This window comes from Cantharellus anzutake (genome assembly GCF_015039405.1).
Source record: "Cantharellus anzutake strain C23 chromosome Unknown EI90scaffold_145, whole genome shotgun sequence".
Lineage (NCBI taxonomy): Eukaryota > Fungi > Basidiomycota > Agaricomycetes > Cantharellales > Hydnaceae > Cantharellus > Cantharellus anzutake.
In genome coordinates, this window is record NW_024067095.1 from 1 (window position 1) to 132096 (window position 132096).

General features: G+C 49.1%; 30 protein-coding genes and 2 non-coding genes across 32 annotated transcripts; 15 read left to right on the top strand and 17 right to left on the bottom strand.

Moving 5' to 3' along the window:
* Positions 1–1564: 1564 nt before the first annotated feature.
* EI90DRAFT_3177522 (mitochondrial FAD carrier protein) lies at positions 1565–2897 on the top strand (the record flags this gene model as incomplete). The annotated part of the gene is made up of 6 exons (XM_039066352.1): positions 1565–1603; positions 1667–1908; positions 1962–2047; positions 2104–2202; positions 2258–2436; positions 2526–2897. The coding sequence occupies 6 exons, from the start codon at positions 1565–1567 to the stop codon at positions 2820–2822; spliced, it is 942 nt and encodes a 313-aa protein (XP_038908646.1). The 3' UTR covers positions 2823–2897.
* A 2392-nt stretch (positions 2898–5289) lies between these two features.
* Positions 5290–6301, top strand: EI90DRAFT_3089567 (uncharacterized protein; the record flags this gene model as incomplete). Its single annotated transcript, XM_039062302.1, is given in 3 exon segments — positions 5290–5567; positions 5633–5863; positions 5869–6301. A coding segment is annotated over 1 exon segment (231 nt), but the record flags the coding sequence as incomplete, so codon positions are not given.
* A 669-nt stretch (positions 6302–6970) lies between these two features.
* EI90DRAFT_3135796 (uncharacterized protein) lies at positions 6971–8485 on the top strand (the record flags this gene model as incomplete). Its single annotated transcript, XM_039064747.1, has 10 exons — positions 6971–7054; positions 7121–7235; positions 7290–7344; positions 7411–7462; positions 7533–7571; positions 7639–7799; positions 7861–7984; positions 8052–8309; positions 8368–8406; positions 8465–8485. The coding sequence occupies 10 exons, from the start codon at positions 6971–6973 to the stop codon at positions 8483–8485; spliced, it is 948 nt and encodes a 315-aa protein (XP_038908648.1).
* A 107-nt stretch (positions 8486–8592) lies between these two features.
* Positions 8593–11052, bottom strand: EI90DRAFT_3089573 (major facilitator superfamily domain-containing protein). The gene is made up of 15 exons (XM_039062303.1): positions 11033–11052; positions 10938–10975; positions 10831–10873; positions 10643–10779; positions 10533–10586; positions 10425–10464; positions 10082–10370; positions 9941–10027; positions 9820–9887; positions 9541–9767; positions 9394–9486; positions 9259–9347; positions 9197–9205; positions 9058–9135; positions 8593–8980 (listed from the first exon to the last, which is right to left on the bottom strand). The coding sequence occupies exons 2-15, from the start codon at positions 10954–10956 to the stop codon at positions 8807–8809; spliced, it is 1407 nt and encodes a 468-aa protein (XP_038908649.1). The 5' UTR covers positions 10957–10975; positions 11033–11052; the 3' UTR covers positions 8593–8806.
* A 2706-nt stretch (positions 11053–13758) lies between these two features.
* On the top strand, positions 13759–14104 carry EI90DRAFT_3089578 (uncharacterized protein; the record flags this gene model as incomplete). Its single annotated transcript, XM_039062304.1, has 2 exons — positions 13759–13788; positions 13843–14104. Exons 1-2 carry the CDS (start codon positions 13774–13776, stop codon positions 14101–14103), a joined length of 276 nt encoding a protein of 91 aa, XP_038908650.1. The 5' UTR covers positions 13759–13773.
* Positions 14105–14749: 645 nt separating this feature from the next.
* Positions 14750–15576, top strand: EI90DRAFT_417779 (uncharacterized protein). The gene is made up of 3 exons (XM_039067590.1): positions 14750–15126; positions 15189–15385; positions 15505–15576. The coding sequence occupies exons 1-2, from the start codon at positions 14861–14863 to the stop codon at positions 15250–15252; spliced, it is 330 nt and encodes a 109-aa protein (XP_038908651.1). The 5' UTR covers positions 14750–14860; the 3' UTR covers positions 15253–15385; positions 15505–15576.
* On the top strand, positions 15065–17367 carry EI90DRAFT_417603 (uncharacterized protein). The gene is made up of 18 exons (XM_039067589.1): positions 15065–15076; positions 15132–15389; positions 15505–15597; positions 15667–15687; positions 15740–15799; positions 15858–15885; positions 15940–15991; positions 16058–16089; positions 16149–16173; positions 16229–16240; positions 16310–16325; positions 16377–16449; positions 16514–16584; positions 16644–16703; positions 16757–16784; positions 16842–16886; positions 16947–16984; positions 17063–17367. Exons 2-18 carry the CDS (start codon positions 15325–15327, stop codon positions 17172–17174), a joined length of 831 nt encoding a protein of 276 aa, XP_038908652.1. The 5' UTR covers positions 15065–15076; positions 15132–15324; the 3' UTR covers positions 17175–17367.
* A 2482-nt stretch (positions 17368–19849) lies between these two features.
* On the top strand, positions 19850–20447 carry EI90DRAFT_2947895 (uncharacterized protein; the record flags this gene model as incomplete). The annotated part of the gene is made up of 2 exons (XM_039055360.1): positions 19850–20168; positions 20227–20447. Coding segments are annotated over 2 exons (540 nt in total), but the record flags the coding sequence as incomplete, so codon positions are not given.
* Positions 20448–22491: 2044 nt separating this feature from the next.
* Positions 22492–25353, bottom strand: EI90DRAFT_3089590 (uncharacterized protein). The gene is made up of 9 exons (XM_039062305.1): positions 25108–25353; positions 24795–25056; positions 24692–24731; positions 24548–24629; positions 24434–24495; positions 24270–24378; positions 23027–24210; positions 22849–22947; positions 22492–22760 (listed from the first exon to the last, which is right to left on the bottom strand). The coding sequence occupies exons 1-9, from the start codon at positions 25169–25171 to the stop codon at positions 22542–22544; spliced, it is 2121 nt and encodes a 706-aa protein (XP_038908654.1). The 5' UTR covers positions 25172–25353; the 3' UTR covers positions 22492–22541.
* Positions 25354–31630: 6277 nt separating this feature from the next.
* On the bottom strand, positions 31631–34648 carry EI90DRAFT_3022213 (uncharacterized protein; the record flags this gene model as incomplete). Its single annotated transcript, XM_039057750.1, has 11 exons — positions 31631–32047; positions 32192–32397; positions 32424–32454; positions 32591–32611; positions 32651–32731; positions 32759–32835; positions 32878–33020; positions 33421–33561; positions 33619–34214; positions 34269–34464; positions 34602–34648. The coding sequence occupies 11 exons, from the start codon at positions 34646–34648 to the stop codon at positions 31631–31633; spliced, it is 1956 nt and encodes a 651-aa protein (XP_038908655.1).
* EI90DRAFT_t276 lies at positions 32549–32621 on the bottom strand. Its single transcript has one exon. It is a non-coding gene; the product is annotated as a tRNA-Tyr (tRNA).
* Positions 32991–33063, bottom strand: EI90DRAFT_t275. The gene has a single exon. It is a non-coding gene; the product is annotated as a tRNA-Tyr (tRNA).
* Positions 34649–43298: 8650 nt separating the features above from the next.
* EI90DRAFT_417949 (uncharacterized protein) lies at positions 43299–44197 on the bottom strand. Its single transcript, XM_039067591.1, has 2 exons — positions 44118–44197; positions 43299–44059 (listed from the first exon to the last, which is right to left on the bottom strand). Exon 2 carries the CDS (start codon positions 43843–43845, stop codon positions 43330–43332), a length of 516 nt encoding a protein of 171 aa, XP_038908656.1. The 5' UTR covers positions 43846–44059; positions 44118–44197; the 3' UTR covers positions 43299–43329.
* Positions 44198–45215: 1018 nt separating this feature from the next.
* EI90DRAFT_3089610 (GTP-binding protein) lies at positions 45216–46264 on the top strand. Its single transcript, XM_039062306.1, has 6 exons — positions 45216–45376; positions 45448–45558; positions 45629–45645; positions 45713–45858; positions 45912–45992; positions 46052–46264. Exons 1-6 carry the CDS (start codon positions 45312–45314, stop codon positions 46190–46192), a joined length of 561 nt encoding a protein of 186 aa, XP_038908657.1. The 5' UTR covers positions 45216–45311; the 3' UTR covers positions 46193–46264.
* On the bottom strand, positions 46129–47929 carry EI90DRAFT_3089614 (uncharacterized protein). The gene is made up of 2 exons (XM_039062307.1): positions 47523–47929; positions 46129–47467 (listed from the first exon to the last, which is right to left on the bottom strand). Exons 1-2 carry the CDS (start codon positions 47908–47910, stop codon positions 46332–46334), a joined length of 1524 nt encoding a protein of 507 aa, XP_038908658.1. The 5' UTR covers positions 47911–47929; the 3' UTR covers positions 46129–46331.
* Positions 47930–49450: 1521 nt separating this feature from the next.
* Positions 49451–49877, top strand: EI90DRAFT_3089619 (uncharacterized protein). Its single transcript, XM_039062308.1, has one exon. The coding sequence runs from the start codon at positions 49505–49507 to the stop codon at positions 49721–49723; it is 219 nt and encodes a 72-aa protein (XP_038908659.1). The 5' UTR covers positions 49451–49504; the 3' UTR covers positions 49724–49877.
* On the top strand, positions 49481–51247 carry EI90DRAFT_3089620 (uncharacterized protein). Its single transcript, XM_039062309.1, has 16 exons — positions 49481–49526; positions 49627–49719; positions 49793–49813; positions 49866–49937; positions 49993–50020; positions 50096–50147; positions 50211–50242; positions 50297–50321; positions 50376–50387; positions 50461–50476; positions 50530–50602; positions 50665–50735; positions 50794–50939; positions 50999–51043; positions 51105–51142; positions 51224–51247. Exons 3-15 carry the CDS (start codon positions 49803–49805, stop codon positions 51140–51142), a joined length of 621 nt encoding a protein of 206 aa, XP_038908660.1. The 5' UTR covers positions 49481–49526; positions 49627–49719; positions 49793–49802; the 3' UTR covers positions 51224–51247.
* Positions 51248–54601: 3354 nt separating this feature from the next.
* On the top strand, positions 54602–55351 carry EI90DRAFT_2947941 (dUTPase-like protein; the record flags this gene model as incomplete). Its single annotated transcript, XM_039055361.1, has 5 exons — positions 54602–54747; positions 54811–54920; positions 54981–55082; positions 55149–55219; positions 55286–55351. 5 exons carry the CDS (start codon positions 54602–54604, stop codon positions 55349–55351), a joined length of 495 nt encoding a protein of 164 aa, XP_038908661.1.
* Positions 55352–58669: 3318 nt separating this feature from the next.
* EI90DRAFT_418906 (uncharacterized protein) lies at positions 58670–61243 on the bottom strand. The gene is made up of 19 exons (XM_039067593.1): positions 60798–61243; positions 60596–60688; positions 60502–60522; positions 60370–60441; positions 60287–60314; positions 60165–60216; positions 60063–60097; positions 59981–60005; positions 59914–59925; positions 59832–59847; positions 59707–59779; positions 59569–59639; positions 59447–59506; positions 59352–59379; positions 59246–59290; positions 59148–59185; positions 58979–59063; positions 58785–58916; positions 58670–58717 (listed from the first exon to the last, which is right to left on the bottom strand). Exons 1-18 carry the CDS (start codon positions 60860–60862, stop codon positions 58887–58889), a joined length of 849 nt encoding a protein of 282 aa, XP_038908662.1. The 5' UTR covers positions 60863–61243; the 3' UTR covers positions 58670–58717; positions 58785–58886.
* A 583-nt stretch (positions 61244–61826) lies between these two features.
* Positions 61827–62455, bottom strand: EI90DRAFT_3089650 (uncharacterized protein). The gene is made up of 3 exons (XM_039062310.1): positions 62393–62455; positions 62175–62340; positions 61827–62124 (listed from the first exon to the last, which is right to left on the bottom strand). Exons 2-3 carry the CDS (start codon positions 62328–62330, stop codon positions 62065–62067), a joined length of 216 nt encoding a protein of 71 aa, XP_038908663.1. The 5' UTR covers positions 62331–62340; positions 62393–62455; the 3' UTR covers positions 61827–62064.
* Positions 62456–62829: 374 nt separating this feature from the next.
* On the bottom strand, positions 62830–65632 carry EI90DRAFT_3294168 (uncharacterized protein). Its single transcript, XM_039067419.1, has 17 exons — positions 65160–65632; positions 64971–65063; positions 64877–64897; positions 64750–64821; positions 64670–64697; positions 64543–64594; positions 64460–64491; positions 64375–64399; positions 64313–64324; positions 64119–64174; positions 63985–64055; positions 63864–63923; positions 63668–63801; positions 63564–63601; positions 63417–63501; positions 63113–63358; positions 62830–63036 (listed from the first exon to the last, which is right to left on the bottom strand). Exons 1-16 carry the CDS (start codon positions 65222–65224, stop codon positions 63321–63323), a joined length of 882 nt encoding a protein of 293 aa, XP_038908664.1. The 5' UTR covers positions 65225–65632; the 3' UTR covers positions 62830–63036; positions 63113–63320.
* Positions 65633–66570: 938 nt separating this feature from the next.
* On the bottom strand, positions 66571–67712 carry EI90DRAFT_420685 (uncharacterized protein). Its single transcript, XM_039067595.1, has 9 exons — positions 67673–67712; positions 67544–67620; positions 67425–67491; positions 67295–67354; positions 67210–67237; positions 67106–67150; positions 67011–67048; positions 66645–66933; positions 66571–66573 (listed from the first exon to the last, which is right to left on the bottom strand). The coding sequence occupies exons 2-8, from the start codon at positions 67569–67571 to the stop codon at positions 66837–66839; spliced, it is 363 nt and encodes a 120-aa protein (XP_038908665.1). The 5' UTR covers positions 67572–67620; positions 67673–67712; the 3' UTR covers positions 66571–66573; positions 66645–66836.
* Positions 67713–68013: 301 nt separating this feature from the next.
* Positions 68014–69034, bottom strand: EI90DRAFT_3089664 (uncharacterized protein). The gene is made up of 6 exons (XM_039062311.1): positions 68956–69034; positions 68635–68897; positions 68428–68520; positions 68209–68361; positions 68126–68153; positions 68014–68050 (listed from the first exon to the last, which is right to left on the bottom strand). Exons 2-4 carry the CDS (start codon positions 68697–68699, stop codon positions 68337–68339), a joined length of 183 nt encoding a protein of 60 aa, XP_038908666.1. The 5' UTR covers positions 68700–68897; positions 68956–69034; the 3' UTR covers positions 68014–68050; positions 68126–68153; positions 68209–68336.
* A 1096-nt stretch (positions 69035–70130) lies between these two features.
* EI90DRAFT_421247 (uncharacterized protein) lies at positions 70131–72134 on the bottom strand. The gene is made up of 17 exons (XM_039067596.1): positions 72116–72134; positions 71939–72031; positions 71859–71879; positions 71743–71805; positions 71662–71670; positions 71531–71582; positions 71439–71470; positions 71354–71378; positions 71289–71300; positions 71205–71220; positions 71066–71138; positions 70940–71010; positions 70822–70881; positions 70642–70672; positions 70550–70587; positions 70377–70464; positions 70131–70328 (listed from the first exon to the last, which is right to left on the bottom strand). Exons 2-17 carry the CDS (start codon positions 71939–71941, stop codon positions 70251–70253), a joined length of 672 nt encoding a protein of 223 aa, XP_038908667.1. The 5' UTR covers positions 71942–72031; positions 72116–72134; the 3' UTR covers positions 70131–70250.
* Positions 72135–81842: 9708 nt separating this feature from the next.
* EI90DRAFT_3135811 (uncharacterized protein) lies at positions 81843–85175 on the top strand (the record flags this gene model as incomplete). Its single annotated transcript, XM_039064748.1, has 4 exons — positions 81843–82071; positions 82126–82998; positions 83054–83823; positions 83886–85175. The coding sequence occupies 4 exons, from the start codon at positions 81843–81845 to the stop codon at positions 85173–85175; spliced, it is 3162 nt and encodes a 1053-aa protein (XP_038908668.1).
* Positions 85176–94780: 9605 nt separating this feature from the next.
* On the top strand, positions 94781–96606 carry EI90DRAFT_3135813 (uncharacterized protein; the record flags this gene model as incomplete). Its single annotated transcript, XM_039064749.1, has 3 exons — positions 94781–94918; positions 95977–96172; positions 96212–96606. 3 exons carry the CDS (start codon positions 94781–94783, stop codon positions 96604–96606), a joined length of 729 nt encoding a protein of 242 aa, XP_038908669.1.
* Positions 96607–118253: 21647 nt separating this feature from the next.
* On the bottom strand, positions 118254–120092 carry EI90DRAFT_421946 (uncharacterized protein). The gene is made up of 16 exons (XM_039067597.1): positions 119924–120092; positions 119808–119870; positions 119727–119754; positions 119594–119645; positions 119500–119531; positions 119417–119441; positions 119352–119363; positions 119268–119283; positions 119129–119201; positions 119001–119071; positions 118883–118942; positions 118796–118823; positions 118693–118737; positions 118601–118638; positions 118429–118516; positions 118254–118350 (listed from the first exon to the last, which is right to left on the bottom strand). Exons 1-16 carry the CDS (start codon positions 120004–120006, stop codon positions 118303–118305), a joined length of 762 nt encoding a protein of 253 aa, XP_038908670.1. The 5' UTR covers positions 120007–120092; the 3' UTR covers positions 118254–118302.
* A 1262-nt stretch (positions 120093–121354) lies between these two features.
* On the bottom strand, positions 121355–123098 carry EI90DRAFT_3089698 (uncharacterized protein). The gene is made up of 8 exons (XM_039062312.1): positions 122896–123098; positions 122784–122846; positions 122603–122718; positions 122434–122546; positions 122198–122375; positions 122101–122144; positions 121901–122047; positions 121355–121847 (listed from the first exon to the last, which is right to left on the bottom strand). The coding sequence occupies exons 1-8, from the start codon at positions 122980–122982 to the stop codon at positions 121621–121623; spliced, it is 975 nt and encodes a 324-aa protein (XP_038908671.1). The 5' UTR covers positions 122983–123098; the 3' UTR covers positions 121355–121620.
* Positions 123099–124218: 1120 nt separating this feature from the next.
* EI90DRAFT_3022227 (uncharacterized protein) lies at positions 124219–124752 on the bottom strand (the record flags this gene model as incomplete). Its single annotated transcript, XM_039057751.1, has 1 exon — positions 124219–124752. The coding sequence occupies one exon, from the start codon at positions 124750–124752 to the stop codon at positions 124219–124221; it is 534 nt and encodes a 177-aa protein (XP_038908672.1).
* An 847-nt stretch (positions 124753–125599) lies between these two features.
* Positions 125600–126756, top strand: EI90DRAFT_422600 (uncharacterized protein). Its single transcript, XM_039067598.1, has 3 exons — positions 125600–125697; positions 125761–126059; positions 126108–126756. The coding sequence occupies exons 2-3, from the start codon at positions 126047–126049 to the stop codon at positions 126722–126724; spliced, it is 630 nt and encodes a 209-aa protein (XP_038908673.1). The 5' UTR covers positions 125600–125697; positions 125761–126046; the 3' UTR covers positions 126725–126756.
* Positions 126757–127334: 578 nt separating this feature from the next.
* On the top strand, positions 127335–127745 carry EI90DRAFT_2947875 (uncharacterized protein; the record flags this gene model as incomplete). Its single annotated transcript, XM_039055359.1, has 1 exon — positions 127335–127745. A coding segment is annotated over one exon (411 nt), but the record flags the coding sequence as incomplete, so codon positions are not given.
* Positions 127746–130558: 2813 nt separating this feature from the next.
* Positions 130559–131682, bottom strand: EI90DRAFT_3089715 (uncharacterized protein). The gene is made up of 4 exons (XM_039062313.1): positions 131619–131682; positions 131281–131552; positions 130854–131224; positions 130559–130691 (listed from the first exon to the last, which is right to left on the bottom strand). The coding sequence occupies exons 2-3, from the start codon at positions 131447–131449 to the stop codon at positions 130947–130949; spliced, it is 447 nt and encodes a 148-aa protein (XP_038908675.1). The 5' UTR covers positions 131450–131552; positions 131619–131682; the 3' UTR covers positions 130559–130691; positions 130854–130946.
* Between the last annotated feature and the right edge of the window lie 414 nt (positions 131683–132096).

Sequence of the window (132096 nt, forward strand, 5' to 3'; positions counted from 1 at the left end):
TTCTTCTCCCGCTCTTTGCCCCGACGCCTGTAGCCCCGGTCTCCACATCTAGGTGACGCCGATCCACCTATTGTGGCTCAAGTTCTATCTGGAAAGTAGTGGACTACGTTCCGCAGCAAAACGTCCTCATTGTTAGGCCCAAGGTCTTTACAGAATTCGTGATGAAGAGCTCTATATTCAAAAGGCAGCCAGCGAAGGTCTCGCACAATTTTAGTGCGTGCTTACGTGCGTGATGGGATTCGGAACTTGTAACAGAATGTCGAGAACTTTCCTGGACTTCCTCCACCAGATTTCAGTATCAAGCTGGACAGATCCTATCGCTAGAGCACGGGAGGAGTTCGAGTGACAATCCTCCATTAAAAATATGGAAGTTGGACAAGATGTCGACGCCACTCCACCCTCGGTTCAAGGCCCACTGAAGTCCCTGCTTCTGGGTTCCGAGTGAGCTAAAGAACCAGGTGCGACAACGCTTTCACCCCCCCCCCCTCCCTACCAGCCGGAAACACCCAGTAGTGGACTCAGTTTTCCCAACGATCGGATGAGTTTTTCGCGAAGAGCATGCTGCGCTCGAGGCTCAAAACCAGAGGAATCTGGACGGTTGATCTCACTGATCCTAGGCACGAATCGAAGGGTGGTCGATCTTGTTGCCTTGAAGTCTATGGGACTAATCATACATTCGTAGGGTATGCGAGAATTCTCATGAATTCGGTCATAAGCAGAGCCGTTGGCTCAAATCCTCCCGCACCTGTCTACCTCCCAGCCACTGGGGATCGGGCTAAACCAATTTACTCCCGACTGGAGTTTGAGGTATGACGAATTGTCCTTCGTTGAGTAGTTGTTGGCCTGATGTCCGGACGTTACATGAATCAGACGATCGAGGAAACTGAGAAAGGTGAGGTGAATCGCGAGGGCGTTCGTGAGATGGGACTCGAGGCCCCTGGAATAACCCCAGTTATAAGTGCAAAGTCAACGGCGTCATTGACGTCGATGGAAATAAGCTATGGGTCCCGAGGAACACATGCTTTGATGTCGAGTCTAAGTGTTGTCCACTAGTAAACAACGGAATGAAAACTCAATACACATTCCTGAGCCGTTTGGGTTGCCCCATATGTAGCTCCCATAAAGTCACTGACATGCTATAATATTGAGAATACGAAACATCTACGTGTCAAGATGTATTGCAACCCCTAAGATAATATTGTGTGGACCCCATACGAAACCACGCCATCGAGGGATTCTTGATATATATTCACGCTTGACACCATTATGAAAGCCACAAGTGAGCGGTCCACCCAGCACCACATCGAACGTGGCCACCTTATATTTAATAGTCATGTATGCGCCATGTCCTTGCGCCGCTGGCCCATTGTCGCGGAAGGGCGCAATGCTTGGTGGGCGGTAAATTAGCCATGACAGTCGGAGCCGGCCGGCACGAGAAGTTACAGCACTGCCACCGAAAGGTTTGCTCAATCTTCCTACTCGATCCATACACCTTTGGTACGACCCCAGTACGACCCCAGTTAGGCACATTATCGCCCTTCATTGGGGTAGAGTGTCCAGTGGCATGTCGACGGGTCCTAGTTTTTTCCCAACACCAGCCCTCGTAGGTTAAAAATTTCCAATTTCTGGAGCCTGACTACCTGATGACCTCTGTGCACATCGGCAGGACCATTCGTTCGCCGGGATAACGGCTGGGACCGTCGCAGTTTGCTGCGTGCATCCGCTTGATCTCCTCAAGATCAAATTCCAGGTATCAACGTCGCCACCACCCGGGAATTCTAATCCTTTGAAACAAATATACAACTCCCTTACGGGCATCAAGCGCGACTCTGGGTGGAAGGGTTTATATCGAGGTATTGGTTCCAATGTCGCAGGGAATGCAGCAGGCTGGGGCTTGTATTTCTGGCTGTGAGCAATCGTCGGGTGTCGGTTCCGCGTTTAATTTTGACATTCGCTGTTAGCTACACTATAATAAAGGGTCGATTAGCAACGGACGGCTCAGAGAAGCTCACTTCGGGAGATTATTTGTTAGCATCTGCAGAAGCCAGTTCGCCTGCTCGATCCTTTGCATACTCGTCTCAAAATAATTTTCTTTGCCTCTAGGCGCCATAACAGCGGTGCTTACTAACCCTCTATGGGTGGTGAAAGTTCGAATGTTCACTACACGTGCTGATGCTCCAGATGCATATAGAAGCGTGGCACGTAAGGGCTTATTCAGCCACCAGACAACTCAAACTAATTCCCTTTAAATCTTCAGATGGCTTAACATCAATCGTTCGCACCGAAGGTGTGCGGGGTCTCTATAGAGGGACTTCCTTAGGGCTCTTCGGCGTCAGCTCGGGGGCTCTACAATTCATGGCGTACGAACAGATGAAGAATTTTGCTTTCTACAGAAAACGGCGGAGAATTGAAAGCAAGGCGGAATGTGGAGGGAAGGTGAAGAGAAGCTGGTACGTTTGTCCGAGTTTCACATCTATCAGCGCATCGATGCCGGTCATTTCTTCGACCCATTTACATTTGTACAGTCAAACGCCACATATACATTCGTGTCGGCTGCTGCTAAGCTCCTTGCGCTTGCTTCTACATACCCATACCAAGTCATCCGCTCTCGCTTGCAAAACAACGCTACAAACCACCTCTATCCAAATCTCCGTACCTGCACTCGTAAAACATGGCAGGACGAAGGCTATCGGGGATTTTATAGGGGACTAGGGACGAATCTTATTAGAGTGTTGCTGGAACGTGCGGTCACCTTTGTCGTGTACGAGAATGTCGCATGGTTACTGAGGACAACTGCCATTCGGAGACAACGGGAGAAGTGACATCAGACGAGTAGAATGTGTTCGGCGTGCGCTCCAGATGGTGTATATATACTCATTATGCGAGTACAGACGATGCAAACCGATACGTGCGCGCCCATCAGACGATCGCTGTGATGTCTGAGGATTATGAAGTCAACAATATTCCGCATTTCCAGACAACACTATCTGCGCCATTCATCGCCTGCATGTATTTGGCCTCCTCTTCCTTTCCAGGTCAGAAATTCACGATTGAAAGTGAGAACCTTAGAAATTTGTTCACGGTTCCATGACGTACATAGAATGTCACAAAGTGCATCAGCTGTGAAGTGCTTCCACTTCGCCTGTGTGATGTACTGCCAGAATTCGCAGCATCCGAGGAACCGGCAGTGGGGGGCATCTGGTAATACGATACTGAGCTCATCGATCCAATTATGAGCGGACGGGGACGCGATTTATGGAATTAATGGACAAGGAATAGCCAATGATCATGGACCGTGAACGAAGAAGCCCTCAATGACGATAGTTTTAGCACCTCAGAGGGCCGTGGAAACATAACCCACGCATCTGAAATTCAGCTGAACCGCGCTGAAGGTTGGGATAACAACAGGTGTGATATTGTTGCCCATGTTTGGATGGCAGTCAAAGTAACTCCGATCCTGAGGTACATGCCTGGCGGATTTGACGATTGTTGATGATGATTTCATTTCAAGTACGCCTATATCGGCGTAATATTTTAGTGAACTCGGGTGATAATAGCAACTGTTATAACCGCTACCTCCGGCGCGTGCGCAAGCGCAAACCCTTGCGACGTCGCATTCCACCTCGGATCGCCTCTACCAACCTGGTCCCGCTTCTTCCAGAAATCATCCCAATTGTGATGCATGACTTGGAGCTTGAGAAGAGCGGTCACTTTTTTCGATGGGAGTTTGATGCGGAGAGATTTATGACACATTTGGATGAGGCCGCACAGCAATTGGAACCCTCTCGTCCTTACCTCGTCAATTATGCCATTGGGCTTTGATCACACGACAGCCTGAGATTTATCAGCGTCTAACGGCGAAGCTGATTCATTTACATCGAAATCATTGGCCAACCTTGTGGACTTTCATGGCGATTAAGACCATCTTCGAAGATGGACGACAACAGAAGTGTGTTTCTTTTCTTTTATTTGGTATTATTTGATGTCATCCTCTAGGCAAATATTGGGAAGGTTCGGAATAAGCACACGTATGCTAATTGCTAGTTTGACATTCGTTTGCCGCTTTCCACAGTGTTGTCTCACGAAAGTGAGCCAGGTTCTTTGAGTTTTGTCACGTATCTTAGTTTTATGTAAACGATGCATCTCGTTTCGACTCATTGGATGGTCAAGGTCCCAATATTGAAAAGCTTTGCTCTATCCTTCGCTGGCGGGTATGTGAGTGTGGTCACCCATCAATCTAGTCCACCTATCTTTTGTGAGCAGTTTTCCGAGTGCCAGGTGTTTCACGAAAAGCCAGGGAACATCACAACAGCACAGGATGCGTCTCATGCCCTGTCCTGTTGATGTTCGTCAAAACATTCAACCGTGAGAGATGGCACGCATTATCGCTTCCGGATGCTGACCATCTGGCTCAGGGCAGCCCAAGGCGATCACTCCTTGTGCGTTCCGATAAAGCCCTGCGTCCGACCTTGAACGGGATTGGTTTTGAAGTGCACGGTATCCTGTTGCCAGGGGGATCAAACACCACTCGTCCGACTTGTAATATTTGAAAGAAATTTGCTTTCCTCGGCATCAACTCCATGTAACATTCCGTAGTGTTCTAATGCAGTCAACTTGATGGTGTTTCCCAAGTGAGATCACTAAGACTCCATTTGATGTGAAACTACAGACAGGCGCCTGTATCCCAGGCGTGGCCCAGGATTTCCTGGACCTGGTACTCCTGCTCGGAATCTTCGCCAGATTCGCGTAACTTTCAAATGTTCCAAAGGCGGTACACGCAGCCAATCCCCCGCCCAAACATGTCTAATGTTTCGCGAAAAACGCCCATTATCACAGAATGTCCTCCAAACTTCGGAGGTTAGGTACTCGGGAATTACAAGCCGTGACAAGCAATGCGAGAAGGTCAAAAGGATGTTCGAGGTAGGCGAGGATTTCAATTGGTGTTTCGGATAGTGAGGCCATGAAGTCAAAGGGGTCCTTGTAAAGAGAGGACAAAGTTCAGGCTTCAAGCGGCAACATATTGTATACATGTATTATGTAGCCACTGACAGCCATGTGCTCTAGAAAAGGTCACTGGCCTACTGGTCTGGCAGTTATCGTATACGTACATTTTATTTATGTGGTCTTCCTATCTGCTTCGCAGCTCAGCCCTTGGCAAAGATCTTGTCTGCGCTCACCCCTACAATATCCGCGGCGCAACCTTTATCTAGCACCTTAGCTGCGATCACAAGTCGTCGGCTGCTATTTTATTCGCTACCGATTTGACCCCCAACCGCGTTTGATAACTCGTACGACGTGTCTCTCACGAAATGCTGTTACTATAACGACCAGTTTGTCGCATGTCGCACGAAGATTTTGGATTGAATTGATTTGGTGCCTCCGGCAACTCCCGGAGGCCGTGGGAACAAACTAACGGTCGTTGGTGCCACGTACAGCAGCAGGGTTGACAAACCATCGTAGGTCCAAAATTGATCGCTTTCATGATTGGATCAATCACGGCTGTCGCGATGGCACTTACTAAACATCGTACTTTAAGCTAGGGTTCTCCGAAAACATACGGGATTATTCTAAGTGGACGAAATCTGAGCGGAAAGGCGGCGTCCATTGGCAATGATCGATCGACCCTTCCCAGGGTAACAGATCAAGAAGCAAAACCTGGCAACTCTTTGCGATATTGCAACTTGGCCATATCCAACTACAAATTCCGGCATTATCGCTGGCTCCAATCAATCCAGCCTTTGGAAACAAGCACTCACTCATAAATTGGAGGATGGGCGGTGCCGCTAGATTTGACTTATGCTGTATTAACCATCTGCACGATGACAGATGTCATCCGACAACACAATCTAAAAGATGGCCTTAAAGGGGCTCCAGCACTAAGTCGATACCATCAGGCAAACACCCAGATGGTGAGGACGAGAATGCGAGTAGTTCGGTCCAATCATCATGCGGCAAGAGTTCGAGTTCGAACAATGAAAATGATGAACTAACTTGCGCATGCCCTTCGCTGCACGCTTATAAAGATAATCACCTTGATCGTGATTTTGGTATATTCAGGCCCTCGTCAGGCAGGAGACCCGCAGCTTCGACACAAACTATAGAGTCATGATGAGCTATCGCGCTGGCACATCACGACTCTGTTCTGATAGAGACTGGTGTTACACCTAATCACTTTCCTGACCCAAGGGCAAAAATGGGGCTGCACGAAATCACATAGCCAACCATCAGAGAGTGCAGCCGTTTGGACTCGTCCTACACTCCTGGGTGTGAGTACTACAAAAAATCGCATCCCAGTATGCGTCAGTGTGACCCCTTTGGATTGCATAGAAACACGTCCAGTCCTAAAAGGCACAGCGAGCTAACCAAAAAAAGAGGACAAGTAAGGTAGCCCAGTGATGAAACAGGCATGCGCAACATCAAAGACTCCGCTACGCAGAATCAAGGGCAAACTCCGCAAATATCAGCTCGTGATCAGAACAGATGTTCTTTACTTTCGCATTTTTGATTCTTTGTATATTGAAGCGATGAGGAAGGTAGCCTTATGTAAGTAGCGACTGTTTGCGCTCGGTTCATGGCACTGCGCGCCGTCGAGGTTTATCATTCTGCCGTATTTGCTCGCCCCGATTGCGCCCTCTGCTTCTCTATCTGTTGTTTTTCATATCTGATCAATGACTTTGTGACTGTGGTCGCAGGGTGTACAATTGACCGGCCATATCCAATATATAGATACCGTCCGATTCAACCATTTAGTGATCGAGGCAGCACGTCTTTCCTTTTCGTGACTCCAACTTGTTTTCGTTGAAGGACGCGGCTACTTATAAACCATGGCAATCATCCCAGATGGAACGGCAAGTGCAACATCGTGGAGGGAACGCCTCTCTCATCGGATCTGCGCTGACATGTGCTACAATCCCGTTTCAAACTCCAGTATTACATCAAAAGCCTTTTACCACCAGGAGACGATGCCGTCATGAATTCTACAGGTCACGTAGCAAACGCAGGCTCCATCGGTGTTCATCGATCGTCATTACCCGCGGCGCTACCCTCATTCAAGGTATGTCTTCCCCTTCCGCCTTTGCGGTTCACCAATGTGTTTACAATTGGTTCGGGAATGTTCTAGCATACCATAAGGTTTAGTCAGGACACAGGAGCGTACGCCATTTCCGCACCTCATATATATGACGGTGCATTCGAGAGAACTAGACCGAGCCCTGATCATCCTGATTCCATTTTCTGTGCGTGGGTCCATCCATCACACAGTTCTTCCATTTTGACTTGTGATGATGTAGATGATCAACTGAGCAACTTCAGAGAATGGAAGATCACACATATCACGAACTCCATGTTTAGGTGCCTCCGTTTCCGTTATCAGGCATGCCTTGTACACTGACATATTCACTTCGTAAAAAGCATCTCATTACCGGATGGCAGATTGTGGGAACGGAGACCGTCCGATCGTTTGGTAAGCGCATTGAGATTGGATCAGACATCAAAGCTAATGTGAATGTCCACAATTCGGGGCGTGCTAATAGGTAAATCTTATCAAGACTCCAGTTTCCCAAGCTACAGCAGTATGTGTACGGAAACTGTGGTCTGCAGTGGCGGAAGCTGAGTGGGTTACGTCGACTCCCCTGGTAGTGGACTTTTGAAGATCCGGAAAGGCCGGGTCACCGCATTCCCCCACTTGATGAGCCCAAATATAGCAAGTCAAAGGCAGACATAAATGCAGATGCACAGCGGCGAGCTCAGGACTATCTCAGATCGGGCGGAATAGATCATAGTGCCGAACCTGTCGCTTCGTAAGGGGTTTTTGACTTGTGACCTCAATCAAGGATACGATGAACTCATTAACGGGTTTAGTATGAGACGGATGTTCTTCAAGAACAGGGGGACAGGGGATAGGATCACGTTCGAGAAAGGAGAGCATAATGGAATAGCCGTCTCGAGTTCCGAACCAACTGCAGCGGACTACGATACCCAGGAGGTGCGGTCTCATTATTGTTATTAATGATCCACTCGCTTTCAGTATGCTGAATTTGACTTCGACAAAGTGGGAAGTTGAGCTCGTGGGTGATAATTATCGAATTCGGAATCCTAAGTCAGAGAGATATATCCTGTCCTGGATTTCACCTCCTACAACCGATCTGCCCGTCCAAGCCCTTAGATCATTCCACGGAGACGAAGCGCTTGGAAATGAACTACCAGATAGTCTTTGGGCAATTCGAAAGATTGCCGGAGAGGAATCATACGTACTTCTGGTACCCGATACTACTTTAGCCATTTCTCAGACGGACGACCCTGAGGCTAATGTGAGCCCTGCGTATCGAGATATAGCCCTGACCAGCCCTTAGATAAAACCTTGCGTAGGTTCGCCTCAAATACATAGACGGCGATACATCACAGAAAGTACGTACATCTCCAACAAGTGCTCCCACATGTATACCCATTTTTGTTGACTCGGCAGTGGGAGCTGGTTGATGTGTGATGGAGTTTGGGAGGTTTTCTGTTGCTGCAGGTCACCGGGCAGGTCGATATTGGCGCAGCCCTCGCCTCGGCTCACTTTTCATTTCCTTTCAAGATGGTGATCCTGTACAACATTTTGTTTTCTGCTTCACAATTCATAAATACGAACACAAGGGGCAGTCTGTTGGTTGTTGTCCTGCACGAGGACGGCCATAGAACGCGGTTTTTGTAAACCCGCTGCAGACGAAGAGTTATAGACAATGACGGTGAGATGATTACGAAGAAGTTTGCAAGTAATCCCAACTAGGAGTTCTAGGAAGAGATGAAAGCTGTATAGGGCCATCTACCCCTGTATCGGGGTAGTCCGGCCACTGATATCAGGGATATTATTCTGAGCCGGGTCGGAGCAGTTGGCAGTTGCACCTCTTGCCGCGCGTTTTTGACGCCATCTCATTCCACGCCTCCGTTCAAGAAACATGAGAGGAAGGAGGCACAAGGGAACGCTAACAATGACCATCTAGACCAATTCCCAGGATCAGACGAGACACAGTTCACGACAAGTTCACGAGAAGGGCTTAATATCAGATCACGCACCATCGCTGGGCCCATTCCCACGGCGCGGCGAAGCGGATCGATGATCGCGATAGCAATAGCCCCGATCAGGGAGCGAGTCTGTAATCACCCATCCGGTAAAGTCGGAGTAATCTGCGGCCGTGGTGAATTCCCCACTTACCAGGTAGATCTGTAAGGATGTTCACAAATCACTGGGCTAGAACACAGACATGAGATGCTTACATTGGCGGCAATGGATGCTCCCTCTCCAGGATAGAGATCCATTAACAGCACAGTAATAGACTGGCTCGATGCGACCTGACCAAGGCCCTCTAGAAAATCATCAGAAGCTGCACCTAACAGAGCGGTATGACGTACGGAAGAACTGAAAGATGAGAGGGACAGCAAGATGGACTTTAAAATGTACAGACCATCCATAGGCTACGATGCAGGACCAAAGAACAAGGTCGTCTAGGATGGAAGGGTAAGTGGTTGGCTCGACGATGGCAAAAGCGAGAATATTACAAATCGGAGACGACTTGAGCCTTGCATGTTCAAGAGGGAACCGGAGCATCTCTTCTTCTGACAACGATTTCTTACCATTCTTTATATCTCTCAGTGAATTTGGAAGATGCTCTTCGCGATCGTAACGACGATCCCGCATGTAGCTTGCGAGAGTAGAGTGGAAATCGCGATCGATCAGTCTTCCAGCTATGACACTGCCCACAGCCATTCCAGTACCAAAGGGAAGACTGTTGGAATGTCATGGGTCCTTGGAGTGTAGCCATGGCCATGGTTGCTTACTAGCAAAGACCTGCATCACTCGGACCCAGCCCATATGTATCCTGCATTATGGTCGCGGTGGTGGCCGTCTATAAGAACGATTGTCAATGGGGACGTGACGAAGTCGAAATGGGTTACATACGACTATGTACATATTCATGAAGTTCACTCCATTGAAAAAGAGAAGGATTGATACGTCTTTCTCGAAAAAATAGTGAAGCGTGCGCAGCTATGGGAGGAAGTAAGTACTGAATCCCATGTTGTGAGAGACCTTAAAAGGCACCAGATGAACGGTTTTCTTCTGCTCGACGAACATCTTCCGTTCATGTTCGGCAGCTAACATCAACTCAGTCCATGGTTCCTCCTTGCCACCCCGACAAATCTTCCTGCACATATCCAACAGTGTCATGCTGATCCCGCTTGAAGGAATGCTCCCATTTCCTCGAATGGTTCGCAATGTCTCCGGGAGAAACCAGAAGTGAAGCACAAGACAGCATGCAGTGAAAATTGACAAGAACCAAAAGACTGCTCGCCAGCCAAGGTAACGGTCGATAAACCCTCCTATTACTGGCCTGTTGGAGGTTTTGAGGGAAAAAAATGCATCAGATCGCGAGCTCGCTGCGTACCCCAGGCAAGGCCCTAGCATCGGACCCAAATTCACCATTCCTGAACCGCGCGGCCGAAAACTCTTAATGACCTCGACTTTCAGCCCTATCACTAAATAAATTGCTCACCCATAAACATTCCACGTTCCGAAGTGGCAGCAATGTCACTCACGATCCCGCTCCCTGAAGAGCACAGATGGTGAATATTTTTTGGTGTACTGAGTAGCAGAATGACACACCAAGGGGGATGACAACGGCACCGCCTGATGAGGAAATACACCGCAGTAGCACAAGAAGCCAGTATTTGGGCGTTGGAACTAACGCAAGGCCGACAGATGTAGACACAACGAATGCGAGAGAAGTGAGATAGACAGGCCTGAAGGATGGGTTGATTGTAGAGTTAGAGGGAAAGGGCAGTAATTGATACCTCCTCCCATACACCTCTGCCAACGTTCCCCACAGGATAGGAGCTGTGATCATGAGAAAGTGTCCAGAAATATGCCAGCCGAGAAGTATGGGAAGAAAATGACGCACTTATTCCCTGGAAAATCATATATGCCGTCACAATCAGGCTACACGGAAGCAGTGATAAATAAGATTGACAATAAAGTGAAGAAGAAGAAGCAGACTTTATCTGCTGGGTTGTCTTGTGGAAGGCTCTGACTAATTGAGGGATGGCGATGTAAAAGATATTTCCAGCGAGAGGCGAAATGAGACCAGCATAAGCGGCAAGGAAAACAATAAGCCACTTGTGGTGGCGGGAGAATACCGAGTAAGGTAGGCTTGTGGGGTCGTTGAGCTTGGCAGCTTCAGCACGCCGGATGCTACTCGAACGAGGACATAGATCCACCTGGGAGGCTTCTGTTCCAGGTGTTGAAAGTGACGAATGCAGCAGACGCGCCTCCTTGCCACACATGCTCAAAACAAAGACCAGAGGCAGCTGAGGAGATTAGATGACCAGGCAACGCATGGGTCGACTTTATAACCCTCGCAGCGGGCTTCAGCTTCATGCGCGGGGATAAACTATCAGGGAATGATTTTGAGGGACTTTCTTGGGGAAAGAAAGCAGACGACTGGATAATCCCATCATTATGATACCTTGCATAACCAGGTTATTCAATCCCACTCCACTAAATCAGAATCAATAACGATATTCCAAAAGACCAGGTTCAGTCCTCTCCGAATGTCTTCCACAACCTGCAATAGATCCTTAATGGATCCTGCGGCTTACGATTTTGAACAAGAAAGACCACCTCCAGTTCCCTGAGTGTTCTTAAATGCTTTCAAGTCCAGGAACACCCAAGAGTGCTCCAGGGCTGGGTGACTTTCTGCCAGGTCCGCGGATCCGTCGGATTTAATTGGTGACCGTGATACATGACCGAATTGATCACGTACTCGCGCCACATAAGCATAAGCTTAAGAGTAACTCATTACGCGCATTTCGGGGTTCGGGGGTACAGAACCCTTGAGGGTGGCATGAGCCCTCGGGAGATTGGTCAGGTGCGGAACTCTTCCCACGCCTGACCAGTCTTGTTTCGGTCGACTTCCAATGCACAGTTGTCCCCCAGATTGTCTGAACGCAACCTCCCACCACCGTTGCATCCCATCTCAACCCGGGCCGTTCCCCACTCACCACGGAAATTGTTGTGCAAACGTGTCTATATATAGTGGCGATCCGCTTCCCCGCTGGGACGTTTGCACGCATGTACATGGTCTTTCGCTGAGGCATACCAGGACGAGCACTTTTGCGTGACGTCCACTGTGCATGTTGTGCTGGATGATCGGAAGATAATGGCACAACATAATGAGGCGCAAATTGGCAAGAGCAAGGGATATATATCCGCCTTGATGTCGAAGGAGTTACATCTTCGTTCGGCTCCTAACTACTTGTTCTAGCTCTGCGATTATTATTCCTTCATCGATGTTATTTGGGTAGGTCTTCCCCTTTTTGATCTTGATCTGGGAGAACCCCAGCGATCTGGCCCGCCCATCATACGTTATCTCCGCAAGATATTTTGGACTCCTCCCCCCCCCCCCTTGTGCGGGAAATCCTCGTCCAATAGGCTATCTCACCAATTCGATCTGGTTGGTGTTCATTGGGACAAGGGCTCATAATTACTCGACCATGGCTTGGATAGTTTACTCTGCGCACATGCACTGATTTCGAAAATTAACTGCAAGGGGAAATATGTTACTGTGGAGGGCTCAGTGATAGACCCTCGATAAAGGGAAAGAATTGTGTTCAACAGAAAACTAGATAAGAACGTGTACCCAACTTGGGCGCCAACACACTGCCATGCAGCTGTGTCCGAAGTGGCAAGAATGTCCCTCCACTCGTGACGAACAGCTGAATTCTACCTTACCTTATGGAAATTTACCACTGAGAGGGAAGTAAGACATCCATTGTTGATGCCATAGTGATTTTTCTTCATTAGATGATACTTAGCGCTGCCTGTTGGGGGTCCCGGAGTAAAAGGCACGTCTTAACCTAGGAACTGATCAAACTCGGTAAGAGGTTTCAAAATTGTAGAATCAATCGACTTCTGAGATTCCCCTATTCTGTTAATTGGCATTATGCGAAGCCATTTGGGTCAAATTAAAGCATGAGTGGGGCTTTGTCAAACAGCGAGGCATTTTCATCATCCTCGTTAACAGAAATCTCATCCACGGGATTAAAAGGGTCCTCCGCCCTGCCACATGCCACATCGTGATACTGTGGCTAACACTGGAGGTATATCCATTCTATGCATCGACCCAAGAACTTTGGTCATGTACACACCCTACCACACCCGCAGGCGGTGGTAGACCTCTTAACCTGCCTTCTCTATGTCATACCTCCCCCAGAAGCGCCGCACAGGATTTCGATAGTTAACAGTGCATGCAAGTAATACTGGCTTGCTGACTAGGTACGATTTGCCAAACTTGTTGCAGTGGCAATAGCCAGTCTTTCTCTGTTTCAATACTCCAGTGTTCCAGCATTGTATTGGAATTCAGACTATGTCGCGTTAGACTGCGACAAGAATTACACATGAGTTATAAAGTAAAAGATAGAAATAGTTCTCACCTCAGACTCGAATAAGAGGTCTGAGGGAGAAAAGTCTAAGAATTTCTCTCTTATATACGCGACATTCCTGAGTGGCAACGTCGTCGTACAAAGGGAGTTTTAAGTTGAATAAGAAAGGGCAAAACGCCCCCAACGCCTCAAAGCGCCCCAGAATAACCGCTACGAATAACCGCCACACAACTTCCCGATGTAAACAAAGTTGGTATTCTAATACATTGATCCTCTTGTTTTTTGTAAGCTGTTTCCAACTCTTCTTGTGTACTGAGCCTAAGTATCTCTGTATTCTGCAGCTTCTACTTCGTCCATATGATGTTCATCCTGGTAAGTTACATCTTCAGTGCGGAAGCTTAACTTCGGAGCGTATTATGCTTCTAGCTTAGCCGCTACTTATTGACCGTAACGGGAAGAGCGCTCCCTCTTCCTTTCCATCTGCGAAATGATTTGCCCTTGTTTTACATAACATTCAAACTCAAGGAACGTGGGAGTAATTATATTAACGACAAATCCCACTTCGTTACGATGGCATCAAGAACAATATGGGATCACACTCGCTCAGGAGCACTGCAATATAACATAGGGGAACATAGCAGTTGCCGTTCAGAATGTAACGTGTTACATGTGATCGTGTATCGTTGATGGTCAAAGAATGAAGACATGCATTAATTCATACACGTGCATGGGTTATAGCACTGGTACCGAGCTACCAATGCAAAATGGTTGAAACACATTTACTGGCACTAGCTGTGCGGATTAGCAGTAAGGTACCACCGTGACCCCACATGGACCTTTCCCCCCTAATTTCCTTGGTTGGATTCATTGTTCATGAACGCAGACGTGAGGGCCTAAAAGCCACTTTTCACGACCTCTCTCTCTCTCCCGTAGCTCACTTATCTTGAACTGAGGCGAGATGACATCCTTTGACGCCGTCTTCTACACCGTCTGAATATCTCTCCTCGCGCTTACCCCACTACAATGAATCTAGTTCACTTATCTTGAACTGAGTGAGCGCTTACGTTATGCTAACGCGATTTGCAAGATGGGGTGTTATCGTTGTGGGAGCCGTTGCTGTGGTTGCTTTAGTAGTGGCTGGGATGCTGCCTACCATGTGCATGTGGTTGGGGAAGTCCGGAGCTCGGGATTGAATTGATGGTGGTTGGCGGATCTCAATCATTCATTGGTCTGGATTGAAAATTTCCGATTGAATGTCGCCAGTACCTCTGGTGCGCACATGTCATGCCCTTGGCGCTCGCCGAAGTCTGCGGGTAATAGAAAAAAAACCACCTCATTTCATCTCGTGTTTACTGGCTATTTTCTTGTAGCGACACTATGGACAAGGTACAGTAGTGTATCATGGATCAGAGTAAATGTGGCATGATGTTGTAGTTCCGTGACCATGCATATCTTGGCTATGCTCTTCTCCTACTTCTTCGCTCCCAAATCCTGGGCAGTGCCGGCTTACTGTGCCCGTCTCCAATGGTCCTATCAACATCGGGTGCCCCCGCTGTATAACGTTCACGCTTTCTCGGTTTACCGCGACCGGTCCAATCTCCAAAAAGTGCGACAAGTTCGCAGTCATTGGAAATCATGTTCTTATCATCAATGGGGAGCCGTAAGCCTCAAATATCGTTTCCTCTGCACCAGCCCCCCAATTGGTTCATTGTTAGCTATACTTTCCGAACAGCGCTGTGCGATCATAAGAAGCAACTTACAAAATTATTAAGGGCTACATTCAATCTCCCCAATTACTTATTTCAAAACCACAGAGATGTATATAACGCCATGTAACAAGTCCTCGCAGTTGGCGAGGCACCTCCTTTGCCCATTTCACAGATCGCCTCACCAATACCATCGCCAGAGATGGGTATGTCCCTTCGCGAAAACCTCGTCGGAGGTTTCATTTCTGGGCTTGTGTTCCAAGGCATGTGCGTTATATCGATGGGATTGGCATTCATATTCTCTGTGAATAATAAACATTTCCACCCTTCCACTGTGTTCATGCGCCCGTTCCGCCCACTCCACGTTCTTGCCCTGAAATAGGCTCCTCGGTTCAATTACCATTCAGGTCTTCCTCTATCACCGCAGGTTCCCTGAGGACCCTATCTTTTTGAAACTTGTGGTCGCGTTCTTATGGTGAGCGCTTGCTGATTTGATGACTTACTGTCTGGTGTATGGTCGGCTGACTTCACATTTCATTTGGAGGCTCGTTCTAATATTTCAAGTGTGAGTCAGAAGCTTCATCAGATATATGTTTTGAGGACTGTCCATTTTGCAGGATAGTTTCGATCTGGGCATTCATTTTCCGCTTCAGTCTTCTGGCGAAATCTACAGCATGGTATGCTCTCCCATAAGCTCATTACGGTACTGGTGTGACTTTGCTCCCCTCACAACAGGTATGATACTGTCTATCAGATTTCTGCGGTAAGACCACGATTAGCCCTGGAGTCGGACCGAGTCCACCATATTTTCCACTAGACTATTTGTTCCAGCGTCGTCCAACTTTATTTCGCCCTTCGCCTTTATCGATGTAAGTTGTCTCAATGGTCTCCCTTTCCATTTGTGAACTCCTAATGTTTTCTTGAATTTCGCTCAGTGAGTGAATCAACCTGGCTACCAATGCTGATCGTACGTAGTCACCCGTCCGCCTATTGAATATTTATCGATCTTGGGATCCTCCTCAACAGACCCTCTTGACCCTTGGGCAAGTTGGTGAGTGGACCTAAAAGTACATGTGTTGGAGAGTCTGATGCATATCTTAACCCAGGAACTGGACTTGGTAAGAGGCTGCACGAATTATAGAATCAAACGGCTTCTGAGATTCCCTGTACTCCGCACTTATACACAGCGGTCTGGGCCGAAGCGTAAGTGGAGCTTTTCAAACAGTGACGTATTCTCACCATTCTCATTGACAGAAATATCAATCGCGGTGTTGAGAGCTCGATTCTCCATGAACGCCACCTCGTGACAGTTTGGCTAACACTGGAGGTACGTCCACTCTATGCATGAGCGCAAGAACTTCGCTTATGTATATACCCTATCAAACCCGCAGGCAGCGGAAGACCTCTTGATCGCCTTCGCTATGACATACTTCCTCCAGAAGCGTCGCACAGGGTTTCGGCTGTAAGTGATTTGTCTATTTCGGGTCAAACGAAAAATTCCTGAATGTGCGCTTCCCTCAGGACGGATAGGGTGTTACGAAAATTAACAGTCTATGCCATCAATACTGGCCTGCTGACTAGGTACGATTTATCGAACTTATTGAGAACATCCTTCATCTGTTTCTATAATCCAGTGTTCTGGCGTTGGCCGTCATGTTTGCTGTATGACAATTTTCAGTTCTTCTGATGCACCAGGTAGCCCTGATGACTTTTGGGCAGTTTGTATTCTACGGCTTCCACTACATCCACATGATTTTCATCCTGGTAAGTTACATTTTCATTTCAGTACGGAATTCTAGCTTTACATTGTATTATACTTCTTAGCCGCTCGGAGGTGTCTACACAGCTACCCTTTTGGCAAAGTAGGTATTCCGCCGCGGAGCGATGTGCATTGCGTGTCAATGCGAGATTTCCCGCAAACTGATGACACTCCACATCAGTCTACATTCGCGCTCGAGACTTCGAGAAGAGCTTTCTTGCGGAGAAAACGGGATTTCAATACATATATCCCACCTTCCTTCAAAGGTCAGGCTCGGAGGAATACCTCCATGACCCACTCCGTCACAGCTGATCCAATGCTTTTCACCAGATAGACGACCAGATATGTGTTGCTTAGTGTGTGAATGGTATTATTCGGACGAATACAGGGAGCATCTCCGTCACCGGGCGCGGATTTCTTGCGTCTATCGTAGATGGGGATGGAGGCAGAGCAGTGGGTATATAACATGAATCCGAACCCTCTCTTTTGAGCATGTGTCAGTGAGTCTAGTGATTTGAGGGATGTGGGTTAGTATAATTAAATACAAGAAGAGTTTTCGTCATTGGAGGCCACAGGTGGTCTAGTGGATCAGTAATGTTCTCTCCTTGACGTCACGGTGAGCAGTGGAAGCTGAAGGTTGGTTTGAAAGCAATACATGGAGTTCGATTCAGAATCCAGATTAGTGGGTTTGGTCCATTCCTACATTCCAGTGCATAAGGAGTGGCGTAGTGGGATGCCATGTGGGTGCAGGAATACAGAAGCGTACGATGAAGAAATGTGGAGGCCTCAGAGCTGCGGGAGAAGAGGTCAGACGCAGGATAGAAGATGAAACAGTCACACACAAGCTAAACTGCATAGTATTTGACGTAGACAATAGTGTCTTCCAGGGAAAGCACAAGAGCATATGAGGGAGTTCAGAAAGGCCATAAGCAAGCTCATACATGAGAATGAGGACATCAGAATCGCGTTGAGCTGGTGCCCAGGACACTGCGGGATCGCAGGCAACGAAAGAGCGGACCTAAGTCAGGTCGTACAGGAGAAGTTGGACCGGAAATTGTTCAGCTGCACCATCCAGTTCCATATCAGAGTGCAAAGGGGATTAGAGGGAGCAGACGGCGGGGAAACCGTTCACGTGATATTCCACATTTGACCGGCAAATTCCGGGTTCGCAGTGCGTGCAGTAGCTCAACTGTCTCACTGGGTGTAGCCGGCGCTTATTCTGTCATGATCATGTTGGGCTCATCGTTAGCATCAATGCTCGACTTGAACGTTTTCCAGTTCATTCATAGGGTTGTGAGAGACAACAAGAGCAGTTGCGCGCTTTATCTGAAACCAACCGGTCCCACAACTGAGCGGTCGCTGGTCATACCTCAGTCTGTTTGGAGTTCTACCTGGCTAAAGTGCATTAAAAGGATGGTTTTTGGGGTGAAAGGGCCCCACCAGTATATCCCGCGCTGCACGTTGCATTGGGCGGGTCCGGGACAACGTGTTCTTTTAAACATCCTTGGTACCAACTCTGCTTTACCAACTCACTTCCAAAAGTCCATGTTGAATAGATCTCAGCATGGCCGCCTACCGAGCTGGTAAATTATCTACTGAAAGGTCACGAAATTCCGTGGTTCAACACCGTCCGACTGTTTGCAAAGGGGTTACGCATGTGCTGCGTGACTCCACCATATTCCGTCGCTTTTCTTGAAGCAGAGCCAAATTGGGGAATGTTGCAGATCGTTGGCTTCCTCCGAGCGTATCAACCGCAACAATGGCGCTCCTATTGCGGACGGGCCAGTTTGGTGCCCGAAACGCCCTTCAGAGCTTACATCGGTTGTCATAAATTCGGCACCAGTTCTCGCTGATGCTCCTACACAATCGGAGGTAACTGCTGAGAAGTAGCCGACTCGGCCTGTCATCTCTGGGCCAAAGGGAGCAATGCGTAACCCGCGTGTCCGAAGGGTACAAAGTTACACGTGGGAATGGACAGTAATCCAATTGAGGCAACTATGGTAGGAGAACGGAGTTGGGGCAGGAAGCTGAATGGGAAACTGATAAGAGCCTTGTGCAACTTGTACTGGAGTGACGGTGGAAAGGGCCGATGGCCTGCTTGCCTTCTGCGAAGCAGCAATTAAGGCAGCAGAACTGAGAGCCAAAGGGCTGACTTTTGCGAATGGAATAGCGGACGATGCAGGCAGGCAGTGGAAAACAGGGGATTCCGCTACCGACGGGGATCCCGAGTCTGCAGATCCACGGTGGGGATTCAAAGTCCTAAGTGGCTATCCACCGTGTCCGCTCCATTCCACGCGCCCATGTCAGAGGTTGATTCAAGACAAGCTTCACGATTAGTCTTCGAAATTGTATTGTCAAACACTGATTTCCTCGCTACATTGATAGCGTCCCACTCCAATTGAGTATGCCTCAGGTATCTGGGGGACACGCCGCCCACACCCATGGTTATGCGATTTGTTCGTAAGCTGGATCTGAACCACGGACCACCCACCTTGATTGAAGCGATGTATTCGTCGATTTCAATCGGCAGATAGAGAGCGAAAGAGTCTGATGACAACAGTCAGAGTCATGAGCCTGGAAGGTCTGCAACGTTGAAATAGGTGGGGTCCCAGCCTGTACTGAAGTGGAACGTTGAAACTGGTCCAGTCAGTGTCGTGTGAGAAACTAGCTCGGTTTGGTGCACATTAGGTACGGGAAATGCCGAAACCTCGATTTGGGTTGAGACATTTCAAAAGTCGCGGTAGGACTCAACACTTCACATCACTTATAAGTATTGCAGGTACGTGTTGTGGACATTATCCGAGTCCTCAATCTTTTCACTTCGTGTATTGACGTGGCTTCCACTTGTTCGCTTCGTTCTCGCTGCTTCACCCTTTAGGGTTTGGTCCCTCAAGCAACAACGAGTTTGGTCCCTCAAGGCCCACACCTCCTTCCACTACCCAACGTGACTCTCTTTACCTTAAACAAGATGCCCGCCAACTATCCCGTGCGTAACCTGCCTTCGTCTTTGATGCCTCAGGACTGCCACAACATCCGGCTCCTCCGATTGGTTTCTCTCCCTGTCACGTATGAGATGATCTCGTACATAGCCTGGATCTCCGAGTCAATCGTCTGTGACGGTGACTACTCCTTGCCGACTCCTGAGCCTCCTGGAAGCCCGGAGATCCCCGATTTGGAGGATTTTATAACGCACGTTTGCACTCGATCCAATGTTTACACGGCTACACTCCTTTGCGTTGTCATATATCTCAACAGACTTCGCGCCAGGATGCCCACATTGGCCTCTGGTACGTCATTTTTCTCTCAAGCTTGCACTCGTTTAAATGACTGAGAATATTATTTCAGCTGCTCCGGGAACTCCTCATCGTTTGTTCATAGCATCCCTTATTGTTGCCGCAAAGTATCTGAACGACTGTGCTCCGAAGAACATCCACTGGATGTTTTGCGCCAATAGCCTGTTCGATCTCCGCGAGATTAACTTGATGGAGAAGCAGATGCTTTTCCTCCTCGACTTCAAACTCAGCTTCACTGAAAGGGAGGCACTAATGGATTGGGCACCGCTCCTTGAAGTCCACCAGGACGCTGTGGAAAGTACTTCCGGGTTCCATCGCGCCCTTCAGGCTCGGAAAAAACTTTCCCCAGAGGATGTCGCGGCGGTCAATGCTCTTTCTGCTAAGCTTGCGGCTGAAGAAAAGGCACGAGATAGGGAGACCCGCGAGAAGGCAATGGAACGTGTCACAAGAGGTGTGCGTCAGCGAATGGAGAAGAATGGTTCCGACGTCAGCGTTGCGCTCCCCGAGCCAATCTCTACTGTGTCGAAAGCAAAGCCTCCTCGGTCCTATCAAGTACCGCTCGAGACTTCCATTTCAACTTCAATTTCCACATCCTCATCATCTTCTCGCGCTGGCTCTGGGTCCTCTGCCGCAAGGATCGTCGATGAACCTCCATCTTACACTAATGTGTATATGACTGCATCAGTGCTGGGCAATGTTCTTTCTCGTGGGCCGTCCACTGACTCTGTCTCGTCCTCCCTATCTTCATCGGCCAGTTCTCTAACTGAGGATGCTGGTACATCTTCGTCTTCAGCTGCTTCCTCTTCTGATGAGGAGGACGACTATCCTGATGTTGTTTTGGTGGAACCTTCGCTTCGCATTGAAGAACAGATAGCCTCTTTAGAGAAAACTATGGAGGAACTTTCTGATCAAATGGCTGGACTTGCTGGGATTGGCACGATCGTGGGTCAGAAAGAAAGGTACGGGGAACTAGGTATGCGACCCGTACCTCAGTTACAACCCGCTGCTCGGCCCACCGTCTCGAATCAAAAGAAGCTCCGCTTTGGCATGGGTCGTCGCCGCTCAGACACCGCGACCACTCTTGACCCCAAGGGCTCAAATAACAAGAATACGGATGGCTTCCTCTCTTCCGACTGTCCCCGCCCTAGTCAGCCCTCCTTCGCTTCATCTTCCAGCACCATTACAACCATTCCTTCTAATCGGCTGTCTGTATTTTCTCATCGAAATCATACTCCTTGCCCACCTGTTGTAACTCCCGTGGCAGGTTCCACACCCCAACTTCAACATCATCCCCGTCGCGTAAGTGGGAGGTTGTTCAGCCACAAATCCGCTTCGTCAAATGGGCTCGCGGCTCCTGCGAGTACATCAGCACTTCGCCAAAGTGTTCTTCATTCTCGCGCGGGGTGTGCCCACTCACCTTCTGGGTTTTCGAAGCAAGAGAAAAGTTCTGTTCGTAACCTTCCTGCTCCAAAGTCTCTCGGATTCTCTGCGTCGCTGAGGAACCTCTTGGTGGCCGTATCATCCGGTGCCTAGTATCACTATCAGATTGGCCAGTGATCCCACTGGAGCAGTCATATTAACGAAGCATGTTCATAGCACACGTCATTCCTTCAATTTCCTCATTCCCCATCCTTCGGACGAGTCCTGTCCTTCACGGGACTCTATAGCCTAGACAAACTAATTTCATTTTTTTCCCTGCCTCATTAGACTGTGACATTCGTAATTCGTTTTAGACCTGTCTCCCTAGACGTTCCATAGATTCTTGTTTTTTTTTTCTTCTTTCTTGGTTTCGCTTCCTCTTGCATGCCCCGCTTTCTTCATTTTTATTCCAATCGTGACTTACTCTGATCCCTCTTCCATAATTTCGCTTTACCATTGTCATATTCATCGCATCCCGGCCCAACACCTTAGAACAATGACACTGTACATCGTTTAGACACATCACCAGCTGCACATTTTCGTTTACATTCGTCCAGATCCCACCATTCTGTTCATCTGCCACTGTATCGTTTGTCGATTTGCATTATCTCTGCCACCCTTGACTGGATCAATATATAACACGACTGGTGATGGTTCTCACTCAAAGGTTCACAAGACGGTAGTTCATAATTACGTTTGACTCGGAAAGCCCTGGGTAATAGCTTAGCTGACATCAGAGTAACATCCGCTCCATGGCTCAAGATCGACGCTGTATATATAAAAACTGAGGGGGCAATCATTCCAGGCCCACGGGGAAAGGGATAATATCCCGGTTGGGGTTCCGTATTCGAGCGACTTCCAATCCAAATTCTAATTCAAGTATCGTCCCGTAAGGGATGCTCAGTTATTTATTTTTTGGAGGGATTCTGATACAACGAGCGAAATAGTCTAATCCTCCTGTTTCATGATGTAAACTTGGGCCAGTAGAACCGAACACCCAATAATCATGGCGCAAGCAACGATAGGAGCGTTTATCCTAGCGAAATCTTTCTGTTTGAGATGAATGTGTTTCTGAGCGAGGATCGAGCGCCAGAGAAGTCCTGCGAGCGAGGCGGAGAAGGATAGTGAGAACGCGCCGTAGTTGGAGGATAAAGCTAGGGCATATATCTGATAGGGGGGGTGGGGGGTGGGGAGTGATCATTAATTAGTGTATAATAAAATATGAGAATGGAGGGAAGAGTCTAGCCGAACGTACAGCTGCGTCACGGGTCCGGAGGGAGGGTGTGTAGGTCGAGTCCCATTGCTGAAGAACACGAGCAAGAAGTATAGTGGCACCAATGTTAGTTCCCGCAACCTGTATCCCAATTTTTTTGAAAAAGAGCGATGGACATCGTTTTCGTGATTTGATACACCTTGAGACAGAGCGGACGCACATTACAAGCGATGACTCCGATGAATCCCATACCACCTACAGCGCCCACGGTTCCAGTTTTACGTACCCATGTTTCCCACCATTTAACGAGAACTCCAACCCAGCCGTTGGATGCGAGACCTTGTACGAGGATGAACATCGAGAATGCGAAGGGAAGTAAAGAGAGTGGGAGACGGGTGATCGTCGTTACCGGTGTTGGAAAATCGCGGGAGATTTTTGATGTTGCTGAGCGAAAGAAGGTGATGAGTGTATAGTGTGGTTTTTGTGCCGCTTCGACTTCTAACGTTGAAGGAACGGTTGGGTGCGATGTGGATCTAGGGAATAACCTGGGGCGATTCTTGTTCTTGTTTGAAGTGTCCAAAGCTGTCGTTGCTGGAGGGTACGAGATAAGCCCACGGTCTAGTTCGTTGTTGTTGTTATCCAGAGCCACGGAAGATGGAGGTTCATCGATGGGTTCGGAAGAAGTGAGTACTGCTGCTTCGTCAAGCCCTGTGAGAGTTTGCTCAGCCGGAACTGTATGTGGCAAGGATGAGGTGCTCGCAAAGGATGGATGGAACTTTTGAGGGTTTCCCGACAAGATGGTTCCAATTGCCACCGTAGGCGCCCGAGGTCGGTCAAGGGCATCCATCTCGACTGATTCGTGGTTGCCAGGCCTATGTCCATCCACGCTGTGAGCTTCGTCTCCTATCGCAGCCTTGGCCTGAGCTGGTCTACTAGATCGCCAATCGTGCAGCACATCCCGGACGAACATGAGAACGGCGGCTGGCACAGTGATCGCGTAGACTCCTACTCCAACATGGGCAGCGCTGGTTGCCAAGAGTGCCACAAGAGTAACTCCAAGAGTAAGGAGCCCAAAAAAGGCTCCACCAGGATCGATAAGTAGCATGCGAGAAGGATCGTTGTTGTTCGTTGCCCCCGAAACTCCCGATATAGACGTGCTACTTATGAACGTATCAATGTGGATAGATTTTGGGAGCAAAGATGCCGGGGTTCTTGAATCCCTATCCTTTCTCATGGATGAATAGTCGGGGAACTTGATGAAAAATGCCAAGAGACAAGGAAATAATAGTGCAGCGGTTAGGAACACTGGAACGATAACATTCGCTGTGTAGATGATGAAGGAAATACCGAAAGCACCTGAAAGAACGAGGTTTGTTGGGTTGGAGGATACAAGCACTGCTGAGGCTGCAGAACGAGAGGATTTAGGCTTCAGAGAATGTTGTGGAAGTGTGAACAACACGCACCGATGTTCACGATTGCAAATTGGGAGTAAATCCAGGCAGTGGGATCATCGATTCCGGCCGTACGTGTCATGTAAGCCAGAAATGCTGTTCCTGATAAGATGACGGGATCCTAATGGAGAAAAGGCTTTTATGAATGCTGAACTGAAGGAGAATCAAAAACCGACATTCCCAACGACGACTCCCGAGGTAAAGAAAAAGATGTATAGCAGGAAGTAAAGTAAGCGACCTCCATAGTAGCGGATGAGCATAGTAAAGCATTGATAATTTACTTGTTTTACCTTTGGAGCCACCGTTCTTCAGTACCCAAAATGCTAAGAAACGGAGTAGGCCAGTGGAATCCAGAGATATTGATATGTAAGCCTGGATGACATCATTTATGAATTCGCCCAGTGACATCTTCGCGACTTCAATTTCTCACGTACGAGCGAGATGAAGAGTGCCATGACGTCAATAGGTTTAACTCTTGAAGAGGCTCAGGATCAGAATTGAAAAACGAGGAACTTGGTAGGTGTACATTAAACATACCCGTCAGATCCCAACACGCCATCTCTGACTTCCCGGCCCGTTATGGATCCAGTCGAAAGCAGAACAAGGACCGCCAACAATGGTGCAGTTGAATGATCGATAGGAATGGCGAATTCGAGCGACGCAGAAGCTGTACGGTGCTCATTCGCAGCGGATGGTTTTCCCGGTATTATGCGTGACTTGGTGAGGAATGTCTCCAGAGGACGTACAATGACGGCGGGAAGGGTACATCGGATTGTGAACGGAATCACCACCAGGACGTCTTGAGAGATGTTTTGTGCTGAGAGTAAAGAGCTGTCTGCTTGGAACTCACTGGCAAACAGGAAGATGACCAAAGAAACGATGCTCTTAAAATTATCGACACTCTCTGGTGTCATTTTTACTCCCTTGTTCCGATTCGTTCAACCACAAGGGTATGTCGGATTATGGGACTCGGGAGAATTTGGAGAGTGCAGCAGGACTAGTGCATGCACTCTTTCGTGTGGGAGGTCTGAATCATCGTTTTACAAGCAACACCAAGTGGGGCTCAGCTTGGCAAGATCTTGGCGCATTCACTTCGTCAGCGCTTACATAAGCCATCCCCAACACTGTCACCTCCACGCTGCAATATAAGGAGCGGCGTGCCAACCGTAGGTAGGCGTAGTCGATCCGTTTCAGTTGACATCCTAAGCATCAATGAGACAATAACCTGTGCACATCGGAGATTTGTCGGTCACAGGAGTAGCGACTGCACGCGCTGACGGGTCCGGTGCAGTACATACACACGAACATGACGAGCACTTCTGTTAACCTAGAGTGCGTTGTTGGAATATCAACAATCGGTTCCGACGACGGAGTGGCGAGGACGGTGTTGATTGTTGGTGGCGGAAGTGAAGTTTTGGGGCACGTCTTTTGAACCCCATTTTTCTTCTTTATGCGACGGGCTCGCCACTGGTGTAGTTCGCGTATAAGAAGGGAGTTTTTTGGACTCCCTCTCCCTCAGATCTCTAACACGAGTCTGAGGTGAGATAGACTTTATTATTCTTTACAAAAATTGTCTAACTGTTGGCGCAGACACTTACGCGCCATAGGTACATACAATTTATAGATCTCTAACACGAGTCTGAGACACTTACGCACCATAGCCTTATATTTAAAAGGTTATGAGCCCAGAGATGGCCAACTCAAACGATAATACCAAAAGCGTTCATAACATTGAAAAGTTGAAGAACGATGGAAAGAACTATCGGATTTGGTCCATCCGCTGCCGCATGGTGCTCATAGACAGAGGTCTCTGGAGCGTTGTAAACCCTAAGGCAACAACCTCTAATCGCCCCACTCCTATCTCTACTTCTGCTGCTGCTCCACAATCCCCCACGGCTTCGGCTTCACAAACTCCTGCTGCTCTGCAAACGTCTACAGCTCCCTCTCCGGATCCTACCCAAGTTTGGGATGAAAAGGATGAGAGAGCACTAGCACAGATCTGTCTCACGCTTGAAGAAAACCCGCTTAACATTGCCGAAGACAAGAAAAGCGCAAAAGAGGCTTGGGTAGCGTTAGAGAAGCGCTTTGTCGGACAAGGGGCTCTGGATGCCTCGGACCTGGCTTATGATCTACACCACATCAAACTGGATGACTCCAAACCTTTGGAGCCTCAGATCAATCAGATGCGGATACTGCGCCAACAACTGGATTCACTCGGTGACACTATAACAGATGCAAAATTTGCGCTGATTATCGCCAAAGCTCTTCCACCTGCGTATAAACCACTCAAGACTATAGCTATAGCCAATACTCAGGATGCATCGACACTAGCTTGTGAAACCCTCATAGGCCAGATCATCAGAGAAGAAAAATCTATTAAAAGCGAGGAGGCCGAGACAGCCGCACTACTTGTTAAATCCGCGAAACTACCGGAGAAAGGCAACAAACTAGCAGGAAAGAAGTCCCAGAAGGGTAAAGACCGCCCACGTTGCACTAATCCAAAGTGTAACAAAATAGGCCACACATTTGAACAGTGTTGGGCCGAAGGGGGCGGATCTGAGGGACAACGTCCGTCAAAGTCCAGCAATGGACAGTCCAAGAAACCCTCCAAGGACAACAAGAAGGAAGCTAAAGTGGATGTTCTCCTGGCTGGAGAACATGCTGCAGTTGCAAAACATGGTCCTACTCAGATATCTGAGTGGGTTGTGGACTCCGGTGCATCATCGCACATGTGCGCACACCGCGAGTGGTTCTCATTCTTTACATCTCTCAATCCTCCCCATCCCATTTACCTTGGTGATAAACGCGTCTTGAATGCCATCGGGCAAGGACAGATACGTGTCATCATTCACAATAGTTTCGGTGAGCGACATGCCATACTCAAGGAAGTACTTTATTGCCCCCAGATCGGCACCAACCTACTATCCGTCACACACCTCACTAAATGCGGATCGAATATCCACTTCGCCAACAACAAATGTCAGATATACAATCCCAACAATGATCTCATTGGGATGGCATTCTCATCAAATGGATTATATCGATTAACCTGCACTATCTTTGGAGCAGAACAGGCATACATCACGAAACATGAAACAGACAATGTTGAGGCTGCCCAACTTGCACGTACAACAGCGGCAACAGCCTCCATTGATGTGTGGCATGCCCGACTTGGACACATTTCAGTGGATTCAATCCTGAAAATGGTCCGAAGTGGTATGGCCAGGGGAATAGATATAGGAGGAAATGAGCCAACAGAATACTGTGAGGAATGTGAAGCATCAGGACATACCCGATCTCCAATCCCAAAAGAAACACTTACCCGTTCCAAGGAAGTCCTTGGACGAGTCTTCTCCGACGTCTGCGAAGTCCAAACCATCACCTGAGAAGGCTTCCGATATTTTATCACATTCGTCGATGACCATTCCCGATTCCTCACCGTCTACCCCATCAAGAAAAAGAGTGATGCTCTTGAAATCTTCAAAGAATTCTTGGCTGAGGCAGAACGGCAATCTGGAAACAAACTCAAAATCTTGCGCACTGATGGAGGAGGAGAGTACTTCTCTTCAGACTTCATCAAGTATTTGAAGGACGCCGGGATAGTCCATGAAAAGACAAATCCCAACACACCGCAGGAAAATGGTGTGGCTGAACGTGTTAACAGAACACTGGTCACTATGACAATCGCGATGTTGGAAAGCGTGAAGTCTCTAGTCGGGCACACTGCTTGGCCATATGCCCTACGACATGCTACTCGCATCAAAAATGTCGTCCCACATTCATCACTCCCAGATGGCATTTCACCCTACGAACTGTGGACGGGAAATAAGCCATCTGTCTCCACCATACGCACCTTTGGCTGCAAAGCCACTCTTGCTGTCCCTGAGAACCAACGGGACAAGCTTGCAAGCCGCTCTATAACAGGAGTCCACCTCGGACTTGCCATCGGTAAAAAGGCGTTCATCATCTATGACCCGACTACCCGTAGAATCCACGAATCCCGAGATGTCCATTTCTTCGAAGGGTCTACCGAGTCAGAGCGTGTCACTATTGAAGTGCCCGAAGTTGTGTCGGGATCACACGTTGTTCAAAGGGATGAAGAAGTTGAGGGCCAGAGAGCTGAGGGTCAGAGGGTGGAAGGAGGTGCGACAAGCATCGTGGAGGGTGGAAATAAGGAATCCGGAGAGATGAATGGTAGAGTTGAAGATGGGTTGAATGACGACGCGCGAGAAGAAGTAGTGCCGGAAATGCCGAGACGATCAGGACGAGTACGCCGACCCCGAGTACGAGACGACGACGACCAATACTTTGTTAGTTCCTATGATCGAGGAAGTCAGCCTGACAAACCAAACAATGCCCAACGAGAGGGCGAAGCACATGCCTATGTAGCCCATACCGAAGTTCCACGCACCTATCATGAAGCCCTAGATCGACCCGACACGGACTCCTGGCTCGAAGCTTGCCAGGATGAACTTCTTTCTCTAAAGGAAACCCGGACATACAGTCCGGTTAGTACAGATGAGGTAGGCTCCAGTAATGTGGTCGGATGCAGATGGGTATTTGCCTTGAAGCGAGGGGCAGATGGTGCAATAGAGCGCTACAAGGCAAGGATTGTCGCTAAAGGTTTCAGTCAGATTTACCAGGTCGACTATGACAAGACATTTGCGCCAGTAGTCAAATGGGCTTCCATCCGGATACTCCTTGCAATTGGTGCGCGTCTTGACTTAGAAATCGACCAGATGGATGTCAAGACGGCATTTTTAAATGGTGACTTGGAACATACCATATTCATGGATCCACCCCCAGGCAGTACCGACTATGGGAACGAAGGTGTGGTGTGGAAACTCCAAAGGAGCCTGTATGGCCTGAAGCAGGCGTTGCGGGCATGGTATCAGAAAGCGAAGGACGAGTTTGGACGACTCGGGTTTACCCGATGTGATGCTGATCACGCTGTCTTCATTCACAGGGGCCAGAACAAACAGTTCTGCATCATTGCTCTCTATGTCGACGACCTTATGATCCTCAGCAACGACGTCGACTTGTTGAATCTCAAGAAAGACCAGCTCAAGAAGACATTTAAGATGAAAGACCTCGGTGCAATTCATTGGTTTCTGGGTCTTGAAATCACACGTGACCGATCCCGCCAATTGATCTATGTCTCTCAGTCTCAATATGTCAACAACATTGTCGATCGATTCGGTTTCTCTAACGCTCGACCCATCTCTACTCCTATCGCTGCCGGTCTCAAATTGTCACGACTCGACACCTCTGAAGTGAACGTCCGCGACTATCAATCCCGCATTGGTAGTATCATGTACGCAATGCTGGGAACTCGCCCCGATATCGCATATGCCGTAGGCGCTCTAAGCCAATACTCGGCCAATCCTGGAAAAGACCACCTCAATGCGGTAAACCGGGTTCTCAAATACCTCAACTGTACTAAGGACTACAAGCTCATGTACAACAGAAAAGCACGCGAAGGTGACTTCACGGCCTACTCTGACTCTGACTGGGCGGGCGATGCTCGCGACAATAGGTCCATTTCCGGCTATGTCTTTATCATGGCTGGCAGTGCTGTGTCATGGAGCTCAAAGAAACAGCCATCCACCGCGTTGTCGAGCACTGAGGGAGAATACATGGCGTTGACCCATGCGGCAAAGGAGGCGATTTGGATGCAACAGTTCATTGGTGATGTCCTTCGTCCTCCATCTGTTCCTACCACCATACTTGGCGATAACCAAGGCGCATTAGCGCTCGCCATGAACCCCGCTTTTCACGCTCGTACTAAACATATCCGCGTCCGACAGCATTTCATTCGAGATTGCGTTTACGACGAAGATATTATACTCGAATACATTCCAACCGCGGACCAAGTGGCCGATATCCTCACAAAAGGACTCGCATTCGAGAAACATGATAAATTTACGAGGGGAATGGGAATTGTCGATGGGAACCGTCGTTGAGAGGGCGTGTTGGAATATCAACAATCGGTTCCGACGACGGAGTGGCGAGGACGGTGTTGATTGTTGGTGGCGGAAGTGAAGTTTTGGGGCACGTCTTTTGAACCCCATTTTTCTTCTTTATGCGACGGGCTCGCCACTGGTGTAGTTCGCGTATAAGAAGGGAGTTTTTTGGACTCCCTCTCCCTCAGATCTCTAACACGAGTCTGAGGTGAGATAGACTTTATTATTCTTTACAAAAATTGTCTAACTGTTGGCACAGACACTTACGCGCCATAGGTACATACAATTTATAGATCTCTAACACGAGTCTGAGACACTTACGTGCCATAGCCTTATATTTAAAATGCGTTGCCCATACCGCTCGCTGGGTGCAGTCCCGTCAATGTGGATGGCACATTTCTATTCCTACTGGTGGAGGACGCCCACGATAAGAATGCTCGCGATAGAAAAACCTGCTATATGCCAGTGAATACCGTACTAAGGCGGATGCCTATGATACCTCTGAATCGGTTACCCTCACTGATGATGAGTAAGACATGTCTATCGTGAATGACTGTGATATGTTCACGATTTAACGACCAAGACGCCTGGCTGACAACGCAGTGTGTGCGTGTGGGTTACCCTACCCCATGCTGGGTTACTGTCAGAAGTTTGAAGGAGGCGTCCTTCTCCCTCGCCGATATCTTGTCTGTATCTGACGAAGCTTTCAACAATTTGGGGAGCTCACTGTGGAGCCTGAGCCTGAGACTGACTTGTTGCCGGACATGTGGACTGACACACACCCAGGGTTGGACCGCTCGTGTGTACTCAGCTACTGGACTCAGACTAAAGTCTAACTAAAGTCGCGCGCGCTTCTATGTCGACCATGAGAGGCAAAGGTTGTAACACTCTGGCTGACTTGAAGACTATTCCGAAGATAATTCTCAACCATAAATGGCTTGACTTCCAAGAGACTCGCTAAGCATTGCACAAGGCAAGCAAGCGCGAGTCCACTGCACCCAGAGGGGAAGCCAAGTTGCGCAAGAGCTCTGATCCAATGTCCACTGTCCGCTGTACATGACCATACAGTGCTTACCGTCTGAGTCATCTTTTCTTGCTAAGCATCTTCATCTGAACTGTCCAATGACAATGGCGACAGTTCATCATCAAATTCGTCGATACATTCGGCAAGCCGTACACCAACTAGCCGCCACCTATCGCGGCGGGTGCCTGCTACTGGAGAGAAAGCTATTTATTTCTGTTTCGGACCAAAGTTTTTTTTTGAGCTGCTGCAAGTGTGTCATATTTTCGTAAACGTCAACTACACTACCAGTTTAGCCACCACTGTGCTTCGATAATAATCAGAGTGTTTGATGGCCGGAAGTGCGCAAACTTCGTAACAAATCACAGACATGCTACGTTTTCACCTCATCAGTAGTAGCCTTTTTTGCGGAAGTGGTATCCTCTCAGTGGAAGTGCTACTATCTCCTTCATTGGCGGGAGGTGTACCCTCAGTGACCAAGCTCTGCGCTGTGCTCGGTAGATCCCTACTTTGGATTCAGTGCATGCATTTCCATGCCCACTCCAAAGACGTATGATCAAGAACATATGTACGTACACCATGCCTTGGTCCTGATGCTTGATCAAGGACACAAGAGGGGAAGACTGGAAGTCGTCAAACCCCATTGTAGTATTCAGCATATCGAAATGTTCAACGTTCATTTGGGTTTCGAGTGTTTCTGGCTTGGCAGGAAAGACTATTACATGGCCTTTTAACGCACGTTGCAATATCGAGATAGGAGAGTTGTAGTGTGAGAAGATGACAAAGAATTGTTCGGCAACATTGTGCTGCCGGAAACCAAATATTAATGACAAATTTGGCTGAACAAGAGGCAGAAAGGATACAAATGATAACAGTGATACATGTCTCCCAACGCTGTTGCTCCCAATTGACTAGGATGCTCAGTCAGTAAGCAGATGTTCTCCACTCACAAACTCAGTATCATAACCATATCCAAATGTATCAATGGCCCCAACTTCCCTCCCTACAGCGTACCGCTTCTTAAAATGTTCCTGGAATTGATACTCATCATAGTCGAAGCCAATGGAGTAAAGCATGGGAGGATGGTCTTGTCCGAGCTCACTGAGGAAGCTGGAAATCGTCCAGTTACCAGGAAGCCAGCGGACATGAATGGGGTCTGGACCACACAAACAGAACACAGACCCAACGCGAAATAGCACCACTCCGGACTCCCCTATTAACAAAGCTTCAAAGTCGCCATGGGGGAATTTAAAAACATCCTGTTGGAATTTGTACACGTGGTCTCAGGAACCTTAATGCATAAAATATGGACATTCTGGGAGTCGAACCGCAGAGCCCTGCATAGGTACCTTGAGTGTGTTACCATTACACTAAATGCCCGCATTAGGCGGAGGTGGTTTCTAACACACCCCCTTCACATTTGGATTGAACCCGTGATCCACATGTGACCCTAACCACCGGGCTTCCAACAGCCCGTGAGCCGTCACCCCCTGAATTCATATTCAGGCCGGACTTACTGCTAATCTCCTACATGTCCACATCATGTGGTCTGAAGCAGCCGGATTTGGGTCCTTAGTGCTCTGAGCTACACCCCCTGAAACTTTGTCAGGCCGGCTAATTTAATGCTTGACTTCACGTGCCCATCTCACGTGGCAGCAACCGGATTTGGGTGTGCTCGGTGACTTCCGTAGAATGTCCACCATGTTGGAATTTGTACACGTGGTCTCAGGAACCTTAATGCATAAAATATGGACATTCTGGGAGTCGAACCGCAGAGCCCTGCATAGGTACCTTGAGTGTGTTACCATTACACTAAATGCCCGCATTAGGCGGAGGTGGTTTCTAACACATCCAACATTTTAGAGTGGCAGGAAGGGTACGTCCAAGGAGCCCAGCAACAAAGTCTCCTAGATCGACGTCTTGACCAGCCTCTTGGTACAAGCTCTTGCGGCACGGACGAAGGCGGGGGAAAGTCCATCACTCCCCATCCATCTGACGGTAGACAAAGGAGGTCTGAGTGAGGGCACCAGCCTAAAGGGACTGGCGGCAGGAAGGGCTAGAAAGCACATCAATATTTTGTAATGCTAGAAGAGATGACAACTCAACTTGCAGCCCTTCATTTCTTATATACGCATCCAGGGTTAGCGATGCTTGTGAAGAAAGCAGGATACGTGCTTACCTGATGTTGAACCGTGGCGGAAATGGGAATCTATCCGTAGGAAGATCCAGATAGGAATGCAAAGCTGCAATAGGATTCTTCTGTAGTTCCCGAGGAATGTTCGCTTTTCCGTTGACAAACACTGAGTTCTCTCCCGATAGTCTGTGGAATGCAGGCTCAGTAAAAATCGTGAGCACACCAGCAACGATTATCACCTACCCCAAATCAACAAGCCAAACGTTTCCCTGAGATGTACCCACTACCATCACACCAAGAACATCATCAAGCGACAAGTATAAACCATTGTCCCAGCAGTCAGGCCCAGGGAGCTCCCACAATGTCCGAGGTTCACCAAGCTGGCCCTCTTTAATGGAACAGACAACAATTCTTGGATTCTGGGGGGATGCATTACCAGAGAAGAAGACACAGCTGCTGTTGCTCGAAGTCAATGCAAGGTTACGAACCCATGGCCACCGCACATTAGACCGATAACGCATCTGAGCATAGGAACAGTCTAGGGTCATCAAGCCAGTGTCATCATCTGTGCTCAGCGGGCAGAGCAAGAAGTTGTCACCGGAGCGTGCAATTAGCTGAATAATGGAATGACCCGACTCTCCTCTGACCCATGGTTGAACCTGGAAGAGGGCATACCCTCCCCCCTCGAGGTCTATGACTTGCTTGGGATTAATAAAAAGTTGGGGCGATATGTAGACAGAGGACTTGTTGAACGTATCAAGTCCGTATATGCAGATGACAGAGTATTTGAAGACAACGATATGAGATTCTGTAAAAAATCCAGCCTGCACACGTTGTGGCTGAAGGAATGTCTCAGAGTCCATGCCATCATCAGACAAACCTGCAATGCTTACGACTGCATCATCGACTTTAGAACTGATAGTCCAGGTTGCACCATCCATTCTGGCAAGCGCCAACATTTCTGGTTGAGTCGTGGTAGCAAATAAAATAAGGTCATTGTGTGCAGCAAGTGGCTCAGAGGCCGTTTCGTATGTCCTCAGGTGAGTGAGCATGGGATAGCCATCCAACGCACATTCCAGCAGTTGAGACCTGTGATTGCTGATATGAAAGGTATAAAGTGTAAGAAACACCCCACCGATAGGATCAAACGCAAGTCACCTGTACGAAACAACAAGAAGAGGCTTATCAACATCAGTTTGAAGGGAATGAACAAGCCCCGAGCACACCCATCCGCTGGCAGATTCAAGATCAAGTGGCTGAGGAGGCATGTCATGGTGGGTATCCCAGATCTCTAACGTCCCCACCGAAAACGCGAGGAAGAGCCAACGCCCTCCATAGAGAGTGAGCCATGATATAGAATTAGCATTATATTGAATGTTCTTGAGACACCGCGGTCGAAAGGTCCACAGATCACGATTGGCCAAGACACGGAAAGTCCAAACAGCCAGGCATTCCAGAACAGTGCTTGGCGAGGCACATAATCCACTGAGGTGGTACGGTATCCAGAGGCCTGCTTTGACAATGTTCTTATATATCCACGCAATCCAGAATGCTGTCACGACCATGCATCCTGGCCCGTTAGCCGCCCGTCCCGATGCTGCCCGAGCCTATTCCCGCTGTGCGAGCGCGAGCGCGAGCCCCGACCTCAGCCCTATCCTCCCTGAGGGCCTCCCTGCTCACTCCCCCACTTGCCCCTAGGCTCCCCTACACTTGGCCGACTCCCCCACAGCCACACCGACCTCCCTGCCCCAAGTCCGCCTCTGGTACCGACCTAGCGTGACTCCGCGACATCGCCTACTCCGCTATGATACCATCGCCGCTATCGCGGCCCTACACCCCTTCGTTTATTTATCTGTTATTGTTTGTTTTGACCCTCGGTCATTGCCGGCCATGGTGCGGCCAACCCCGCTCTTTGTTCCTATTTGCTTCCGGACCCTTCGGCCCGGGTCCGCTCCTATTCATTCTACCTTCATATATATATCCTGTATACTACATTATAGTACCTTAGCTCTAATATCGACTTGACCACGACCCCAAGCCCTGACCCCAACAAGGCAGCCCCAGTAAGTTCGAAATGAGGGCCAAGAGACAACTAGGGGGCACAGCACTCCCTTTAGAGTTGCTGAGGCCAAATGCCCTACCCTCGGGCCTTGTCTGAGGCATCGCGGCCATCGCGGCCCTTAGCGGTCCGCATCGGCAACTTTCGGTGCCCGACCCCGGATCAGTATCTAACAGTATATTAGAGCTCTCTCCCTAGGTTGTCTCAACATCGTTCCTAGTTTTGACTCCGATCTCAGCTTTCCCGCGATACCGTGCCACGTCGCCGATCACGGATCTTTCCCACGGCCAATAATCGCGCGAAAACCACTCCCACTGAAGCTGGATTGCTCTCAGTAGGGATTCTTGGGTTCCTGATGCTAGTATAGCTCAAACCCGCGTTCTGTGACCCTCTGGGGCCTTGGATAGGCACTCAGATGGGGTTTTTAGGTCGCTGAATACCATATTCACTGGATGCGCGACATTTCAGTCCCAACCCGACTCTGGCTACACCACTCTTGCTTCAGATTGTACCCCAATCGGCGAGCCTGAGTTGTAGTCCCTTCCTGTCCTTTCTGATCCTTCATCCAGTCTTATCGCGACCCCCATCAGTCTTATCCGATCTCGATCAGATTTTGGAAACCCGACTTCTACCAAACCCGATCTCCAATCCGACCCCTCTGACGCCGCTAGCAAGCTGCTGGCACCCCGAGCCCTTGTGGGCATCTCTTCCAAAGTCCTGGGAGCAGTCCAGATAGGCACCCATCATCCACTTCAACCCCGACATCCAAACCTTCGGCAAGCGTGCAACTGATTTCAAGATCGCCGCCGCTTTGCACCCCGATGCCTCTTCCAAAGTCCTGGGAGTAGGCTAACTTAGGCATTCCTCATCCATTCCGACCCAGACGACGTCAATTGGCTTGCTCCCAGGAAGGGGGTTTGCCAATGCAGAATGAGCACATCTCCAGGGGGGAGTGCTCAGCTTGTCAGGCTACTTGTAGTCTGGCTTGCGCTGCCGTTGTCTCCGTGCCATCCTGTTTCCCGCTTTGCCATGCCACATGACATTTCAGTCATCCAGGCACCCCCGCTCATTCACCCGCGATACCGTTAACTTCGGTTATCAATCCCGCATTCCAAGCCGCTGGGTATTCACCCGGATTTCTGACTATTGATCGCTGGAGACGCTTTGTGCGCCGCTGGTCACATCATGGTTGGATTTCCTTATGGGTTTTCCCTGCTGGCATCCAGCTCTCCTCAGTCCGCTGACGGTTGAGTTCGCCGTCACCCCCGCATTCGGCTAGACGCCGTTTTCTGTTAGGCTAGAGTGGTTAGGAGTGTGGCGAAAGTCTCGGCGAGACATTACCCATACACCTGCCCTCTGCCATTATCCTGTACCCTAGGATGCATCTGTAGATGCTTGTGAAACCCGTTAGGTCAATAGGAACCGACCATCCCCGCATTTCCGCAATCCCGTTAATCTGCGGCAAGTCCAGGCCTAGATGACCAAAGACTGCCAAAGATCGCCGTTACACCTCCGCCATTGTTGAAGATCGCCGCTTCACAACTTCTTGTTAGTCTGCGGTTAGCCCAGCCTAGACGGCTAGGGACTGCCAAAGACCTTTGTCACATTCTTGACCTGTTGTTGAAGCTTGCCGCTTCACAACCCCGCGTTAGTTGGCGGCTTTCCTGGCCTTAACGGCTTTGAATCGCCTAAGACTCTTGTTAGTGCACCTTTGGCTTGAGCAACCAAGGCCGCACCTCCGGAAATCAAACCGGGCGTCTCTTCTGAGACAAAACAAATAGTCTGCTCCATTTCCGTTTTCATTTTCTGTTTCCTTTTTTGGTTTGACTACGGTCGATTTCCCGTTCAAGGGGACATGCCCCGGCTCTAGATTGTTTCCATTTCCGGGACTTCTGTCTCCCGTCCAATCCTCGTTTTTCTTGTTCCTTAGATTTTCAAAAATAAAAATATGACTTCCCCGAAAATTCGTTACCTTCGCCGCTAATGGCTTAATTACCAAAACCGGCATTTCGCCGATATCTTCGCCGATTTTTGCTTTTCTGCTTCTGTTTCTCTCCAATGGTCTACTCCATTTTGAAACATGTCGCTCGTTTTCAATGTCTCTCTGTTTTCTGTTTCCGTTTCTGTTCTTCTGGGACATTTGTTTCCCTTTTGGGAACGCTGTCCACTCCGTCTGAGGACTCTGTCCTCTCGCCGATTTTTTGGCCACCGTCTCCTCGCTTTTGAGGATTTTGTCACCCCCCGATGATCTGGCTCATCGCCGATTATCACTTCGACTGTTGTAGAGGTACTACCGGCACACCGGTATCCAGGCCCGCAACAATTATCAAACCCGCTATGCTACCGGTGCAATCAATTTGGACATTTCAATGTCACCTCGCTATATGGATCTTACCCTACCGTTTCGGGGACACCAACTACACTCACCCACCTCGCTCCGTTGAGCGACCGGGATTTTGAGCAAGTAAATTAGTCTGAACGTCCGAGTATTCCAGTTTAGTACCCCCGCGCACCCCCGGCCGCCTTTGGGCAGTACTCCCATTGGTTGGCATTCAAGCCGATTCGCCGCGTATGCACTTTGACCACCAGGCATTCCATTAGTAATGCTAGGTATACCATCCCGGGATAGTGCGCCTTTGTGCCGCTTCCACCCTAGTCTCCCTGTCACCTTCGGCCATCACACCGCTGGTTGACTACTCACCTTCGCCTATTTCGCCGATGCCTTGCCATCACTTTGTTGGATGGGCCGCGATCCCACTTGTCTTATGACAAGGTTGTTCTCCCTGAGGCTCCGTTGAGCAATGGTTCTTGAACATACCGCGTCTAGACAACGGTGCACCCAGTCCAACCCCAAACACTCCACTCCGACTCTACTCCGCTTTGCCGGACTTCACCGCTCTACCGCTAGGATCACGGACTCTAGTCATGATACTCCGTTGAGTGATTGACGTTATGGGCCACACATCCTGAGCATCTGAACACCCAAGCCCCGCACCCTCCAACATTACCAGTCACCGGCCTCACCACCGCTGGTTGACACCCCATCTGGCCGTCACCGGCCTTGCATTATGGGCTAACACCCCATCACCGTCGACCTCTCTGCTGACTCCGAGGGTATACCATGTTTTATCATGGGTTTAACCTTAGGACCGACTTTGAGGAAGAACCTTTGCTATTCCGCCTGTGTGTGGAATCCCGGACACCTGTGGTAGTCTATTGGGAATTACCCCGATAACGCCGCACCCTCCGGCTTCGGCTATTTTGGCCTGTCCAATAGTTGAAGTACTATCCCGACACCGTGATGTTCCGCCACTGTCTCCAGGAGACTCGGTACAAGCCTATAAGTATAGTTAGACGATGGGACGTCTTCCCTAAGAGGGGGATAAGGACTCCGCGCCTAACAACCTTTGGCCTTTGACCAGTCTTCACCGAGGATTTTTGCCGCGTTGTCCTGTCAACCACCGCACCGCTTTAGCCTGGAGCAAGCCCGTGCATGACGCTGATCCTCCCTCACCACCCGGACATCATCCCTATCCACCCCCGACCCTTCGGTGCCTGAGTGCACACCCCTACAGTCCTCTCCCGACCTCATAGGTCAGTCATTGCAGAAGGCCTAGTATGGCCGACTCTTGTATCCCAACCCCCAAATGACCTCTGAGCCCGTATCTGATGATACAACACCACCGGTTCCAAAACCACCTGGCCGGGTCCTCGTAACCCAGTTGAGGACTAGATGTCTTCCTTCACCCGCGCCTAGGTACACCGCTCCGAGCCTGTTTGGCTCCCCCAGTTGACTCCGATTCCCCAAATGGCCATAGGACTCCATCCCGTCAATCCCGCTATCGCCGCTTTCGCCGTAATCAACATAGCGGCAGGGAGTACCTCCTTGTGCCATCACCGAATGGGATCCCGAGTCCTTTGTTCCCGTTCTCCTGGTGACGCCGTTGCCACTTAGCCGAGTTTTCATACCAAATGCCGCAAATCTGCGCATTCCCGGCCCTTGGCAGGCTAACCACCTGAACACCCTGAGTGAGCCTACCCTCGGCCTGTGCTCCAGCACCCTGAGGACCTCATCTCAACCCCACCATTTCCTTCCGTGATGAGTTTGCACCATGCCGCAGCAGTACCGTGCCTTGTACTGCCGCACCGCTGGGAACTCTATCACACTCCGTCCCTTCGGGCACTATGAGAGCCACTTGTGTGGTCTCCCATGTGTCATCATTTGACCCCTCCGCTTGCAGCCACCTTGTGAGTTGACTTCCGTCCTCCCTGCGCCGCATCCCCGAACTCCGCGGTCATGTTGAGTGGACTCTTGTCCTCCATGCGCCGCACCTCTGAACCTTTGGACATGATGTGAGTTGCCCAACCGGCCTCCATCTGTCGCCTCCACACCCTTCGGGCCGATTAGGCCACTTCCCTTCCGCTACCCGGATCCCTGGACTCATAGGAAGCATGGTAGGAAGGCCAAGTTTGAGTTGAGAGACAAGTCCACCAGCTTGTTCTCCTCTGACCTTCCAGTCCATCATTGCCGACTCCTTCTCCGACTTCCATTTTGAGTACCACACCAATCCCGCGCCGATTTCGCCTCTGCTTGAGGCATTCTGATCTTTCCACGCCGCTGTTTTCAGCGCTCCGACTTTGTCTCCTTGTGGGACACCCTCTGCCGTACCCCCTGCTGATTCCGGACTCGGTGCCGCATGCGCTGACTGGATACCAAAGCAAGGTACCGCGCCCTTGTCCTTTTATGGACACCAAGACCCTGCCGAGATGTCGGCAGCATTCATCTTGCACCTTTTTCTCTTCCGACTCCGGTGCTGTGCTGTAGCTGGCATTCCTGACATCACCACTCTTAGGCCTTCAAGGGTTCAGGCCCTAAGAGGGGGATACTGTCACGACCATGCATCCCAGCCCATTAGCCGCCCGTCCCGATGCTGCCCAAGCCTATTCCCACTGTGCGAGCGCGAGCACGAGCCCCGACCTCAGCCCTATCCTCCCTGAGGGCCTCCCTGCTCACTCCCCCACTTGCCCCTAGGCTCCCCTACACTTGGCCGACTCCCCCACAGCCACACCGACCTCCCTGCCCCAAGTCCGCCTCTGGTACCGACCTAGCGTGACTCCGCGACATCGCCTACTCCGCTATGATACCATCGCCGCTATCGTGGCCCTACACCCCTTCGTTTATTTATCTGTTATTGTTTGTTTTGACCCTCGGTCATTGCCGGCCATGGTGCGGCCAACCCCGCTCTTTGTTCCTATTTGCTTCCGGACCCTTCGGCCTTCGGCCCGGGTCCGCTCCTATTCATTCTACCTTCATATATATATCCTGTATATTACATTATAGTACCTTAGCTCTAATATCGACTTGACCACGACCCCAAGCCCTGACCCCAACAAGGCAGCCCCAGTAAGTTCGAAATGAGGGCCAAGAGACAACTAGGGGGCACAGCACTCCCTTTAGAGTTGCTGAGGCCAAATGCCCTACCCTCGGGCCTTGTCTGAGGCATCGCGGCCATCGCAGCCCTTAGCGGTCCGCATCGGCGACCTTCGGTGCCCGACCCCGGATCAGTATCTAACAAATGCCTTCGAAAACGACATCCAATAGAGATGCCTTGAACCACACTGGAAAAGTGCCATCAAGGCACCCCAAATAAATACAAGCTCGACCTGGAAACTCACCTTCCTTATTGAAAACACATCATCAATAATGTGCCAAAGGCGATGAAAACATCTTCAGTAATTGACTCTGGAGGCATCGCGCTCAAGCTGCTCTCCTGAAGCGTCAATCCCTGGTGCTGTGCACCAGATTTTCCAAATTCGGCTCTACAACGCAGCTGGAGCCTCCAAATTTGGACGGGACCTCCACATAACACCATGAAGTCACAGAGTCCTGTTTGGATGGGACCATAGGATTCGGGTGAGTGACAACTAGGTGGCGGTAGAGTGTGACGCTCCCGGGTGCACGTTTCTAGTACTTCGAGTTCAGATAGGCCGGGTGGAAGAAAGATTCCTGGCTGAAAGGCGACTGGCTAGCTTTGGGGGAGAAAAACTGTTGCGCGACAGCGCCAAACATCCTGGCATATATGGTCATCAACCAGCCGACAGTAGAGTTTGATGCTCTCTCCAATCGGTGGGCTTGCATTGGGGTGTAGCCTGAATTTGGGAAGTCCGCTACAACAATGTTTGATGCTCAATCTTTAACGAACCGAATAGTACTGCTTGCGAACAGCCAAAACATGGGCTCCCTCAAATGTGTAAATTTCGGTGTCATGCTTGAGATGGACAATGGGAAGGGTGACTCGAAGCCCGCCCAACATTTATTGCTTACGACGCACTGTCTTCTGCAGAAACATATGCTCTGTTCCCGGAAGTCATCATCACTCTCCTTCCCATCCCTACTCAACAACTTGGTCCAGTCTCACGGCTTCCTTCCGCGGCTCTACGGCCGAATATATCAATGACGTCGTATTTCGTGGCGGCGTACAGCGTTGAGTCGGGGGCATCCCAAGCACAAACTTCGGACTTGACTGTTCCTGGTGGCGGTGAACGCGGACGGCCCGTAAATTTGATATTCTAGTTCTTTCACTGAAGATACGGGGTTGGAAGATTTGCACCCACAATATTAAACAGACCCGCAGGAGAGCCGCATTATCGAAATTCTCTTGAGCAGAAAAAAAGTGTTGGTAGTCTGACACCCTTGTACATATTACGCGCTCAGCGGTGTGGTGGTTGTACGGGTGGTAACAAAAAGAAGGGAACCAACAGAATAGTGCGACGCCGGTACTCGGCCGTACGTTGAATTGTGTTGCTTTTGATGCACCCATCCATCCACCGCGATCCATGTTGAATCCATGAGCCCGACCTGAGGGTTCAGCATGTTGCTTTTATGTTGGGATCGAAAGTAGATGTTGCGAGTCTGTTGTTGTAAGCTGCTTCAGCCATCATCCATTGAATCAATCGATTATGTAATGTAATGACCCAACCTTCCCCCCACATTTAATGATTTTATATCCGGCCAATGCTGTTGGAATCAAAGTATCTCGTCACCTAGCAGCGGCTGTGTATCTCCCGTGCATGCATGTATCTTGGGCTCAAGTTCCGAATTACAAACCACATGCATCCACACTTGCGGGGGGAACTAATTCAACTTTTGCTCGGGTACAGGCCATTTTTGTTCCCCTCAAACTGAATGGCTGAGCTTGCGGCACCTTCAGCCTTTGGCCATTTCTCAGGGGGTGGGATTCAACTTTCCCCCACGGAATGACCTCCCTTTGTAAACAGATACCTTGCAAGCTCGGCCAACTAGGGCTGCCCTAGTTGCGGAAGAATCACAAGTCGATAAGCACATGATGATGGAAGGTCCAGAGAAAGCACTGTAAGTGGCCATTTCAAACTGGGGTAATGACAGGGACGATTAGGATCCTAAACAATCCATACAGGTGATATGCATTTAAATGACAAGGACTTTAATAGTGCCTTGATCACTCTAGAAAATCGGAAAATAATCACACTATGGCCATGGCTTGTCAAATGAATGTATAAGATGGACTCACATCAAGGAGCAATATCCTCTCTGCGTCTATCATCGGTAACGGATCTCGTCACCTCACGGTATGGAAGTCCAGTGACGACTTTGCCAAGGGCTACGTCCGTTTGAGGCGAGTCTCCATACGACCTGAAATTCTGAAACCCTTTGATATCCTTGGTGGCTTGATCGAACTGGATGAAGGGGGCTCCTCGTTGCCTGACCGTCTTTCCGCGTCTGCGCCACGCTCAATCCTGTCATCAGAATCGGTGTTATCCCTCATGCCAATAGACCCAGCACGAGTCGAATAGGGGTTGAAATCCAGCATATGAAGGTGGGTAGAGCGTCCCCATTCAGGGGCTAACCAGGGATCCTATTGTACACGCCCTCGGGTGAAGATGTATCGGTTCATAAAAATAGAGCAGAATGTCTCGTGACCAGTCGCCAACAAGCGCGCAGAACGAGGTCCCCAATCACCCCATGGGACATGGATAGGTAGGGTGGAGTCGGCGTCGGAGTTGGCGTCTAGATTGTCATCCAGTATCTTTCCCTTAGTATGGAAATCGCTCTCGAAACGTTTGGTCGTGCAATAGATGTCGGACACGGCAATAAACATCCGGTAAGACACTTCCCACGTACAGAACGGAGTAGGTGAAAAGACAGCGACCCTGAAATCATCCTGCCGGGGACGAACAAACGGTCCGTTGGTGGCGTGTGTACGCCCCCATTTTGGCAGATCGTCCGAAGTTGTGGAAGAATCTTGAACTGAACCTGATGGAAAGGAGGACATGCTTGGAATAGGTCCGTGTGCAGACATCGGCTCTCCCCCGGATAAAATTTCATATTCTGGAGCTTCAAAGACGGGACTGGGCCGGCAGTGCAACCGCATGACGTGTGAATACTCCAACCAGGGTGAGAAATCGGGTAATTGGAATGTCGCGACATGCTGAGATGGAAGGCAAGGGTTTAATAGGGGGACCGTCGTAATGACAAGGTCTAAATGAATAGACTGCTAGCGAGATCGAGTCCCTTTCACGTTGAGGAATGATGAAATGGCGCGGAGATAAGAAAAGAAACGACTCCATGGTTGAATTTGAGAGTTCCTGTGCTCTTGAGGTTCAGGGTAATGCCTCATATGCAGAGCCAGTGAAAGACACTTACACATTGGCATATCCCTGTCTTCCAATTCCAAATCCAAAAATAGTGGTGACCAGCATCCTGTAGCATGACGCCGACAAAGTCGCCAAAGATCTCGACAAGAATGTGCGAAGGATCCAGCACCGGGCAAGCATCGAGAGTCTCATATTGGGCCATCGGGTGAAAGCCATCACATTTGCCTTATTCTGACAAACATCTTATCAGAGTCTCAGCAAACGTAAATGGCCAAATCCTGTTCCGGATCGATACTGAAGTCCAGATACTCGAAGCCGAGGTGGTGGAGAATAGGCGTTTTGGGCCAGTCTATTTCAACATTATCGTGATCTCCACCTTCTAGGTCCACCTGACGCTCAGAATCGATTGGCCTGAGCAGTGCGGATGATAATCCGTGACCTTTTGAATTCGAAGGACGATCCGCGAATCTCGGAAGGGGGTGGAGCCATAGACAATCAAAGCCACCGGACACGGTTACTTTGTGCACATACGCAAAGACTCCGTGTCCCTGAAAGTGAAATGGGGCCATGGGTTGGCCGAAATGGTACATGTTTGGGGCCGCCATTTCAAATTAGCCCATCCAAGTTCCCGCCTACGAAGACTCGTAAGTTTCTCTGCAATAGAGAGATGATCTGGATCTGGGGCCGGTCCCATCAGACCTGGTAGTCTCTGCATATACATCACCCGTACAAGCGGCAGTGCTACCGGCAAGAAGGTAAGTTTCGCGCTCGATGTTATACTGGAGAACCAACGACCCCTGATGACATAGAGAGAGGCTTTAGTTGCCTGCGAACGTCACTTATATTAGAACCATAAAAATGTATGACAAAGAGGAATAAAAACGTGAGGAACGAAAGGGCAAGCGAACTGCTTTTAACTAAAACTCGCCTGTTTGCACCCCATGAGACCATTCAAGGAAAGGTGTTAACCAAAACCTCCACTGGGAGAGCCGTAATGAGTCGCGGCTTGTCATGATTAATGCTGAGCTGGATGAGTTGAGATGAGATGAGGTCCTCTGACATTCTTGCAAGTGGATTGGATTTATTACGTAAGGTTGTCCAAAAAAAAAGAAGGCGCGGACAGCCACCCCGAGAGCATAGCCACAAAGGCAAACGTGATTTTCTATCGGCACCAAGGTTCTAATTCATTTGTCCATTTGTCTCATTCAGCCTTCGCATTTGAGTTCCTACTGTCGATCTCGGAATGGGACTCCTCTCTATCATTCGGAAGAACCAACGGAAGGCAAAAGAAATGAGGATACTCTTCCTGCAAGTGAAATCTATATACCCTTGACACCCTAGCCTCGTCACACTTATTAAAAGCCCCACGCATTTCACAGAGGGCTGGACAATGCTGGGAAAACAACCATCCTGAAGCGTCTGAACGGTGACGACATAGGCTCTGTCAGTCCGACTCTTGGCTTCGAGATCAAAACCTTTATCCACGGCAAGTGCGCAATCGAGCGATCCGTCCCATTCTGAGCCTATTTAGCTGATACGGGATTTTTCCCAACGAACCAGATATACCTTGAACATCTGTCGGTAGCCTCGGGCTAATTAATTTTCTGATACTTTACGATGGACTGATAGATAGGCGTTTTTAAGGGGATGTGGGTGGACAACGAACGCTTCGTCCATATTGGAGGAATTATTTTGAACAGACCGATGCTCTTGTATGGGTTGTCGACTCGTCGGATCGACTGCGAATGCAGGACTGCAAGGAGGAATTGCATTCCTTGCTTCAGGAGGACGTGCGTAGTCACCTGAAGACCTATCTCGCCGACTTATTGACTTGTCACGCTAGAGACTCGCAGGTGCAAGTCTTATAGTTCTGGCAAATAAGCAGGATCTGAATGGTGCTATGACCGATGCAGAAATTAAAAAGGTGACCATTTATTCCTGCCTTCATTGAGATTCCGCTTATGGAGCGACTTGTGCATTCAGGCCCTTGACCTTCGGTCTATCAGGACGCATAATTGGAAGATCATGCCATGCAGTGCCATTACGGGTCAAAACGTAGCTGAGGCATTGGAATGGGTAGTTGATGACGTTGCAGGAAGAATATACTACAATCTGGGTGACTAAATATACATGAATGAAGTCCGTTCCGCTATGTATATAACACGAGAATGTTGATTAACGCTTGTGGTAATGGTGGTAATAGGTGATTTCATGCAAAGCAGTGAGAAGATCTAAAAAAAGAGTTGAAAGAGGCGGACGGATTTCATGCCTGGCTTTGACTGCTATCCAAAATGTACTTTTCCATACTCTCCTGATAGGATTCGGAGAAGAGGAACCGCTTAACATCGGGAGGCATGCTCTCATCGGAATCACGTCTAAAACTTCGCTGTGGACTTCTTGGTGAAAGCGGGCTGGACTGAAGGAAGTCGAGTTGAACGTCTTCAGCAGTGGGTTTGGCGTGTGACTTGGTCGGGGATGGTGTCATCGGCGCGCAAGCATTCTCGTCCAGAGGTTGGTTCTTTGGAAGCAGTGAGGCTAGTGAGAAGTAGCTTTCCCCCTCGGAAGGCAAAGGCGTGGCCCTCAGACGGTATTCCCGCCATCGCCTATCATCTTTGTACTGCGGAACCCTTTGGGTCGGGAAAGGGGGATCGAGACGGAGCTGGGATAGTAGTTTGCTGCCATAATCATCACCCATGGTATCTTGCGTCTCCGATCCTTGTGTATCAGTATTCTGTGTCTGGGACCCTTCATTTGAGCGCGGTTGGTCAACATGAAATAAAGCTGTCGACGAGCACTCCATAGGTGAATTATCGAGGGTTGAAAGCCTTCCTGGGGAAATCAGTTGCCCCTTGGTGACGATGATACTCGAAGCAGGATCTGCTGTACCAGGCACAACAAACTTGCGCGGGGTAGCGAGGGTACTTTTCAGAGAGCCGCCTTTCCTTTCGAATGGTTTATCTGACGCATGAATGGATGAAGAAGCCCAAATATGCCGCTCAGGGGTCTGAGAAGACGGCACCACAGAATCGCGAGAGGCTTCCCCCCGGGGCACCTTCGAAGGTGTTTTGGGTCCGTTCGATAAGCTCCAAACTCCACGATAGTCCGATGGTTGGGCCTCAACAATTATGTAAGAACGTTGTGTTTGGGAAGAAGGCACAACATCAGATTCATCGTCCATTGGGGATGTCACTCGGCTGCTTGGAATATTTCGATTCTCGTCAGAGGTATGAAACAGTGAAATCGATCCTGCGCGTGTTGGGCTCGTATCCCAGTCGTTTCGTGGCCCCCTTGACCTCTCTTTCCCCTTAACAGTAGTATCTAGGTGCGGTGTCGTGTCTGCAAGGGTAGGGCTAGAACTTATCACAACAGTTGAGCTGCGGATGGTCGAAGGGGGGGCAACTAAAAACGGATGGAATGAAATGAAATGAACAATAGGAAGCTAACAAATACATACGCGTGCTAACGACAGTTCTCAATGCTGGGGTTTCTGGGAGACGCTTCCGACGCTTAGGAAGAGGCACAATTTCCGAATCACTGCTTATGTCGACAAGTGGAGGTGTCTCTCGGCTTTTCGGAGTGCTCCTTACAGCAGGAGAAGGGGCCAATGCCCTTGAGCTCGGCTTTCTTGTCTTCGGAGTGACCGAGGAACCGGCCGGAGAATCAAAGGGTTGCGACTTGAGTGCTGCAGTAACACTTCGTGTATGCTTGCGGGAGCTGGGTGGGGGCTTGGGCGGCTTCGGAAGAAATATATCCGTAAGCCGAGTCTGATACTGAGTGGGGGGGCCATCAGGCCCATCTCCCCTAGCGCCGGTCCTCGAATAACGACCGCGCTTGGGAGGCATCGTTGGTCCGGAAGCAAAATGTCGCGTCACGCCTGCAAACACGCAATGGACGCATCTCTAAAATGGCCTCTCTCTCCTAGCGCAATCACAGAAGATGGACCGGGAAAAGTGCTAGTCATTGGTTCTTGCAGAATTTTTTGGGATATCGGGTATTGACGTACGCTGTGACCTGACTCACGGAGTTGAGTCTGCGGCGCTTCTTGGTAAACTCGTCACCATGCCTGTGCGCTCCTCGCTTATAACTCGAGAAAAATTTCCTTTACGTCTTTCCTCAGTTCACGTACTACGGAACTGAGGTGAGACAGCTTTCCCTTATCTTGTGTCCAGATGCCTTGTATCTGACCCATGTATGTATACTAGCGACATATCGCCAGGTAAATTAAATATTGATTATTCTAAACCGAACTGGGCAACATATCGCTAGATTCTGATGACTCTGAAGGATCAAATACAGTCGCGCCAAGATCAAAACTCCCAGTTGAACGGCAAGGTTCTGCTTGTGCTGCGGGTATAGGCGAGCGTTATCGCTTGTAACCGCTTCTGTGCTATTTTGACGCGTCAAACGCGGGGACTAAGACGATTCGTGCGCGGGGAGCGCGCTTATCTACACTCAAATATCTATCACTCTTCCCGAGGGCACATATGGTCGCGTAGCGGGACAGGTGGGTGCTATTGGACATCATGGTCTTGGTTTTTGACGCAAAGATCGCTGCAGGCGCAGGTGACATCGATGCCGATTATTGAAGAATCGTCTGTGTCTTGCTATTTAATCATTTTGGCAAGGGATTTAACTGGATGGTCCGTTTTCCCACATAGCCTCGAAAGGTGATCGCATTGCGCGCGCGCCGCGAAAATTGTTCAGAAGATCGACGCGTCTGAAGTTCAGGTTTGAATTATTCTCTTTCGCTCCTATGCCCCGCTCGGGCAGGATCCTAAAGTGACTCTTTTGAGGAGCAGAGCGATTCGGGTCCACTGGAGGATTTAGCAGTGCTAGGGGGCCTGTTTTTACATTTGCCGGGGGAACGGCTACCTGCCTTTACCCTTGGCGCTCACACAAGCAATCGTATTTCCTGGTTATTGTGATTAACGATCAGAGATCATTGCGATGTGATGCGGTAATTGCGCGATCATGCATCTCCAGGCTATGCTGCTTATGCGCGCTAACCCTCAGCTTCCATATCTCGGCTACGTCCGAAGATCCTACCAATAGCTCCATTACAAAACATTCAGGCACCCTCTATCTACCGCGACCGACGCAATCTCTAAGCAGTGCGACAAGTCCTCAGCCATTGGGTGCCATGTTTTCGTTATCATTGGGGGGCTGCGAGCCGCTAATATCGTTTATCACACACTAGCTCCCGCAATTTATCCGGTTTCAGCTCTGATGGCCAACAGCGCGCGGCACGGTCATCGGAAGCAGACTACAAAGTTGGCCTTGCGTGCAATCCCGCGAATTCACAGGCATGAGGATATATATAACACGTAGCAAGTCTTCGCAGTTGGTGTGGTATCTCCATTACCCATTTCCCAGGTCAAATAGCATCACGAGAGATGGGCATGTCCTTTCGCGAAAATATCCTGGGGGGATTCCTTTATGGGTTTGTGCTGCAAAACATGTGCGTTACTGACAGCATTCACAACCATCTTTTTTGCCAATGATGAAACATTTTCACTCTCCCGTCTTCATCCGCTCGTTCTGATCATTCCTTGCAATAGAATCGTCGGCGCAATCACCGTTCAGACCTTCCTGTATTATCATAGGTTCCCTAAGGATCATATTTCTTTGAAATTCATCGTCGGATTCTTATGGTGAGTGCTGGCTGATCGAGTGATTTACGCGATGCATGGTGTAGAGTCCGTTGACTTCATGTTCCATTTGGAGGCTCACCCAGATGTTTCAAGTGTAAGTCAACAGCCTCATCGGAGATACGTTTCAAGGATCGTCTCTTCTCCAGGATAACTTCGGCAGTTGCGACGTATAGAATACAGACTCGCCACTTCGGAGTTCTGCCGTCAACTACAGTATGGTATGCTCTCTCACAACTTCATTATGACACTGGCATGACATTACTCCCGCGACAGGTATGATACCGTCTATCAGATTTCTCTGGTGAGACCATAATCTCCCTCAGCTCTGGATCGAATCTGCCTTGTGTGGTCACGCACCCATCATAATGCCCATTAGGTTATTTGTTCCACTGTCGTGCAGCTTTACTTCGCCTTTCGTCTCTACCGATGTAAGTTACCTAATCTCCCTCTTCACCCATGGATTTCTAATGTTCGCTCTGAATTGCGCCCAGTTAGTGGATCGATCTGGCTATCAGCGCTGGTCGTACGTACTCACCTATTTTTCATGTGAATTTTTGTTTTGAATCCTCGTTGACAGGTCCTCTGCACCCTGGGGCAAGTTGGTGGGTGAACCCAAGTGGTCATGTTTTGGACTATCTGACGCATGTCTTGACTAGGGACTGGACTCGGTAAGAGAACTACACAGATTGCAGAATCAAACGACATCTGAGATTCCCTGTATTCTGCTCGTACTATACGCAGCGATCTGGATCAAAGCGTTAGTAGAGCATTTTCGAATGGTGATGCTATCCTCATCTTCATCACTGATAGGAATGTCACCCACGAGCTTGAAAGCTTCATCCAGCCTATACGCCACGTCGTGATAACTTGGCTGACATTGGAGGTACGTCCACTTTATGCATTGACCATAGAACTGCAGTTGTATAAACAATGCCAAATCCGTAGGCAGTGGCAGACCTCGTGATTGCCTTCGCTATGTCATATTTCCTTCAGAAGCGCCGCACAGGATTTCGACCGTAAGCAATTTATCAGCCTCCGGGTCGACGAAGAAAATGAACGAACACGCCTCCCCAGGACGGATACGGTGTTACGAAAGTTAGCAGTATATGCCATCAACACTGGCCTGCTGACCAGGTACGATTTGTCGGGAAATAGCTCCATGAATCAACCTTTCTCGTATTCAATAATTCAGTATTCTGGCATTGGCCATCATGTTTGCCGTACGTTGTTCCAGCTCTCTTGATGCACCATGTAGCCCTGACAGCCTGTCTCTGGGCAGTTCGTATTCTACGGCTTCCACTTCATCCAGCTGATATTCGGCATGGTAAGGTATACCTGCACTCCAATACGGAAACCTGACATCACGGTTGCACTATGCTTCTCAGCCGCTTGGAGGTGTCTATACATCCTCCCTTTTGGCTAAGTATGTATTCCATCACGGAGCAATGTGCATGGCCCGTTACAATGCGAAATCCCCAGAAAACTGACGACTTCTCCACGTTAGTTTACATTCGCGCTCGAGACTTCGGAGGGAGCTTCTTGTACAAAATGGAATCTCAATACACTTATCTCGCCTACCTGCCAAGGTCAGAGCCATGCATCCACAATCCACTCCGTCACAGCTGACCCAATGCCTTTCGCCAGATACGCAACCGGATAAGTGAGGCTACTTAGTGTATGTGAGGGGATGTGTGTTATTTGGACGAATGGATAGACCATGCCCCGTTAGCAGATGGGTTGAGATTTCCTTCAGTCTATCGCAGGCGCAGATAGCAAAGCCATGAAGATTAGATGTCCAGAGTAGAGAAAAAATGAACAAACGAACCAATGTCCGATTTCATCTCTTGAGTGCCTTTTTTTCCATGTAATATTCCCGAATTGGGTCAGTGTTTTTAAGCAAGGGCGCAAGTTGCAGTAGTTCCTGTGATGCTCAGGCACCCGCGAAACGAATTTCTTCATCTCCCTCACAGCTAGTGGAACTTCCGTTGCTCGAACTAGCTTCTGTCGTCGCCCCGGCTAGACCCTGGTCCACCGTCCTTAATGTGTTCGCCAAATGAGTTGATAACTCCTTTCTTGGGGGTCTAGGGACATCACCTCTTGACTCTCCATCGCGTTCTCGCTTCCTTCGCTCGAGGTGAATCGCTTCCGTTTCCTTTGCCAATCCATTCGAGCTCTGTGATAAGTCCCCCTGTGACACTCTCAAACCGGTCGACCATTCGGGATATCTGTTCTCTCGTAGAATTCCTTCAGGAGATATCTCTGGGTTCATCGTCGAAGAGGGATTTGGCTGTCTTCCCCGACTCGGGAGGTTTCAACGGCTTCATTTCTGGTTCCATTGATGATTTCAAATTCATCGGAGCTGTCTGACATCCTTATGGACGTAGGACGGGAAGATCGATGATTTGATAAGATATAACGCCGGACAGAGGAAAAGCAAAAGGTGAAAAGAAGATTGGGAGAGAGAAGAAGCTTAAGAGAAAAAGATACACGAACCTCTGAGGCGTCGGTACGTAGCTGAAGCGTCATGAAAGGACTGCAGATCGCGGATCAGCCGGGTAGGTTATCTGCCAGCGAGCCAGTGGGTACGGCGAAGGAGAGCCGAGGTGTTCGCACGCCACTTGAAATTCTGGCTAGGAGTGCACTCGCACAGTGATGAAGGACGAAGGTAACGACAAGATTAATATGATGATATGACTAATCACTTCAGTGGGGCTATGTTACGACGCACGGACGCGTCGGACCGGAGGCGGCGTCAGGGTTGAGTGTGTGGGATGCCTGCGCGGTCTGCGCCACGCGCGGGTACCATGTTGCCGATGCGCGGCATCATGACTTGTATCGTGCCGCGTATACATAAAATTTGTAATGATTCAGATTTATCAATGGCTTAGATTGACTCCATTTTGAAATAATCTTAATGAAAGGCCTGTTGAACCCGAACAATTCATTCAATCGGAACTCAATCATTACCGCCGATAAAGCTTTCTCCGTCTACTGCGACCCCGTCCCAATCTCTAACGTGTTCATCGTCAAAGTTGTGCACTATACCCTTCTCGCTAGTAGGGGAACTGAAAGCTACAAATTTCGTTTCTTCTGCAATTCATCCAGTGGCAGCCAACGACTCGGAGCAGCCTGAGGGCGTCTATTCCAATAGAAGCTGGTAATCTGCCACCTAAGCAAGGGCGCCACACGATGTTCAGACGCGCGTAACCTAAAAGACCGGGGAATCCGATCCTCCACGGTACCAATTAGAAAGCACGAGGCGTAGCAAGTCTTCTTCGCAGTAGGTGTGGTATCTCCATATTGTCCATTTCTCAGGTCAAATACTAGCATCACCAGAGATGAGTATCTCCTTTCGAGAAAATCTCCAAGGGGGCTTCATTTCTGGGCTTGTGCTCCAAAACATCTGCGTTACCGGCAACCATCAAGTTGACGGAGCATTTCCCGCTCTCAGCTCCCCTGTCTTCATCCGCTCGTTCTGACCATTCCACGCATGTTCTTCGCTTGCCATAACGTAATCACCGTTCAGGCTTTCCTGTATTACCATAGGTTCCCTAAGGATCATATCTCCTTGAAGTTTATCGTCGGATTCTTATGGTAAGTGAGTGTTGGCTAATCGAGTACCCCCACGCGCGCGATGCATGGTGTAGTCCGTTAACTTTACGTTTCATTTGGAGGCTCACCTAGATGTTTCAAATGTACGTCAATAGCCTCATCTGAAATACATGTAATACGGTTCAAGGGGGATCTTCTCTTCTCTCTATGATATCCTCGACAGTTGTGGTGTACAGAGTACACATTCGCCACTTTGGGGTTCTGGTGCCAACTACAGTATGGTATGCTCTCTCACAATTAAGCTCATTACGACACTGGCATGACATCACTCTCAACGATAACAAGTACTTCTATCAGATGTCTCTAGTAAAACCATATTCTCCCTCAGCTAGCTCTGGATCGAGTCTGCCTTTGTGTGGTCATGCATTCATCATCAATATAACACTCATTGGTTTATTTGCCCCACCGTTGTGCAACTTTACTTTGCCCTTCGTCTCTACCGATGTAAGTTACCTAACCCCCTTTCACCCAATAGATTTCTAATGTTCGCTCTGGAATTGCGCCCAGTTAGTGGATCGATCTGGCTATCAATGATTGTTCTACGTACTCACCTGTGTTCTTCATATATATATTTTGGACTCTTCGTTGACAGGTCGTCTGCACCCTGGGGAAAGTTGGTGGGTGATTCGAAGCCAAGTGGGTCATATTTTGTTTTTGAACTAAGTATCTGACGCATGTCTTAACGAGGAACTTGGACTTGGAGTAAGAGATTTGGATTTGTAGAATCAAAATGGCTTCTGAGATTCCCTGTATTAATGTGATCGTACTTATACGCAGCGATCTGGAATCAAAACGTTAGTCGATCATGATTATTCGAACGGCGATGATAGCTATTGTTGACTAGGTACGATTTCGAGTTCGTCACACTCGTTAGAGAGAAATAATCAATCTTTCTCTTTCTTTTCTATAACACTCAGTATTCTGGTCGTCATGTTTGCCGTACGCGTCGTTGTTTTCAGTTTTTGATGCACCACCGTTTCCCTGACAGCCTATCCATGTCTCTGTCTCTTTGGGGGGGGGTTCGGAACGAGTGGAAATTAAACGGAAACTGGGCCTTGGCCAATACCAGTACATGTGATGATCGTAAAAAAAAAAAGAAACAGGCCTATATAGACGTTTGCGCGACTAGCTTGAGCAGCATGCAGGCTGCTGCTTATTCAAATACCGGAAGCAAAATGTCGCGTCACGCTCACGCGTGTGGTCGCCAATGGATGCCTCTCTAAAGCGACCTCTCTCTCCCAGTACAGTCACAGAAGATAGACCTAGTAAAATGCCAGCCATTGATGCCGTAGTAGCTGAAGGGTCGAATACGGTCGCGCCAACAACAAGATCAAACCTCCTAATTAAACGGCATTCCGAAAAAGCAAAACTTCCAACGCGAGGTTCTGCCTTGGCTGCGGGCTACGATCTTTACAGGTGTGGTATTATCGTCCGTAGCCGGCTTTCTTGGTCACAAATATATTAGTTTGACGCGTCAAGCGCGGAGACCAGGACGATTCCTGCGGGGGGGAAAGCACTTATCGACACTCAGGTATCCATTGCCGTCCCTATAGGCACATATGGTCGCGTGGCACCTCGTAGTGGGTTAGGTGAGCTCGATTTTAAGGATGTCTATATGCTGTTAGACATCAAAGTCGCAATTTCTACAGCATCAAAGTTCATGATCGCTACGGGCGCGGGCGTCATCGATGCCGATTATCGAGGAATCGTCTTTGTCTTGCTATTTAACCATTCTGACAAGGAATTTCTTGGTTGGTCATCTCCAATAATCCAATGGATTTTCATTTTTTCACATTTTCCCCCCCCCCCTTCAACAGTCTCGGAAGGTGATCGAATCGCGCAACTGATTATTGAGAAGATCGAAACGCCTGAGGCCATTGAAGTTCAGGTTTGTATTATCCTCCTTTTTTTTCCGTTCCTGTTGCCCCGCTCACCCTGTCCCTGTGCTGTGTAGGATCTTGAGGAAACTCTCCGAGGAACTGGGGGGTTCGGCTCCACCGGAGGACATGGTGGCCTCTAATGCTAAAGGCCTGGATCTACCGCCTTGTTGTTCTCTGTCCCTGCTCGTGTATATCGTGTCAATCTAACTATCGAAATTAACACAGTCCGAACGTAATGACTGGAGAAAGTGGCCACTGAGCTGAAACTGCCCAGCCTATAGTGCTACCAGACCACAATTACTCACACTCTTCTTTCTTTTCATCTTGGCACTACATAGCGTAACCGCCACGCGAGCGAATCGCATTATGCAGCACACTGGCCGGTAGCGACAACTCACCTAATAGTCTGCGGCACACAGTTTCGTCTACCTTTCGCCATGGAGGGCGTTGGTACCCATGGACACACTCTAATGCCCGATTATTGTGAACCACTGGCCCCGGGGTTCGCGTGTCGCACTTCCGCAGTGACCAGCCTCTGATCTTTAGGGGGAGTGCTTCGTATGACTGCAATGGTACGATGTATGTGCATCACTCCTGATCCACGATGCCTCACCTTCCCTGAATCCTCTCTGGTACCCTAACGCCCGCGGCCCTTCACCACGCTTCCTAACTACGCGCCACATCGTACGTTTCAGGGTGATTCCATTACAACAGACTCATCTAGGGGCAGAGAGTTGGAGCGGCTTGATTCCCGCGTCACTTCGTCTGGATATGGTTTGCCCGCAATAATAGTTCAGTTTCGCTTGAGGGCCGGCTTCCCATCTAGAAGAGACGGAACCTATCTTCCCGCAGAGACACCAAGCGAGGTCCCGCCGGTAATTGGTTCAGCTTCATACCCAATATGTTCCACAACTCCAGTACTGATAACTACTTGTACTTGATCACATCGCGTTGAATTGAAGCGGGTGCCACATCCCTTAGCCACAAAAGACTCATTTCGAACTCATGACCAAAAAGGTTTTGCATCCGCAAGCCAAACTTGTGATGACTAAACCTAATAACCCCCCTTAGTAGAACGGACAAAAGCCACGTGCACAACTACGTAAATAAGGAAATATATTTTAAAACCAACTAGAGATACATGTCGTGAATATTATATTTATCATAAATAAATGATCAAGGTGTGGTAATCTGAATTGCTCGACTCTGAATCTGAACTACGGTATGAGCAACCCAACCCAACCGAACTCATTTTGAAAAAAATAGACACATACCCAATACACAGCCACCAACCCCAACCCAACTTCCCGACCCAATGCCCAACCCCGACCCAAAGCCCAACCCCCGACCCAAATGCCCAACCCCAATGCCCAACCCCCAACCCAAATGCCCAACCCCTGACCCAATTCCCAACCCACCAACCCAATTAGGCCCAACCCCCGCCCAGTGCCCCGGGGGAATAAGAAAGAAAGAAAGAAAAAGGGCACAAATAGCCGTGAATCAAACTGGCACCCAACCGAGCCAAGAATGAAGGCTAATCATGAATTAGCCACCAGGCCAAGACACCGCTAATGCTATTCTTGGACTTAATTTGTAAATATGCTTCTTGAAACATTACAAATATGGAAATCTGGAATCAGATTTGCGGAACTAATTTTATGATTTTCGAGAAATTTTTTAGCGCACGTGCCTGTGCATGTGACTTTTATCCGTTCTACTAAGGGGGGTTGTTAGGTTTACTCTTGTGATCAACCGCTGGCATCATTTATAAGGGCATGGATTGGTTTGAGTATTCTAGAGTTCACCGGGAATGTGAGCCAAAGACTGCAGACGGATCAGCTGGCATGAGAACACAGTGGGTACCGAATTCCTTGTTCACTTTCATTCCAGCTGGGCGTGCTGAGGGTTTCGAAACGTGGTGTGGGTGTTTAGGTGGATGGTAGCGATTTGTCGTTGGGTTCGTTCTGCATAATGCCGGGATGTTAGGCTGAGTTCGGGCTATGCCGCGCTCCTACCAAGCGATGTGGCCTTAGCTCAGCAGCAGCCCGTCTGGCCTTATCAAGGGATGACATGACTCACGTCTTCCACCATCTGGAGAGCATCCTGAATATTCCCCTACTCTACTATCTGGTCACTTCGCGGAGTCTGGGCAAAGGTGAAGGGGCTTTTCCTAAGCCAGGCTTGGACCTCATCCTCTCTCCGAGAGCTGGGTGAAAACCGGCCGTGGACAGAAAATAACATGTTTTATGAGACTAGGAGCCCCAAAAATCTCTGGAGGAGGACCGAAATTGAAATTGTGGAATCGTTAACGGATAACCTGCGGTGCCCCAGGCGAGTGTATGGCGACGTGTTGCTCAAGGATGCTGACCTATCGCTTCATAGGTTTCCCTCGGTGGTGGAACAATTGTGTTGATCCCAACAGGCACACAGGATACTCCTTGAGTGCTTCGGTCGAACAACTGTTCCCCTTTTTAAGATGGCTGGCGTCCGTTGGTTTCGGCATCGGATGTAGGGGGCTTTCGCGATGGCTTGCAATGACTCCGTTATTTGGCCCCACAGCCACTCTTATGTAGCTTAGGATCAAAAGAACGCCCGGGTATCTTAGGCAGGTTACCAGCTTCTATTAGTATAGATGGGTATCTGATCTGTTGAGGGAACAAATGGATGCGAGGAGAGCATTTGCATATGGTAGCTTGGTCTGCTTTACCTCGTTTTAACTTTGCGTTTCTAGCGGGTGGATTCTAGCGTTAAGGTGAAGGGTGAGAGCTGAACACTCTTCGAGGAGTACGGGGTCCGGTTCTACTGGTGCCGGAGGCGCGGATCAATCACCTGGACGATTTCTGTCAATGCTATATCATGTGAATCTAACTACAGTGACTCGTAATTACTTGTTGTAAGAATTACAGGCCCCTGAGGGTTCTTTCGCCACGTCCGATGTTCTCAATCAGAGCCTGGAAGTTGCATGCGTGCATTTGGAGGATATTCAGCATCATTATACATAAGGATCCTCGCATCTAAGCACTCTGTGCGATATAGAGCTGGCGCTCACTCGGCAGATTCAAAGCTGAGTCGAGGGCCGGAAACACCGGCGGAAACTATTGACCAAACGGCTGTGAGGGAAGAGGTGCTATATAGGATGTCCCGGAAAACCCCATACTAGTGCTTCATCAAAACAAGCAACTAGGATAGGGGTAGTAGCATCAGTGGACGCGCTCGGCACCGCCAATTTCCACTTTCTGTACCGGGGTAGCCACGCTGCTACTAGCAGAGGAACTTGGCCAGCCTTCCCTAGGGCTGAAGATCCACCTTCATGAGTTCTGTGGGTAGCTCGCCAAGAAATAGCCGTAAGTTCGGACAGTTTGGCTGATTCGAACGGGTTCTGAATTAACCAGACTCTACATACCTCTTTCAAACCATCTGAAGCGTGCTGCGATGAAACCAGTTCTCGGCTTCGATTGCTCACACCAAAGTGAAATATCTCAAGCCTTCACTGATCGATCGGACAACTATCGCATTTTACGACGAAAATTCTCCATACATTCTAATCCGCATTCAGCAAATTCACTCACTGACATGCTCAGAGAAGATTCAAGATCCTGGTTCCTCATTACCCTGTCTCCATCCTCGCCTGAGGCGACGAACTGGTGTTGACCGAGTACATTTGTCCGACTTACACTACGCCATAGCACTTATCTGATTATGTATCTGGTGAAGGAAGATTGGTGAGCTGTGACACAGTACTAGTGTGCTATGGAATTTTCTCTGACCTTGGGAGGAAGGTGGGACAAGTGTATTGAAATCCCGTTTTTTCCGGAATGAAGTTCCGCCCGGAGTCTCGAGCGTGAGTGCAGACTAAGGTGAAGCAAAAGAGAGAACCAGGTCGTCAATTTGTCAGGGATTGTATTGACAACGGTCAAGAGTAGTTGGAATACACACTTTGCTAAAAGAGACGCTGTGTAGACGCCTCCGAGCGGCTAAGAAGCACAACGCACTGTGAAGTCCAGCATCTGTGTCAAAATGCAGACGTAACCTACCAAAACGAACATCATGTGTACGAAGTGGAAGCCATAGAATGCGAACTGCTCAGTGGGAGGTTGTCAAGGCTACTTGGTGCATCAGGAAAGCTGGAAACAGCCATACAGCGAACATGACGGCCAGTGCCAGAACACTGGGTTACAGAAACAGAACAAGGTTAACTTGTGAAACTATTTCCAAATAAATTTGGCAAATCATACCTAGTCAACAGACCGGTGTTGATTGCATATACTATTAATTGCCGTAACACTGTATCCGTCCTTCAAGGGCAGGGGGAGGAATTTATTTAGGCATTCATTCCTCGATAGGCAAATTTTCCTACTGTCGAAACCCTGTGCGACGCCTGTGGAGGAAATATGACATGGCAAAGGCTATCATGAGGTCCGCCACCGCCTGCGAAATGATAGAGCGTTTACGTAAGTAATCAATGCTCTTGATTCGATACATAGAAAGGACATACCTCCAATGTTAGCCAAGATATCATGAGGTGGCGTGTGGGTCGGACGAAGCTTTCAATACCGTGGGTGATATTTCTGTCAATGAGGATGATGAAAATACGTTGCTGCTTGAGGAGGTTCAACTTGCGCTTTGACCCAGATCGCTGTGGGGGGCGATGCGAGCAGAATGTCAGATGTCGTTTGACTCTACAATTTGTGCAGCCTCTTACTAAATCCAGTTCCTAGGTTAAGTTATGCATAAGATATACCAGAACGTAGTCACCAGGGTTCACTCACCAACTTGTGCCGGGATCAAGAGGGCCTGCCGATGGGATCAAAGGTCTACAAATATTCATAGGATGAACAGGTGACTGCGTACGAGTAGCGCTGGTAGCCAGATTGATCCACTAACTACTAGTCACAATCCATAGCGACGTTAGGAATTCATAGATGAAAAGGGGGACTATTTGGAGTAACTTGCATCGATATAGACGAAAGACGAAGTAAATTTGGACGATGGTAGAACAAATAACCTAGTGGGAATTATGGTGAGTGCACAACCATGCAGGGCAGGCTCCATCTAGAGTGGAATTGTGGTCTTACCATAGATATCTGATAAACAGTATCATACCTGTTGTAGGAGAAATGTCATGCTAGTGTTATCGTGGGTTCGTAAGAAAGCATACCATACTGTAGTTGAAGACTGAACACCGAAGTGGTGAATGAATGTCATGCGAACCGAAACTGTTGATGTTATCCTGTAGAAATTACGAAGTGACAGTTCCTGAAACGAGTATTTTCTATGGCTGCTAACCCACACTTGAAACGTCTGAACGAGCCTGGAAATGAAATGTGAAGTCAACCAACCATACATCTTGTATTGCGTGAGTTACTTGATCAACTAGCGCTCACCACAAAAACCCGACCGCAAATTTCAAAGAGATATGGTCCGTAGGAAACCTACGGTAATAGAGGAAAGCCTGAACAGTGATTACACCGAAGAGTCTGTTGCAGGGGAAAGAATATTGGTTGATGCGAGCAAGCACATGATGGAAGAGCGAAAATATTCCATTAGTGTCGGAGAGGACGCTTGTCAATGTGATCCGCAACGTACATAGTTTGGAGCACAAGCCCAGATAGGAAACCCCCAAAGAGATTTTCGCGAGAGGACATACCCATCTCTAAGGATGAGACGATCTAAGATGGAGATGCTCAACCCAGAGACTTGTTACGTGCTATATACACTCCCATGGGTCTTGATTTGGGGCAAGAGGAAGAAATGAATGGAGCTCCCGATTTTGTAAGTTACCCCATATGGTGCGGTGCTCTTCGGCAGCCATACCTAGCACTGGATGCAGACCATTCCTTGGGCAGGTACAACTAGCTGCGGGGAGAGCGATCAATTCCGCAGGCGAGAATTCTGCGGAATAAATTAAAAAACTCCAACAGGACAAGGTCCGTTACAATCGATAGGTCTTTGTCTAGCCAGGCCGAATTCAATTACCATGGATGAGGGTCCTGCTTGACTTTGAGAAGTAAGGGGTTAAGAGTTTTTATTCGCAAGAGCCAGTGCAGAGCCAACCGGGGAACGATATTTGCAGCCAATTCCAAGCTAATGGTAGAAGAATTATTGACCACGAACTTTTGGTATTATTTGAAGGTTGAATCGATCGAAGCAGACAATGATTAGGGGGATCCTAAATGTTATGCGGCGGAGCTCCCGATGTTGATGGGATCATTGGAGCCTTCCCAATCATGGGCGTAGCATAGGCTGGTCACCTGCAGCTGCCTAGTAGCATAGGAGCGGGTGCCCACCCAGGACTCGAGTTGATTGAAGAACTAGGAAAAGCCAGGCAGGATCCCAGCCTCTACTAAAGTAGAAGGAAAAGCCTAGATGTATGATTGCCCTCTATCTACGCTACGATAGCCTACATTTACTTTGACCGCTGATGCATACCCCCCGTCCATAGTGTCACCCGTCACAATAACCAAGAAACGGAAGATGTCTCTTCCCGTTAAAGAGAAGCTAGAAGATGATGATCTTTCGTTACCCGGCGGCCTCGTAGCTACGTGGCAGTGCGGCTATCACACAAGGGTCTCGCACAGCCATTGGGTTGAAAGGTTCTCTAGAGCCTTTCTCACGGTCCTCCCGAGTTCGCTGCGACACTGCTGAGACACTACATAAATCATAAATCGGATCCATATATGCTGACATCTGACAGACACACCTTCGCCTGGATGCATTCCGACCGCTGCTGCGCTCAATGCTTAGAGCCTGTGTCATCACTATGGCGCCAACAATGGGACGCCGGGCTTCCGTAGCGTATCATAACTTCCATACTGCTCGGAGAGGGGAAATATTTGTCCGGATCTAAACGGCATCAAATTGGAGGAGGGCTATACGGATCATAGAAAGTGCTTCTAAGAAGCTGAATGTAGAGGTACCTTGCTCCTGCAATTTAAGTTTGATGCTGTGCCACTATCTTCCCAGTCTTCCCGCACAATAGGTCAATTGCAGGGGCATATCAATATCAATTATGTGTGGACGATCCAAGCATGAGATAATGAGAACCTCGCACTTCCTAGATCTTTCGACAAATGATCCTGCTTGGCGCCTTGTGAGCCATATTACAGTCAACAACACCATGTGTGACAGGGTAAGGGTATCACGTTGCTACTCGCCATGCTGCCAATGACCTTAGAAGCCAGAAGACGTCGTCACTTACTGCGGAGGGACAGGCTCTGGGTACCGTTGCAGCACGAATTCCTTGCTCGGCTTTGTATGTTGGGTGTGTGGCTCGGCCCGCTAGCACTCGGGGCGGTAGCAGGGAATGAGTGCAGACTATGCTGACCACACAAACACCATGTGCAGGCCTTTATCGTACCACGCAAATGTGATCCGCAGTAATCTGACCAAATTCGCGGTGGCGTCGATTGGTCTTGTGCGTGACCGAACGATCATGCTCTTCCAACCCCATGCTGGTGCAGCCTCCATATAGCCCATGATCAGTCTGCCCTATTCATTAGTGCGTTCTTCAGGCCCGTCGTCTGCCATGGGCCAAGTAGCTACCCCAACACGCACCGACCAGATTTCCGGCCTCATTCACGTACTAGGTCTTGAACTAAAATATCAAACCCTTCGTTTATACTTTCGGAATCTCGTCGACACGAAGGAACTCTCGCTTTTATGGTGCTCTGATTCCTTGGTCTCTTCTGTGCACTATATAAAGCCACGTTTATTTCAAACCCCTGTCTTATCTTTCCCACTTCGTACTTGGCACTTCAGCTAAATGACCGACTCAAAAGCTTGTTTGGCATCTCATGGCAACGTTAATCGAAATACGACCACCTGCCACCCTCCCTTGGACTTCGCCTTTGCGCCCATATTCTGCTTTCTGTGCGTTATGCAAGCAGGAAAAGCCGCCCTTGAAACGTCCAAGGTTCATCATCCGTTGCGTGAAACCTTGCCTTCCCAGCTAGCTCATGCTTGTTCGAGTTCTATCTTTCCATGATTTATTTTTTTTCAATAATGTTACTGACGGGTATTCAGCGTATTGCCACATATCCTCAAGAGGATTCGGGTCACTCAATTACCCGACCTGGACTCTAACGGAGTGTGGTCCGTGCATTCGTCCGATCAACACGCTAAACGGTGGCACTTATCTGGTTGCGTATCTGGTGAAAGACGTTGGGTCAGCTTGTGACGGGACGAGCAACGTGCGCATTTCTCGACCTTGGGAGGAAGGCGGGACAAGTGTATTGAAATCCCGTTTTCTCCGGAATGAAGTTGTCCGCGGAGTGTTGAGCGCGAATGCAGACTGACGTGGGGAAGTAAATCGTCAATTTTGTTAAGATAACGGCAACCTTTCCCCCCACATACTTTGCCAAAAGGGACGCTGTATAGACACCTGCGAGTGGCTAAGAAGTATAATTTGTTGGAATTAAGAAGTTCGGTGTCTATACTGAAACGTAGATATAACTTACCACGATGAAGGTCAAGTGGATGAAGTGGAAGCCGTAGAAGACAAACTACCCAAATATAGGCTGTCAGGGCTACGAGGTACATCGGAAGTACTGGAAACAGCCATACAGCAAACATGACGGCCAATGCCAGAATACTAGTTTATGGAAACAGAGAACGGTCGATTTTTGAAGCTGTTTTAAGTTTGCCAAATCATACCTGGTCAGCAGGCCAGTGTTGATGGCATATACTGTTAATGTTCGTAACACCGTATCCGTCCTGAGGGAAGTATGCCATTAGATATTTTTTTCACTGACATAGAGACAGACACCTTGCTCACTGTCGAAATCCTGTGCGGCGCTTCTGGAGGAAATATGACATAGAGAAGGCAATCACGAGATCTGCCACCGCCTGCGGATTTGATAGTGTTCAACATAACCGAAGTTCTTTGTTCAATGCATCGAACGGATGTACCTCCAGCGTTAGCCAAGGTAGGTCGGATGAAGCTTTCAAGACCGTGGCTGATATTTCTGTTAATGAGGACGATGAGAATACGTCACTATTTGAATAGCTCCACCTTACGCTTTAATCCAAATCGCTGCGTATAGTGCGAACAGAATACGGAAAACCTCAGAAGGGTTTGATTCTACAATTTGTGCAGTCCTTACCAAGTCCAGTCCCTAGGATACGCATCAGACTCTCCAAAATATGACCACTCAGGTTCACCCACCAACTTGCCCCAGCGTCAAGAGGGCCTATCAATGAGAATTCTGAGGATCTACAGATATTCATAGGGTAAAGAGGTGACTACGTACTACCAGCATTGGTAGCCAGATTGATCCACCAACTAGGGAAACATTAATACAGATGAAAGGGGAGAGACTGTGAGGTTTCTTACATCGATAGAGACGAAGGACGAAGTAAAGTTGGACGATGGTGGAACAAATAACCTAGTAAGAATCTCGGTGGGTGAGCGACCACACAACGCAGACTCGGTCCAGTGCCGAGCGAAATCATGGTCTTACCGTAGAAATCTGGTAAAAGGTATCATACCTATTGCAGGAGCAATGTCATGCGAGTATTATGAGTCTGCGGGAGAGCAAACCATATAGTAGATGAGGGCAAAGTATCGAAATTGTGAATGAATGCTCTGTACAACGAAGCTGTGGCAGCTGTCCTGGAGAAAAGACGGTCCTTCGAGTGACGTATATCTAAGTAGGCTCATGACTCACACTTGAAACATCTGGACGAGCCTCCACATGGAATCAGACATCAACTAACCATACGCTATGCATCGCGTAAGTCGCTCGATCAGCCAGAGCTTACCATAAAAATCCGACGGTAGATTTCAAACAGATGTGGTCCTTAGGGAACCTATGATAATAGAGGAAGACCTGAACGGTGATTACACCGAGGAGTCTAAGGCAGAGAAAGAACATGAAGTGATCAGGACGAGCGCATGAAGACAGTGGAAGAGCGGACATGCTTCTTCATGAAGAAGAGTCGATAACGCACATGGTTTCAAGCACAAGCCCACAGAGGTAACCCCCTTGGAGATTTTCGCGAAAGGACATACCCATCTCTGGCGATGCTGCCTGAGAGATAGAAGCAAACTATGCTAGCTTCGAAGACCTGCTACCCATAGATACCCTCATGCTTTTTAACTTAGGCATCGATTGCAACTGCCAATTTTTTGGGTTGATTATCATCGCGCGGCACTGTTCGGAGATGGTGCCCAACGCCGGGTGCAGATCAACTCATCACATCCTCAAGCTAAGTGCAACGAGAATCTCCACGGCATATCGATCCCGCTGGTGCTCGGTGTGTTCCATGAAGAATGCTTTACCTGCACCCGAAATCCCTAATTCGGAAGCTCACCGATCATTTCCCGGACAAACTGAGGGATGCCAAAAGCACAGGGCCCACCACGGCTGGCAGCCCTGGAGGGCCAGGCCGAGACCGGTCCCGAAGGGCGATGGTTAATTGAGATGTAGTACTTCTTCAATGGCAAGGAAACGATATTTCCCCGCTGATGACAAGGACACAACGCCCAATGATTACGAACCTATCGTATTATTGAGAGATTGGAACAGTCGTAGTAGACAGAAAGAGTCTGAATGGTATGTAGCTGGGCTATACGAAGTTGAGAGCATCATTGGAGCCTCATGAGCGCAACGTAGATGATGGGACCCCCAGGATTCAGGCGTGAGGAATTGGGAGAAGGGGAGCTGATGCGTGATTGCGTGGCTGCAACATCACGCTACGGATGATCTACAGTTATTTTCGTTCACTGAGTTCGTTCCATTCCAGATCCAGACATGTAAGCGCCCGAAGGTATTCCAGGTTTTCTCATTCACTCGTTCCCTGACTTCTCATACGTACCTCTTGCAAACAAGAATCGCGCTACCCGCATTTCATTGCAGTATGCCTTTTCCATGAGGTCAGCAAAAACCCGTGGCGAAGAGTACGTCTGGATGCTCGTTATGCAATGCAAGTCTGGGTCCACCGCAGCGGGTCTTCATCTGGAGGGTCCGATGAAAGCGGAGCTGGCTGAATGAAATTTGGGCAATACCGAATTTTGCATAGCCACCTCGGCCAGGCCAATCAATTTCCACACGGCAAATAGAGTGTCTCAGTTTGGGCTCGTCCCCGCCTGAACATCTTCCAACCTCTACCACACTCGTCCCGACCCTCCTAAAATCGTCATCGATCGTCATTGACGGGTTCTGCATATAGTTGGCTCGCCTTGAAATAGTCGTAGTTTTAAGTTCGGACAGTTTGGCCGCATTGGAAGCAGGATTTGACGGAACCACCCATTTCCGTTCCAAGTCTAACAAAGGTGTCCTGCCAGTGATTCACACGAATTCTGGATAATCGAACTCTGTATAGCTTATGCCAGAAATAATCTTTCAATGATCGGTTGAACTACCTATCGCATTTAGCAATGAAAGTTCCTATATATTCGATCCTAATCCACATTCAGCAGATCACTAAACTCACTGAGACATGCTCAAACGAGAGAATTAGGACCCAAATTATTTATTGCTCTGCCTCTATCTTTGCCTGACGCGACGGACTCGCACTGCTGATCGTTTGGTCTGTGCATTAGTACCCTCACACGGACTGAGAGATAGCACTCATCCGGTTGCGTACCTGGTGAAAGATGTTGGGTCAGCTGTAACACGTGGTGTATTATGGATGAATTTCTCTGACCACGGGAGAAAGGAGGTTTACGTTCGTGTTTTCTCCGGGTTGAAGTTCCCCCCAGAGGCTCGAGCGTGAATGTAGACTAACGTGGAGTGGAAGAGAGGAGCAGATCGTCAGTTTGCTGGGGTCTTGCATATTGCTCCATGGTGGAATACACACTTTGCCAAAAGGGATGCTGTATAGACACCTCCGAGCGGCTCAGAAAAATATTCGGTGAAATTCGGCACCTGTACTGAAGTGCAGATATAACTTACCAAGAAGAACATCAAGTGGATGAAGTGGAAGCCGTAGAATGCAAACTGCCCAGAAAAACTGTCAGAGCTACTTGGTACGTCAGAAGTGGGGGAAATAGCCACACAAAAAACATGACGACCAATGCCAGAGCACTGGGTTATAAGAAGGCTGAATTTTGAAGCTATTTTCCTAAGTTTGTTAAGTCCTACCTCGTCAGCAGGCCAGTGTTGATCGAATATACGGTTAACTTTCGTAACACCGTATCCGTCCTTTAAGGAGGGAGGGAAGCATCCATTCAGGCATTTTTTTCCTTGACTCAGAGATAAGCAAATTACTTACTGTTGAAACCCAGTGCGGCGCCTGTTGAGGAAATATGACATGACAAGTGCGATCACGAGGTCCGCCACTGCCTGCAATTCGACAGTGATTACACAACCAAGTCAATGCACAGAGAGGACGTGCCTCCAATGTTAGCCAACTTATCATGAGGCGGCGTGCGGGCCGAACGAAGGTCTCAATACCGTGGATGGTATTTCTGTCAATGAGGATGATGAGAATACGTTACTACCTGAGAAACTTCCACTTACGCTCTGAGCCAGACCGCTACATATGATACAAGCGGGATCTCAAAAGCTGTTTTATTCTATAACTTGTGCAGCCTCGTACCAAATCCAGTTCCTAGGTTAAGGTATGCGTTAGACACTCCAAACATGACTGCTCAGGCTCACTCACCAATTTGCGCCGGGATCAAGATGGCCTACCGGTGAAGGTCTACACGTCTTCATAGGACGAACAGGTGACTACGTACGAGTAGTGCTGGTAGCCAGATGGACCCACTAACTAGGCACAGCTCAGAGCGACATTAGGAATCTACGGATGAAAAGAGAGGGGGAGGACTGCCGAGGCAGCTTACATCGATATAGACGAAGGACGAAATAAAGCTGGACGATGGTAGAACTAATAACCTAGTGGGAATTCTGGTGGGTGCATAACCACACGAGGCAGACTCGATCCAGGTTTGGGTGGAATTATGGACTTACTGTAGAAATCTGATATATGGTTTCATACCTTTTGTGGTGGAAATGTCATACGAGTGCTGTGATGAGTTTATGGGAGAACATACCACACCGTGGTTGATACTTGAACACCGAAGTGGCTAACGAATGCCCCGTGAACCGTAACTGTCAATGTTATCCTGGAGAAGCGACGAAGTGACCGTCCTTGAACCGAGTTTCTGATGAAGCTTTTGACTCACATTTCAAATACCTGAACGAGCCTCCAAATGGAATGTGAAGTCAACCAACGATATACCATGCAAGCCACTTAGTCAGCCAGCACTCACCATAAGAATCCTACGGTAGATTTCAAAAGGATATGGTCCTGAGGGAACCTATGGTAATACAGGAAGGCCTGAACAGTGATTATGCCGAAGAGTCTACCGCAGGGAAGGGGTGTGGAGTAATCCGGGCAAGCGGATGAAGCCAGTGAGAGGGTGGGCATATTGGATTATTCTCGGAGAGAACGAACGTCAACGCCATTTGTAACGCACATGGTTTGCAGCACGAGCCCAGAAAGGAAACCCCCAAAGAGGTTTTCGCGAGCAGACATCCCCATCTCTGGGGCTGCTATTTGATGAGATGATCTGAGGGATGGGGATGGAAAGCTCAACCCACGCAAACTGCGAAGACTTGTTACGCGCTATATTTATATATCCTCATGTCTCCTAATTGATCCTCATGTCTCCTAGTTGATCCTCATGTCCCCCAACTGGAGGGGAAGAGGGCGGAGGGAAGAACGCTTTGTGAAGAATTTCTCAGTTGCACCCGAAGTTCGTAGGTGGGAATTTCATCGCTCATCTGTTGGATAAGTTGACGGACATCTATAACAGCGAAAGGTCCGCTACAATTGGTGTGTCCTTATTCTGGGCTGAAGATCACTTCTCAGGGTGAGAGCCCTGGAAGTAGCAGTGGAAGAAATTTTTCATTTGCGGGAGCCGGTGCAGAGCCTGCCGTGAGATGATATTTTCAGCCAATTCCCAGCTGATGGCAAGGCCATAAGGGCTATGTCGTACTATTTGGAGGTTGAATCGATCGAAGGAGACAGCAGAGGCAGCCTGCTTGGGAGAGCTTGAATGTTATGTAGCGGAGCTGATCCCGATGTTGACAGAATCATTGGAGCTTGCCCCACGGGCGTAGCATGGAATCTGGCATCCGCCAAGAACTCGGGGGTGAAGAACCACCCATCTTTGGGTAGTGTGAGTTCCCCCCTCGGAATCCTGGGTACAGTTTCTTCCGCAACAAACATTCTTCCACTCACCTTTTCTCACGGGTCGCTTCGTTTGGTACGAAGAAACAGGTTTCTTTTGCCTGTTTCTTCCTGTTTCTCCGACCCGAACGAAGCCTAACAGGTCTTCAGACTTGCCTCGCTAGGCGGTTTTCATATAACCCACGACCAGTGTGCTCCACCCAATGGAGCATTCTTAAGGCTACTGTAGTTGTTTGCTATGGGCCACATGAGCCTTTTCTCCGGGCCCAGCAGGGTTCCAGCACGCTTGCCAACCAGTTGCGTCCGATTTCCGTCTCATTCGTCATCACGCGCTGGATCTCCAAAAAAAAGTGTCAAAAAGAGCCCCTGGTTTCTAACCCCTTCATTGGTATGGACGAACCCTCGCTTTCACGGTGCTCTTGGTCTCTTGTTGTCTCTTATGCACTTCATGCACATTTGTTTTTCGCCGTGCTTTCTCTTTCCCTCCCTGTCCACACTTCACACTCCAGTTATGACCAGGTCTCTCCTTTGGATCCGGGCCAAGGTCTTGCTTGGCATCGCATAATAACCGAAACACGACCACCCTACAATGCCCACTCCGATTTGTTATATTGTAGCATTGGGATGTTCCCCCGGCCTGGCTCTACGCCCATATCCTAGTTTCTGTGCGTTACATTTCTGTATACGAACAGCCGAGGTCGCTCCCCGTGTGAGGCCCATCACCTATTACATGGAACATTGCTCCAGCTAGCTCGTGCATGCACTAGTCCTATCTTTCCATGACCAGTTTTCAATAAAGATGCTGGGCACACAGTTTCGCTGCACTTGCGAGATTTGGATTTAGATCGCTCGATCGTCCGACCTAAATTTTGGCTGGCGACGCCAAAGACATGAATCTGCTCATTGGGCTTGATCTGTGCCTTCGTCCGAATGGTGTCCTTCTACGTGCCGAGTGACAGCACTTGTATTATTGCGTATCTGATGAAGAAGTCATGGGGGAGTCGGCTACGGATGCGTTACTCTTACCCTGGAAGGAAGACGGGACAAATGTATTGAAATTCCGTTGTCTCCCTCGAAACGAAGTTCACTCCAGAGTTTCGAGCGCGAATGTAAACTGGCGTGACGGAGAGGGGAGAAGCATGTAGTCAATACACGAGACATTACTTTGATGGCGCATGGCTTCGTGACGGTATACGCACTTTGCTAAGAGAGATGTAGTATAGACGCCTCCAAGCACCTAGGGTGTATTACTAAGGCCAAGCGTCTGCATTGAAACATAGGTTTTACTCACAAAGATGAAAATCATGGGGATAAATTGGGGGCTGTGAAATGCAACCTGCCCCGAGAAAGGCTGTTAGGATTACACATCAGAAAAGTTGGAAAAATAAACATACAGAAAACATGACACCCAGCGCCAGAATGCTAAGTTGGGGAACTTAACCTAGTTCAGTAACAACAAGACAAATCATACCCAGTCACCAGGCCAGTGCTAATGGCATATGCTGTTAACTTCCGTAACACTGTGTCCATCCTTTAGGCAGGAATCCATTTATGCATTTAATTCCACAAGAGTCAGATCAATCACTTACCGCCGAAATCCTGTGCGACGCTTCTGGAGGAAATATGACATAGCGAAGGCAATTACGAGATCAGCCACTGCCTTTGAAGGATGTGTTCATGTGAGCGAAATATCCTGGCTAATGGGAAGCGCGCACCTCTAGTGTTAGCCACGATATAGCGAGTGGGCCTTTGGAAAAGAGTACGTTTTCGGGACTGTGAGTAGCATTTCTGTCAGGAGAGACGACAAGAGCGTATCAGTAGAAAATGGCTGGTTTAGATGGAGAACCCTCTTACGCTTTAACAAAGAGCGCTGTATGCAGTATGCGCGGGGTGCAGAGAGTCTCAGAAGTGTTTCAATCCCACAATTTTGCACCTCACCAACACCGGTCCCTAGGTCGAGATAATCAGACGCTCGAGAAACACAATCACTCGGATCTGCTCACCAAACTGCCCCAGAGTCAGGAAAACCTGTCAATAAGGATCCCGTAAAAAAGGGGGTTGTCTGTAGGATGGACGGTGATGACATACAATTGACGTTGGTAGCCAGGTTGATCCACTGACTGGACACAATTCAGATGAATGTCAAAATCCTTGGAAGAAAGACCACCGAGGGGACGTACGTCGATAGAGTCTTAGGATGAAGAAAAATTGGACGATGGCAGAGCAAATAACCTAGTGGAGCGAATTATGAAAAGGTACATAACCTCCGGCGCACTGACTAGGCTCGGATCGGGTGGGATCATGATCCTACCATAGATAACTGGTAGAAAGTATCAAACCTGTCGTGGGGACAAAGTTAGACCCAGTGCGGTGGGTCCACGGGAGGGCCTACCATCGTATAGTCAACTTCCCAAAATGCTCGACAATCCATGTAAACACGTAAAGCGAAGCTATCCTAGAGAAGCAGCAAGTCACTGAAAAATGTATTTGACACGGCTTTTAGCTTACACTTGAAACATCTGCATGAGCCTGAAAGTGGAGTACGCAGTTACCCAACCACCATCCAAATGTAATTGGTCAGCACCCACCATAAGAATCCGATGACAGTCTTCTGAAAGAAATGGTCCTCGGAAAACCTTTTGTAATAGAGAAAAGTCTGAATGGTGATTACACCGAGGAGTCTATTGCATGGAGGGGAACGGAAGATGGAAAAGCGAAGATGTCATTATCCACGAAGACGATTATCAATGTCATCGACCACGCACGCAGCCTGGAGTACAATCCCGGAAAAGGCACCTACGGCGAGGTGTTTGAACGTGGAAGGCGATTCCATTTGGTGAGGTGATCTGAGAATGGGGAGTGGAAATGCTCAACCCAACCCAACTGCGTAGACTTGCTACGCGCTATATACATTTTCGTACGACGCTGTTCGGCGATCGTAACTGTTGGAATCTACGAGTCATCGGAACCTCCCGGAATTGCGGTGCGAAATCTCCAGGGCTGAGTAAATTCTTACGCTTGCATTCTTTTCATTTTAATGCGTTAGACGTGCGTAAAAGCTTCTGGCTTACCTCTGCTCGACCTCGAGTCGAAGCCGTTGAGTAGCAGGCCATATCTGGAATCCCCTCATTACTAGAAGGGCTGCGTGCAAGATTGCAATTGTGGGGTGGAAGAGATCTTGCAAGCAAGGTACATAACAACAAGTTATGGCCCATGGGTCATACCTATTGAACTCTATACATCCGGATCTTTGCTCAACTTCTCACTTCAGTTGCTAATGGAATTTCTCAGCGGAGACAAAATCTCTGCCTTAACCGGCAAGGAAAATTATCAAGCAATATCAAGGAAAGATATGGACATACTACCACATAGAAAGATTGCTTGATGATTCAATTGCTGCCAAACAATCTGATGAGGATAAAATCAAGAAATCAAATAGAAAGGCCATGAACATGTGCATCTGGTTGTACTCTATATTGTTACCTCGACTAACCCTAAAACATTCCCTCAGCATGTCCTGCAACGACCCTGTCTGGCTTGCCTGACAAATCTGTTGGAGGTGTGGTAAAACTGGCCACATCTGGACAAAGTGCTCCACTACACAAGCCAAAAAGGATGCTTACCAACAAAAGAAGGCAGCAGAACGAGATGCAAATGCAAATGCCACCACTGAACCTGAGAACAAGGAGGGAGCCATGATTGCTGAAAGCACATTGCATCATGGATTCATTTCCGGTTCTGCCCTCATTGCTGACAAGCACAAAAATACCCCCAAACCCTGGATTATAGACTCTGGATGCAGCAATCACTTCAGCCCCAACAAATCCAAATTCATTGAATATACTGTACTGGCATGACCAACAACCTGTCACATGTCATGCAGAGGTCTTGGATTGAATTGAAAATCAACAAAATTGAATTGATTTATGGCTCCGGTAACTCCTGGAGGCTGTGGGAAGAGGTTGTTGGTCATGCCAGTACAGTACTCCCTTTGAAACCCCCCAACATATCTGACTGGGAAACTCTAGTGTCATTGTTACAGGAGTGGGTTCCAGGGAACCCAACCTGAACCGTTTGGCTCACTAATGGAGGTGGCTGCGTAGCCATCGGAGGGAGAGCGGAATGGGATGAGTGTCTGGCAGTGTAACCTGTGGGTTGGCCAACGGTAACTTGGCGCTCCTGGGAGCGTACCGGTAGCGAGTATGACATGGGCTCCTTGAGGGAGCCACCTGGCTGTCTGCTAACGGGTGGCTAGCGGTGACTTGGCGCTCAATGGAGCGTACCGGTAGCGTGGGATACTGGGACTCCCAAAGGGAGTCACCCAGTTGGTGGCTATTGGTGACTTGGCACTCACAGGAGCGTACCAGTAGCAGGAGTTGTTGGGGAAAGCAGGCTGGTGGACCAGTGCACGGTAGTGAGTGACCGTGGGAAGTGGGACCCGTGGGTGCATGGCCAGACATTCTGGAGCTGCCTGGACCATATCCCTCTCCTAAGGAGGTGGGATAGGCTACAGTTCCTGATAGGGAACTTCTGGTTGGATGGGAGTGACCGCTCAACCACCTGGTGGACTGGTGGGAGCGGGCAGCAGGAGGTTGGGCATGGGAATGCCCTCCTCATTGCAGTTTTGTCATGGAGAGGATGAATAGGGAGGTGGACATGGTTCTGAGGTTACAGGTTGAGTTTACAGTGGTGGCACAATGGTGAGGATGTTACAATTGCGGTACAAGGTTTGTGGGTTATGTATTCGATAATGAGAAAACATTTTCGGCATCTGCCTTACACATCATATGACTTCTAACTATCTAATATAAAAGTTATAATGGTCAAGGGAAGTCCCTTGAAACTCAACAAATCCCCCAGCCAGCACCAAAACCCGGTGGGAAAGCTTGGCATGGGGTTTGATGGAGAAGTAAAATGGGGGGAGGCCCTGGGTCCACCCACGGACCATAAGATTCTAGTCTATATCCATAACAGTCATCCCATCTCTTGGCAAAGGAACAGTGTCTATCTCCTGCATTGCAAATGGAAAGAACATCATATGCCGCATAATTGGCATCCAATATGTCCTGGACATAGCTTATGCACTACTATCCTGCAGAACCTTGATGCACCATGGCCTCTGCATTATATTTGATGAAGTCCACAATATGTGCAAAATTTTGCAAAAGAAGGGAATGGTAGTAGCAGAATCGTTAAAGGATATTGGCCCCCTCTTCTACCTGAACCACCCTACCCTATCCACATCAGTAGAATCAGCAGCAGTAGTGACTGTCCCCTCCTTTGATCTTGTACACAAGTGACTTGCTGTCAGGGCACATACCCTGACTTAGCCTGGACCCGGACCCACGTCGAGACCCACTCCACTTCCTGCATGCGCTTCCCATGCCGCATGATCCATGCGCTGCATGCTCCGGTCCCTGGATCCTACCTTCATGTGACTTCCGGGTATCCCCGGAAGTTTTCGCCATATTGGGGCCACTGTGGGAAAGTGAGAAGTTAACCTTCTTCTCACTTTCTTACCCACAGTAGTCATGCCCTGAGATGGGCTGTGTTTACAGGCTGGATTGTGGACTGTAGGGAGGTGTGAGGCCCTGGCCCATGTCTATATTCCGCCCACAACATCAGTTGATGTTGTGTTGTCTAATAATTATGTCGTGATGCTAATTTAGTGTCGCGGAAGCTTCTCTATTTATTTGTGCCAAGAATGCATTAGATTGTATATAAACCCTCGGGGTAGCTGTAAAAGGCAGATCAGCCTTTACTTCTACCCCATTAATATACAGCAAACCAAAGTGTATACTTAGACGGACAACTGAGGCCTGAGGCGAACAGGGGAACAGAACGTTACCGTCCCCAAAATAGTAAGATACCTTTCACTTTTTTACGCTATATTTTCTTTTCCATTCTCGGCACCGCGTTACTGGCGCCGAAACCCCATTTGGCAACACGCGCGTTGTCGGCCCCTGACAACACACGACTTCGATCAAGTTCTCATGCGAACTTGTTGAACGACTTGACACATCTTCTGGATGTCGTGGAGATACAACACCAGGAGTACGTCCAACGCTCCCGCCAACATGGCCGGCCCCTCCACTGGCCGTAGGGCAGAAGACAACACCACCTCAAGTGATGGTGGTGATCTGGGCCTGCAAGGGCCCAGGGACGCATCTCAGACGCGTCTCACCTATATGAGAGACGTTGACGAAGTCACAACGTCTGAAGCCCTCACAGCTGAGACTCTCGCAGCATACATCCCAATGTGCGCGTCATGTCCTCCATCCCCAACCCACTCCCTCGCGTCTGAAATGGCACGAGTACTAAGAAATCGCATCGACCAAGTCGATGACGACATCGCCGACTTGAGGGGTGATGTCCGTAACATGAATACCCAAATCTCTGGGAATAATAACATCGCTCGTTTAGATCGTAACATCATCAAGGTGGAAGAAAGACTTAATGAGAAATTAAACAAAATTCTCCTCACACTCTCTCAATGTGATGAGCCAAAGCCACCTGCAGCAACGGTGGATAAGCCACCTGCAAACCCTCCTGCGAACCCATCAACTGGTGGGGATCCTATCGTTGTCTCTGAACAGATGAAAAAAACCCCTGTTGAGGCACAAGCGCCCCAAGAGGTCCCTGTAGTCCCCGTTAATCAAACGGGTCAACAAAATCATTGAACCCACTGCTGAGGCGCAAGCGCCCCAAGAGATCCCTGTAGTCCCCATTAATCAAACGGGTCAACCAATCATTGGGGTCCCAGCACCTGAAGAAACCCCCACTGTCACTGCTGTCATCACAGAGGCGACAAGTTCACACCTGTCCGTCGAGGTACAAGAACCTGACAGACGATTTGTTCCCATCTTTAGTGGAACTAAGCCACCTACCCCGTCGATGGTGCCAGTAACCACTGGCGCCAAGGGGAAAGGTAGGGAGATCGACCCAGGACAACTGGCTGGATCGTTGACTGCAGGGGAGAGTGGAGCTTCTCCACTCCAATTCAGGCCAGGCTTTGTGCCTGCACCGTTCATTCTGTTGTCGCAACCCATGAACAGTGGGGTGAAAATACCATGTGTTGACACTACTCAAACGCGTAATTTCCCTCCTGACCACGGAAGAAAGAAAACAGTGCCAATGAAGGCCACTGTGGAGACGATACAGGAGTGTCAGGGCAACCACACCTGACCATACAACCCCAGAACCGCCTTCCCTGACCTCCCCCCACTTCCCTCATCCTCCCATCTTCACACACCTTTCGCAACTACAGCCCGCACGCGAACCCGTGGGAAAAATCACGTGGGTCAAGGCGAGCAACTCGCCTTAACCCATGTGACACCTTTTCCACATCGCGGGAACATGCTCGGCTCCTACCCTTAGTCACGTTACAAACTGTATAGTACATTTCCCTTTTATAGTAGCCAAGCAGGGAATAGGGAAACTTACCCTTCTTCTCAACTCAATCCCCGCTTAGGCAAGTTGTAGCTACCTTCCATAATACATGACAACTCAATCCCCACTTAGTGAGTTTGAGGAGCTTGGGGTAGGATCCAGCACTTGGCTGCCTGGGACACCGCAAGTGTCCAGTTCTGAGGTAGGGCCACCCCTGGACAGAGGCCGGGCCCTGACAAGGAGGAGGATGGTGATGCGAAAGTCACCAGTGTTCCGTACGATTATTACACATGGAAAAAACGCCCGATCTACATCCAGGATCGTGTAGATGACATTGGCGGACAGCCCGCCAAGGTCAGACCTATCTTTGCTAAGCATAGTCTCAGCGAATCTACTTTCGACTTTAACACCCATCTGGATGCAGACACGGCATTCGTATACAATGTGGGTCGTGGGGCAAACGGTGAAGACCCTGAAAGACTGTCCCACGGCACAGCACTCAGATGGGTGCTGGATAACTACCACCGATTCTCACAACCGCCTGCAGCTCCAGAAGAGAGCAAGAGGCGTGTAGACCAAGTTAGGTCTAACTCAGGAAGAAGGCCCTGCCGTCCAAATGGGGATGGTGATGACGAGGATGGTGGTGAGGGTGGCTCGTCCTGGCCCAACCCACCATTTCTTGACCCATTTGGCACCGAAGTAAAATGGGAGCCTTCATCCAACTTTCCAAACCGCTCGTCTGTACGACCTGGTTTGTTTGACTCAACCATGCGTTCATATGCAGCACCTGCGGCACGAGTAGTGCCTGATCCATCTGAGTTCATGACTGTTAGAACGGGCGGATTCGGACGACTCCGGAGTGGAATCGGAGACTTAGCATGGAAGGACCTCGGCCTCAGCGACTCAGGCAGAGTGCTGTGCCATTGCTGGTTGTCCTAGGGGTCCCTAATTTTGGATCTAGCAGAGGGAAAGTCTCTTGGGGGGAATTCATGTCGATTTCGGACTGAGGTTACAAGTTACTAGGTACATTGTATATAAGGAGGGGTCCGGAATCAAAAGGAACAAGGGTAGGACGAAAGGAGACAAAGGGAGATGGAAAGAGGGACAACACCGAGGGTCAAGTGTTTGACTCAATGGTGTTTCCCAAAGGAGGAATGAAGGGCCAAGGCCCAAGGAGGAAGGAAGCAGCAGCCCAAATAGGAATGAGGGAGAATAGCGGAATTGAAATGGACAATGCAATAGTTGCAAGGTCCGAGGTAAGTCCGGAAAGTCCGAACTCGGAAGTTAAACTCCGGAATATTGGCAAATGTAATTAAATGGAATGAGCTAACCAATACAATGGGTATAAGCGGAGGTGGGGTCAAAGTCCGAGGTCGGAGCTAAGACCGGAGGTTTCGGAGACGGAGACATGAACGGGATTCCGGAGCGGAGGTCCGGAGTCGGGAGCATAGGTTTTGCGTACTCGTCTGGAAGGTGTCGAGGTTGGGGTCGGACCCGGAATGTTCCGGAGTCGGACTGAAGGTGGTGTCCGGGCCAGAGGTGGGATAACCTCTTGGGAGTCGGCAAGGAGAAGGTGACAGAAGGGAAGTAGGGCTCCGGAAGTCAGGTTCGGAGTTCTGGGAGCCCGGAAAGGAGGTCGGGATTGTATGGATATGACAATGACTCAGCTTCTTGAATCTGCATGCTGAAGTGTAGAGGTTTGAATCCTGCAGCCACTACCTGCAGATGTACGCCCAGAACTGCTCAAAAAGATGCAGGGACTAACTCCGACCATCAAATGGTCTGGAGAAAATAACTCAAAGATATTCCACAACTGGCTGCACTCCTGGCTAGCCTATATGTTGTCGTGTGGGTGGAAGGGTGAAGCTTATAATGAATTTCACGTCCACACTTTGACAACCGCCGTTGAAGGCGAGGTGCAAGACCTCCTAATGCACTATATACGCATTGGAGTGCAGAACGGGGTAACTCCCCCATTCTGGGATCTACTGGAGATCCTTATCTGCACCTTCATCAAGAAGTCTGCAGCAGTAGCATCCACGAAAGCGTTCAAAATGCTTTCATACGATTCCATGAAGGGAATCAAACACTTCTATAATCAGCTGTATCGTGCAGCTGAGGAGATGATCACACCTCCTGACCAGGCAACGTTCAATGAACACTTCCTGAATGCCATCCCTGGCGAAATGCGTCGGGAGATGGTTATGCGCCACGAAATTTCCGTGGACTACACAACGAAAGTAGAGTTGTGGACCACTGTGCTCTGCCTGGACCACGTGTACGATTCTATTAAGGCGATCTCTGCGTATCATAACGACTCGCAGGTGCCAACTGTGCCGAAAATGACGCAAAAACATAATACCAATGCTGCAGCAGCACCCAAAAAGGCTGCTGATTCCTCGTCTGCCAAGAAAGTGTACAAAAACACATTCGGGGGAAACATGTCATCTCTGAAGAGCGGACAATGCTCGACCTTCCATGCAAGCTATTCACCGGCTCCAAAAACAGAAAAGTCGATGTCGTCTACAGCGACAAAATCGATGCCATCCTTGGATAAGGATGGGAAACCGCGTTGTTATAAATGTGGGAAAGTAGGGTATCAACGTGATTGCCCAAATCACGACAAGCCCAAACTGTGCATGTACAACATAGTGGTCAAGTCTGACAAGCAAAACCTACAGGACTCGGAGCCTGTAGAAGAACCGGAAGGTGTTGAAGATCCTGCAGAGGTGCAGGACTATATGGCCGACAATGAGGCGTTCGACGATAAACTTGTGGACGACCTGTACGACCCCAACCTCCTCGCTGAGGCAGAGGAGGAGTATGTAGAGGTGGACGCTGACATGTTCGTCAGTGCTATGACGTTCGTGGATCCCACGGACGAAAACTTCTCCATTAAATTAGCGTCTGCTTGGCAAGCGGACAAACTGCCATCTGATGAGCAGATAGTAGCTGAGCTTGTCGACGACGCAGTAAAATCCTACAAAAGGGACAGCATAGTACCAGTCCCAAAATCTTCATCCAACAAACCGTCAACGCAAAGTGTGGCAAGTTCTTCAGTGCCTAACAAGCTTCTGAAGAAAATCCTGCCAATATTCGACGTGAAGTTTAGAATCTCGTGAGAGGCGGGTAAATACCCTGAAAACCGCAGCGCCGACTTAAGGCGGATGCTCACCAGTGAGGTTAACATCACCAGGGTAAACGCTTTTGTCCTATTTGATAGTGGCGCTGAAACAGATGCCCTATCTCCAGATTTTGTCCGAGCAGTACACATTCCACTGCTCGAGTTGCCAAACCCCTTGGTTCTCCAGATGGGGACCAAAAGCAGTCGTTCATGCATAATGTACGGCATGAATACTCCTGTAACCATTCATGGGGTTACAACTACTCACTATTTTGACGTCGTCAACATTGACCGCTACTGTCATAGAGATGGACTAGATTCTTATGGTCCATGACTGCAAGTAGGTAGGTTGTCTCTGCCCTCCTTCATTATATTTCTCTGTCAAACTCCATGCCAAGCTTTCCCACTGGGTTTTGGTGCTGGCTGGGGGAATTGTTAAGTTTCAAGGGACTTCCCTTGACCATTGAGACTTTGATATTAGATAGAAACCAGTCATATGACATGTAAAGGCAAATGCCGAGGATGTTGATCATTATCGAATACATAACCCACAAACCTTGTACCGCAATTGTAACATCCTCACCATTGTGCCACCACTGTAAACTCAACCTGTAACCCTGGAACCATGTCCACCTCCCTATTCATCCTCTCCATGACAAAACCGCAACAAGGAGGGCATTCCCATGCCCAACCTCCTGCAGCCCGCTCCCACCAGTCCACCGGGTGGTTGAGCGGTCACTCCCATCCAACCAGAAGTTCCCTTTCAGGAACTGTAGCCTATCCCACCTCCTTAGGAGAGGGATATGGTCCAGGCAGCTCCAGGATGCCTGGCCACGCACCCACGGGTCCCACTTCCCACGGTCACCCACTACCGTGCACTGGTCCACCAGCCCGCTTTCCCCAACAACTCCTGCTACCGGTATGCTCCTGTGAGCGCTGTTGTGGGGACAAGTCCGTGCAGGTTAAAACGAGCCTCATTGCACACTTCACCCTTTACTGCATCAGGGATTAGGATTGGTGAGTCGGGGTAATAGTAGGAGTTGTAGAGGTTGTAGAGGTGGTTCTGACGAGTCTAAGATCGCTGGATTTGGTTGGGTTGTTGAGGAGATATGACATTTTCTTTATTATCTTTACTATTTTCATTCATTCACGCATGTGACTTTCCTTTTCTATTTGTATCGGACTCTTCCGACCCGCTGTACAGTAGTTAGAGAGGGTTATCAGCACCGTACCCAAGGACCCCACTACATCTGTCTGACACTAGAGAGAGACCTACCCCCCCCCCCAGACCTGAGCCATGAGTCTAGATTGATAGACCCGTTACAAGTCTGGTGGTCCTTACAGGGGGGGTACACTTCTCTTGTCATCACGCAAGTTTCACACTGTTCATTTGTTTGAAAAACTTATCATTCGCTGTGGATATCAAGTATTGTTGGTTGCAGACACAGAAAAACAAGACTAGTACAAGCCCAGGGATCCAAGTGGGATCCATACGCATTAGACGCATGCACTCGCTGCAATTGTCCACTCCTGGAGGATCTCAAGAAGAGGCACAGGAGTCCGTGTTTGGGATCTACGAGTTATGGGTCCACACGGTTTGCACAAGTTTGCCTGAATCTATCGTGATTGTTGTCTCCTGGCAGACCTTAAGACAAGGTACAGGAGTCTGTTTTATTTGTTGTCAAGTCACTCCCTCCTGGTGGATCTCAAGACGAGGCACAGGAGCCTGTTTTTCAGCTGTTTTCCACACATTTACTCGCATTCTACTTGCATTTGACTTCAAGTTATTCTCATTCATTCACGTTCATTCATTCCCCATTGCCGGACATCAAGAGGCATAGGGATTCACGATAACATTATCATATCGGGCCCAGAGTCGCCCGGACGTTCTAGAAGCCCACTCCCGAGTTTTTACTTTCAAGTTGATCTTTTGCATGGATCCGCGTCCTGCCATTGTAGCGCCCATGTTTTACACGCCCATGCCGATGCCCCGCAGCCCAGATGCACCCCGATTCAGAGGCAAATGGATTGTCAAGTTCCTTAACAAATACGAGTCACTGGCTGACGCAGCACTTTTCACGGAAGCTCAGAAATGCGATTTTCTGACCGCTTACTGCACTGACAAGGAAGTGAGGTTTATTTCCACACTGGACGGATTCGAGAACCCAAATTGGGTGTTGCTCAAGAAAGACCTGCTGGACTTTTATGGTGTTGACGAAGAACAGCCTTGATATCGCATGAAGGATCTCCGCAACTTCATAGAGAAAGGTCGAAAAATGAAGACTGGCGACCATCTTAACCGATATTTGCGCAAGTTTAGTGCTATTTCCAAGTCCTTAGATGCACAGGGTGCCCTCACCGTCGTTGAGCGCGATGTGTTGTTTTTCCATGGATTTCCGTCAAAGTTTAGAAAAGAGATCAAGTTTGACCTGCAAGTTCAAAGCCTGTGGCTTGATTTGACTCAGCCCCCCAATATGCACGATGTTGTTGCAGCGGCAAGGGCCCTGCTGCAAGATGCCCACAATCGCAAAAGAGCTAGTTCCTATTCATCGATGTCCGATGTGCGGACCAGTGTACATGTCGCTTCACCAGTACTCTCGACGCAGTCCACAGTCCAGAGTGATTTCGTGCCCAAGTTCGAAGAGACAAGTGCCAGTGGCTTGATGCTAGATCAGATGGACCAGCACCAATCCGAAGCATGCGAAGCGTGGAGCGCCTACGGAACCAAGATCGTTATGTCCAGAGATTACGTGGCTGAGCCAGAATTTGATGACGCAAGCCTAGAGGCAAGTGCGTGTGACAGTGCAAGTTGTTCCGAGGTGCTAGAGCTCAATGATCAAGAGCTAAGGCCTAGCAGCCTCGAACCTGTCTCAGAACCCGACGTTCTTGAAGATCAAGTCTGCCAGACCTTAGAGCCAGCTGCGATCTACTCAGTGTCTCCAGACAAAGCCGGAGAGCCTCAGCCAATGAAAACAGTCAATGATGTCTTCGATTCAGACTCGCATTCTGATAACGAGAACTTTTTCAAAACACCCCATGATGTACCCAGCCTTGATTTGGATTCGTGCCGCAACAACGAAAGTCCCCATGAGACGGTTTATGAGTGCTTTGATCTGGACTCATATTTCGGTGATGGTACTGATAGTGAACCGGGTGTCAGGGCACAGCCCCTGACCCCACACACCCTCAGGTACCCTTCCACCATTTTCTCCTATTTTTCCCTTCACTGTTCCACAATCCCGCATGCATGCAGACCCGTGGGAACGTTCTGGGCGAGTTACTCGCCCAGAAACCATCACAGCCACGACCGTGGGAACTTTTTGGGCGAGCAGTTCACCCAGAATCTTCCTACAGGGGGGTGCCAATTATGGAAAGTCGGCAAAGAGCCGAAAACTGTATAGTTCCCGACTCCCATTTGTAGCGGCTTCACAGGAGGTTGAGAAGGTTACCCTTCTTCTCAACTCATTTCCTGTGAAGGCTGGGGCTAGCCCCCTCAGTGAGTTTGAAGATCTCGGACTGGGACTAGATACCCCAGCGACTAGGAGGATCCCCCTGGGCCTGTTGCGGAACGAGGGCCGGGCCCTGACACCGGGTGATGACTACGATCCTGACTGGGAGTCGTACATTGTGAAGGCTAAAGGTGCGGAATTGAGCCACAGATCAGAGACGCCAAGTGTTGCCGAGTCCGGCGTGGAGATGAGCTCCTGCGATGCCCTTACCAGTTCCTCTGTATTGCCAGAGCCTGATGATAAAGAGCTGAGGCCTAACGGCCTTGAGTATGTCTATGAACACGACTCCTTCACTGAAGACCTAGGTCCCTCAAAGCAAGTGCCTACCGAGCCGCTAGATCAATGCCCATCCGAAACACACACGACACCCAGTGCTGCTGAGGCGAAGTCGATTGCCATACCACCGAGTTATGAGTCCGAGCAAGAGCTTGACGATGCAAGCTACTTTGATGTACTAGAGCATAGCTATAAAGAGCTTAGGCCTAGGGCCTCGAATGCACATTGGAATCCGAGATTCTCATGCAAGACCTCGTTTGCCCAGATGAAGTCAAAGAGCCTCAGTCAATGGAGGCGATCGGATTTTATGACGAGTTTCGCCTGGCCAAGTACTGCAAATCTTGCCGCAAAAGTTCTGAGCACAAGTCGGATGTGTTCAGGTTGAAATTTGAGTTAGAAATGTCACCCATGTTCAAGGATGCGACTGTACTGCCGTCAAGCGGAGACTACTGCCTTACATATGCGCGAGGAGAGCGTGTCTCAGAACAGGCAATGGCAACGGATGTCTTATGTCGAAGTAAGGTCGAGCCTATGTCCCCCAGCATGAGCCCACGCCACAACGTGTTTATTCCCAAACCGTTGCTACTGGTTGAACATCTCATCCCAGCCAAGGCAACCAGAGTAGTGCCGGCCATATCACTTGATCAAGATTATGCCAAGTTACCCCCACGCGCGCTGATCCTTACGCCAGAGACGTGCAGATCCAACCGGCCGAGGCTTAGTGATAGCCAAAATCCTATTTCACATAGTGCTCCATGCCACTCAAAACCAGCCATAGCAGTCGGCCATGTCAAGTGCCCAGCTGGGACACGCTGCGAGCATTCCGCTGAGCCCCAAGCCGAACCTCCGTCCAGAGCTGAGTCCGAGTTGGACCAGCTGCTTAACGACTTAGAGTCGTTCATCGTTGAAGACCGTAATGATGCTGAGACCCCCGTTGAGCTTGGGGACGCCAAGTCATTGAGTCCAGAGGTGACTCGCGCAATGTTCTGGTCTTCAAATCAACCACTGCATGAGTTGTACAATGTCAACCAAGATAATGAAGTACCCGACAATGCTAAAACGTTGCATGTTGAGCCTGAGCTGGATGAAGGCTATATCCCGCTGCCCGAGAAAGACCCAGATAAGACCTTAGAGACACAGCACGGTCTGGGCAGCCAGTCGGCCCCACTTGTGCGTGAGCCTGGAACAAACCCAGAGGCCCAGCACACCCAGGTCACCGAGTTCCCCGGTGACACCCACACACTCGCGATGCCGGAGGGCATCTTTTCCCAAATGGAGTTAGAGGCCAAGCTTAAAGAGCTAAGGCCTCCCGGCCTTAACAGTGAGCTCGATCATGGCCACCCGACGACATGGTCCATTTCGCTCATGATGAGTGACGGCACAGCACCTATGATGTCCAGGACATGCGCGCTTGTAGACCGCTTCACAGGCACTCCAGCTGTAGCATGGAAGTCCGAGTCCAGATGCGAACCAAGACGTAGCGGCCAGCTCAAGACTAAAGAGCTCAAGCCTCCCTGGCGACGCTGAGAGCATGGCCACCCCATGTGCACATAGAACCGCCCTCATCCTAGTTTAAGCCAACTTTTAATCATTTTCCAACACCTTTCGATGCAGAAGTTAAAGGTTCCCCTTTATTTATACCATCCACACACCACGCAATGCGCAAGCCTCATTCTTAAGTCACCACCCTCACTCGTTTAACCTATCAAGCAAGGTCTTTTATTAAGTTGACGCGAAGAGTTCTGACACCGAGTGGTGTGCCTTCCCATCTATGAAGCTCCCAAGGCCCACCTTTCCACTTGACCCGGAATTCCTGCGTTTGTTTTGACCACAAATTCCCGAGTCGTCTAGCGCAAGTGCCATTAACTGCACCTTTGGCCTAAATCCATCCCAAGTACTGCCACTTGTCCACAGTTACCCATACACGGTCCATATTCGTTATACGACATCGACGACTAGGAATGGCGACTTGACGCAATAAGAATAGCTGTAGGAGGTGATCATAGGATCCTAACGAGCCCTTGAATGCCAAGATTGGTGGGGAACTCAGCGAGATCGACAAGCATTTCTGAAGATGAGTGCGCGCGATGAGAATCCGTGAGAAAGTTTTGAGGTCACATGGCATTCCACACTGTGCGGAGTGAGGACTGGACTTTCTGATGTTTATTTCCCTTTCCTTGCTGTTTGACTTCTTTCTTTTTGGGAGATTGCAAGGGACTGCAATCAAGAGCTAGGCCTATATGTTGTGGGGACAAGTCCGTGCGGGTTAAAACGAGCCTCATTGCACACTTCACCCTTTACTGCATCAGGGATTAGGATTGGTGAGTCGGGGTAATAGTAGGAGTTGTAGAGGTTGTAGAGGTGGTTCTGACGAGTCTAAGATCGCTGGATTTGGTTGGGTTGTTGAGGAGATATGACATTTTCTTTATTATCTTTACTATTTTCATTCATTCACGCATGTGACTTTCCTTTTCTATTTGTATCGGACTCTTCCGACCCGCTGTATAGTAGTTAGAGAGGGTTATCAGCACCGTACCCAAGGACCCCACTACATCTGTCTGACACTAGAGAGAGACCTACCCCCCCCCAGACCTGAGCCACGAGTCTAGATTGATGGACCTGTTACAGCACCAAGTCACCGATAGCCACCAACTGGGTGACTCCCTTTGGGAGTCCCAGTATCCCGCACTACTGGTACGCTCCATTGAGCACCAAGTCACCACTAGCCAACCACTCCCAGCACACCCGCTACCGGCACGCTCCCAGGAGCGCCAAGTCCCTGTTAGCAGACAGCCAGGAGGCTCCCTCAAGGAGCCCACATCATACTTGCTACCGGTACGCTCCCAGGAGCGCTGTCAGAGACCAGATTCGAGATGAGGGAGAGTCTCCGTAGCGGAGGGCTTTGGCCTCAGCGACTTATGCCAAGAGCGCTGTGCCTAGTGACACGTCCGTGCCCTAACTTACTGACTGGCAATCAGAACCGAAGGGGGGGTAACTCTAGTTGATTTTATTACTGGAGTGTAACCTATGTACAAGTGGGATATATATATGGTTACAGCGAAGACGGGTCCGCAATTGGCGGAGCCGAACGGAGCGGAGCTAACGGGGTTAAACATTAGCCGACTGAATATTACCGATGAGTCGGGTCATGGGGTTAGCGGAAAGGCAGGCGATAACCCAGAAATGGAAAGGAGGGATAGGCCCGAAGGTGGGCTCTGCAGGGCAGGCGAGTGTATTGCCCAGTGGAGGTGGGAGTGCGCTAGCGGACGTCGGAGCTGTCCGGAAGTCTTCGGGGCTCCGTACTTAGGGAGGCGTAGGTAATAAATTGAAATGAGGGGGTGGTGACCATCAAGGGGTACCGAGAGGATTGCAGAATACGGGAGCTCCGAGGTTAGTGAGGGAGGAGCGGAGTTAGACTGGAGGGATCAGAGGGACCGGGAGTCGATGGCCAGGGATGGATATGACAGTATCCCCTTCTTAGGCCTGAACCCTTGAAGGCCCAGAATTAGTAAGATGAGGGGAGCTGCACTTACAGAAAGAAAAGCAAATGAGGAAATGAAAAATGGAAACGGAAGTGAGGAGTGGAGGGGAAAGGAGAAATGGGAGAGGAGTCGGGGTTCCTAAGGAGCTTCGGGTCCAGGCTTTGCTGGATACCGAGAGTGGAACACTTCGACGAGGTCGGAGGCATGATCGAGTTCGCTGGCAAGGAGCCATTGTGTCTCCTCATCGGTCCCTTCATAGCCTAGCCACTTGACCAGGTAGAGCAACTTGTTGCGTCTACGTCGGTCAATCTTGGAGTCGAGTATCTCTTCGATCTCGAACTCCATCTCACCTTCGACTTCTATGGGAGGTGGAGGTGGCTGGTGGTGGTTCAGAATGACGTTCGGGACGGAGGGTTCGATCTGCGAGACATGGAATACCGGGTGAATGGCTTGCATGTTTTCCAGCAGGCAGAGAGTGAGGGAGTGGGTTCCTACGCGGGCAATGATCTCGAATGGGCCGAGGTTTTTTTTGGAGAGCTTTTTGGAAGGTCAGGTGGAGCGGAAATACTTGGCCTTTACATAGACCAAAGTTCCTACCTCGAAAGCTGGGGCAGGACTCCGATGGGAGTCTGACAGGCCCTGATAACGGATCTGAGCGAGGTGCATTTCCTCGCGAAGGAAGTGGTGGAGGGAGTCGAGATCAACAGAGTACTCTTGGGCGCGTACTGATGTCAGGTCTCGCTCCGGGTGAATGGTGATGTTTGGATGGTAGCCTTTGTTGGCGAAGAACGGGGAGACGCCCGTGGTGGCATTCGGAGCGTTGTTGTATGCAAACTCTGCGAGAGGCAGGAGTTCGGACCAATTGTCCTGCTGGTAGTTACTGTAGATGCGCAGGTACTGCTCGAGCGTCTGGTTCATCCGTTTGGTCTGACCGTCTCCTTCCGGGTGATAACTGGAGGCAGATGTCGAGGGCCTTACCAAGTGAACGGAAAAAATGAGAGACAAACTCCGGACCCCTGTCGGAGGTGACGTGGGATGGAACTCCGTGCTTGGAGAACACATGGAGGAGGAAGAGCTTGGCCAGTTCCGGAGAGGTGATGGTATCGTGGGTAGGGATGAAAATGCACTGTTTGGACAGGTGGTCCACGATGACCAAGATGGAAGTGAATCCGGAAGAGGAGGGTAGCTGTTCGATGAAATCCATGGAGATGGAGTTCCAAGGACGTTCGGGGATGGGGAGTTGTTTGAGTAAGCTGTAAGGCTTGTGATGGGGGACCTTGGCACGGGCGCACGAAGTGCAGGAGGACACGTAACTCTTGACGAAGTTACGGATGCCCGGCCAGGTATACTCACGACGTACTAGATCCAGAGTCCGGTTTTGCCCGAAGTGTCCGGAAAGTTGGTGGTCGTGTTTGTCTCGCAAAACACGGAGACAGAGGTCGTTAGAGTCCGGAACGTAAATGCGATTGTCCAGCCTTAAGAGGCCTTCGGCATCAACGGACCAGCGGGAGTTGGGGAGGTTGGGGGAAGCGAGATGAGAAGAGATTGTGGTGTCGGAGGAGAGGGAGGTTAGGATGTCTCGATGAAGAGCCTCTGTGTCGATGAGTACGGCTGCTCGGATTACTGTGGCAGCTAGGAACGTAGCTCGTAAGGACGCAGTGAGCTGCTCCGAAGTGAAGACCGGTCGGAAGTTCTGCGGATTGACGTGAGCGTAGTCCATATCCCCTTCTTTGGGATAGACGTCCCAGCGTCTAGTCAACGCATCTGGTTTAACTCCGAGTCTTCTGGGATGGAATCGGACTGTCATGTGGAATTGGGAGAGGAACTCTGACCAGCGGGCTTGCTGCCGGGTCAAGAGTTTGGTGGTGGAGAAATACTTGAGGTTTTTGTGGTCGGTGACGATGTCGATTGGGGTTCCTGAACCTTCGAGGTAATGACACCATGATCGGAACGCATCATGAATGGCGAGCAGTTCCTTGTCATGGGTGTCGTAATTGAGCTCCGGCGCCGAGAGTGTTCTAGAGCGGAAAGCGATGGGGCGAATCTCTCTGTCATCACAGCGAATGGAAAGGATTCCGGAGATCGCGTAATCGGAGGCGTCGGTTTCTACAATGAGGGGGGCGTCGGGTAGCCAATGTGTGAAGATAGGGGCGGAAGTGAAGGCTTCTTTCAAGGTGTTGAAAGCAGAGCGACAATCGTCAGAGAATAGCCAGGGGGCTCCTTTACGCGTGAGGCGCGTCAAGGGGACCACAATGTTGGAGTATTGGTGAATGAAACGCCGATAGAAGTTAGCGAAGCCAAGGAAGGATTGGACATCCTTGACTTTACGGGGCTCGGGCCAATCTTGGATGGCTTTGACCTTCTTGATGGACATGGTGAGTCCGGAAGGAGAGAGGCAGTAACTGAGATATTCTGTAGTGTCCGTATGAAACTCGCATTTCTTCGGATTGGCGTATAGGCCGTGTTTGCGGAGTCTCCTAAGAACTTCTCGGACATGCTCCTGATGCGAAGCCATGTCTTCCGAGTAGGTAAGGATGTCGTCTAGGTAGACTACCACAGAAACATCCAAGAGGTCGGCGAAGATCGTGTTGACGAATCGCTGGAAAGCCGCAGGTGCATTTGTGAGACCAAATGGCATGACAAGCCACTCATAGGAACCATAGCACGTGTGGAAAGAGGTCTTCCATTCGTCGCCTGCTGCAATGCGAACCAGGTGGTAAGCATGCCGGAGGTCGAGTCTGGTGTAGACCGTGGCACGGCTAGGTGCGTCAAGGAGGTCGGAGATGCGGGGAAGTGGGTAGCGATCCTTTTTGGTGATCTTGTTCAGCCCTCGGAAGTCGACACAAAGACGGAGGGATCCGTCCTTCTTGCGGACGAAGAGGACCGGTGCCATGTGAGCGGAAGTAGCGGGGCGAATGAACCCGGAGGCCAGGTGTTCATCTAAGAACGCCCGGAGGGCCTCGAGTTCCGAAGTAGAGAGAGAGTATATGGTACCCAAGGGTGGGGAGGTGCCTTCCTCAAGGTCGATCTTTAGGTCGTGCTCACGGTGCGGTGCCAGCATCGAGGCTTTGCTCTTACTGAACACATCCGTGAACTCGTGATACTCCTTCGGAACGGCCGAGAGGTCGACAGAATCGGTGTGGGATGAGGCAGCCCTCAAGCGGCTTTCCTCGGAAGGGATGGTTAGGCTGAAGGATACCGATCCTTCAAGTCGGCAAGCCTTCGCGAATGCGGAACAGCTGACGAACTCGATAGATGGTAACGGAGGAGTAACAGCCTGTGACTGAGGTGCTGGCGAAACATCAGATGGTTGGATGTCGGACGACAGCGGTGGTGCCGGAGACGACAGGGGAGAGCTCGGAGTAACTGTCTTGGTAGGTTCGGAAGTTCGGAACGTAATACTGCTTGAGACCCAGTCAATCAACGGATTGTAGCGGGTAAGCCAGTTGTGTCCTAGGACTAGGGAACATGATCCATCCAGCGATGTGACAAAGAAAGTCGTGGGGGTGATGTTTCCGGAAGCGAAGTGGAGGGGGATATCAACGGCACGGGTTATGATTGAGTTGGTGCTACCGTCGAATAGGCGTAGTTGTAGGGGTTTAATCTGGTATGTCTTCAAGGCCAACTTTTTTACGAATGTGTCGTCGATGAAGCAGTCCGAAGACCCAGAATCTACGAGTGCGGGTACGTTCTCATAGGAGCGGAAAAGTTTATTTTGTGTCCTAATATTGGACGGAGGAGGAACAGGAGGAGAAAAAGAAGAGAAGTGGAGAGAGGTGGATCGATCTATGGGAGTAGTCGGAGGGGGCGGAGGAGAGAGTGGTACATCAGCAACACTATCTACAACGGGTAGAACATTAACCGAAGGGTCAACATTGAGAGGAGAAAGTAGACCATTTGAAAGAGAAAGGAAACGGGAATGTGGAGGGAGGATAAGTCGGAAATGGAAGATGCGTTTAAACGCACTTCTTTGAGCGCACGGAAGGAAGGATCGCAACCCCTGGTCCGTGCAGAGTCCACGGGGGTGCGGACTAATTTTTTGCTTCTGCGGAAGCGGATCCTTGCTCCTCGGTCTGGGCCGAACAGGCCTTAGATGCGCGAGAAGAAGACTTGGGACAGTCTTTGACCATGTGGCCAGACTGACCGCAGAACATACAAAGTTTCTCGTCGAGATGACACTTACGCTCTTGTGGCGTGAGCTTACCGTTGTCTCCGAGTTTAGACGAGAGGTCCGGTTTAACGGAGCTGGCCTCGGACTTCTTATTGTCCTTCGGAGGCCTACTACCGGAAGCGGAGTTGAAAGAGGAGGAGGAAGGGACGGGGTCGGAACGAGAAGCGGCGGTGGACTTGTCGAAAACGTTAGAGGAAGAGGGTTTCGCGTGACGTGTAACTTCCGATTTACGCTCCCAATAGCGAGCATCGAGAGTTTGGGACAGGGTGCGAAGTTCAGAGAGAGTAGAGGGTTTACCTACTCTAGCAATATCGTCCTTGATACGTTCCGGCAATCTGTTGTAGAAGAAACGACGAAGCGCGGCTTCTCCGTAACCGTGAAGTTGAGAGGCGTGTCAATTGAACTCGACAACGTATTTATTGATGTGGTGCCCGTCCTTCATGTCCAGGGTCATCAGTTGAACCTCGGCGTCGCCCACAGGATCGTGAGGGCCGAAGTTAGTTTGAAGTTCATTAACGAACTCTTGATAGTCGTTCATCCATCGTGGATGAAGCGTGGAATTCTGGTCGAATAACAGGTCCGGCTCGAACCAATCGAGGGCCATTCCCTTGAGGTAGGACTGCGCAAATATGACTTTAGCGCAGTCGCTAGCAAAAGCGAGGGGATGGTCCTGGAAATTGAGCTCGCATTGGACCAAGAATACTCGGAGTTCTCGGGGATCCTTTCCGTCGAACTGTTCGGGTTCACGGACCTTGGTCCGGAGAGCAGAAGATGGTCGTCGTTGTCGTCGTCCGGTGTGACGAGCCAGACTGGCAATGGCTTGGGCCAATTGTGCAATAGCCACGTTGGAGGTGGGTTCGGCATCGTCAGTGGTTGGGACAGTGGGGATGGGAGGATCAGCAGGAGGAGGATCGACAAAGTCGGGGACCTCGGAACCGAGTCCAAAGAAGTGGACGGGATCTATGGGTTGTTCCGTGGTGTCTCCGAAGTCGGAGTCTGCAACTGGTGATCGATTCCTAACGGGGCGCATGATCGGAGTCGATGGGAGAGGGGTTTCAAGGTTAGAAAAACTTCGAAACTCAACTGGGTTTCTCGCCAATCGACTAGGGCCAGGCTGAGAGGGTTCTGGGGAAGGTGAAGCGGAGTTGGGAACTAATGTGCATAGTTGCGAACGAGTGCGAAGGACTTTTGGTGCCATACAAGACGTGTACTAGTCAGGGAGTAATAAAATACTGTCAGAGACCAGATTCAAGACGAGGGAGAGTCTCCGTAGCGGAGGGCTTTGGCCCCAGCGACTTATGCCAAGAGCGCTGTGCCTAGTGACATGTCCGTGCCCTAACTTACTGACTGGCAATCAGAACCGAAGGGGGGGGTAACTCTAGTTGATTTTATTACTGGAGTGTAACCTATGTACAAGTGGGATATATATATGGTTACAGCGAAGATGGGTCCGCAATTGGCAGAGCCGAACGGAGCGGAGCTAACGGGGTTAAACATTAGCTGACTGAATATTACCGACGAGTCGGGTCACGGGGTTAGCGGAAAGGCAGGCGATAACCCAGAAATGGAAAGGAGGGATAGGTCCGAAGGTGGGCTCTGCAGGGCAGGTGAGTGTATTGCCCAGCGGAGGCGGGAGTGTGCTAGTGGACGTTGGAGCTGTCCGGAAGTCTTCGGGGCTCCATACTTAGGGAGGCGTAGGTAATAAATTGAAATGAGGGGGTGGTGACCATCGAGGGGTACCGAGAGGATTGCGGAATACGGGAGCTCCGAGGTTAGTGAGGGAGGAGCGGAGTTAGACTGGAGGGATCGGAGGGACCGGGAGTCGATGGCTGGGGATGGATATGACAAGTGCCAAGTTACCGTTGGCCAACCTGCAGGTTGTACTTCCAGACACTCATCCCATTCCGCTCTCCCTCCGATGGCTATACAGCCACCTCCATTAGTGAGCTGAACGGTTCAGGTTGGGTTCCCCGGAACCCATTCCTGTAACAGCTACGATGCCATTCTTGGAGCTCCTTGGCTGAATGCCGATGGAGCGTCCCTCAATTTGAAACTCACACCGTCCACATAAAGATGGGCGACATCAAAACATTTGATGTCCTAACGGAACGGGGTAAAACCTCTGTGGGGGCTGCTGCACGTGGTCGCCCCAAACTTCCCCGTGCACCGAGATCCAAACTGCCATCTAAACAGATGGCATGATGCAATACGGCGAAGGCTGAAAACCCTTCACCACGTGTCCTTGCCATGTCTGCTCAAAAAGATGCAGATACCTCCCAGTGGCCCAATCACTGGCCAAGCCCGAGGTCGAAAGACCTCAGGCTTCCTGACTGTTCCCATTTAGAAGGGCTGCCAATGACAGACCCTGAATTTGTGCCACTCAGGAATTGGTGGCATGAACGTTTCAAGGATGTCATGGCACCAGCCCCTGAGGTCCTACCTCCATTCAGGGAGGTTAACCACCAGATCAACTTGATTGATCCGAATAAAAAATATATAGAAAGAAGGGCTATGTGCCCTCAAGCCCTCGAACTGCAGCTTTGAGAAAAGATTGCTTGTTATGAGCGAGCCAAGTGGTGGGAACATAAGGTAGTCGCAATGGCTGCTCCACTTCTTTGTCTTGCAAAGAAGGATGGTTCTTTACGGACTGTAATCGATGCGAGAAATCGCAACGCGAACTCTATTCTCGATGTCATGCCCATGCCTGACATGTGTTTCATCATGGATAGTATGGCTCGGGTAACTTATTGATCAAAAATCGATATGATGGACGCATACAAACAGATTCGTATTGAACTAGACTGTGTACAATACATGGGGATGAGTACCCTGTACGGTACTTTCATATCGAACGTGCTGCAACAAGGGGACTGTAATGGCCCTTCCACATTCCAGCGCGTTTTGACTTGGATCCTAAGGGACCAAATCGGTCAAGCCATCCACATATGGTTCGACAACATCTTCACTGGAACTATGACAGTGAAGCAACACAACGAGAAATTCTTGTGGATATATACTCATCTAAAGGATGAGAAGCTCTATGTGAGCCCAAGAAAATTTGAGCCATTCGCCCCCATACTCGACATACTGGGGTGTAAAATCCATGCAGATTCCAACAAATAAGAAACTGGCAGACGCCAGAGAACCACACCGAGGTTCTTCGATTCCTAGGTCTCATTGAGTACCTAGCAAAATTCCTGCCCAACGTCAGTGCATACACTGGACCATTGCAATCCATATGTACCAACCATATGCCGTTCCACTGGAGCGCCCTACACGAAAAATGTTTCACGCAAATCAAAGTAATTGCATGCAAGATGCCGATTCTAAAGCCCATAATCTGGGATATACCAGATTCAATTGGTTCAGAAGACTGAAAGAAGTACCGTGTCTGGGTGATCACTGACGCCTGCCCCACTGGCGTCAGGGCTGTGCTCGCACAGGGTGAGGAATGGCAAACCTCTAACCCTGCTGCATTTATGTCGAAGAAATTCACCCCGACTCAATGGGCATATTTCACCTATGAGCTGGAAGCTCTAGGTGTTCTGGAAGTGCTCACCAAATGGCTTGATGAGCTGACTGGTGGGCGAAAATTGACTGTGGTCACTGACCACAAGGTGCTTACTTACTTCAAAGAGAAGAATCACACTGCACCGTGTCACATTCATTGGCAAAATTTCTTTCACGATTTTAATTGTGACATCTGTCATATCCCGGAATCCCGACCCCGCGCACTCCCACCACATCACACCTTCCTAACAACTTCACCATCCCCTACACCTTGCCTCCCCACTCTCCAAGTCACCTTCCCTCCTGACTGTCTCAGCTCCGGTCTGGTTGCGGCACACCAAACCTTGGCCACTCCCATCCCGGAACCTCGGTCCCGAGTCGGAACATTCGGAGATCCCGGATTTGCTCCGATATCCTGACGGACCTCCGACATCCCGTGACATGCCCTTAAACCCTTCCTCCACCCATTTCATTTATTTGAGTCACCCAACATCCTTCGGATACGCAACTCCGCTTTCGGAGCTACCTGCATCCTTCGGTGATCTCCCTCACGTTATCACTTATTAGTCATCTCCCATTCTTAGCACGACTACCTTCTTACTACCATTCAGTCGGCTAACCCCCTTTATCCATTTGTCTTCCCCATTCATTTTCCGGCCTCCAACTCCGCCCTCCTTGGCCCGACACCTCGGTTCCCCGTTTTAGATATCGTTCGGAACCTTTCGGTACCTCTCGGTATCATTCAGTACCTTTCGGTGTTTTCCCCATTTTGTCATTTCGGGTTTTGACTAAAGTCCTCCCCATCCTCCTTCAATAAATACACGTAGATTAGAACCTGTAGTTCCTCAGTTCTAATCTCGACTAAAATGCCACCCAAAGTCCCTCTGAGTGAATCCTGTCCCTGTTCTACAAGACACCTCAGACATAAGAAATACAAGGACTAACTGAGACGTAACGGAGGCACAGTGCTCCCTCCGAGTCGCTGAGGCCACGTCCTTCTTAGAGCCTCTTGTACCATCCAGCAGAACCGGGCTCCCTGAGAAGCTTCAGTTCACTACCGGAGCCCTCGGACCCCCCTCTAGTTGAGCCCCGCCTGCATTCGGACTCACGCATTTACCCCCTCTTCCATAACCGACGGGTTTTTGACAACATCGTGTATGTACAGGGCCACACAAACAAAGTGGCTGATGCCCTGTCGCAATACTATGAATCCTCGTCAGACAAGGATGTCCACTACGACGATTACATATCTGCAGATATACGGATTGATAAAGAGGGCGACGACCTGCCCTTGGCATGTGCTGAAGAAGCACGAGAATTATTACACCTGCACAGGTTAAAACTGCAGTGCATACGCCTGGGTGCGTCTCACTCTATTGGAGACGCTCAGGAGCCATGAGATCTCGAGGCATCCAAGCTCGATCCCCCTGACGATCATCAAGGGAGGAGGGAGCTTTCCCTCGAAGATGTACTGCTGCCATTGGCAGAACTACGTCCTCATGTAGAGGACAAGGCTTTCATCACGAGTGTGAAAGATGGCTACTCCAAGCACACTGCTTGGAAAGGGATCCTCGCAAAACCTGAGGATTTCCCTAAGTTCTCAATCGTCGATGGCCTAATTTTTCGTCTGAATGATTCAGGCAAACCACAACTTGTCCTCCCTGAATCTATTCATAAAGGGGAGAGGATTATGGGCATCGCAATCGAGCACGCTGTAGGAGAAATAACGGTCACACTATGGAAACCCATTATGGAAATATGCCAGATAAATCACAAAACCTCATACGACAAGTAGATATGAGAAAATAGAAGGACCTGAATTTTAACGAATTTTTACGAACTTTTACGAATTATTATGACTATACACGATAAATTGAAAGAAAGAAAAATAGCAGAAATACTTCAAGCTTACCATCAACGAGATGGAATTCTCGGGGGAATTTATAGCAAATATTAAATCAAGAATTAGGACAATCAACCAAGATTTGACTATAAAAACAATCAGAGAACCTCCACGGAAACTACTTTCCCACGTCCGCACATGTAGCCAAGGATGGAAGTACCACGGAACAAGGATTCCTCAGGAACTAATGCAAAATTCAAAGTCGTGTCTATAATAGGAAATGTAGATGTCCCCCAAACGGACCCAATGAGAGTAATTACAGGGGAAACTACCCATAAACGATGGAGATATGACTAAAACTCCTGCAAAAATGAGGACAATGTCTAAAAGGCAAGCGCGAAGATTAACCAGTAACGACCGAGACAAGCTTGATAGCCCATTAGAAAGGAAGGGATATAATCTTAATCCTCCCAAATTTTCATAATAAAAGGATCATGCGTTAATGAGATATCCAATAATGGGAATAGCGACATCAAAAGTCCGAGCTCAGGAAAAAGACGATGTTTGCGTAGGATCCATAATTAAAACATACAACGAAATTTACACGGAAATTATGAAAAATGGGGAACTATAGTTATGCAAATTTTCAGCCCAAACGGTCCAGCCGTTGTGAAGTTATACCCATGACGGGAATATAGAAATCCGCATCATGTATAATGACATGTGAGGGTGGCGATGTGCAGGGAACCGGCCGTTGGAACCGAGATCCGCACTTCAGCAGATCGCGAAGACCAATTTCCGTCCAAATAAGGAAGACCCCAGTCAAAACAAAGCACAGAAAGTGCAAAACAACCTTAGATCATGAGTGTCAGGAACGTGTCAGAAGTGTATCCAGGTGACCCGCGAGGCGTGCGAGGTCGTCTGGGCTCGTAAGGTCGGAGGGGCGGGACTTTAGCTTCAGCGACTCGGGTGGAGCGCTGCGCTTCATTCTTACGTTGGTGTCCCAATTTCAGACAGAAGCCTTACGATGAGGATAAGAGTTTAGAGGGGGAATCCAAGTCAATATACGAACTGAGGTACATCCGGTGTAACCTACATGTGTTATAAACACAAGTTGTCATATCCGTGCATACCCGACCCCGACCCGACTTCCGGACCTCCACCCTCTTCACCTCCGGAGTCATAACCTACCGCTGTCAAAACATGGACTGCCCTGCCCCCAATGACAGCAGAATCTGGCTCGCCATCCTAAAGAACAAGAAAGAACTGAACCCCAGCCTAAGAAACTTTGTATGGAAACTGGTCCACGGCGCCCACAAAGACGGTCTCTACTGGAGCAAAATCCCGGGTTACGAGGACCGTGGTCAGTGCCTGAAATGCGGGACTACTGAATCGATGAACCACATCATTTTCGAGTGCCCACACAACCAAGGCCCAAATCTCTGGGCCGCTGTCGAAGACATGTGCACAGCGAAAGGCATCAACTGGCCCGCCAACATAGGAATACACCACGTGATGGCAGCCCCCCTGATATCGATCAAAAAGAGAAACGGCTCCGTAAAACTCGGCGCATCTAGATTTTTCATGATAACCGTACTCGAATGCGCCTGGCAGATATGGAAACTAAGGTGTAAAAGAATCCTAGGAGACAACACGGAAAGAATCTCACTGAACGAAGCCGTTAACAAGCTTAAAGCTGCCATGAACGATAAGCTGTGCCAAGACAAACACCTCACGAACAGAAGAAAGTATCATAACAAAGCCCTCCCTGGATGGCTCGTCCTACACACATGGAGCGGCGTTATCGAAAACGAAGCGTGCTTCCCTGAGAATTGGCTGAAATGCAACGGGGTTTTAGTGGGTATACCCGACCCCCACGGTCGCGTGAGCCCCACACGGTGCGATAATGATTTCGCCAGTGCGATAACGCATTTCCCCGCGGTGGCAATTCCCATCATATAGGCACTAGATACACCGATAGGAAGGCCTAGCCCTTCCCCACAAACCTTCAGGCACTCAAGCCCGCGAAAGCTACAGAAGGTTCCACCAAAAAAAAAAAAAAAAAAAAAAAAAAAAAAAAATAACCTACCGCTGCCGTTCCGATACTCACCTTCGGTCCTGGCAACACACCTCCTCCTTACCTCCCCGACCCTATCTCCGTCCGCTCCGATACTCACCTTCAGACCTGACTACTCTTCTTTCCGCCACTCCTTCTCCCTTACTTTTCCCCTCTCTCCTCCCTCTGCTACTCCTCCGCCACCCTTCCGCCAAGTTACGACCTTCCACCGTTGTTCCGTACTTCGCACTCGGACACCGCTCGTACCTTACTCCGAGCCTCCGTCATAGTCCCTACCTCGGACTTCGACTCCACCTCGGCCTTAGTCCATTGCATTGGTGACCTCATACTACATAAACACCATTGCCAATATCCCTCGGACTTTCAACCCCGCCTCCGTAACCTCCGTAAGCTCCGCAACCCCCGAGCTTCACGGATCACCTTCGGCCCTCTCGCCGCTTGTAATGTATTTCTCGCGTTTTCCCCTCATCCCTATTTGGACTACTGCTTCTTTCTATTCCAGCCAGTTAGTCATCATCCCCACTTCCCCTCATCCTCCTGCCCCTCTGGGCCTCGCCCTCCCTACCTCCTTTCGGATGTATCACAGGTCCTGCCTTATGACCTTCGGTACCTCTCCGCTTCTTCTACCCTTTGTTCCCGTTCGGACATCTTCGTTCCGATTCGGTTACCCTTTGTCCTCCTTGTGCTTTTGCCCCTTCCATTATATATATCGGCGCTTGTACATACTCGTTTTGGTTTAGTCCGAAATCAACCTGAAATGCCCCCAAGAGACTTCCTGCTCACCTACTGTGAAATTAAGGACCAAATGGACAAACAGCAATGGCACAGCGCTCCGCTTGAGTCGCTGAGGCCAAGGTCCCTCCACGCTAAGTCTCCGATTCCACTCCGGAGTCGTCCGTTTCCGCCTGTTCTAACACAAGTAACTAAATGAGACCGGCCCGGAAGGAGTGGCGGATCAAGCGCGATATTAATGAATGAAGAAAGGAACAAATAATCAATATCGGCAAACTTGGTCAACAAAAGGCAAGCAAGGAACAATAGGAGGAACAATAGTCCGCAAGCAGACAAAAGAGAAAAGGCCATCCGGCCGTCTAGCAAGCTGTCCGGCTGGGGGTGGACAACAATGAAGCGGGCAACCTAGGTTGGAAGGTACGCGCGCGAGGGAGGAAGTGCGGATGAGGGTGACGGGTGGACGGATGGGTGGACGGATGATGATGATAGCGGGAGGGACGGGCCAAGTGGCACTAGGACGTGTAGAGGGAAGTGTCGGATATGTCGGGTCGTGACAATGAGGGAAAAATCTGAAATAAATCACAGAAGCCCATATGAAAGAAATAAACACCCGCGCATATCATAAATCCCGAACAATTAAACGAAAATGGCGCCCGCATACGAATGACTATGGGAATGATGCACGTGATTACCAAATGTGTGCGCGAACCTTTGCTAACTCAACGAATACCAGGAAATAGGACACAACCTTAGTACCATTGGAAAGGTGGGAATAAATGAAAATTTATGATACCAAGAACGTGAGAAAACATCCAGAAATGAATGAGATACAAGGACATGAAGTTAGAAACCTGAAAACGCGTGGGAAGACAGCTTCAAGAGGTCCAGAGTCCTAAATAAAATACATAAAAATATGATATCTTCAAGGACGACCTACTATAACAACGAACAATACATATGGAGGATTAGGATGTGATAACACAAAGGGGAGTCAGGGAATATGAACGAAATTCACGAAAACCACTAAACTACGACGGACCATGGCGGGAATTTTAGGGAACGATGTTCTAATAAAGTGGAGAGCTATAACACATTTGTTTGAGTAATTCTTGACTACTAGCAACTTTTTCTTTCAGTTTTAAACCTGAATAATCCACTCATTTACCATTTCAGTCTCATTTTAACTAAATGTCACTAAATAAAATTGGAATAAATCAGCTGAAGGTCTCAGCACAGCCGTACGCATAGTAATGCGAAGTTTGAATTCAGAATCATCGAGTCATAGCAAATTTAATGGTATATATATAGAATTTGAAATAGGTAACTGCGACAAATACAGCGCAGCCAAGTTCTAATTAACCATTAAAATAGCTTAGGCGAGGGAGGACAATAAGGATTCTAGGCGCAGTCTGTCCGTAGTAGAACCGCAGTTCAGCGCAGCAAAAGTGCAGTAGAACTATAGCGTGAAAATTTCATTTTTTATTCAGTTTGAGAAAAATACACTGTAAATAAATCCTGTAAATAGAAGGTAGAGCGTGAAAAAGGAAGGTGACCCAAGGAGTATAAAAGGGAGACCCTTTCTGCAACTTTTCGCCCCCCTTAGAGAAGTAAGAAAATAGAGTATTATTTTTCTCAAGCATTTCTGGTTGTCACTCCAGTGCGAAAAAGTGATATACAGTTAAGATTGCCACTGTAGTAAAAGGCAGCAATTAAGGAGAGAAATATTAAGTAGATATTTCAACAGGAGAGCTGGTTAACACTCCAGATTTCAAAGTGTAAACACAAAACAGTTATCTTGCTACTGTTAAAACAAGCAATAAAATAAGACAAAAATAAAACAAACCCAAGGGACACTCCAGACACAATCCAAATTCATTAACTGAATAGAATCTTTGAAACTTCACCAAGTAGAAGATTAAATTCAAGTTTAAATCCAAATTAAACAACGCTACACAGAATTACACCTAGACAAATTAAGAAATTTCAATAAAGAAACAGCTCCGCAGGGCTCGGTTTATCTGTAAGTCAATTCCCAGGAACTTTAAAACTAACCCATAAAAATAGAATTAGCCAAAACACTCGGATTGGTACTATATTTACAATAAATAACACTAGTACACTTCCCCATCCTAACTAAAGAACCAGGGAACAGCTTGGTGGTGGTCTCGTTTGAACCTCCCAACTGACCTTCCTTCATTCTCTCCTTCAACGCACACCGAATCCTTGGTCACCTCAGCGTCAAGAAGACGCTTGAGTACATATGCAAACACTACTGGTGGTCTTCGATGTCAAAAGACATCGAGAAATTCTGCACGTCCTGTGGGACATGCCAGATGACCAAGAAAAGCAAACTCAGATATCCGGGACTGCTTCACCAGCTCCCGGTCCCTGAGAAACCTTGGGAGTCAATCGCCATGGATTTTGTTGGACCATTCCCGACGAGCCTGAGTTATAACTACCTTTGGGTAGTTCTGTGCCATCTAACGTGCCAGGTTCACCTAGTGCCTGTGACGACCCAGGTCAAGACAATTGAGCTGGTGCATCTGTTCCTGCAACATGTCGTGCACTTGCATGGCATGCCAACATCCATCGTGTCAGACTGTGACACGAAGTTTACGTCTCAATTTTGGACTGAGTTACACCGACTGATGGGTGTTAAACTCAAGTTAACTACCACATTCCATCCTCAAGGGGATGGCCAAGCAGAACGAGCGATCCAGATGGTGGTCCAGATCCTTCAGTCATTCGTCCAACCCGATCAGCGAGATTGGGCCGTGCATATACCCATGGTAGAATTCGCATTGAACTCAAGTGTGAATAAATCAACGGGATTCGCCCCGTTTGAGTTGGTATATGGATACCTCCCACAGATGACCATGTCTCTGCCATCATCCGAATTGCCGGGGGTAAAATCCTTTGCCCAGCAGGCCCTGGACAACATCCAGGCCGCTCATGACGCTATTATTAAGAGTCATGTAGAACAGGCTATCCAGGTGAACCGACATCGGCACCCTGATTCCCCCAAACTGAAGAAAGAGGACTACGCATATCTTTCAATGAAAATCTGAACCTCCCCAAGGGGAGGGTGCATAAGCTGTTGCCAACTTATATTGGCCCTTATGAAATACTGGAGGTATTTGAGGACTCATCAAACTATGTCCTCAGGCTTCCCCCAGTGTTGACGCAAAGAAATATCTTTGCGAAGTTCCACGTCTCACGGCTCACACCTCATGAGCCGAATGATTCTGTGCTGTTCCCTGGGCGCGCTGTAGAAGTATTTTATGACTTTGGCAACGACCCAGAACGGGAATACCAGGTTAAGGAAATCATTGACCATCGGTGGGACGATGATAAGTCTTTATGGTTCCGTGTCCGATGGGGACTTGGTGACCTTACTTGGGAACCCTTGGCCAACGTAAACGATCTAATTGCATTGGATGACTACCTAACAGTACAAGGGGTAGAGAACGTCGAGGGACTGAACCGTCAATGACGGGATCAGACGCCGGACAATAGATCCAGCAGACCATCACAACCACAGCATGAACGTCGCCTACTGGTCCGATACCAGTGGATATCAATGCCTTATCACAGCCAACTATGGCGTTGAAGCCATGAGTTGCCTAAACTGGCAAGTCCGGGAATATCCGAATAATATCGGATAAATGCGACGAAAGCGGGATCAAATCCTGCTTCCTACCATCAAATTTGAAATCGCTCAAATGAACGCGACTGAATCCCCCCTCGCTGATTCTTCCCTCGACCTTTCCCCCATCAAGGAGGCCCTCATAGACTCCAGTCCAAACTCCCCACCTGTAAATCCCACCATGGATGCTGCCATGTCATCGATGGACGACAACTCCACAGTCACTCAGACTGTCACCCCTGAAGCGCCCAGCACGGGCATTTTAACCCCAAAACAGGACCATTTGGTCCTGCCCACTCGCATAAGCGTGAGTGAGAAATACCCCCACCTGCCACATTCCATGCAGACAGGGCTCGATCAACTCGAAATGATTATGGAAGTTGTGTGGGCCCATATCAAGAAGAAACTCGAGAAACGTAAAGAGACTACGTTCGAAGATGAACATAGGAATGATGAGCTCGATGAGCTCAGGAATAAGTATGAGATGCTGCAGAATGAGGCCGATGACCTGCATTCTGAAAACGACCGTCTTCATCGACGGGTCAAATCCCTCCAAAAGGCCAACAACGAACTCAATGAGGACATCTTTAGAGTCACGCACATGGCAAGGGGATGCCCTGTGTCTCCCAAACCCACCCCGATTCAATCTTCTGCTCCCTCATCGTCATGGCCCACTGTTCCCCAAACCATCATTATCCCCAGGGTTGGCCCAGTGGATCCTGCATCGGCCAAGTCTGCACCGTCGAAAAAAACCACCTCTTCCAAGAGATGGGCTCCCATGTCCGACGATGACGAGATGGAAGGTGAATGGGTCGTTGACCCTGATGCCCCCTTCAAAGAATTCGTCGCGAACCGTCCACCCAGCTACCACTACTATGAGTACTACAACGCCAAACTCACTGAAGTGCATGGCGAACCCCTACCCCCACCGACATATTGTCGATCGGTGGCCCTTCCTACCCACTTCTACAACATCAACCATGTCGATAGAATCGAATTCCCAGATGCGGCTGCGCTCGTCCGCGACAAAGAACCTAAGTGGTTCAAGTTGGTTCGAAACTACATACACACTGAAGAAGGTGTGAGGTTCTATGCTACAATGTACCATCTTGCCTGGTTGTTCAAGATGGGCAAGCCCTCGCAAGAGGATGTCGACACCTGTACCGACTGGTACAGGGTGGCTACAAACAACCGTGCCTCACGAATGCATATGTCGCGTGACGACATTGAGACGGAGGCGAAAGACTTCCCGACCAGTACCCCCCAGCTCGTATTGCATGGATGTACATCCTCGCGTGTCGATGGATAAAACCAATGACTGATGATGCTCGTGAGCGTCGTAAAATTCAATGTCAGGAACGAGCACTTATGTACTCAAACCCTCCCCCAACATCGTACTCAAACCCACCTATGATGTACGTGAGCCCACACCCTGTGGCATATTCAAATGCCCCACCTCTGCTGCAATACCCCCCTCTGACGTATGCACACTTGTCGGTGTACGAATCCGCCCACACACCACCAGTGCGTGGGCATGCTCCCTCCTCTTCTCATGGACACGGCCATCCTGCACACCATGCCCATTACTCGCACCGTTGTCAAGACGAGGATTCGTCCATGAACGACGCTGACGTCGAGACTCGTCACTACGATGACAACTATCTCAGCGATGATGTTGCTGTCGATGCAGCTAGGTCCACAATGACTCGTAGGACTACGTCGAATTGCCCATCTGGCTCTGGCCCATCTGGGTCCACGCTGCGTAAACAGATGAGGAACTGACCCCCTCATATCCATACCTTCGTCAACGACAATGCCATTGTTGATTACTCACTTTCGTCAACGACAAGGCTGTCGTTGATTAATAACTCCTTACCTTCGTCAACGACAATGCTGTCGTTGATTGTCTGTTCTGTACCCTTCCTCTTTCGTCAATGACAACGTCGTTGATTATTCATTTTCTTCATCAACGACAACTCTGCCGTCGACGACCTGCACTGTCAACATCGTCACGGTGGACAATGGTATTTAATAAACTCACAACAATGAGAAAGTCGTTTCATCATCGACAACTCTGTCGTCGAGATCTGGGTGCATATGTTCCAGGAGAAACTCTAAGTGGGCTTCGCCTACAAACTACTATTATAGCCTCCTGCAATGAGTGTGCCCCTGTTTGCATACATCTTTTGTATGTAAAACGTTAAAATTTTATTTCTTTAAAAATGCTTGCTTTCCCCTTGTGTATATATGCTTGTACCCTGTCTGCAATTTAATATCGCAAGGGAGGAGGATGTGAGGCCCCGGCCCATGTCTATATTCCGCCCACAACATCAGTTGATGTTGTGTTGTCTAATAATTATGTCGCGACGCTAATTTAGCGTCACAGAAGCTTCTCTATTTATTTGTGCCGAGAATGCATTAGATTGTATATAAACCCTCAGGGTAGCTGTAAAAGGCGGATCAGCCTTTACTTCTACCCCATTAATATACAGCAAACCAAAGCATATACTTAGATGGACAACTGAGGCCTGAGGTGAACAGGGGAACAGAACGTTACCGTCCCCAAAATAGTAAGATACCTTTCAGCCAGGCACCAAAGAATGTCGATTTCATGAACTTGTTATTAAACTGATTTGGGAAGAGGGTGAAACATGATTCAATCTCGGTGATATAAGCTCAAACACCTGATGGCTTTCCAGTGAATGCAGTAGGATCTGGAAACTTAGCTGTGGGAGTAGGCATGGCTGAGACAGCTGGAACATGAGCTGTTACTGGGGCAGGTGCAGTGGCAGCAGCAGTATTCTGCAAATGGATTTGAAAGGTCTCCATCAACATTTGCTGATCTTGTTGCTGGGCTTGGATTGTGTGCTGTTGTTAGACACTGGTCCGGGGTTGGTGTTATAAAAATGGGGCCTAATTGGCCCATTTCTATAGCGTCCGGGTGCAGGAGGGGGCTGTGACATTGAGAAGATGTTACAATTAATGTAACAGATGTTGTAACAGTGGGGTTTACAATAACATGGACATCGGGTGTTTTGGGTGATAATAGTTGGTTAGGTTGTTATTATATACATGTCACGTGATAATATACTGTACAGAGGCCAGAAGAGGCTAAAAATGGGAATTTCCCATTTCCATAACAGTCGGCACCGAAGGTCACCATTGCAGGCCACTATAGGCCATGATGGCCATGATGCTGCAAACAAGGCCCGAGGGTAGGGCATTTGGCCTCAGCAACTCTAAAGGAGCACTGTGCCCCCTAGCTGTCTCTTGGCCCTCATTTCAGACTTACTGGGGTTGCCTTGCTGGGGTCAGGACTTGGGGGTTGTGGTCAAATCGATATTAGAGCTAAGGTACAATAAAGTATCATACAGGATATATATAGGGAGAAATAATGAATAGAAGTGGACCCGGGCCGAAGGCCGAAGGGTCCAGAAGCAAAAGGGAACAAGGAGCAGGGTTGGCCACACAGTGGCTGGCAATGACTGAGGGTCAAAACAAACAATAACAGATAAATAAAGGAAGGAGCATAGGGCCGCATTAGCAGCGATGGTACCATAGCAGCGCTGGACTCGGAGTTGGGCCGGAGTTGGGTGCAGGAATGGTAGTGGCCCAGTGAGGGCCAAGTGGGCAGAGTAGAGGAGTCGCGCTTGGTGTGGTGCCGGAGGTGGACTCATGGTGGGGAGGTTGGTGTGGCAGTGGGGAAGTCAGTCTAGCATTGGGGAACCACAGGCAAGTGGGGAGTGAGTGGGGAGTCCTCAAGGAGAATAGGGATGAGGGTTGGGGCTCACACTCATGCTCGCATAGCGGGAATGGGCTCAGGCAGCATTGGGACGAGTGGGGAATGGGCCGGAATGCATGGCCATGACAGCTGTTGGGCCTGGATTGCAGCCATCAGGTCCTGGTGTTGGACCATCTGCTGCTGCAAGAGATTCATCAGGGCATCTGGATTGAACATGGTGGAGCCTTCGGCAGGACCAGGGGTGGAACCCATCAGGGAGTCTGAGAATGACATGCCATTGTTGTTGTTATGGTTAGAGCTGATCAAACTGTTACAGGCCTCACAGGGCTAAGGTGCAAGAGGTGTGGACAAGGTCAGAAGCAAGGGCTCAGATTACAAGGAAACAAGACAAGAGAGACAAGGGCTAGACGCTGAGATCAATTGAGGCGAGTAACCTGTGTTGATCAGCTGAGGGTAACCTTAGCTGATCAATGGTCTATATATACATCGAGAGTTACAGTTTGGACTAGGCCAAATGCAAAGTGTTATTGGTCTTGAACAAGTCCAACATGTGAGTCCGTTAAGTCCATGTCCATTAAGTCCATTGGTGTTACACTAACTGTAACATCTCCTTCCTCCTCCCCTCTCCTTCCTATTCTACTTTCTCTCTATCTTACATGGACAACCTTCTTTGTGTTGGAATATGGGATGGAGTAACCTCCCTGGCATAACGGGCAAGTAGTGTATGGATGCACACTAGAGGTCCTGGGTTCGATACCAGGCTTGTCCATTTTATGTCATTTGTCCAGTCACCTGGTGTACCTCAGTTGAATTCATGACATAAGTCTATAGCGCTAGCAGTGTTGAATTTCTTCACTTTGTACTGATGTACTATTGACCCATCTGCAGCGCACACCCAGCCCAAGCACCTCAGGTGGCTTCCCACTGTGCCTAGCATGTACTCGTAGTGGATGCCCTCAGGATCCCCCATGGGGACACCTGGGTGGCTGTGGCTGTGTGCAAGGATGATGTGGCACTGTCATATGACCCAAGCTGCATGTATATAAACATACCTGAAGTGGGAACCGAAGAAGTAGCCCTCTTCTCATCTTTCCACTTCAGTCTAAGTGGCCAGGGACTACTGTCCTGCATTGGGCCTGTCAGTACACACACCTGATCTGCACCCCACCAGGCTCTCAGCACCGGGTGCTACACCCAGGCCCCCTCAACCCCAAATGAGTCCCTGACAGAAAGCACTTCAAAGGCACTATAGTTCCTGAAATTTTTGATTTTTTCCCTAATTATTTTTTTTCAACTTTTTAGAAACCCCTATTTTTCAAATTTTCCTCCCACTGCTCCTGCCACATTGCATACTCCTCACCACTCCCAGCTGCTCCTGAACCCCCTCCCAGGAGAACACAGGAGTGCCCAATCTGCTGTTTTTGTTAATGGGCCCCACTGAGATGTCAGATACCGTCAATTAGTTAGGTAGTATTGTAAATACAACGATGGTGGACTTGCCTGAGATGTTGGATACCGTCGATTAGTTGGGTATCTATTAGAATTAGTCTATGTCACATTAGACTCTGACTCTGACAAGAGATCTAATTGTAAATACCTATGCCATGTTAGACTGCGACAAGAGTTATACATGAATTATAAAGAAGATTATTAGAGATCGTTCTCACCTCAGACTCTGACAAGAGATCTGAGGGAGAAAAGTCTAAGAAATCCCTTCTTATATACGCGACATTCCCTGAGTGGCAACATCATCGTACAAAGGGAGTTTTAAGTTGAATAAGGAGGGCAAAATGCCCCCAATGCCTCAAAGCACCCCAGAATAACCGCTACGAATGACCGCCACAAAACTTCCTGATGTAAACAAAGTTGCTGTTCTAATACGCCCACTCAATGATGATTAACATCGATAACACCCATGTCCTTCGTAAATTTGTCGTGTTTGGCCAGTGCGAGTCCCTTAGTAAGAACATCAGCCACCTGGTTGCCTGTTGGAACATAATCGAGCTCGATGTCGCCATTGCTGACGCATTTGTGGATAAAGTGTTGCCTAACGCGTATGTGTTTAGTATGAGCGTGGAAGGTGGGATTGGCAGCTAAGGCAAGAGCGCCTTGGTTGTCACCGAGAATAGTGTGTGGGACGGAAGGTGGACTGAGGACATCACCAAGAAATTGTTGTATCCATATGGCCTCTTTAGACGTGTGTGTCAATGCCATGTATTCTCCCTCCGTACTCAAAAGTGCCGTTGAAGACTGCTTCTTTGAGCTCCATGAGACAGCAGCTCCTGCAATCTTGAAAACGAATCCAGAAATAGATCGATGATCGCATGGGTCACCAGCCCAATCGGAGTCGGAGTACCCTGTGAAGTCATTGTCATGTGTTTTACCATTGTAAACCAACTTGTAGTTCTGCAAGTGATTGAGGTACCGGAAGATGCAGTTAATGGCAACAAGGTGATCCTTTCCAGGATTCACGGAGTACTGACTAAGAGCGCCCACTGCATATGCAATGTTGGGACGCGTACCTAACATGGCATACATAACACTGCCAATACGAGATTGATAATCTGTTAGACACTGGTCCAGGGTCGGCACCGAAGGTCGCCGTTGCGGGCCGCTATAGGCCGCGATGGCCGTGATGCCGTGAACAAGGCCCGAGGGTAGGGCATTTGGCCTCAGCAACTCTAAAGGAGCGCTGTGCCCCCTAGTTGTCTCTTGGCCCTCATTTCGGACTCACTGGGGTTGCCTTGCTGGGGTCAGGACTTAGGGGTTGTGGTCACATCAATATTAGAGCTAAGGTACAATAAAGTATCATACAGGATATATATAGGAGGAAGAATGAATGGAAGCGGACCCGGGCCGAAGGCCGAAGGGTCCGGAAGCAAACAAGAATAAGGAGCGGGGTTGGCCGCATAGCGGCCGGCAATGACCAAGGGTCAAAACAAACAATAACAGATAAATAAAGGAAGGAGCGTAGGGCCGCGATAGCGGCGATGGTATCATAGCAGTGCTGGACTCGGAGTTGGGCCGGAGTCAGGCACGGGAATGGTAGCGGCCCTGTAGGGGCCGAGTGGGTGGGGTAGAGGAGTCGTGCTGGGCACGGTGCTGGAGGCGAACTCAGGGCGGGAAGGTTGGTGTGGCTGTGGGGGAGTCAGCCAGGTGCAGGGGAGCCTAGGGGCAAGCGGGGGAGTGAGCAGGGAGTCCTCATGGAGGATAGGGCTGAGGTCGGGGCTCGTGCTCACGCTCGCATAGCGGTAACGGGCTCAGGCGGCATCGGGACGGGCCGGGAACGGACCAGAATGCACGGCCGTGACACTTCCAAATCATGTCATCCTTCCCATAATCAGCACAGCCCACTGGTGGCTTCATATAGATAGTGTGTTCCAGGTCACCATTCAAGAACGTGGTTTTAACATCCATCTGATGGACTTCGAGATCGAGCTGCACAGCGATAGCAAGTAGAATCCGGATTGAGACCCATTTGACAACAGGTGCGAAAGTCTTATCGTAGTCAACGTGATAAACTTGACCAAAACCTTTGGCCACAATCCTAGCTTTATAGCGCTCGATCATGTCATATCCCGGAATCCCGACCCTGCGCACTCCCACCACATCACACCTTCCTAACAACTTCACCATCCCCTACACCTTGCCTCCCCACTCTCCAAGTCACCTTCCCTCCTGACTGTCTCAGCTCCGGTCTGGTTGTGGCACACCGAACCTTGGCCACTCCCATCCCGGAACCTCGGTCCCGAGTCGGAACATTCAGAGATCCCGGATTTGCTCCAATATCCTGACGGACCTCCGACATCCCATGACATGCCCTTAAACCCTTCCTCCACCCATTTCATTTATTTGAGTCACCCAACATCCTTCGGATACGCAACTCCGCTTTCGGAGCTACCCGCATCCTTCGGTGATCTCCCTCACGTTATCACTTATTAGTCATCTCCCATTCTTAGCACAACTACCTTCTTACTACCATTCAGTCGGCTAACCCCCTTTATCCATTTGTCTTCCCCATTCATTTTCCGGCCTCCAACTCCGCCCTCCTTGGCCCGACACCTCGGTTCCCCGTTTTAGATATCGTTCGGAACCTTTCGGTACCTCTCGGTATCATTCGGTACCTTTCGGTGTTTTCCCCATTTTGTCATTTCGGGTTTTGACTAAAGTCCTCCCCATCCTCCTTCAATAAATACACGTAGATTAGAACCTGTAGTTCCTCAGTTCTAATCTCGACTAAAATGCCACCCAAAGTCCCTCTGAGTGAATCCTGTCCCTGTTCTACAAGACACCTCAGGCATAAGGAATACAAGGACTAACTGAGACGTAACGGAGGCACAGCACTCCCTCCGAGTCGCTGAGGCCGCATCCTTCTTAGAGCCTCTTGTACCATCCAGCAGAACCGGGCTCCCTGAGAAGCTTCGGTTCACTACCGGAGCCCTCAGACCCCCCTCTAGTTGAGCCCCGCCTGCATTCGGACTCATGCATTTACCCCCTCTTCCATAACCGACGGGTTTTTGACAGATCACTCCATCAGCATTTTTCTTTAACGCAAATACCCAACGACACCCAACGATATTACGAACCTCAACCTCATCAGTTTTAACTGGAACATACATCCGGGTTTCTTTGAGGGATAGCAGTTCATCTTGACAGGCTTCAAGCCATGCATTGGAGTCGGGCCTGTTCATGGCATCGTTATAGGTGAGTGGCACTTCGGTTTGTGCTACATGAGCATGTTCGATGCCCACTGGCTGGGTGTCTACAGGCTGATTGGCCTGATTGTAGGAAGTGACAAAATAATGGTCATCATCATCTCGGATTCGTGTATGCTGTTTGCACATTGATCATCGGGGAGCTTCTGGGATGACCTCGTCCTCCACATCTCCCCCTAAGAGTTCATCACCCTGTCCTTCATCGCTGACTTCTTCCTCCTTGCCATCATTTATCTCATCGATCTTATCTCCAATCTCCTCTCCTTCTCCCATTCTTCCATCACCATTCCCATTTCCTCTTGCCTCTTTGTCCTTATCAACAATGTGCAATGACGGCTCTATGACAGAGGACTCAATTGTAATGCATTCAGGTTCAGGAGACTCCTCAAAGAAATGTACATCGTGAGATTTGTGAACCTTGCAGGCTTCAGGCTCGTAGATCATGAACGCCTTCTTGCCGACAGCAAGACCCAAGTGGATTCCCATGATAGACCTAGGGGCAAGCTTGTCCTGTTGCTTTTCAGGGATAGCAAGCATGGCTTTGCAGCCAAAGGTACGTATGGTGGAGACTGACAGCTTATTTCCCATCCAGAGTTCGTGTGGAGAGATGCCATCGGGGAGTGCAGAGTGGGGAACAATGTTTTTAATGAGTGCAGCATGTCGAAGTGCATAAGGCCAAGCTGTTCGACCCACATGTGACTTCACGCTTTCAAGCATGGTGATCATCATCGTAACGAGGGTTCAGTTGACTCTCTCGGTGATGCCATTTTCTTGTGGAGTATTGGGATTCGTTTTCTCGTGGACAATACCAATTTCCCTGAGGTAATGTGAGAATTCATTTGAGAAATACTCACCACCACCGTCAGTGTGTAAGACTTTTACTTCTTGCCCGATTGCCATTCGGCTTGGGCCAAGAAATCCTTGAAGGTTTCAAGGGCTTCACTTTTCTTTTTGATAGGGTAGATGGTCAAGTATCGGGAGTGGTTGTCAACGAAGGTGATGAAGTACCGATATCCTTCGCAAGTCACAGTCTGGACTTCGCAAACATCGGAGAATACACGCCCGAGAATTTCATTTGAACAGGTGAGTGTCTGTTTAGGAATGGGGGAATGTGAGTGCCCTGAAGCCTTGCACTCTTTGCAGTAGGTCGAGCCTCTCTTCCCATCTCCAATCACTTCCATACCCGTGGCCATACCGCTATGGACCATCTTTAGAATCGATTGCATCGAGATGTGTCCTAAGTGGGTGTGCCAAACATCAAGAGATGCCGTTGCCATTGTTGTTCAAGTGACTAGTGCAGTATCGATATTCCCAGTGCCAAGATTCTTGGTGATGAATGCAGATTCCAATCGGCTGATGATGCAGGGTAGCCTATAGAGGCCATTTGATGCCTTTGCAATGCCAAGTAGCTCATTGTTTGGGTTGAGGATCTTACAGCAATTAGTCAAGAACTGGATTTGTGCTCCAATGGAAGTTAGGTGTGTAATGGATAGGAGGTTAGTGCCAATCTTTGGACAGTAGAGGACATTGCTGATGATGATGCAGCGATCGTTAGTCCTGTTATTTAGGACAACTTCGATCTGTCCCTGGCCAGTAGCAAAGAGAGCTCGTTTATTGCCTAGGTAAATTGGTCAAGGAGGGTGGAGAGGTGAGTATGTCAAGAACCAATGCCGGTTTGTGCAAATATGAGATGATGCACCCGAGTCCACAATCCATTCAGTCATGTTGTCGCAATCGCTCCTTGCAATGGCCACATGTTCCTCTGCCATGAGGACATCGACCTTAGCATCCTTCCTCTTGGCCCCCTTTGACGAACTCTGTCCTTCATCCACTTTAGGTGGACGTTGTCCCTCCGATCCTCCCCCTGCAGCCCAACATCGTTCAAAGGTGTGTCCGAGTTTGTGCTTGCAGTTTGGATTCGTGCAGCACAGACGTTCTTTGTTGGACTTCCTTCCATCAGACTTACTGGAGTTTTTGTCAGGTGTTTTTCCAGATTTGGCAATGAGGATGGTAGACGAGGATGGTTTTGCCTTCCTCTTTTCTTCTCTGAGGATTTGTGCTATCAACTTTTCGCAGGCCAGTGTTGACACATCATCGATATTGGCCAGCATCATTTGTTGTAGTGTCTCATATGAATCTGGTAGTGCCTCCGATACAATCATGGCGAATTTAGCATCAGTGTAGGTATTGCCAAGACTTGCTAAGTGGTCTTGTAGTTCACACATCTGGATCAGTTGAGGCTCCATTGACTTGGAGTCGTCCAGTTTGAAGTGGTGAAGCTGAGTCATAACTCTCGCAGCATCCTGTGCCCCAGCACCGTTGTAACATTTGAACAGGGTTAGCCATGCTTCCTTTGTGGTATCCTTCCCTTCGATAATGGACAAAGGCATGTCTTCAAGGGTAAGTCCAATCTGGGTCAGTGCATGGCCGTTCTTTCTGTCCCATTCGTCTGCATCAGGGGTGGATGAGGTGGCAGCTTGTTTACCAGAAGAGGATGAAGGGGAAGAGGGGGGAGGGGGAGAAGGTCTGGTCAAGTACTTTGATTTGGGATTGACGATATCCCAGAGTCCTCGATCAGCGAGAATCATTCAGCTGCATATGGCCCACATTCGATAGTTCCGCCCATCACTTTTGAGTTTTTCAATGTTGTAAATACTCTTGGAACCATCAGCTGTAACGTTAGTGGTCATAGTTAGGCTCATAACCTATTAGAATTAGTCTATGTCACGTTAGACTCAGACTCTGACAAGAGATCTAATTGTAAATACCTATGCCGCATTAGACTGCGACAAGAGTTATACATGAATTATAAAGAAGATTATTAGAGATCATTCTCACCTCAGACTCTGACAAGAGATCTGAGGGAGAAAAGTCTAAGAAATCCCTTCTTATATACGCAACATTCCCTGAGTGGCAACGTCGTCGTACAAAGGGAGTTTTAAGTTGAATAAGGAGGGCAAAGTGCCCCCAATGTGTCATATCCCGGAATTCCGACCCCACACACTCCCACCACACCACACCTTCCTAACAACTTCACCATCCCCTACACCATGCCTCCCCACTCCCCAAGTCACCTTCCTTCCTGACTGTCTCAGCTCCGGTCTTGTCATATCCATACAATCCCGACCTCCGCTCCGGGCTCCCGGAACTCCGAACTCCGACTTCCGGAGCCCTACTTCCCTTCCGTCACCTTCTCCTTGCCGACTCCCAAGAGGTTATCCCACCTCCGGCTCGGACACCACCTTCGGTCCGACTCCGGAACATTCCGGGTCCGACCCCAACCTCGACACCTTCCAGACGAGTATGCAAAACCTATGCTCCCGACTCCGGACCTCCGCTCCGGTATCCCGTTCACGTCTCGTCTCTGGAACCTCCGGTCTTAGCTCCGACCTCGGACTTTGACCCCACCTCTGCTTATACCCATTGTATTGGTTAGCTCATTCCATTTAATTACCTTTGCCAATATTCCGGAGTTTAACCTCCGAGTTCGGACTTTCCGGACTTACTCCGGACCTTGCAACTATTGCATTGTCCATTTCAATTCCGCTATTCTCCCTCATTCCTATTTGGGCTGCTGCTTCTTTTCTATTCAGTCAGCTAGCCATTCCCGACTCCCATCCTCCTTCCTTCCTTCTTGGGCCTTGGCCCTTCATTCCTCCTTTGAGAAACACCATTGAGTCAAACACTTGACCCTCGGTGTTGTTCCCCTTTCCATCTCCCTTTGTCTCCTTTTGTCCTACCCTTGTTCCTTTTGATTCCGGACCCCTCCTTATATACAATGTACCTAGTAACTTGTAACCTCAGTCCGAAATCGACTTGAATTCCCCCCAAGAGACTTTCCCTCTGCTAGATCCGAAATTAGGGACCCCTAGGACAACCAGCAATGGCACAGCGCTCCACCTGAGTCGCTGAGGCCAAGGTCCTTCCATGCTAAGTCTCCGATTCCATTCCGGAGTCATCCGAATCCGCACGTTCTAACAGGTCTGGTTGCAGCACACCGAACCTTGGCCACTCCCATCCCGGAAGCTCAGTCCCGAGTCGGAACATTTGGAGACTCCAGATTTGCTCCGATATCCCGACGGACCTCTGACACCCCGTGACATACCCCTAAACCATTTCTCCACCCATTTCATTTATTGGAGTCACCCAACATCCTTTGGATATGCAACTCCGCTTTCGGAGCTACCCACATCCTTCGGTGACCCCTCTCACATCATCTCTTATTAGTCACCTTCCATTCTTAGCACAATGTCAGGGCACAGCCCTCAACCCCACACACCCTCAGACACCCCTTCCCCCTCCTAACCACCCTTCCCCCATTTTCCCCCATTTTTCCTCCACTGTTCCGCAATAGTACAGGTATGCAAACCCGTGGGAACGTTCTGGGCGAGCAGCTCGCCCAGAATCTTCCCACGGTACCTAATATGGAAACTCGGGGAAGACCCGACAACTGCACAGTTCTCAGGCTCCTTTTGTAGCGGCCTCACAGGGGGTTGAGAAGGTTACCCTTCTTCTCAACTCATTCCCTGTGAAGCCCAGGCCAAGTCCCCTCAGCGACTTTGAGGAATTAGTGGCTGGAGAAGACTCTCCAGTGCCACTCCCAGGCCTCATTGCTACGTCCCCTCTGGATGAGGGATGGACCCTGACACACGACTATCTTCTTCTTACCATTCAGTCGGCTAACCCCCTCTTACCCATTTCTCGTTCCCATTCATTTTCTGGCCTCTTACTCCACCCTCCTCGACCTGACACCTCGGTTCCCCATTAAAGATATCGTTCAGGACCTTTCGGTACCTCTCAGCATCATTCGGCACCTTTCGGTGTTCTTCTATTATCATTCGGACTTTGACTAAGTCCTTCCCATTCCCCCTTATAAATACCTGTAGATTAGAACCTGTAGTTTTTCCTCAGTTCTAATCTCGACTAAAATGCTACCCCAAGTCCCTCTGAGTGAATCCCAGCCCCTTCCTACAAGATACCTCAGACATAAGAAATACAAGGACTAACTGAGACGTAACGGAGGCACAGCGCTCCCTCCGAGTCACTGAGGCCGTGTCCTCCTTAGAGCCTCTTGTACCATCCAGCAGAACTGGGCTTCCTGGGGAAGCTTTGGTCCACTACCGGAGCTCCCGGATCCCATCTAGTTGAGCCCCCGCCTGCATTCGGACTCATGCATTTTCCCCTACAATCCGGGTTTTTGACACAACGCCTCAAAGCGCCCCAGAATAACCGCTACAAATGACTGCCACAAAACTTCCCAATGTAAACAAAGTTGCTGTTCTAATAGTATCTGCATCTGCAGGCTTTGCCCTTAAATACATGCATGAGTGGCAACAGTGATATGCAAGAGACAAAAGGAAATGAACTACAAAGGTAAACTGGATGCTTTGTGGTCCAGTGCCAAGTTGCAGGAGCGCCCCGATGCCTCTCCCAAAGCTCAATTTGTCTGGTCTGAGCTCCTCCAATCTGGAAGTGACGTGCTGGGTGGATTACCACCCCTGACTGCCTGTGGCGTTGGACTGCTAACTTCAACAGTTTTGTCTCCCACATGCTCCAGCCACTCTTGACTCTCCAGAGCATAACAGACTTTTGCTGATGTATTAAGTCTCTGATTCCATTCCAGAACTGTCCAAACCTGCAGTATCTTGTGAGAGAACTAGCGTTACAAACTAGTGCTCAGTTCACGATAGTGTAACTAGATTACCAAAAAGTATTACCTAGCATTACAAACTAGCACTAGACAATGAAAGATTATTAAGTAAAGGTCTAATGAGACCAAGAATGAGACCTCACCTCAGTTCACGATAGTGTAACTGAGGAGAGAGGAAAAAACGGTCACGATGAGTGATCTAACAGTTGAGGGGGGAAAAAAGTTTTTTTTTTTTTGGAGGCAGTCACATCACCCACTGGGGCACTGTTTAGGTTTACTCTACACGCTTATCAGCTTCAGAACTGATTTCTAACAATGACTGGACTTGGGCTCCTTTCTGAAGTTGAATGTCTCTCACTTTTTGGATGAGTGATTCAATGTTCAACATTAAACTGGAGATGTCAATTGAGCAATGCATGTAGGCTGTTTGAATATTCATGTATACCCCACCGTCTATCAATACAAGTCTCAACATTTTTCTCACTTCACAACCAGCCGAAGGCAGTTCGACTAGTTTAATATGATCAAAAAAGCTCGGATTTTGCGACAACGAACTGGGTAAGAGTCTCTCATTCATCATCATGCACTGGATCTCCAAAAAATGTATCAAAAAAAGAGCTCCTGGTTTCATCGGTATACATGGACCAGCCCTCGCTTTTACGATGCTCTTGATCTCTTGTTCCCTCTTTTAACGTTGCTTTCTCTTTCCCTCTCCACTTCACACTCTAGTTATGACCAGGTCAAAACCTTCGCATGATAACCGAAACATGACCACCCTACAACGCCCACTCCGATTTGGTATCTTGATGTCCCCCCAACCTCGACTTTGGCTCTGCGCCCATATCTTGCTTTCTGTGCATAAGTCGCTCCCCATCTTGGAACATCTGAGGTCCATGATCTATCACAAGGGACATTGCTCCATCTAGCGAGTGAATGCACTAGTTCTGTCTTCCATGACCAATTTTTCAATAAGGATACTGGGCACACAGAGTGTCGCTGCACTTGCTGACACGCCGAGATTTGGATCCAGATTACTCGGTCGCCGTGCCTAAATTTCGGCTCGCAATGCCAAGGTCCTGAATCTGCTCACTGAGCTTGATCTGTGCCTTCGTTCGAATGATGCCCTTCTACGTGCTGAGTGACAGCACTTATATTATTGCGCATCTGATGAATAAGTCATGGGGGAGTAGGCTACGGATGCGTTGCTCTTACCCTGGAAGGAAGCCGGGACAAATGTATTGATATTCCGTTGTCTCCCTCGAAACGAAGCTCACTCCAGAGTCTCGAGCGCGAATGTAAACTGGCGTGAAGGAGCGGGAGAAGCATGTGGTCAATACACGAGACATTACTTTGATGGCGCATTGCTTCGTGACGGTATACGTACTTTGCTAAGAGGGATGTAGTATAGACGCCTCCGAGCACCTAGGGAGTATTACTAAGGCCAAGCGTTTGCATTGAAAGACAAGTTTTACTCACAAAGATGAAAATCATGGGGATAAATTGGGGGCTGTGGAACGCAACCTGCCCCGAGAAAGGCTGTCAGGATTGCACATCAGAAAAGTTGAGAAAATAAACATACAGAAAACATGGCACCCAGCGCCAGAATGCTAAGTTGGGGAAATAGAGGAAGCTTAACCTAGTTCAGTGACAACAACACAAATCATACCCAGTCAGCAGGCCAGTACTGATGGCATATGCTGTTAGCTTCCGTAACACTGTGTCCATTCTTTAGGCAGGAATCCATTCATGCATTTAGTTCCACAAGAGTCAGATCAATCACTTACCGCCGAAATCCTGTGCGGCGCTTCTGGAGGAAATATGACATAGCGAAGCCAATCACGAGATCAGCCACTGCCTTTGAAGGATGAATGTTCATGCAAGCGAAATATCCTGGCCAATGGGAAGCGCGTACCTCTAGTGTTAGCCACGATACAGTGAGTGGGCGTTTGGAAAAGAGTATGCTTTGGGGACCGTGAGTAAAATTTCTGTCAGGTGAGACGACAAGAGCATATCAGTAGAAAATTGCTGGTTCAGATGGAGAGCCCTCTTACGCCTTGACAAAGAGCACTTTATGCAGTACGCGCGGGGTGCAGAGAATCTCAGAAGTGATTTAATCCCACAATTTTGCACCTCACCAACACCGGTCCCTGGGTCGAGATAATCAGACGCTCGAAAAACACAATCACTTGGATCCGCTCACCAAACTGCCCCAGAGTCAGGAAAACCTGTCAATAAGGATTCCGTAAAAAGGGATTGTCTGTAGGATGGACGGTGATGACATACAATCAATGTTGGTAGCCAGATCGATCCACTGACTGGACACAATTCGGATGAATGTCAAAATCCTTGGAAGAAAGGACTACCGGAGGGGACTTACGTCGATAGAGTCTTAGGATGAAGAGAAATTGGACGATGGCAGAACAAATAACCTAGTGGAGCGAATTATGAAAAGGCACATAACCTTCGGTGCACCGACTAGGCTCGGACCGGGGTTGAGATAATGACCCTACCATGGATAACTGGTAGATAGTATCAATCCTGTCGTGGGGACAAAGTCAGACCCAGTGCGATGGGTCCACCAGAGGGCCTACCATCTTATAGTCAACTTCCCAGAGTGCTCGATAATCCATATATACACGTAAAGCGAAGCTATCCTAGAGAAGCAGCAAGTCATTGAAAGATGTATCTGACGCGGCTTTTAGCTCACACTTGAAACATCTGCATGAGCCTGAAAGTGGAGTGCGCAGTTGCCCAACCATCATCCAAACGTAATTGGCCAGCACCCACCATAAGAATCCGATGACGGTCTTCTGAAAGAAATGGTCTTTGGAAAACCTTTTGTAATAGAGAAAAGTCTGAATGGTGATTACACCGAGGAGTCTATAGCATGAAGGGGAGGGACATGAAGTTCATTTGAACAAGGGCCGAAAGATGGAAGAGCGAATATGTCATTATCCGATTGTCAATGCCATCGACCACGCACACTGCCTGGAGTACAATCCCGGAGAAGGCACCTGCAGCAATATATCCGAACCTGGAGGGCGTTTCCATTTGGTAAGGTGATCTGAGAATGGGGAATGAAAATGCTCAACCCAACCCAACTGCGTAGACTTGCTACGCGTTATATACATTCTCGTTCGGCGATCGTAACTGTTGGAATCTATGAGGCACCGGAACCTTCCGGAATTGTGGTGGGAAATCTCCAGGGCTGAATAAATTCTTATGCTTTGTGAGACTTTCATTTGATATCATCGTAGCTAACAACGATTATACCCAATTTGTTTCAGAGTTGCGATCTTTCACCGATACCACGCGCTCTCAATCTTTTTTGTCTTGATTGTTTTTCATCGCCGGTCACCACAAGACAAGGTGCGCGCCGTAATTTTTCCCGCTCCCTCATTGAGAATGAGGTGATACCATTTCCTTTTTATCATGTTAAGGTCAAACTCATGTATCTTTCATGTTATAGTCTGCGCATCCAGCAACTAATTCTATTACGATTGCCCCTCTATTTTCGCTGACGACGCAATAACCCTGACTGAGTTGGACTCATGAAACTGTCCGAATGGAGCCCCTCTGCGAGCTGAGCAACAGCACTTATATCATCGTGTATCTGGCGAACAGGTCGAGTTGACTGATGGAGTGGGCTTGGACGTATCTCTCTCGCCGTGGGTAGAGGGAAAATCTTACTGCTTCGGATATAGCTGTGTGTTAGTGCCCATCTTCTCCCATTCTCGAGTTTCCCATCGAAAATGACACATCAGGGCGCTTCATTAGTGGCCCATTTCCGAGCCCTTCACTGTGACCGCGTTCCTGACAACACGGCTGATCTCCAAACCCAGGCGTACCGAGAAAAATAATTGCATCCCAATCACGGTTGATCAAATTGCCTATATTTCCACTGTTGGGGAGAGGTACGTAGAACGGTGGTCTTTCTCAGTTTGCGGTAGAACCCTCTGGACCCGGAGCGTCTCGTAGCGTTAAGTGATGTATCACAGACAAGCCAAGTCACTGGGGTTCAGCCCGATCACAAGGGCACCAAACTGAAATCTCGTTGCACTCGGAATGCAAATGCGGATGCTACTGTGACTACGACCGTGGGCGAACTCCCGGACCCCCATTGGGCGGACTCCTACCTCATCATCTCCAGAGCGCCTAGAGGCTGTATCAATCCGTTCACTTCTTTCGCTGCCTGCCATTTCATTGGTGTTCTCTTCAAACAAAAAAATAATGGTTTGGCAAGATGACGGAGAGCTAATCTGCATCGGTATATAACCACTCAGTGAACCAATGTCATACTCAACCATTTTTGACGATAGTGGAAGCTTAGAAAAATGTACCTAATGATTTCATCCAATCCGAACCCAGTACATATGGTCAATACCAGACCTCCAAGTGGGTCAGCTAAGATCGTGCGGCCATCTCCACATCCACGGGGGGTTGGAAATCTGAACTTGAGGTTTTTTGGGAGAATCCAAAATGTCTTCCTGTGAACCACCACAAGATCACGTTGAGAGCCCCCCACGATGAAAGAAGGGCGGAAGAAGAGAGCGTTGGGTCATGAGGTTGACGGAGAGCCAGAGGTTGACGGAGAGCCATGAGATAATAAGGTGCGGCTATAATGAGATACGCTGAGATGTGAAAGATGAGCCTGAAGGCAGGTTTATGTGGTGGTTTCACGCACCGACAGGATACCATCCCATGGCAATCGCATCCCGTCTCAAGACACGATTAGCATCAAAAGATGCTTGACGTACCCACTTATACACTACCATCCCGTATGCAAGAATTGTCACTAGGGCGGCCAGTATTAATGAGGCATGCATGGTTCCTGCGAATCCAGATTCCAGGCTGCCGAAGCTCGCAGAAGCGAAAATCCCCTACCTACTCGCGCCTTCCAGTGATGGGCCGAGATTGAGCACCACAATCTGGGATGCAGGTTTAGAGCGTCCATGGAATACTAATCATGAGCAAGTCTCACCCTGTACTGCCATAATATGGGCGAATGACAGCAGCAGGGACTGCAGTGATTAAAGCGGTGGAAGCGGTAATGAAGCAAATAGATCCCGCGACGAAAATCCTTGCACCTCTCGTCCCTAGCCATTTTGAATGGAAGACTTGAAGGTAAGTCAACACTGCAATTGCAATGGTGTACCACCCTGGTGACCAGCATGTTGAAGGATCGATATTCGGCGAGACGAATCAACTCGTGCGTACCCACGCCCAAATACCCAATCTGTCTCAACACCCCTTGCGCCGTACAGTATGAACCCTCGGTGACTTTTCCAGCATAAGCCCATTTGACGGATAACGTATTCGATATCCCATGACTACGGGAAATTCGATGACGAATGGTCAATACCGACATTGACGTAGCGGGACTTACATTGCGTCCGTGAAGATAGCGCACAGAAACAATACAGATATGGGCTGAAGCTGAGGCTCAACGCCGGAGCCTGGTGCACGCTTTCTGGACTCGCGACGCTTCTTGCGCACTTGTCTCTATTAGACGCCAAATGAAACTAGTACAGCATGGGCTTGAACAGGTGCAATCGCCAAGTGCTCACCAAAGAATACACGAGCAGGGAGGACGCAAGAACAAAGGTCACCAGGCCAATTTCGGAGATAAGCTTAGGGAATGTCAGATAACGCGCCCGCAATGACCCGAAAGAGGCTCACAAGGATGCCAGCGCGCAGTTGAAAATCGTCTCGAAGGGATAAATCAGAAGGTTTTTTACCATGCCACCCTGAGCATTCGCTAACCATATCGCGTGCTGTAGTGGGAGGGTGATTGAAAAATCGGCTTTATGTCTAAGGGAACATTAGCTGGGATCAGCAAGGCTGCCAGATAGAGGCGATTGCAATATCATCGATTCAAAGCATCATGTACAAGGAGGCCTTTCCTGATATGTATCCACTCCGCGCGGCAGAGCGACAAGTTAGGTGCTCGCCATGGGTTCTTCATTAGGCGCGAATTCGAGATTGGAGCATATGATAGATACTACTCTAAGGCTGGCTTAGAGCTAAGCGACGTGGATACGTAACATTATGGAAGCCACCGGGTACTGCATGTTACAATATCATTCGGACAACTCCGCTGCACTGTGAACAGATGACGTCACGAGGTCAGGGTCCTTCGCTGGTCAAAGTCCCATGCTGAGGCGGCCTCTGGAAATCCTGCCCTGCTAGTCCTTTGTCTCCCTAGGTTCCAGTCAGATCACGGGAGAAAGTCATAAGTCTGTCATCCGCTTTGAGTCAAAGATTCGCTTTGTAAATCGTCAAAAGTCAAAGTCGTTCTGCCAGCTTTGGCTTACAAGCGCCCAGACTAGCCTAAAAAAGATCGTGGAGGGGTGAAAGGAGGAAAAGGGCATTGTATGTAATACCTTCGTGGTAACCTCCCATCAGACATTCAACGCCAAACTCCTTTGGCATCAGGAACAGGCGAGCCATCTACAAGTCAAACGCCGATGCACGCCCACTGATCAAACAATTGCAACCACGAAAGCGGGAGGCCGAGGAGGGAGCTCTGTCGAGCAAGTCAGCTCATATCTCCAGTGAATGACGCCGACACATTGTCAACAATAGGGTCGAAGAAACTTAAGCCGTGGCAAATCTCAAACGACGACAAGGATAAGGACGAGGATGGATACGATATAAGTAAATGCAAGTTTTTTTTACACCTGGCCCAATATAACTGATACAATCCTAGTACTTCCACCGTCATACAACTTCAATGGTTCATTCAATATCTGATTCCGTGACCACCGGGCGACTGGGGAGGAGAGTATGAACGAAACGATGTTGAATCCTTCTTTCTTCATGAAGTGCTCTTGGCCTTCTCGTGCGAAGAAAGACGCGGAATGCAGCTTGCACCGAGGTCCAACGGGCGAGTTCGGAACCGCAACTCGGCCATTCAATTCCAGACGTTGTAAATCAACCAATCCGTACTTAGTTCCAAGTCCCAATTCAAAGGCCATTAACTTTCACCCAAAAGATGTCGGTTCACTCTGTCCAGAACGGCCGAACTATCGAAGTTTGCTTCTTCGGGGTCAAGGGTGCAGCCTCAAGCACTGTGAGATTGCTTGGGATTTGTGCATTTGTGTGTTGTACCCCATGCTTGGCACGTATTGCGATCCGCATCTTCTCTCTCCATAATTTTCGTCCGATGGCTTTCTGCATCAGTACGGGTACATGCAACGAGACATTGGCATCAGGAATGATCTCAAGCTGATGCAACATGCCCAAATTGTGCCATTCAACATCGACAAGTTGAAAGAGTTCCACGACGCCATCATTTGCGGCAATAAAGATGTCGGCGAACTCGGCGAACTCAGTGACCCAGTGCGGTAAAGTCGAGGCATTGAAAGCACTTTTAGAAGATTCAAGAACAAATCGGGAGGTAAAGGATGAGGTCGGCAAAGTGATGGCCGTTGCCAAGGGCATACAGAGGGGAATTGCGGAACTAGTGCTGTCGGTCGATGTAACTGAGTGTTGGGTCATTATTTCAGACGGCACCCGCTTGATGGGGACGGACATTGCAGAATCCACCTCAGTAAGTCTCACATATTAGCCAACCGCACATGCATCGAACCGTCCTTCAGGGAACCTATGAGTTTATGTCCCCTCCATCCGTTTCGCCATGAAGTGTGAGAACCTGCACCCGCACTCTCCACGGGACGATATATTTGGCGCGATGGCCTACGAAGGGTCGTGATGCCCTGGTGATGGAGCTTCGGTTTCAGCGTTTCCAGAAATCTTCTCAAAGCTACGCTCTAATTATCATTGGAATGCTCTCTGTTCTCGATGGCTGGTGGAAGAGGCTTTCTGAGTTGTGGTCATCCCCCATTGCCGCACTGGGCAGAGGATCAAGAGATCCTTCGCTTCATATATTTTGACCTGTTGGCGTACCGTGGTGTTGCAAACTTCGTCCAAATTGTAAAGGAGCATCGCCAACACATCCAGACTGTGAGATAGAGCAACAGGTGACTTTTTAGCTCCTTTTCAATGAGGATCGGATGTATAGTCGGCTCAAAGTTATGAATTGTATGCCGATTTTTCAATCAGTCATTGAGGACGATGGGACTAAATATTGTACTTGTTGCTATTTCTCCCCGTGTTCCCTAGGTTGATTACGACTCTGCAGTGGCGATAAGTGTCGGCAGCTAACGTCGTCCGAGCCGTGGACGCTCGGGATCATCATTGTTCTAGTTTCCTTGTGAACAGAGTGCCTCAATTAAGAGCAAAGAATCACCTTAGCCCGGAAAGCTATTTCCCTATCCTTTCCTACCCAACCAACGGCTTTCCTCAGGGGCAATATTGATAAACACGAAAGTAAAATCCTGGGATGAAAGTGGTTGGTCACCAGGAGCGATAGCACGGGTTCCACTCGAAGTTGCTGAACAAAAGATATAAGGCAAGAAAACAAGGGCCCTAGACGTCACGCTTATAATCATTGGCCTTAGGGAGCTATGCAAAGCGCAAGTGCGAGAGTTGGGACACATTAGTTCACACACTCTGACTCATTCATTTTATGTAATGTTGCAGAAATTTGAAATTTCGGGCCGGTATGCCATTCGTTTGTAATAGAGGCTGGCCACTGCGTTGCACCGTCTGTTGGGCTGTGGTCAGCCTAAGCGCGGGGAATATGCACGTGCGGAGTGAGTACTTTTTCCAGGAACGGATTAATTCATCGATTACCAGTTCATCGCTTGTTACGTCCACTCCACGAGAGCCAACAGCCTGGGCCTTAGGTTTACACATATATAATGTGAGAGCAGCCGAGCGCTACCGAACGCGAACATAATCATTTGTGATCGCCAGCTAGTGCAACATGCCCAAAGATCGTAAATACCACCATTTTCCCTCCCTGATGAAGCGACGACGCGCTCCAGAGCCTCCTAATGACCAGCTACAGGGGTCAACGCCCAATTTTTCCAACATCCGGATTGCTGTTTCTGCAACTGAGAACGACGGGACGATTCGCGGAGATCATGATCAGCCAGAAGGATCACATCCTGGTAACCTTTCCTCTAGTAGCACATTAAAGGATGATGCCGCAGAGCAGCGAACGCGCCTTCGAGACAGGATATCCGAGCTATTCAGGAGAAGCCCCAGCCCCAATCGTCGCAACCAATCAAGTACACCCCAGCCCAATTATCCTGTGACCGAGACATCTCCAAACGGCCCACGGCCATTGCTATCTCCCCTTCCCACCGAAGTGATTCCTACTGCGTTAGTTGGTGACGATGAAGCGAGCGTAGGCACGCAGCAAGAACCGTCAGATATCGGGCCGTTAGCCCCAGCTGCTTCATCAGTGACAGCGGAATCGGCGTCTCGTAGATCTGATGGCAATCGAAAGGATATAATCGCCGGTGGCACCAAAGCCTTTCTCCAAACCGCGGCCACTGCTCTCAAGTTCGTCCCCATTCCCAATCTAGATCAGATCCCCAACACGCTTTTGACATGGATTCGAATCTATGAGGTTCGTGAATGGTCTTGGCGATCCTGACCGTGGTCTTCTCTCATACCTAGTGCATGCGAGTAGAATGTTAGCGGGAACGCCGAGGATCTCAAGCAGTTGTGCGACGTGATTCAGCAAGCGAAGGACTCGGTGTTTGAACCCCTCCAGACGTGGATTGGAAAGATCCCTCCTGAGCTTGAAACCCTAGTGGAGGAATTCCGCGTGTATGCATCTGCTCTTCCTTTTATTCAAATTTTCTCATTCTCTTCGTAGGGCTTTGCAAAAACAGGTCAAGGACATTGAAACAGTCCAGAACAAACATATCGTCGAGAAGACCGTTCTAGCGTCCGAGATAACACAGCAGATAACCAATATGAAGAACTGTCTAAATGACGCTATTCATCGATTCGAGGTTCGCGTGCTCGAGATTTTCAAATGGGCGGATCCCGACTCACCATGTTCGCCATAGTTAAGATCATTGACTTTAATTCTGCTTCGTACCGAGCACTCATCAGTTCAATGTATGTGTCCGTGTGCGTGCTTATAAATTGTTTAATCACTAATACTTGTAGCTGAGCTATCAAGACTTCGCCGAGCCCCAGCCGAGCACAATTTAGTGAAGAGCAAATCGGAGTGCCTTCCAGGCACGCGGGCTTCGATGCAAGTGTCCCTAATCAAGCACCTGACGAATGCCGAAACCCGATTTGTTTGGTTAAGGGGCTCTCCTGGAACAGGGAAAACTGCAATTTCTATGAGTGTCTCATCTACTCTTGAGGAACAGGGTACTCTGGCCGCCTCATTCTTCTGGGATAAAACCCGGACAGGATCGGGGTTGGATTCTCTTGAACTATTCCCCTCTACCCTTTCCCGCCAACTTGCATCCTTCAACGAGGACTTCAGATTGTCGCTCGTCAGACGCCTTCGGCAACCAGGTTTGGAGTTAGTCCAGGATTTCCCCCTGGGAAAACAAATTAAAACTCTGATAATCGAGCCGATGCGTGACCTGAAGGACATTTATCCTCCAGGTAAGGATCGCTTGGTCATCGTCTTGGATGGTCTCGATGAATGCGGGAATCAGGAGACACTTAAGTCCTTGATGACGCTAGTACTTGCCCTTGAGGAGCTGCCGCCAGCATTTGCTGTGTTTGTTAGTTGTCGTCCCGAGCCGGGAGTCATTTCAGCTTGGTCCAAGGCTCGAAAGAAGGGACATGTCATACCGTGTGAAGATGTGGACGAGATCGTAAAGGATGAGGCTTTCTACACTGTGCGACGTATGGTGGTTGACGGCCTTCAGGACCTCATTAGTGAATCTTCGTGGCAACCAACAGAGGGGGAACTCAATGATTTTTCTCAGGCCTGCCGTGGGTTACCTGTTGTGGCATCTATCCGGGTTCGCGATGTTGGCCTACAGACTCGGCGTGGCCGCACCCTACAATCGGCGTTCCGGAACCTGCTCGATCTCTCTGACATGCCTGCCGACCTTAGCAGGGAGTACTTGCGAGTCCTTCGACAAGCCTATGTGCTGGATTCATCTGAAGTTCCCTCGGATGTGGCCAAGAAGTACCGCTTGGTGGTCGGGGCGATTGTTGTGGCACGTGAGCCGATGAATGTGTCTTTCATGTCGCAACTTTTTGGGATTGGCGAGGATGAGATCCGGGCGACATTGGAACCAATCAGGGCGATCATAAATCTTCCCTCAGAGAACACAGAAGATGTCACCTTCTATCACGCAACGGCGGAAGAATTTATAATGGGGGATCCAATTGGTGATGAGAAGGATAAAGTATTTTTCATCAATGACGTAAAAGGGTATGGGTATTTCCTTGGACTTCCGCTCCTCAAACTTTTCAACAGTTATTGTGAGCGGAACACATTTGGGATACCTGCCGATCCTCCCTTCGGAGATGAAAGAAAATGGGAGGCATTTATGGCGAAAAAGATGGATTATCGCCGCTGCTTTCACTATGTTATTGAATACTTACTTCAGCATTTGGACCCTTCGCAACTATTTTCACAAGAGCCCAATGAGTTACAAAACGAGTTCAATACTTTCATTACGCGAAACTACATGTTGACATTCATGCAGTTGCAAAACGAAGTCGGCTATCCCGAACCCCTTTCATTTCCTAAAGAATTACTTCAATTCCATGTAAGCGTTGACTGTTCATCTGATGCTTTTCTGATGTCATATTCGATAGAACCACGATTTGATCCAACTTCTGAGAGAGTTGGGTCCAGTCGCTTTCAATGTCGGGTACAAACCATGGCAGCTGTATCGATCAGAGCTTCCTTTCACGCCACTCTCATCGTTCATCCACAAACAATATGGCCATCTGTCTGATCCTGTCCGGATGTTCTCCATTTTTGGCAAGTATTTTGGTGGCACCATCCCACTAAGCGAGGATTCACGCAGGGCCCAAGAGGTCATGCACGCAAAGTTGAGTGAACTACCAGAGACGGCTAATGGACGGGGAGGAAAGGGGATCAATTACAAGGCTGAATTCCACGAGCCTGATATTCGTAATGGAACTGTGACATCTGCCGCACTCTCCCTCGACGGTCGCTATGTTGCACTGGGGTTTGGCAATGGCATCATCGAAATTGCCGATATTGATCATCAACATACAGTCTGTCGATTCCAGCCCAATAATTCGGCCAGTCTTCCTGTCTGGATCGAATTTGTCCATGGCGGCCACCAAGTCGCTACCGAAGATATCGATGGGAATGTAACACTCCTCAGTGACGATATGACATTTGTGAAGCTCGGCACTCTTCCCACTGGTGACTATCCTGCGGGAACCACCACCTCAGATAATGGATTATTTGTCGTACGGGTCCCACGAAATCTCGACAACCCTTGGTATGACAACATGATGCTCATATCTGTTTCGGGGGATCCATCTATCCATTGCCTCGCCTCTCCTCCTTTCTCTCCATCTCCTCAACTCAACGATAAGTTAGCCACTCCTCACCGTCGGACCCTTGGTTTCTCCCCGGAAGCACAATATGTTGGTGCTTTTGATGGGATCCATGCCGTTACCTGGTCAACAGAATCATTCCAGTACATTGCAGGTTATCGGGTGACGAACTTCGACTATTGGATCATTAATCCCACTGTCCCTCCAACTAACTCATACTTTGTCCCTGATCCAATATTCACTCGAGCCACTCTTCCCTTGGTAGAAGGTGATGCGGCTTATGCACATCATTCCGACGTGGACGCAGGGCATGGCTCTGATGAGTCCTGGATCAAGTGCCCATTTTATGATCTCTCACCGGGCAACTCGGAAGAAAGCGTTGAGCTCCGCCGTTTGCCTACCGCAACGAGGACCCCACTAATTTATTCCGACACGTCACGGTGGCCCTATGTGTGGCTCAATGGTAGGGAAGCACTCGGGCTCCCATGGGACTATCGACGGATTGATTTTGGGGAAGCCTGGTGCGGTTATCGAACGCCAATTGATTCTCTGGGGCTCTACCGCCCTCATTCCAGCAAGGACGGAACTCGATTTCTCGTCCAGTGTGAGTTACAGGCCCCAATTGTCATTGATATTAGCCAAATTGTTTAGCATTTACCAATGCGCCCGTTTGTGCTTATACTTTTTCCATAACGTTATGTTTGGTAATGTACCTAACATTACTGTCGATGTTAACGAAACCCTAAAACTACTCGCCAGGGGGAAATAAGATAGATGAAAAAAATTATGCAACCTTTCGAATAAAGATATATCCAAAGGATTGTCGACTTGGGGGCATGCACTACTGAGTGAGACAATAACAAATCGATAATGTCCTGCGCTTAATTGTACATCTCATCGCAGCGCCCTTCCCAATTCTCTTCCCAACATGCCACCACTCCGTCGCGATATACATGAGATGGAGCTGGGTAGTGCCATAATACGGCAGCCCGAACGATTGGGAATGAGAGGGGCAGGACAAGGCTCTGGAGTGCAGCACCCGAGCATGAATCAAAAGGAATTCGAATATACCCGTACACCTTTACAAGTATTTCGAGCTACGATGTGTTCACATATGATCAAGTCGAAGCATATATGATGTGCGTTTGTGAGTGGAGGCACGTCAAGTCGTGATTCATAGGATCGCACCCGGGGTTAAGTAAGCTGTGTAAGTGCTAACGAATATGGGGTGAGTGATGTACGGCAAATGGCTACCGTACCTCTATCTGTGCATCACTGAGGTTTTCTCCTGGATGATAAGTGAAGGAAATGACCAGAGCTAGCCCCTAAAGCTAGATGTACGAGCTATACGTTCAAGCTTGCAACCCATTCTGATTGACGCAGCTTTCCTCACACCCTGCCCTCGTCAGCACAAGGATCCGGGATAACATACACCAGCACCCCCACAGCAGGCACCCCGATCTGGAAGCTTGCCCGAAAGGACCCAGTCTCGCCCAAGATGTGAGAAGGGAGTTCTCAGCGTAAAAACAACTACTACAGTGCGCAATGTTTCGCGGATAATTGAAGTTGCGGGTAGGATGATTATTCGAATAGTCCCCGAGATCGTTTGGTCCGACATGGGATTGAGGGGCTGAATGATAGGCTCATATTTAGCTCAACCAACCACTGATTATGAGTCGGACTTACCGCATGTTGATAATTCACAATCCAGCCGGCCTGGTGAATATGAGTGGTAATGGAATAGAGGAAAGCGTAATATAGATGACAACGTATTGGTGGAACATATGGATAGGAACAATGGGGTTGGCAGGACGGGACATCGAGAGATTCTTACCATCTTGTTCCAACGTTTCATTTGAGAGAATCAGATCCTGTTTTCGTGCCCAAGCCCGCTTACTTATCGGGGCAAGTCCGGTGCCATATATGAAAATTATAATAGCCATCCCAATGTACCAGCGCTAATACGGTGGGAGGCAGGTGTGACTACTCTCGGAAATACGTTCAACATGAAAAGAGACCAATACCTCAAGGCGTGAAGCCCTAAAATGGTGGAGCTTGTCATTCCTAGTCCCCAAGCATGGTCTGGACGAAGTCGGCGATTACATAATCAGTTTGCACCCACCAACACCAACAATCATCCACCCAATATCCGACCACTAGTACGAAACTCAATAGTGGAGTATAATGCAGGCACCACTCGGGCAAAAGCGGCCAAGTGTATGCACCTAAATTGAACTGTCGTACGCGTTAGTCTGCACCCGGGTACCCCAGTAATCACTCAATGTCCCAATCTTGATGTTCAACTCGGCCTTATCAGCACTTTCTGATCCAAACCAGGCAATTTTTGAGCCCGTTCTCGATTGGATTGATCTCACTTAGGATACGACGCTGAGGACAAACTATTGCTGTTCTCGCCGTCTTATCAGTCCAATTGTTGTGACTCAGTTTCGCACCTAACGTACAACTTGATCATCCTCTTCATTCAATATTTTGCCTTTCCTC

Bases quoted from the DNA above. Each gene is read 5' to 3' on its own strand.
- EI90DRAFT_3089573 (XM_039062303.1), bottom strand. The intron at 10,780-10,830 runs GTATCAATTACT...CCCATCCTTCAG, and splicing joins GCAGAGGTGTATGGGAGGAG to GCCTGTCTATCTCACTTCTC. The intron at 9,348-9,393 runs GTACGTCATACC...ATGATTTTCTAG, and splicing joins TCTCATCTTTCAGTTCTTCC to AGGGCCTTGGTCAGGTCGCA.
- EI90DRAFT_417779 (XM_039067590.1), top strand. From the start codon at position 14,861: ATGCATATCTTGGCTATGCTCTTCTCCTACTTCTTCGCTCCCAAATCC. The intron at 15,127-15,188 runs GTTAGCTATACT...AAAATTATTAAG, and splicing joins AGCCCCCCAATTGGTTCATT to GGCTACATTCAATCTCCCCA.
- EI90DRAFT_417603 (XM_039067589.1), top strand. From the start codon at position 15,325: ATGGGTATGTCCCTTCGCGAAAACCTCGTCGGAGGTTTCATTTCTGGG. The intron at 16,090-16,148 runs GTACGTAGTCAC...CCTCCTCAACAG, and splicing joins CCTGGCTACCAATGCTGATC to ACCCTCTTGACCCTTGGGCA. The intron at 16,450-16,513 runs GTACGTCCACTC...TCAAACCCGCAG, and splicing joins CAGTTTGGCTAACACTGGAG to GCAGCGGAAGACCTCTTGAT.
- EI90DRAFT_3089590 (XM_039062305.1), bottom strand. From the start codon at position 25,171: ATGACACCAGAGAGTGTCGATAATTTTAAGAGCATCGTTTCTTTGGTC. The intron at 24,496-24,547 runs GTAAAACAAGTA...GCTACTATGGAG, and splicing joins GAAGAACGGTGGCTCCAAAG to GTCGCTTACTTTACTTCCTG. The intron at 22,761-22,848 runs GTACGTTCGGCT...CCCCCCTATCAG, and splicing joins TCCGGACCCGTGACGCAGCT to ATATATGCCCTAGCTTTATC.
- EI90DRAFT_417949 (XM_039067591.1), bottom strand. From the start codon at position 43,845: ATGCGGTTGCACTGCCGGCCCAGTCCCGTCTTTGAAGCTCCAGAATAT.
- EI90DRAFT_3089610 (XM_039062306.1), top strand. From the start codon at position 45,312: ATGGGACTCCTCTCTATCATTCGGAAGAACCAACGGAAGGCAAAAGAA. The intron at 45,859-45,911 runs GTGCGTAGTCAC...TTGTCACGCTAG, and splicing joins ATTCCTTGCTTCAGGAGGAC to AGACTCGCAGGTGCAAGTCT. The intron at 45,993-46,051 runs GTGACCATTTAT...TTGTGCATTCAG, and splicing joins CCGATGCAGAAATTAAAAAG to GCCCTTGACCTTCGGTCTAT.
- EI90DRAFT_3089614 (XM_039062307.1), bottom strand. From the start codon at position 47,910: ATGCCTCCCAAGCGCGGTCGTTATTCGAGGACCGGCGCTAGGGGAGAT. The intron at 47,468-47,522 runs GTATGTATTTGT...ATCCGTTTTTAG, and splicing joins GAGAACTGTCGTTAGCACGC to TTGCCCCCCCTTCGACCATC.
- EI90DRAFT_3089619 (XM_039062308.1), top strand. From the start codon at position 49,505: ATGGGTTTGTGCTGCAAAACATGTGCGTTACTGACAGCATTCACAACC.
- EI90DRAFT_3089620 (XM_039062309.1), top strand. The intron at 50,148-50,210 runs GTAAGTTACCTA...AATTGCGCCCAG, and splicing joins CGCCTTTCGTCTCTACCGAT to TTAGTGGATCGATCTGGCTA. The intron at 50,940-50,998 runs GTACGTTGTTCC...GTCTCTGGGCAG, and splicing joins CATTGGCCATCATGTTTGCC to TTCGTATTCTACGGCTTCCA.
- EI90DRAFT_418906 (XM_039067593.1), bottom strand. From the start codon at position 60,862: ATGGGTATGTCCTCTCGCGAAAATCTCTTTGGGGGTTTCCTATCTGGG. The intron at 59,291-59,351 runs GTATGGCTGTTT...CCCACTGAGCAG, and splicing joins CACTGGCCGTCATGTTCGCT to TTCGCATTCTATGGCTTCCA. The intron at 59,186-59,245 runs GTAGGTTACGTC...TGTGCTTCTTAG, and splicing joins TACACATGATGTTCGTTTTG to CCGCTCGGAGGCGTCTACAC.
- EI90DRAFT_3089650 (XM_039062310.1), bottom strand. From the start codon at position 62,330: ATGGTGTTGTTGACTGTAATATGGCTCACAAGGCGCCAAGCAGGATCA. The intron at 62,125-62,174 runs CTGGGAAGATAG...GGAGCAAGGTAC, and splicing joins TGACCTATTGTGCGGGAAGA to CTCTACATTCAGCTTCTTAG.
- EI90DRAFT_3294168 (XM_039067419.1), bottom strand. From the start codon at position 65,224: ATGGGTATGTCCTTTCGCGAAAATCTCCAAGGGGGTTACCTCTGTGGG. The intron at 65,064-65,159 runs GTGCGTTATCGA...TCTCTGCCTTAG, and splicing joins GGGCTTGTGCTTGAAACCAT to ACTCCTCGGTGTAATCACCG. The intron at 63,502-63,563 runs GTATGTGGGGGG...TCCCCACGTCAG, and splicing joins ACAGCGTCCCTTTTGGCAAA to TCTGCATTCGCGCTCAACAC.
- EI90DRAFT_420685 (XM_039067595.1), bottom strand. From the start codon at position 67,571: ATGATAAGTTGGCTAACATTGGAGGCAC. The intron at 67,238-67,294 runs GTAGGACTTAAC...CTTATAACCCAG, and splicing joins AACACTGGCCTGCTGACGAG to TGCTCTGGCATTGGTCGTCA. The intron at 67,151-67,209 runs GTGTGGCTATTT...TTTTCTGGGCAG, and splicing joins CATTGGTCGTCATGTTTTTT to TTTGCATTCTACGGCTTCCA.
- EI90DRAFT_3089664 (XM_039062311.1), bottom strand. From the start codon at position 68,699: ATGGGGATGTCTGCTCGCGAAAACCTCTTTGGGGGTTTCCTTTCTGGG. The intron at 68,521-68,634 runs GTGCGTTACAAA...TCCCTGCGGTAG, and splicing joins GGGCTCGTGCTGCAAACCAT to ACTCTTCGGCATAATCACTG. The intron at 68,362-68,427 runs GTGAGTGCTGGC...TTCCATTTGGAG, and splicing joins TCTACCGTAGGATTCTTATG to GCTCGTTCAGGTATTTGAAA.
- EI90DRAFT_421247 (XM_039067596.1), bottom strand. The intron at 71,011-71,065 runs GTGCGCGCTTCC...CATCCTTCAAAG, and splicing joins TATCGTGGCTAACACTAGAG to GCAGTGGCTGATCTCGTAAT. The intron at 70,882-70,939 runs GTAAGTGATTGA...TCCTGCCTAAAG, and splicing joins CGTCGCACAGGATTTCGGCG to GATGGACACAGTGTTACGGA.
- EI90DRAFT_421946 (XM_039067597.1), bottom strand. From the start codon at position 120,006: ATGGTGGGTGCTGGCCAATTACGTTTGGATGATGGTTGGGCAACTGCG. The intron at 119,646-119,726 runs GTAGGGTCATTA...TCGCTCCACTAG, and splicing joins CTATCTACCAGTTATCCATG to GTTATTTGTTCTGCCATCGT. The intron at 119,072-119,128 runs GTACGCGCTTCC...CATCCTTCAAAG, and splicing joins TATCGTGGCTAACACTAGAG to GCAGTGGCTGATCTCGTGAT.
- EI90DRAFT_3089698 (XM_039062312.1), bottom strand. From the start codon at position 122,982: ATGGTTAGCGAATGCTCAGGGTGGCATGGTAAAAAACCTTCTGATTTA. The intron at 122,547-122,602 runs GTAAGTCCCGCT...AATTTCCCGTAG, and splicing joins GCTATCTTCACGGACGCAAT to TCATGGGATATCGAATACGT. The intron at 122,048-122,100 runs GTAGGGGATTTT...CTGGATTCGCAG, and splicing joins TCACTGGAAGGCGCGAGTAG to GAACCATGCATGCCTCATTA.
- EI90DRAFT_3089715 (XM_039062313.1), bottom strand. From the start codon at position 131,449: ATGAAACGTTGGAACAAGATGGTAAGAATCTCTCGATGTCCCGTCCTG. The intron at 131,225-131,280 runs GTAAGTCCGACT...CCTATCATTCAG, and splicing joins TTGTGAATTATCAACATGCG to CCCCTCAATCCCATGTCGGA.